This window comes from Acomys russatus, chromosome 6, assembly GCF_903995435.1.
Source record: "Acomys russatus chromosome 6, mAcoRus1.1, whole genome shotgun sequence".
Taxonomy (NCBI): domain Eukaryota; kingdom Metazoa; phylum Chordata; class Mammalia; order Rodentia; family Muridae; genus Acomys; species Acomys russatus.
In genome coordinates, this window is record NC_067142.1 from 62,306,262 (window position 1) to 62,450,440 (window position 144,179).

The 144,179-nt window shown below is 43.5% G+C and overlaps 3 protein-coding genes across 3 annotated transcripts in view; 1 reads left to right on the top strand and 2 right to left on the bottom strand.

The window, feature by feature from the left end:
- Positions 1–13,027: 13,027 nt before the first annotated feature.
- Positions 13,028–36,714, bottom strand: Mael (maelstrom spermatogenic transposon silencer). The gene is made up of 12 exons (XM_051148257.1): positions 36,531–36,714; positions 36,252–36,344; positions 34,406–34,505; positions 32,968–33,123; positions 31,722–31,763; positions 27,229–27,353; positions 26,436–26,490; positions 26,187–26,328; positions 16,694–16,756; positions 15,697–15,829; positions 13,808–13,883; positions 13,028–13,317 (listed from the first exon to the last, which is right to left on the bottom strand). The coding sequence occupies exons 1-12, from the start codon at positions 36,660–36,662 to the stop codon at positions 13,130–13,132; spliced, it is 1,305 nt and encodes a 434-aa protein (XP_051004214.1). The 5' UTR covers positions 36,663–36,714; the 3' UTR covers positions 13,028–13,129.
- A 14,816-nt stretch (positions 36,715–51,530) lies between these two features.
- Ildr2 (immunoglobulin like domain containing receptor 2) lies at positions 51,531–108,993 on the top strand. Its single transcript, XM_051148344.1, has 11 exons — positions 51,531–51,599; positions 52,674–53,082; positions 69,110–69,442; positions 70,324–70,443; positions 88,102–88,158; positions 91,192–91,338; positions 92,349–92,525; positions 100,689–100,802; positions 105,244–105,457; positions 106,387–107,074; positions 108,360–108,993. Exons 1-11 carry the CDS (start codon positions 51,531–51,533, stop codon positions 108,393–108,395), a joined length of 2,364 nt encoding a protein of 787 aa, XP_051004301.1. The 3' UTR covers positions 108,396–108,993.
- A 34,519-nt stretch (positions 108,994–143,512) lies between these two features.
- The window catches only part of LOC127190646 (40S ribosomal protein S2-like), a 931-nt gene continuing 264 nt past the window's right edge, over positions 143,513–144,179 (bottom strand). Inside the window, exon 1 of the mRNA XM_051147784.1 lies at positions 143,513–144,179. This exon is cut by the window's right edge and continues 264 nt beyond it. Coding sequence (XP_051003741.1) covers positions 143,542–144,179 — 638 coding nt within the window. The 3' untranslated portion in view covers positions 143,513–143,541.

A 144,179-nucleotide genomic window follows, 5' to 3' on the forward strand; every position in this document is an offset into this window, starting at 1 on the left:
AGTAACAGAGGACGGCAGAAGGGAACTCAGCGGAAGAGATGGGAGTGGCCTACAGAAAGGCTCGAGGAAAGCTCAAGGTAAGATGCTCCACCAGGCATCAGAATACAGTATTCTCTCCCTTAAATTTTTTTTAAAAAAGCTTTTATGTTTGTAGTCTACTGTTCATAAAACCAACCAGAGGGATTTCACATTTGAAAAGTTATCCAGGGTGTGGCAATCATCTGATCCCGCCCCTCCCCCATAAGTCAACGCAGACTATTCACAGCAATAAGCTTTTCTGTCCTCAGGTGAAGTTCACTCCCTGAGTTCCCATCAGCCTTGACGCACCCTGTCAGTCTAGTGTGCAGCCCGGGCGAGGCGTCCTTCAGTCCTTACAGGCTGGGAGCCTGTCCTGAACTGGAGGTGGCTGACCTTCCAATGATACAGGGCCCAGTGCTCTCAAGCATTGGGGGCCCAAAGTGTTCGACAACTGTCCACTTAGCATGTCTGGAACAGCAGGGAGGCAGGAGAGTTTCTGCAAGGAGACACCTGGACTCTTAATTTAGGCTGCTTACTCTCCCTGCCTCACTTAGCAATCAAACCCTGGAGAAGCAAGTGCTTGGATTCGTTTATGCTGCCAGAGCTCTCAGCCTGATGGGCGACCACTTCCTAGAAGGAGCAGAGGCAGCAGCTGTCTGGAGCAGGCATCTTGTGGGCTGGATTCTGAGCATCTCATGTTCCTGGGCAACCGGGAAGAGGCTTCAAGCCCTCCTGAAACACTAATGAGCAGTTTTCTGGGCAAACTGGCCTCAGCACACACCCCAGCGTGTCAGTCTCCCTACCTAAAGCTCTTGCATGTGCGCACAGGGCCCAAAGTGGGAGTGTGCAGGAGAGAGGCCGCACGGGAGATGAATGGCATATGGAACTTTATAAAGCAGAGTGAAAAAACCTGACCCGTCCCAACCTTCTAACAAGGCCATTTTCTTTTCAATTTGCAGATAAGCTGAGGCTCAGAATACTGATGTGATTTCTCAGGGGCCATGAAGGGGTGAATGACAAGTCTAAGTTCTGGGTTACTATAGAACCCGTCTTTGTGGGTGTGGGTTGGGGGCGGAAGCCTTAAATAAATGTTAGTTGCTTACACGCACTATTTCATATCACAGGCCTCAGCTCTCCCCTTAGTAAGGAACGGTTTATATAACTTATCAGCTCAGAGCAGCCTTCCTGCCCCTCAGCAGGCTGCTACTTTTATCTTCTTTGTCCCACTTTTCTCTGAGTGACTTTCATTGTCTCATTTTCACTGAAATTTACACAGAAAACATCCTGTAGTCCTTTGAACCCATTCCATGACGCTGTAGAGTTGTGTGACTTGGCCCAGAAACAGTCAAGCAGAAACAATGCCACCAAACACTGTTTCCACCCACTCACCAGGCTGGGGAGGGGGTCCAGGCTGAGGGCTAGGGTCCTAGCTGTGGTTCTCTTTCAGCTTCTCAAAGGCTGATCCTGTAGAAATAGCTCAGGAAAGCCTGAGAACTAGAGGCCACGAGATGTGGAGAAGTGGTAAGATCTCTGGAATTTCTTTTTTTTTAAAAAAAGATTTATTTATTATGTATACAGATCTCATTATAGATGGTTGTGAGCCAACATATGGTTGCTGGGATTTGAACTCATGACCTTTGGAAGAGCAGTCCGTGCTCCTAATCTCTGAGCCATCTCTCCATCACCAATCTCTGGAATTTCTTTCCCTTTGTTGATGAGGAGAAAAATGAGGTGGAAGATCCTCTTCCAGGGCAGGCAGCCATTTTCGTGGTCAGAACCCAGACCGGGGCTCCTGTGTTTCACTGTCTAGTGCCAATGGTGACTAGCCCTACCCAAGACTGTAGAAACATAGGGGACAGAATGCGAGCATATTCTTTCAGGCTCAGATCAGAAGAAGGATATCATTTTCCTCTCTATTGCTCCTGAGGAAAGGAGAGCCCATTTATTGCTGCATTTCTAGCACCTCCAACAATGCTTGGACATAGTAGGCACACAGAAGTTATAGATGAATGAACTGATGAATGAAGTGAGCCCGAACACCCAAGATATCTAACCTCTCTTGCTACTGTCCTGACATAGGGTCTCACTATGTAGCTCAGGCTGGCCTTGAACTTTGGATTCCCTTTGATTCTCCACCAGTGTTTAGAGCATATGCATGCACCATCATGCCTGGCTTCCAGTATTTTTTGTATTATAATTAAAAGCTATAACCAGTGAAAATTACTTCTGCTTTTGTGCATGTGTTAGGGCCCTGTGACACTCTACAGTCCCCCCACCACTCTCTTAACCTAATTTCAATAGGACCTGAGGTCTTTTTGACATAACCTATACTTGATATAATTTGAGCCTGCCTTAATTTATACAAAGATAATTTGAAGCACAAGGAAAAAAGCCTCATATGAGATGTGAACTGACAATTCACAAGGAAAAAGCGAAAATTAGCCTTACTTCTATAAAATAACACTTATTAACATGCATTTATCTTACTGCAAGATGAATTTAAATTGAAGCATTTCTCACCAATGAGGATGGAAAAATTCCAAAATCTGACCACATACTTATTGGTGCTACTATGATAAAACAAGAAAATGTCCCAGATTATTGGCAGAAATGAAAAATAAATAGCACAATTTAGAGAAAATTTGGCAATATTTAGAGAAATTTTATATAGGCATGTACCACTTGAATCAGAAATCACACCAGATATTTGTTGTTTGGGGACCTAGATTCTAGAACATTGTCCAAAAGACATATCTGCAAAAAATATGGACAAGACAAATGTACAGGTAACAAAACCAGAGCCAACATTATCTGAGTTTCAACAGCAGGGCCTTGGCCACAGAAGAGTCAGATCTCTACCCAAATGAGTTATTTTTATAGTGAAATTATCTCTAGAGTACACCAACAGAACTTAGAAAACTGGCTGCTCTCCTACAGTTTACACATCGAAGGATAAAAAGTCATCTCAGCAGTGGAAAAGGACACACAGGACACGCAGGAGCCAGAAGCAAGTTTCCAGGCATCTTCTCCCGGCATAGTCACTGAGTGTTCCAGGCAAAGATGGCTGGCAATGGATGAAGAACAGTTACCCACAGGAGGTTGGTGTCAGAACACAGAAGTTTGGTCACATAGGTCACCTGACACTGCGTGGCTTGGACTCCTGGATAATATTGTTAGCCTAGACTACCCAGCATAGTCCAGGGTCCCAGATAAAAGACATTCTTCCTGGCAAGGATAACCTAAGATTTAGGAGTATTCCCCAAGGGTTGGTCAAGGGTCAGAATTTTCTTTGGGATGTTCAGGGTCTGGAAACTCAGGCCATTTGAATGATTCCTTTACTGCAACCTGACCAAGAAGCAATGCATTCCACTAGTATACATATATAAATTCTTTTAAATGTCTATTTTTGATCATATAAAAATAACAATAGCAATTCATTGGTCTCTTGAAGAGATGCTAAAACATCCCCCATGATTAACTTAAAAATAGGTAAATGAAATGCTTCTTTTATTTTTCCTGACATGATGATGTAGGTGGAGGCAGAGGGACTTCTCTTTGTAAAAGTACTTTAGCTTTGAAGTATTACTAAAGAAGTGGGCCAGGGAGCAACACTCTTTAAAGCAACAAAACATTCCTCTCATTACAAGTACAAATACCACATGGAAAGGAGAAATAAAAACCTGAAAAAATAAAAATATGATCCAGCATCTGGGTATAACTATCAGTTTATAGGCTGTTACACAGAATAAATATTTTAATGGCCCATGAAGGCAGCCAGAAAAAAAAATCAATATTGTGCTGAACTACAGAGCTTGGTTTTCAACCAATACCTTAATTTTAGATGGAAAATTGGCGTCGTAGGGTTTCTATGGCTGCAACAAAAACATCATGACCAAAAGAAAGTTGGGGAGAAAAGGGTTTATTTAGCTTACACTGCCAGATCACTGTTAATCATTGGTGGAAGTCAGGACAGGAACTAAAACAGAGCAGGAACCTGAAGGCGGGAGCTGCTGCAGAGGCCATGGAAGGCTGCTGCTTACTAGCTTGCTCCTGGTGGCTTGCTCAGCCTGCTTTCTTTTAGAAACCAGGAGCATTGGGCCAGGGGTGGCACCACCCAGCATGGGCTGGGCCCTTCCCCGTTGATCACTAATTGAGAAAATGCCTCACAGCTGGACCTCATGGAGGCCATTTCCTCAACTGAGGCTCCTTCCTCTTTGATGACTCTAGCTTGATCAAGTTGACATGCAAAACCAGCCAGTACAATTGGCAACCTATAGACTAAAAGAGATATCAACAAAATAGTGTCTGATACTTAGATATATCCTAGTGTGGACTAAGACGTTATAAACAAAAATCAAGACCCTAACATTTCTAAGACAACTAAATATAAGATACATTATGTTGGTAACTTGTCACAGGCTGTTTAAGCTTGTTAAACAAGGGGTCTGGATTGAAGAGGCTCTCCCATTTCTCTTCCAAGAGCGTCTATCCAAAGGCAGGCTGGCCCCTAACTCTAACACAGAGAACAAAAAATAGAAGGTAAGTCAGCATATGAAGACACTGTGTGCTTGAGAACAACTAGGAAGCAATGCATTTCTAACGGAAGTTACTATTGGTTTATCCGGTAAGAAAAAAAGTGTCTACAGTGAAAACAAGAAGCCAAGCTCGTTCATGGAGACGGCAGAGGAGGCAAGCTCTGCCTGGGACTTTCAAATGGGAACCTTCACTGACTGTCTCAGCTTCCCCAGGGCTAGGCTTGGCAAAACCTGGAATTGTGTCAAGTAATTAAAGGAAGAAATGAGTTAGGAGGTAGACTGTATGTGAGGGAGCGGCTGCCGTCATTCTTCTTGGACTTTTAACATGGTAAGTAGAGAGCACACAGAAAGGCACAGGACTCCGTGATGAGACCAGCAGGGTCTAAGTCCCACCGCGATAAAAGAGTTATTGAACTTGGATATTAAAGAAGTAAGGTCAAAAACTACTGTGAGGCCAGCCTTAGCAGCGTGTGCCTTAATCTAAGCTCTCAGGAGGCAGAGGCAGAAGGATCTTATGGCCAGCCTGGTGTATATTGTGGCTTATAGGCCAGCCAAGGCTACATAGTGAGATCCTGTCTCAAAACAAAACAAAACAAAACAAAACAAAAAATAAAACCCAGAGGTGCTTAGCTGAGCGTATCCTGCTTTCAGTGGAATGCACGGAAAGATGTGTTCTGGGTAATGAAGACTGTGGACAGTAGAAGTGGGGTGAATGACAAGTTCACCAAGGAAAAGAGTCATTGGATTTGAAAAGACCATCTCCATGGAGACCGAAACCATCATAGTAGAGGTTGCATTAGAGAGTGTAGCAGTGAGCAGAGTCACATCATCAGGGAGTGGGAGCGATGTGGATGACAGCAACAGTGATAGCTTGTTTTAAGGGTAAAATTTACCGGAAGGGGGGATTATTCATGAGTTACAGTGAGGAACCCTAGGTACGAATTGAGATCTTGAGAAAGAGTTCACGCTCCTTTTCTATTTTTATGTGAGGTTTTCTTATGTAGCAAAATGTCAGGTGCCTGAGAGGAGAAGGCAGTTTCGCAAGGTTAATGGTATGGAGATGGCATTTGAATCAGGCAGGACAGTAGTAGCCAGGGTTGGCTATGTTGGTCCCAGTGAGCTTCAGAGAGTCTTACTGGGACACAGCCCTGTGATGGCATCAGTCTCTAGCCACCACGCAACGCCCCCTATCTAGTTACCTCTCATATAGTCTTTAAAAAGAACAAGGGCATGAATGACATAGAATGAGGCCCCAGAGACATCAGGCAAAACCAGCCATGTAAAATTCGAAGCCGCACATACAGTGTATACATAGTGCAGGCAGAGATGGGGTTGAAGGCATGTTACTTCAAAATCCAGCACTTCGGCATACTAGCTTTTCTAAGCTGAGGGAGATGCAGGAAGCAGCTGGCGGGAAGGCTTCTTTGAGCTCCTCGGAAGGAGGCCATATGACCTAGAAGGATTTTCTGACTTACTCTGAAGAGGGTCATAAGACCATCATGTGAGAACTGAATTCCTGCTACCTGGATCAGACCCCGTTTGTCCCATCATGCTGCCGGGAGCTCTTCATTTCCCATCAAGCTACAATAACGCAACTCATCCATCAGTTTCCTTAGGAAGTGTCCCAAATTACGCATTTACATTTTTATGCTTTTATCTTTTGTAATATGTTTATTGTTACAGGACCTTAGCCACAAATTCAAGATCACTAGAAAATTTTTTTCTGGTTTTTTTGAAAGAGAAGATGTATGATTGTGCATAATGGCATATATCCAAGAAACTGACCACACTGACTGCCTAAAGAACTGAATATATGGGAAAATGATTGTATATTTTTTGAATCTGAACTACATATAGTATGCACTCCAAACAGTCGTGATAGAGATCCTCTAAGGAAAGAGAGGGAAAGAAGGGGCCTTGGCAGCCTTTTGTTTCTTAGGCAGGCACCACATGAGACACAAGAATATGTCAGCTTTCTTTTTTTTCCCAAGTTTGAACTTTAATTTTTCTCAGACAACATGTATCCAGTAGGATTTTCATGATATTAATAGCAAAAATTCACCTTCCAATTAGCCACTCAGTTACAGGAGTAGTCAGCAGATACTCTGTATATTAGGATTCTTTGGGAACTAGTCTGTTAATTACATTTTTCTGTTTAAATTTTTAAAAAAAATTTAATTTATTCACTTTACAACACAATAGTAGCCACCTTCCTCATCTCCTCCCAGTCCTACCCTCCCTCCCTCCACCTTCCCATGTCCTCAGAAAGGGGAGGGACTCCTCCCTATCATCTGGCCCCAGCCTAACAAGTCTCATCTGGATTTCCTGCATATCCTTCTTCTGTGGCCTGGCAAGAATGCCCCAGCAGGGGGAACTGATCACTGAGTGGGGTCTAGAGTACATGGTAGAGGTAGCCCCTACTCATATTATGGGACCCATCAGGGTGCTGTGCTGCCTGTAGACTACCTCAGAGCGGGGTGTCTAGGTCCTCACCATGCATGGTCCTTGATCTCTGCAGCCTCAACTCCCCTGGCCCAGATTTTTTGACTCAGTCTCCTTGTGGAAGCCCTGTCCCCTCCAGTCCCTTCTATCCCCCAACTCTTCCATAAGACACCCTGTGTTCTACTTCAAAGTTTGGCTGTGAGTCTTAGCATATGCTCTGATCCCCAAATATGTCAGCTTTCTCTGGGACAAGTGGCTGGGGTAAGGAGTGGTCAGGAACACCTGCCAATTTTCTTGGAAAGCTGAGGTAGGAATACAAGCTCATATGAGTTAGAAAGTGAGATCTTCAAAACAAAACAAAACAAAAACCCCTTAACTTTATAAACCAAGCCATGCCTGTTGGGAATTAACAAAATTTAAAAGGAGGTGTATTTCAAGTGTAGAACTAAAACTGTAAGCTGCCGTGACTCATTTTTCAAGTGCTGGCCTTCTACAGGCCAATAAACAAAACCCATCACTGGTCTTTCAGTGGTGAAGAGGTAGAACGTGCTTAGGACTAATGGCAATGGTAGGAGCTGTATGCTAATTGCAATGGGAAGGGTAAACTGATAACATAAAAACAACAAGCATCCCTTCCTGGCCCAAAGCTAACAAATTAAAAGGTAAAGCGATATCAATACAGCTGTTATTTCTATCATAAACACTTCTTGAATTCTAAGCCACACAAAGCAACCCTTAGCCAACCACAAGCTTAAACCAAGTAATGTCAAGATGAAATATGTCTGCTGTTTTGGTCTGAAGAGTGAGCGCTGCTTTCCTGGCCAAGGTACACATCACCCTGGAGTGTGCGACCTGTTCAACAGAGTGCAAGCAGCAGTGGTGGCCAGTATTTTGGGTGTTTTTTCTCATTGTGTCCCCCTGTTCTCTTTGGTGTCATTTTATGTCTGCTCTCTTAAGACTGTGCCTTTCTATTTCTCCTTCCCTTGACACTCAGAACACTTTCCCCCTTCTCTCTAACTCTAACAGATGATCCCTCCCCACCCCAGTTCCTTTCTGAGCCAATATTTAAACTCTCATCAATGAGACCAGCAATCTGCAAGGAGACTCTACATCTGGTGACAGAAGTTGTGATACTAAATTTTAAAACCTTTTATCCTCAAATTGAGACATAAATGACATCAGCAAGACAGAGATGAACTGTGTTCCGGATGTAACAGGACACACAGGACTGCTGGGAAGTTAGGCTGGAGGTGAATGTGCAGATGTCAGTGAGCTGGAGCAAACCCTCTCCTCTCTAAGTTAGGCAAGCACAGCCAGGCTTTAGTTTCTGACAAGGTTTTTGGTTAAAAGGAGAACCCAGAAATGTGAACTCAAAAAGGGCATAGATGGCACCAGGTCAAAGTCAAAGGTCTAATGTTACCTAGTTAAAGGCTTTTAAAGACCTCCTTCTCTTTTACAGCAGTTGTGGTTAACACCATGGTGTGCTAGCAAGAGACAGAAAATGTGTTTATTTTTTAGCAACTTCTAGTACAAATGGTAGATGCTCCTAGGATTCTGCTAGCAGATTTGCCTTCCAGATCCTGGGAAGCCCTATTTATCTAAATTGTCATGCCTATCAATTTAAATGGTGAAATGGACATTTGAGCATCCTGTAGTGGTGATGTGGTGGGTGAGTAAAATCTCCCGGTGGCCTTCAGCTTGGGCTAAACGCTAAGCTTCAGGCTATTTATTTTCCTTTCAAAAATTATCAAATAAGGACAGAATTGCAGCTCAGCAACCGAGGACACCCCATTTCCATAGAAGACACATGAAGTCTCTGGTAACTCATTAACTGCAGCCCTTAGCATGTCAAGTAGAAGAAACTGTCTTTAGGGCAAAGACAGCACAATCTCCACAGGTTGTGGTGAACATGCCTATAATTGTAAGTTGCATATTCTCTAGTTAAAAATATTTTCAAAACTAAATGTGATTTTTAAAATATAATGTAGCCACAGATAATTTTTAAATGAATGTAATTTCTTAACTCTAATGTAGCTGCAGATAGCAAGTTTCTTTTGTAGTGAATCCTTTCATTATTGTGTTTTAAAAATCCTTGAAGTTTTAGGATTAGGATGTGTTATTTCCTTTAAAGGTTGTAAAAGTTTCCTTATGACACACAGAGTCCTTAAACAAAATGAGACTGTTCTTAAATAGTGTGGAGAAGTGAGATTTAAGCTTTCCCTTTATGCAGTCATCAATGCTCCTGACCACGCTGCTCTGAAGTGACACTTCTGTCATACACCACTATTCTACAGGTAGATGGGACTTTTAATTCTGTTTCTGTGGTTAGTTTTAAGTAATTCAGAATCTTAATATCATAAGTTTTATAACATACTGATGAAGGTCTGGTGAGCTAACTCTCCCTTCACTGAACTACTTCTCTACGGGAGCTCTTCTAGCTTTTCTTGACCTTTATTCTCCATGGAATTGGCTGTGGATTTGAACAGAGGATTTTCAAAAGAAAAAATAAAAATGGCTAAGAAAATAACTTTTAAAATGTTCATCATCCTGGATTATGTAAATGCAAATTAAAACAACTTTGAAACCTCATCTCACCCAGGTCAGAATGACTTGGATCAAGAAAGCCAACCAATGGTGATGGGAATGAGCAGCAAGCACAACTTTATTCACAGCGCACTGCAAACTGGTGCAGCCACTCTGGGAAACACGATGGAACTTCCCCAAAAGCTAAAAACTTCAATATCATATGATCCAGCTATACCCTTTTTGACGTATGTCCACATGACTTGATATCCTACTCCACAAATACTTGCTCAGCCATATTCACATCCAGCATGGCAAGGTATCCCTAATGGTGCCAAAGTGGCAAATACATCTTTGTAGTAACAAAAAACTATCTAATTGGACTTAAGACCTCTTTAGCAGGAGGGAAATCAAGTCTGATACTGTAAACCTAGACAACTACTTGGGGCTAGTAAGGTCACGGATCTTAGAGGACAATCTATTACTGCCACTTTACCAGACCAGCGTAATTTCTAAGTGCATTCTGCATACTGATCCTTATACTCACAGGGAAATGTAGGTATCATTCATTGCTCATCAAAGAAGTTTCTTTTTAAAGCCAGAGACCATTATGGTTACAGCTAATCAAACTGCAGAAACAACTGACTATGGAGTGTCCAACCCTAATGAATATAGCTACAATTTTATTCCTGTGCCCAAGGCTTGGGAACTTCATGGAAGAGGGTTTGTAAAGATTGTTAAGAGCCAGAGAAGCAAGCCGGGCGTGGTGGCACACGCCTTTAATCCCAGCACTTGGGAGGCAGAGGCAGGTGGATCACTGTGAGTTTGAGGCCAGCCTGGTCTACAAAGTGAATCCAGGACAGCCAAGGCTACACAGAGAAACCCTGTCTCGAAAAACCAAAAACAAAACAAAACGAAACAAAACAAAAAAAGAGCCAGAGAAGCAGGAACTCTGCTGAGACTGTTCTCTCTAGCTATGACCCATGAAATCGCATTAATATGACTGCCTAAGTAATTCTAAAGCCAGATGAGAGTCTAACATAAATGTGCTCATCCCCAGATGAACTATAAGCAAATAACAATGCTGACAAAGGGAAAGTTAAGTCTCTGGTGATGAGCCCCAATTGGTTATCCAATACCAGGTGGTTGGCCCTAGATACATATATGCAGACATCACTGAAAGCAACTCAACAGGTTGTATTTATGTGTCTTAGTTACTTATATGAACTTTATATATATACACATATATATATACAGCAATGGTAAATAGGATACCCTGAATTTAGAAGGTATGTGGATATAGGGGTATAAAAGGGAGGAATGATATAATTATATTTTGATTAAATAAAAAAGGCAAAAGAATAATCTTCGTTTCAATCACACACAAAAAGTTAACTGCCTCAAATATGCCAGTTCGTCTCAAACACCTATGCTTTAACATATACCGTTTACATATCTTTCCCCACTTTAATTTTTGTACTATTTGTCACCGGATTTTCCTGGATGCTTTTTTTCCCACACAACATGAATCATCCCTTTGTCTACAGTACCTTTGTGTGTGAGTTCACACTATAAAATGTGCCTTTTCATACTGTGCACCACTAAGTGCATAATTTATTATTTTTTAAATACAAGGCCTTAAAAACTGTCACTATTAATGGAAGAATGTTTCTATCATAATCAAAAGAAACCCAGGTAACCATTAATCTACTATCTGTGAAATGCCTTTTCTAGAAATTTGTGTGTAACATATGGCCTCTACGTTGCAGTGTGCATTATATTCATTTATAAATAAAACATGTTAATATTATGGCGTCGTATGCCTATCAGTTGATGGACATCTGCTTTCTATGTTGGCGGCTACTGTAAGCACACATTCAAGTGTCTGTGGGAATTGTGGTTGCCCCTCTAAGTAGTCACAAGAAGGACTTGTTTTATAATATGGCAGTTACATGTTTAAGAAGCTATTAAACAGGTTTCCACAGTAGCTGCACAATTTTAACTTTTACCAACAATGTTATTTTCCATACTGAGTTTCCTTTTTTTTTTTTTTTTGTAATAACCATCTTTTAAGCGTTTAGTGTATCTTTGATGTTTTCACTTCCATTTGTTAATGGCTAATGTTGAGTGTCTTTGTACTTGCTCTGTCCAGCTGTCCTAGGGTTGTTTGTTGAAGAGATAGTTTTTTTGCCTACTCAGTGATTGGGATATTTTTGTGCAAAGCTATTCCAAAGATGCATTTCTGGGTTCCCATTGATGTGTGTCCATCTCCCCTCACATTGAAGAGCATTTTTACTACCTCACACAACTATTTATTACTTTCCTAGACAGTGAATTCTTCAACATCAGGAGCAGTCTTTGTTCATTTTAGTATTCTAAACCTAACATCAGGCAGACTCTTAAAGCATGTTTCCCACACAGATGAAATTAACCAGGATAAGAACAGAATCCACAAGAATGGTGATTGGTCCTTGTAAATAGAACACTTCACCTTCTGAGGTGGCTCTGAGATTCTGCATGCCTTCTCCACTGGTAATAGTAGCTACTGATTCTGAAACCTACTCAAATAGGAACTGGCACCTTAAGGCTGACTTGTAAGTCATAAACCCAAACAGTTATAACTGAAAGCAGAAAGTGTACCTGTCACACATACTTCTGTGGCTACATGCTTCAAATTTCTGTGTTCAGGAGGCAAAGCAGGGATGTGAGTTTGAGGCCAGTATGGGCCACATAAGTTCCAGGACACCTGTCTCACCACAATAGTCACTGTGTGTGACCTTACAGCAGTCATTTTCCTTGGTTATGGCCACTGTAGGAGTCAGAGGAGCAGAGACCCCTTGACCAGATACCAAATCAAGCTGATACTTCATTTTCTTAAAGGAAATCAATACTTTTAGTTCAATGCCCAAAGATGTGTTTGAAGAGGAAAAAGAACTTGAATTATATTAATGATATCATTTGAGGGTTTTTGTTTTTTGTTTTGTTTTGTTTTTTTACTTTTTCTGAAAGACCAAACTATTCTATGAAAACAAATCTCCGAGGCCTATGATTATTTGTATGTATACACTTGAGTGGGAGCAAAGGATATAAGCTCTTTCATCTCTCATTTGATCTTTTATCCTGTTTAACTCGTTTCTTTTGCTAAAGACATTACTTCAAAGACTACTCAAAAAAAACAAATCATTATTTCTGTTAAAGGCTAATTTTCTCAGTTATTTGCAATGCAAACAGCCATAGCTCTCACTATAAGGTTTTCATTTCATAATGGGAATAATTAAGTTAATGCTATTTTAATATCTTTTGTAACAGATACTTAATATCTTTACTGTCAGGAGAATAGAATGATAAAGTATTTTTAAATGCTTCAAAATTGCCAGGACATATCCATCATACCACCAGGAAGTGTACATCTTTGAAGAAAACAAACCACAAACAACCAAGAATGCCAAGATCTTCTCCAACCACAATTACTTTTAATCTATGAAATAGTTTCCTTACAAATAAAGTAGTTTTTAGGAGTGACATTTACTGTTGATGTGGTCTGTTGAATGGGTGTAGTCAGAAGGGAAGTTCGGCTTGTTACTTTTCCAGAACTGCAAAAAGTGTCATCATTAAGAGAAGGAGGAGAAAGACTTGTACCCATCTTCTTGGGGCATGTAAGGTGAGAGTGAAGGCTCGCAGTTGGAGAATCTGTGGATGTTGTGGGAGGAGCTGGAGATGCTCTCCAGTAAGCGGGTAATCCCTCTTCCTCGGACACTACTGTTGGGGCCTGACACTTTGACCCCAGATGGGCAATAACCTAGGGTATTAAGAAGACAGGAAAACAAACAGCAGTTTTACATCTGTATTCTATGGAGGCACATCAGTTAACCTCATTCTACTGCAGGACTCAAAGCCACAGTTAAAAAATCATGAGCAGATGGCAAGTGCATGAAGAAAAATGCTTCCTTTTGTTTTTTAGGGCAAGAAACCCCAACTGAAGTTCTTGAGGTACCAATGGAAATTTCATGTAAATGGCTTTTGAAAATTCTCATGTCATGACATCATATATCACACTGAAACTTTCAAACTATAGTTACTACAAGACAAACAGGGTTTCTTAGAAATATCCTGCACAAGTCTGAGGAATGTTACATTCCCCTAGTGACAAAGACACACACATTCAAACTCTTCAAACAAGACTCTCAATTCAATAGGCTCCTTTCATCCTCATGGCCACCCAGAAACACCCTGGGATCTCTGTAAGGTTTAAAGTGTAACCCCATTCTTATAAAAATGAAGGTGCTCACCAGTAGCTGTGTTTGATCTTTGTTCCTGATTATAAGAGTTGAAATGACAGAATCCTGGACTCTCAACTCTTAGTTTCTGTAAAGGAACAGGGAAATGCCAGGAAAAGTGTTATCAATTATTAAATGGCCTATTTCAATTCCTAATATTAAATATTTTCCAGTGTTTAGCTATTTTTTCTGTAAGAGAGGAGATGAGATAGACTGAGACTTCAGAGTCACAGGTTGAAGTGTTTGCTTGTTTGTTTTAAAAAGGTTAGATTATGACATACTTATTTTGGTAAGAACAAGACTGGCAAAAATTGGCAAAAGTGCTTGTGCCAAGCTTGATGCCCTGAGCTTGATCCCTGGAACCTACATGGTAGAAGGGGAAAACCAACTCCTGCAAGTTCTCTGACCTCCACAAGTACACCATGGCATGCACTCCTAGACAGACCATCAGACACCGAGGTGGGGAAAAAGGGGGAGATTAAAAAGAATGACTCAGAATAGAGAGAGCCCTGAGAAAGTAAAATCACTGCAGCCATGTCTTTGGTTGGGGAAAAAACAAACCCTAATACATAAATTTCAGACAGGAATTGGCAATACTTGTTCATTAACATCAGTAAAAGTAGAGAATGAAGTAGAAGTTGATGAGTGAGTTGGCAGGAGTATAGAAAATCTTTCTGCGATTGCTTCTGTTTTCATGGAGTAGAACCATCAATATTGGCTACAGCAAGGGTGGGAAAGGTGATAGAAACAGAGAGAAACTAAGACCAGAGAAATGGGAACTTCCAGGCAATGCCCATGAATTGATGAAGCTGAACATAAAATAAGTTTAGTACGATTAGTTATTATGGTGGTATGGAAGCGCCGCCCCACCCCGTGTGTGTGTGTGTGTGTGTGTGCGTGTGTGCATGCGCTCACTGAGTAAACCCAGGGACTTGTACATATCACACAAATACATCTTATCCCTTATTTTATTTGACACCTAGGCTACCCTCACACTTGCTATGCAGCCCAGGCTTGTGATCTTTTTGGCCCTGGCCTCCAGAGTGGCTGGGCTTAGTCATACCTAGAGACATAGTAGTTTCATTCTAAATTCATTTCAATTTGCAAATATAAAGAACATATTAGGTGAAGATTTAGACTTACTTAGGTTTAGTCTGTTAACCAAGTCTGATTAAGACAAGAGGATCAATGGAGTTTAGACAAGGCAGTAGAGAAGACAGACTAAAAACTGTAAGTTGGGGGAAGGCAGTAAGGGGTGAGGGAAGAGGTGGCACAAAGAAAACATGAACAAGAGGCCCCACATTTACGCATGCATATGGTGCCCTGGGCTGTTCAAGGAAGCAGCTCTATAAGGGAGCATAAGACAGTGGAGATCTAAGTGAACTGTACATGTCAAAGCAGAGGCCATAGAACTGCTCATATGGGGTTGCTAAGGAAGATTGTGAAAGTCTTAGAAAAGAGGTATGGGGGACAGGAGAGTAAGAAAAAAAAAAGAGCAGGGAGGTGGATTACTTAGTAGGAAAGTGAAAAAAAAAATTTTTTTTTTTCAATTAGAAAAATGCTTGTTCCCTTGGTTCAGTGCCACTCTAGTGAGGAGGCCCAACTAAAGTGACTCTCGACTCCCCAGCTGAGTTGCCAGGTACTGTTGCCTGGATGGCATGAGTTTAAAAGCTTAGGGATTTTAGGAAGAAGGAGGAAGTGTAGAAGCGTAATAAAGACACAAACACAAACAAAAAAGAAACCCAAAAACACTAACTCCAAATAAGATAGGAAAATACATCTACATTTGAAAACGCAGAAAGAGAAATTGCTTAGAATCAAACCAGAAGCAGAAAGGAAACATTTTCCCTCAAAGAGGTTAGATACATCCAAGGTTCTGCTGACAACAGAGGTTTTCTTACCTGGTAACGCCCTGCATCCAATACAACCATTTTGGGTGTCACACTATTGCTGGCCTCATAGTCTTGTAGTGGGACATGAGCTCCAGTGAGCTGGATTCCAAACAGAGTGGCAAGAGAGTTACTGATGCAGTACCTTTAAAAAAAGAAGAGATTTTGCTAGAGCAACTTTATGTGGTTCACTCTAAAAGCCTTCACGTTAAAAATTCCACCAAAGAAAGCACCTCAAAGATATTATTCTAATTTGGAGAAAATCTAGAGGTTCAGAGAAGAGGAGGCAGGAACAGCAGCAGCATTCCAGCCATGAGTGTTACTGCTGGTTAAGCCACCTCCTCATCACTAGATAACGTTTCGGGTTTGCTACAGGGGGTGGGGATGAGGGTTAAGGTGAGTAGGATTCTCCAGTGTTTAAGCGTCTGCATGGAAAGGTGTTGCTGAGAAGAAAGCCTAGGTCAGGAAGTCACCCAGTTACAGGTCTGTGTTGTTAATCAACCCTGAAGGCCAGCCTACCACTGGCAGCACCAAGCCCAGGCTGCCAGAAACTAGTTAAACCTGAGTGTGGGGTGAGCCCGCAAGCAGCATTCCTCCATGGCTCCTGTTTCTGCTTGAGTTCTTGCCCTGACGTCCCTCAAGTGTGACCTAGAAGTGTCTTCCCTTAAGTTGCCTTTGGTCATGGTGCTTGTCACAGCAGCAGAAAGCTAACTACAGCAGGGTTGTAGGTGCTTTCACTCCATAATAAGAACAGTGGTTTACAATTTTAGGGCATGATTACAAGAAAGTGATATCCTTAATGCCAGCAGGGAACAAGGAAAAACCTCAATAAATGCTTCTGAAGATTCACCCAAATTGTTCAGTAAGTAGTGATGTGGATAGAACAGTACAAGTAACATAAAGGAAAAAAACCCTTTGTTTTCACCGAACTTCAGTAAGGAAGATGAACAGACATTTGCCCCAGCTGACAGTCATAGCGAGCACAACCTGCAGAGCACAGCACACTTACGCGATTTTCTTGCAAACAGCTAAAGCACAGAAGAGAATATCATTTTCTTCATGCCACTTGCACCTGTACAAGAAAGACAACGTTAATGTACTAACAAGTGGTTGAGGATGGAATTTGTGGTAAGTCTTGGGTGCATCCCCAGCATGAGGAGGAAAAGTGTGCTAACTGCAGTAGCTAAACTAAATTAACTGTTTAGGGGTTTTAAATGCTGGATTTCCAACTCTCCTGAGCTGAGATCATTTAATAAAAACTGATACTATCAGTCAAAACTTTGTACATCTTTTACACTTACTTATTATTGTGCTTATTTAATACTGAGTATGCTCATGTGGCAGAGGGAAACTTGCAGAGCTGGTTCTCTCTCTCGGCTCTGTGGGTTTCCAGGATCAAACTGATGGACAAGCACCCTTACCTACTCAGGTATCTTACTGGTCCTCAAAGACTAATTTAATACAGATTTTAAAGTAAGAGGTGCATGTTACCTTCTCCAGAGAAAATTCTTAATGTTGAAACTACACACAACTATCCAATTAAATTCACCTTAAAATGAGAGTTGTAGAGGCACAGGAGTAACTAAAGTTAACATATACTCAGTCACAAAATACGGACTGCACACACTTTGCCAGACATTGACCTAGGCATTAAGGACAGAGTACTGAATGAAATAATCCCAGAACACTTTCTTTGTAGTGGGAAAGACAGATCAAAAGACATACAGACATACTTAGAGAAATGTTCCAAAAATGATGACATCAACTATGAAGCAGTATCAACAGTTTGGAGGGAACAGCCAGCAATGGTACCACTGAGAAAGTGATGTTTGAATAAGAGGAAGGTTAAGGAGATGACTGAAGTCAGACAAATGATTCAACCCAGAGTCACAAATACAGGAACAACATACTTACATTTCCTACTAAGAACCATCTACTAGGACACAGCACAGCATTACTAACAATACAAAGCTTGCCTAAAATGCTTCTAAATCTATGGTACCCCATTCAAAGTGGTACTGTTTAATTTGTTTTTACTCACTTATTAATCTTATTCCATTAACCATAACAATCCTCCTAAAAATTTGAGTCTTTTCCTAGTTAAAAAAAAAAAGTGCCTTCTATAAACCTGCCAAAAATCAGACCTGGTTTGTGTATTTAAAAAAATGTTTATTACCTATGTAACAGAGTGTAGATGCCTATGAAGCCCAGAGGGGTCAGACTTGCTGGAACTGTAGTTACAAGCAGGTGTGAGCCATTCAACATGAGCTCTGGGACCTGAACTCTGGTCCTTTGGAAAAGCAGTATGCACCACCTTCTATCCCCTCTGTACTCTGGAGTCAATTTACATATCAAGTACTGATGCTGGCCCCCCCCCCACATATTTACAGTACAAAGCTATTTACACTCCTTTTTATTTCAAAAAGTCCTGGTGATTGCTTCTTCCCCTATTTCAAATTAGATTCTTCCTTCCAAGGAAAACTACCATTAGAATTTGTGTCATCCTACCGCTGTTCTAGTCAGACTCACTGGCTTCTCTTATAGTCCATGTACTCCCTCATCCCCAAATCACTACTGAGACTTCTATTGAAAACGTACTCTAGTCAGCCCACATCACTGCTCATAAAAATTCTATCTAAAAGATAGACAAAATATTTACCTCATAAAGAATTTCTTGGTTTTAAAGCCATCACAGTAAAGTAATTTGATGTTATTTGTCTCTAATCTGATCACACATTGCTCTTTGAAACCTTTTTCAGGCTTCTCAGAAGTCACCTTATGTGGTCTAGTACCTTCACACATCTTACTCGTGTTACTGGACAGGAGACTAAGGTAAGCACCATTGTGTCTATCTTCCCCACATTCTCAACCTGCTCTTGTATTATACAAGATCTGCTCATATCTTTTAAATATAAAAAGCCCATTTAATTGAACTATGTAGGAAATTCTAAAGTGATGTCACAATATAAAACCTCACCTCTTAATAGTTCTATTGCCAAGGCTTTGGTCAAGATGGAGAATTAAATACACATATTTATTTCTTGTCCCCAAAGTCTTTTGAAAAACCACAGTCAAATAATTAAATTCTCTACAAAAGACAACAACATTGTAGGAATAAATGAAGGAATGACGACTTAAGTCACTGCTTTTGTGGCTCACAGAACAGGCATGAAAGAAAAAGATCTACCTAATGATCCAACTATCACAACTTTAGATAGGTGCTAGACTCAAGGACATGCCCACACCAAAGAGCAGACAGGGGATGAAACATTTCCCATGTACATGTGACAACCTAAGCTCCATCTCTGGACCCCGAAGTGGGAAAAAAGAAGGTACTCCCACTGTTCTCTTATCTCCACACATGGCCCATCCACATCCTATATGCACACAGGCAAATAATAAGTTAAGAAAGGGCTGATGCAGGTTATATGGGGCTGAATTTCTGTTCGAAGAGCTGTTGATCTCTGTAACACCATGCAAGGGAATGAGCTGACTGCTCTTGACTTGAGGATTCTGCCTCCAACTTACCAAGCTCCTTTGATGGTTCCCCTGCAGCAAAGCTCAACTAGCAGATAGTTCCTGCCTACTTGGTTTTGAAGCCTCATTTCTAAATATAAAGATAACCAAGGAGAACCAGGAATTCAAAGGAAGCCTGCAACAAGAAAAATGCCACAGAAAGAATTTACAGTCCTGAAGAATGTATCCCAAAGAACAAGGGCAAAGAAACCGCCCTAACCCAGAAAATTGATCATGAACTGTGAGGTAACTACACAGGACATGGCTTCACTCCTCACCCTACCAGGCTTCATCATGGACACTGACAATGACTATAATTTGTGTAACATAGCAACTACAGGCCAGAGTGTGGACAGATCCAAAGCCACAGCTCTCTTTGCCCAAGCTTTCTTATAGTAATGACACAGCCTACTAATGAGGGCTCTGCATTGAGCCTTCTTGTTCAGCCTCTGTAAGTGATCTCATCTACACACTGGGCTCATTAGACTCTCAGAATGTTCTATAACTCAATTCTTCATTCTTTGTCATTATGTTTCTATTCTTTCTCCCCAGCTGCAGTCCTCAAGCAAGGTCTACTTATTTTTTTTTTTTTTTTAACCAACCTAAAACCACCTACTCCTCTGTCTCTGCTGTCACCACCCTAGTCTCTCATTTGTTGCCAGTTCACCCAATCATCATAGGCTCCACACCTCCTTTCTTATCTCCTCTCAACACAGCTGAAAAAAAAAAAAAAACCTCAGAGAGCTTTAAGAAACCTAATACATTTTCTTTCCTACTTGGTAAAATTACTATTCCTAACAAGGCTTTCTTAATCTTATTTTACTTCTGCTTCAGTTCTTAGCTTTCATATTACAATTAGTCTCTTTGACCATTCATTTAAAAAATATTTTATTAATTTATTCATATTACATCTCAATTGTTATCCCATCTCTTGTATCCTCCCATTTCTCCTTCCCTCCCATTTTCCCCCTACTCCCCTCCTCTACGACTGTGACTGAGGGGGGTCCTCCTCCCCCTGTATATGCTCATAGGGTATCAAGTCTCTTCTTGGTGGCCTGCTATCCTTCCTCTGAGTGTGACCATTCATTTTTATAGTCTCCCCTTCCACACACTTCTTGATTACTTCAGCACTTACTACAAACTAAAATGTTAATTTTCTTCAATATGTACTGCATGTATCTTTCCTATGTTAGCTTCATGAGGCAGGGGCACATTAATTTTTGCTATGTGCCTTCAGCATAAGTGCCTGGCACACAGAAAAGATGTGCAGTAATTTTTGTTTTGCTTTGACCGGGCCCTGGCTGGCCTGAAACTCCCTATGTAGATCAGGATAGCCTTGTGCTTAGAACACTCCTCCTGCCTCTGCCTCTGAGTGCTGGGGTTAAAGGTGTGTGCCACTATGCCTGGGTCAGTGTTTGCTGATTAGATAATGTCTATACTGCTTTAGTTAGCAGATCAAAGACTCTAAGTTAACCCACAGACAACCTGACAAGAAACACTAGAAAAGGACTGTTATTAAAATTTAATATCTGAGCCTCTAAAATAGTATGATCGTTACAACTTTACTACTAAGTCTTTTAGTAGGTACTTAAGTATGTTTAAAAACGAGTCATACTGACCTATATGACCACTTTCTAATTAGTTTCTATAGTTTATTAACCCTGAACTCCCTCGAAATCTCTTCCTACTTTTGAAGTGCCCCATGAAAGATAGAGGCATGTGGTCCCAGTACTTCCTCACTAAGCCGGCTGCAGTACTATGCCATCAGTCTCTCTGAACCAACCCTGTAGCACAGGCCTACAGAAAGGTCCTATAGTAAAACTACCTTAGTCTTGTTGAGCCTGTATTTACTTACTTTACATTGTATTTCTCCTAATTTAAACACCCATGGACTTCATCTCACACAGAAAGATAATATACAGTTGCCATTAAAGTGTATGGAAATAATTACCTGACCTAAGCTTACATAGTGGGTTTAAATTTTTTACTTTGTATTTTGTAACTATGGTTGCAGTCTTTCAACACTTTGGCCAATATTTAAACATTTTAGAAAATATTGTATTGATCTCTTCCGGTAAGGTGAAGAAAAGGCCAGCACAGAAACATGCACCAAAGGTCAGTTGTTTGGGAAGAAAATCCCAGACAACATTGGTAATCTTTTTAAATAAAAATGTTTTTATCAATATCAGTGGCACAAAGGATAATGCTGAATATAAATATAGACAGCAAATACTTCTGAATGCAGTTTCAGAAATACTTTGGCCAGTAACTGAAGTAACTGCCTTGAGTCTTACACACCTTAAAGATCAACAATGACAACAAAAAACAGTAGAGAAGATTCTACACTGACAGTATAGAGGACAGAACACTAAACCCAATTACACTGCAACGGAGAAATTTCTCGGTCTCTCATTCCAAGTCTATGTCTTCATTGTGGAGCTCAGGGAAAAAAAAAAAAAAAAAAAACTGTATGGAAGAGAGAAAAAGGGAACAGAAGCACCTGAGACTAAATTTAAATCATCCTCACAAAGAGGACAAGCACTCCAGGTAAAAACTGAACTACAGACTTATGAGAGAAAACCCTTGCCTGTAATAAAGCCCCTGTGCAATCAGGGAGGCAGAGGGAGGCAAATTTCTGTGTGTTTGAGGCCAGCCTGGTCTACAAAACAAGTCCAGCATGCCAAGGGTACACAGAGAGACCCTGCGTGGGAAAAACAAACAGAAAGAAATCATCTGTATAGGGGTGGTAGCAGAAGAGCCCTTTAGCTACTGGGTGATAGTGATGAGGAGCCAAAGGAATAAACTTAACATCCTTTAGGACCAAACAAAATGGAAAATCGGCTACCTTCCATCTGTCATGTTAGTGAACCTGTACACTGGTTGCTACACTAACAGAAGAGGGAGCCCTTGAACTGAACTTGCAAATCTATCAAAATCATCACCCAAGAGACAAAGGAAACAGCAGGCCTCATACACAGAAAGCTATTAGAACATACAATAAGTATCAAAACACCTGTAACTTCCAAAAATCCATGGGAAATTCTAACACAAGAGTCAATACAGAATTAAATGTTCTCACACAAACATGTGAGGACATAGAAACACACTCTGAAGAAAAATTTAGAACTAAGGACAATTTTAAAGATGAGAAATCGAACTGACTAGACTAAGAAATCAAAACAGAAGAAAATCATAAGTAGATTATAAAATTCCCAAAGAAACACAGATTCATTTTGAAAGAGAGGCTAAGGAAACCAGGAGACTGCCATCAAAGTAAATGATTAAAGAGTAAGCAGAGAAAATAACCACAGTGAAAGATAATATAGTAGCATATATTATAGATTTCCTTAAAAGAAATTAAGCATGGAAGAAAAATTTCTACCCCAGAAAAAAATCTCTAGAGACAGATGCTAATTTTTCATCCTGAAATGGTTTATCGGGCACCTTGTAAAATGTAGCTCAACAAACTGAAAGGAGCTACTAACAGGATGGAGGGCAAACAGTGAAGTCTTTAAAGTCTCTAGACTAAAAGGCCACACAGTTAAAGCTAAGAAAATGGTAAGCTTTGCAAAAGGAATACGCAACACAATGGAGTTGTATGTTTCAGGAATTCACAGACACAAAGTATGACTATGGCAATCTTAATCATGCAAAAACTAGGAGATACCTTGTAAGTCTCTCTTCAACCTATTATACACCAAGATTCACCAAACTTTTTCATGTATAGACACCTTTTAAGAGCAAACAGCTGAAAATTACAGAGTATGGGAAGAGGTATGGAAACATAGTAAAACACATTCTCAATGGGTGCTATATAAAGTGGACGAAGAGTTAACTGAGAGTAGGAAAATTTGCAGGCATGCAAACACATGCCTCTATTCCCAAGGAGTATGGGAGGGTGAGGCAGAATCATCCTGAGCTCAAGACTCATAGTGAGCCAACACAAATAATCACTGTAGTGTACATGTTCCTGCCAAGGCCCACGTGTCAACAGTCCTCAGCTTAATGTTCCTGGAAGATGATAGATTTATACTGGAAACAGGGTGTAGGGTGTGGTGGCTCACACCTGTAATTCCTGCACTCAGAGGCAGAAGCAGGCAGATCTCTTAAGTTTGAGACTAGTGTGCTTGACACAGTGATTTCCAGGACAGTCTGGTTTACACAGTGAGACCTTATGTAAAAAGGAGGGAGGTGAGGTTAGAGGCCTTCAGGTAGTTGAGCCTAGGGTGTGTCTGTTAAGACAACTGTTCAACACCAGCCCCTGTCCCCTCCTCTTTAACTTCCCAGTGAGTTAAGGCAGGTTTGTTTGTTTGTTTTTAAACCACATAACACTCCCTACTGCAAGGCACTGCCCGGACACAGCCACAAAAGCAAAGGGGCCAACTGATCACAGAGTTGAAGCCTCCAAAATCAAAACACCATCCCTTTCTCTATATAGGCTAATTATCTTGAGTGTTAATTATATAACAGAAAACTGAGTAGCCAACAATCAGTGTAGACAGATCTTATGGATAAATTCAAATCCTCCAATCTCCAAACAAAGGGAACAGAATATTCTCATGTGCTCACAGGACATAAATTTGTTATATACTAAGTTATCAAAAAACCCATTAACCTAAGTTTTGAAATAGCAATCAACATAGTTTGGTCTTAATTCAAAGACCTATAACTTATGAAAATTAACATACAAGGAAGCCTTTAATATGCTAATTTAAAAGCCATACATTTATTAGAGTTATCAGAGAATGAAATAAACGGTTTTGCTCAAAATGACATTTCAGAATCTATAGGATGTAGCAAAACACTGCAATTTTAGAAACTGAAATGTTGAGGCTTCCTCCCTTGCAGGTATCTAAACACTTAAAAAAATCTATTTTACTATGTATAGCTTCCCAGAAATATACCAATTACCAAATTTACTCCACTAAAATTATGGAGCTTAATTAAACCAGGTTCCATAGAAGAAAATTTACAAAGAAACTGCCCCCCACCCACAACACAGCAATAATAGACCTCAAAAACTAAGCCAAGTCACTTCTGAGAAAATTCCTGTGATTCTATCCCTCAGACCATGAAGGACAGGAGTCCTGAAATGTTATGGTTCTACCAACACTGACTCCATTCTGTGCATACCAAGACTGTTCACATAGTAAGACACACATTGAGCAGATTTCTCACAGTCAGCACCATCTGCCATTGGAAAGAACAGAGCCTATTAGAGAAACTGCATCCCAGGGTGGAGTGAAGCAATTAAAGATAAAGCTGGAATGTACCAGAAAGCAAAAGGCACTCAGATCAGGTGCTGTGAGAAGGATACAGAAATCACAGGAACTTCTACAGGCCACATGATTTTAGAGCTTAAAAGTAAGTTCCAATAACAATATAATTCCCTGAATGACACATGAATTCAAGTCTATACTCACATAAATACGTGAAAAATATGAAGGAGAAAAGAACTTTATTGTAGAATGCTAGCTAATAAATGGCAAGGAACAATAGAAAACCATGACTACACAGCATGGCAGGAACCCTTCCCATTAAATCATCACTGGATGCCAGAACTGGAACTTGACACTTTAAGGAATTACATCTCTCTGCAAAAACACTTTATTTTTTTATTTTTTGGAGACTGAACCCAGGGCCTTCTGTTATCTAGGCAGCACTCCACTGCTGACCTACATGTCATTATGAGGTAGGTACACTAAAGTAACAGTTCAAAGGTGACTCAACAGATCTACCTTAGACAAGTGTCTAAATTCTCAATATCAGGAATGGGGCAAACTGACAAACCATGCTTTCAAGTGTGAAATACTGAAAGACATAGCACTTTTTTGTTTTGTTTTGTGGTATTCCTCCTAAAATGTATAATCTTAACTTAGTCATCAGGAAATATAAACCGACTCAAACTGAGAAACACTTGATAAACTAATTGGACTTCACTCTTCAAGATCATAAGAGACTAAAGTCTGCAGGAGTGGTGGTTCATGCCTGTAACAGCAGCACTTAGGAGCCTGAAGCAGTGGGATCATCAGTTCCAGGTCAACCCTAGCCACACACATGCTCAGTAAAGGTTACACCAAAATACTTGCAAGAGATATGCAATGTGACTCAGGACTAGACTCTAGATACTGTTTTCTGTATAAAAGACACTATGGAAGAACTGGCAACCTATGAACTTCAGCTTAGAAAATAGTACTGTGTATCATGGCAATATTCTCACGTTAGTAATTATACTACTGTAAGAAAAATACTATTCTTAGGAAATATTGGCATACCTGGAAACAAAGAAGCATGGTGACTAGTTTACTCTCAAGTGAAATAGAAAAAGTATATTTAGAGACACTTTATAATGAAATGTGTTAATGTTAATTAAGGAAACCAAGAAAGTACTGTTTATTTTATACTAACCTTTTAACTTTTCAGTAAATCTATAATTATTTCAAAACAAAAAATAAATATTTTTGCCAACTTAATTCACTATGTATTGCTTTGCATAAATTATATATGATGAAAGCAATTTAATAAAAATAAAATCTTAATCTAGAAACAGTAAAGAAATTCTAACTGATAAAGATTAGTCAGTTTATTTGGCAGGGATTTTTTAGTATATATATTTCCATTAATTACTGTATGCTAAAAAAATATTAAAAATGGCATCTAAAAGTAAGTTTTCCCAGGCTGCAGAGCTGACTCAGTGGTGAAGAGCCCCTGTAGAGGCCCTGGGTTTGGTTCCCAGCAACAGAGGATCTAATACCTTCTCCAGGCCTCCAGGATTACTAGGAACTCCTGTGATGTACACACAGGCAAACACTCATACATACAAAAAAATAGTTTTAGACATTTACAAGGTATAACTGAAAAGTACTCCACAAAAGGCAAATAAATAAACAAAACACAAAGCCTAAAACCTAGTCCAAGCTTATTTCCTCAGAACGTAGTTTAGAAAAGGTATCAACATCAATGAATTACAAAACCATTCTCAATACCTTGTGTTGCTAGAATAGTCCCACATGGCCACATCTAGGAGGCTTCGAACCCAGGTCTTAGAGGGCTCCTTGAGGAATTTCTGCTGGTAGATTCCCACTACAAGGTCCTCTACAGTGAGAAGTTCCAGATCTTGCCTGATTTCTTCAATTAGTGAATAGAAAAACACAGTGAGTGAATCTGAGCATTCAGAGCACATATCAAGACAAAGTGTACACTGCACTTCTCGCTGTGACACAGGTTCTACTCACCTGACGCCCGCTCCATGCGCTTTAAACACCAGTTGACTCTGGCTCTATCATCAGACTGTGGAAGGAAAATCACTACTTGTTATTTTTCACCTATTTTGAATTATTTTAATTAACAGTGTCCTTTTAAATTGGTGTATATAGGAGAGACACTAACTGAAAACTATTAAAAAAAAAGCATACATTAGAAAAACACTACTGCTATTATTAACATTCTCTTTCTCTTCTCTCTCTCTCTATATACATATATACGTGTATGTGTGTGTGTATATATATGTATATATATGTAGTTTATGAAAGGCAAGTGAGACAGGGTAGACCAAGGGAGAAGTCAATGTTCAGATCATGTGATCTGGTCATGGTAATGCAACTTAAACAAGTTTGAGGCCCAGTTCTTGACTACTATCCTACAGGATTTAGATTAAAAACAAAAACAAAAAACAAAAAAAAAACTTCTAAATATCACAAAACAATGGGTAAGAGAATGTAACAAAACCAGCTTTCAACAGAAAGTAATCTTATGTAGCATGTAATTTTGTATCTACACAAGAATCCATTTGTTGGACTAAAATGATATTGCAGGTATTTAAAAAGGGCTTTGGAAAAAAAAATACTATTTTCAGCTTTTGTAGCCTCCAAAATTAAGAACTTAAAGGCTATACTAGCTAAACAAAAATCAGTTCAGAATGTTGTTTTAAAATACACAACTAACAAAAAATTGAAATTCTTTTAGTATTTTTCAAGTCTTCTGGTGTTTAAATGAGAAATCTTAAAAGAATGTCTTACTGGATATTACCTTGCAGTAAATAGGTGGCCAGTTCCCTGGGTTTGGATGAATAAATTTATAAAGGTTTTGTAACACAGTTGCTTGGTCATGCCCGAATTCAAAGTTTGAAATAGGAATCTTGTGACTAGAATCACCTGAGGGAAATAAAGAGGTGGAAATTCAACCACTGAGCAAGACAAGTTATTACCAGCTAAGTGTGGGACAGGAGGAATACAGGAGGACAGCAGTGGGTGGCTCACACGGAAGCACTGTGCCAAGCCTAGTTCTCATCAGATACTTTACACACTTTAAACCAAAATCCTATGGTTACTCTAGAGGGTGGGAAGCACATACATAAATTAACAAGAGACCACAGAGACTCCCCGAGACTAAGTTAACAGTTAATCAACAATGGAGTCATTACTTGAACCCGTGATTCTTATCAAGTCTACAGTGTTTGCACTATTCCCATCATGTTTTTCAAAAATGTTTTGTTAAAAGAAGGCTAGAGGATTTCATAGCAGTTATATTTTAAAAATTTTTTGTGCATGCGTGTGTGTGTGTGTGTACACATACATGTATATCTGGATGTTTGTCTGAACAGGGGCTGCAAAAGCATGTGTGTGCATGTGGAGAGCCTATCAAGAATCATACTTATCTCTTCCACCTTAATGCCTGAGGCAGGATCTTTCAAGCAAACCCCAAACTTGCTGATATGGCTAGTCTCTGGGGCTCCGTGGTCTCTGCCTGAGGCTGGAATACAGACAGGCACTAGGCACTTAGGTAGCTTCTGGGGATCTAAACTCCAGCCGTCACACTTGTGTCATAAGCACTTTAACCAGTGAGCAGTTTTTCTAGCCTCTGCTTTTTTCATTAAAAAAATTCTAACAAAATTCAGAACACTTCTCTTATAAAGACCTGGCCACGGTGGGGTGGCGGGGGAGGGGGTAAGGGACTGCCAATGGTACTGGTGATGTTCTGTTTTCAGCTGACTGGTGGGTACACTGCAGTTCATTAATATTCTACACTGTAGGTCAGAGTTTTTGGCTGAAGATGCATTTGAAAAGCTGATGGACCTTTCATATAGAAAGCTGTAATAAGGATTCAGAGCTTTGCTGTTTTAAAAGTAGAACTTCTCTAAATAAAAATCATTAACCAGTGAAATGAACAAGTCAAGCTCTTCTGCCTCAAGTGAGGGAAGAAAATCAAGCCCTCTTAGTCCCAAGCTCAGACAGAACCTGAAGCACCTCTTTGTGAGGAAATTAAGTGTGCCACTGGACTCCATATTAAAATGCCTTTCAATCCTGAAATTCTTTAGTGCTCTAACATGATAAACTGTAATGCCCATGAAGCAGTCACCTGACTTCACTTACACAACGTCTTTGAAAAGTATTTATTTGGGAAGGAGGTACATGTGGGTTCCTAGGGATCAAACTCAGACCATCAGCTTTGGCAGCAAGCACTCTTACCCACCGAGCCATCTTGCTAGCCCTGAGAAATCTATGAGCACTGTTCCCTGGCTACTACTTGAACAGAGCACATCAGTATGTAAATTTAGCTTGGTAGGTCTTCTCCAAATCAGAACAATTACATTAGCACAGGCATTTTTAGGTACTCTGTCAACACAGCTGTCACTCTAACCGTCATTTATCTTACTTAATTGGCACATTTCCCAGGGTTATTTAATTGGCAACTTAAAACACACTTAAATTGGCAAGCTCCAAACATTTTAAGTTTGTCTGAATGAGAAACTGTGCTGTTTCAATTAGCTGGGATAATAAATTAAGAAGTCATTCCCAGCTGTGGACTCAGCTCAGTAGTAGTGCCTTTGCCTAGCTGAACAAAGACCTGCCTGGATTTGATCCTCAGCATGAAAAAAAAGTTTTGGCTTTTAGTAAGATATAGATAAGATAGAGACAGCTTTGAAGAAAGGAGTATACCTTCTGTTAACTTGTTTAATGTGGCAGTACTGCAAAAACATGCAATTAAATATTTAAAGGTTTTTTTACCATTATCAAAACAGCAAAGGTAAGCCACTGATACTCTCAATGAATGAGTTGACACAGTGCAGGAAGGCGATGCATTAATTCAAATGATGAACCAACTGAAATGTTTTCAAGTTAAAACATGAAAATTAAATCAGAAACTAGGCACGGGTTGATAATGAATTCTCTGTAGCCCATGCTTGCTTCACACTGTGGGAGACCTTCCTGCCTTAAGTCTTTCACGCTCTTGAATTACAAGCATGAGCTACCGTACCTGGCTCCATTTATTGTTGACATAATGTTCTTGTGGACTGTGTACAGTTTACTCTTGTTCTTTCAAATGCTGATTTCTCTACCCCACTATCTGGGGACACTGGATTCTGATGTTTATTCTAAGTATCTCCTGTTTCAAGTTTGTGTAAACATGTCACCATTTGTTCTCTGTCTTGCCAATAAAACCAACTAGCCAATGTTGAGCAATAACAGAGAATAGGGTGGGACACCCTGACCCAGTGAAGGGAGGAGGAAGAGGAGGAAGGAGAGGGTGGAGCCATGAGGAGAAGACCAGGAAACACCAAGAGAAATGAACCAAGTCTAGGAGATGAAAATAAAGCAAGTATAATGTGGGAAATCTGAATGGGAAGAAACTATACTAGCATGGAGGTTTAAGACGAAGTAATTACTGCGCAACATTGTGCTATAGGCTAATTAAATAAATTCTGGTCTCTCTGTGTGGTTATTTGGGTATAAAGCTGGTTAAGGAGTAACCACTGATTTTTACTAAAACAGTAATTCAATATTAAATATTAATAATCATTTAATAATTTATGAATTTTTAAAGAAGACATTTTTATTTGTGTCTATGTGTTTGTCTGTATGTCCAGCTCCTCCACTTGTTTTTAACTACCATCTATTTAGTAGCACAATGACCTCAAATAATGTAACTTGTGAGGAAGATTATAAAACATCTTTCTGTATTATAAACTTCTTTTACTATTTAAAAACATATGAGGTACAACTTAAAAAAAGAAAAATCTGGTATACTTTTGGTTGTGAGCCTAGCCATTAATGGCTGCTCTTTTAGAAGACCAGGGTTCAATTCCCAGCACTCACATGGAGGCTCATAACTCTCGTCCCAGGGGTTCTGGAAGGATAGGCTCTTCTGGTTTCTGAGAGCACCAGGCACACACATGATGTGCAGATACTCATGCAAGGCAAAACACCTACACACATTAAAAAACAAATCTCTTAAACTCCTTAGTCTACAGTCTACATACAATTTGGTTCCTGGGCAACAACATATCCACATTACACACACACACACACACACACACACACACACACACACACACACACACACACACACACCAGACAAATTCAAAATATAAAGGAGAAGTACCAAATTTTCGTATTAAAAATAACAGCATTACAGAGCCAGAGACAGGTCAACAGGTAGGTAAAAGCATTTGCCTTGTAGTCATGGCATCTGACTTCAATCCCTAAAATCAACATCATTTAACAACAACAACGAAAAAGCTGGATGTGGCAGTGGGCATCTGTTATCTTAGTACACCTACTTCAAGATGGGGGACAGAAGCAACAGAATCTGCCAGAAGCTCAAGATCCAGCTGGCCTGCTTCACAATGGCAGAACGAGAAAACATGCCTAACAAGGTGGAAGGCAACAACTGACTCCCCAAAGTTGTCCTCTGATCTGCACATGTGTATGGTGCGCGTGCGCACACACACACACACACACAACTAGATTATAAAAGTTATAATGTGCTTGTTAAAGTAGGCTTAACAAACATTTCTAATACTTCTACAGGTTAGTTGGCTATATTATAAAGTTAAACTATACAGGCAGGAATTAAATGGTCCCTTAAACAACATATTGAATTAATCTCAGTTTAATGTAATAATGCCATAATTTTCATTTTAATCAAGCAGTAAAGTGCTTAAACCCTTGTTTCTATGAGTTGTCCTCCAATTTTAGGTAAGTTAATCAGTCAAACTTTTTGGTTGCAAAAATACTTAAAAGCCTAATTTCCTTACCCAAACCTCAAAACAGAACTCTGAACTGTATTATTTTTAAAGCATAAATTCTAAGAAAAATGTTTTAAAATAGACACTGCTCATAAGTGGGTCTATGTCTGGATCACCTGAAACTTTTCATGACTTTCCTAAGAGCATGGCCATTATACCAACAGCTAACCTTGAAAACCCATGGATATGTAGCAATAGGAAAATAAAATCATATTGCTTTGGAAAAAAGAGAGCTCATACATACATACACACATGTCAGTAAAGGTTTTACAAGTTTTTGGTGGGGGGCCGAGCTCTGTGGCAGTGATCGCCTATCATGTGTGAGGCACCAGTTCAGTCCCCAATACCAGGAGTGTGCGTGTGTGCAGGTTAAAGGTTTTAAGGATTGTTCCCCGTACCACCCCCCGCAGTTTACACTTTCTAAGTTAAAGAAGTAAGTCTTAACAGGGCTGCACACACTCAGTCCCTCTTATCCCAATTCCTTTATACTTACTTGCAGCCTGGCAATGGAATCGAAATCCTCGTGGAATTTCGCCTACAATACAAAGTGTTTTGCTGAGAAGCAGAGATCTGGATGTTCACTTACGTGTGCTATAGTAATACTTTGCATGATGACCAAGTGTCAACACAGGTTATTTTATGTTAAAATACAAAATTAAAACTTCCTAGTGTCCTTTCTTGTTTTTGTTTTGTTTCCTTTTGTCTTAGTGGTGGTGGCTGTTTGACAATATGGTAACTAAAAATAATATTTATGTATTTTCCAAACCACTTTTCACAGCAAATTGTTCCTTAATAGGGAAAGAAAATTCACTCCAAAGAGCTTCTATAACTAGGGGTCCATGAAGGCTTTGAGGTGGTAGAGCCTGTGATACTGCAAGCATATACAAGATTTTCATTAAAGAATGAAGAAAATCTTGAAATTTTATCTTTTCAGTGTTTCGTAATACATATCCCCCCCACAGAAAACCTAAAAACTATGTAAGTTGTGCTAAGTAGCATAAGCATTATTAGCTCTGTTGTCCACAGAGAAGATCAATCTTAAATCAACTCAGTCCAAATCCAAATCAATTTTCAAGTCTTCTCTTGATGCATTTCCCCCCCTGACTTAAAGGATCTGGTGGTTCACTTAACTGTTCTCGGTCATGCTGGGAATGGAACAGACCTGTGTTTTTGTAACTATCTTGTCTTTCATTTGTTTATAGAGACAGGGAGTCACTTATAGCATGGATCCGCTTGCCTTAGTCACCCTCCTGCGTGAGTGCTGAGGTCAAAGGCTTGAGTCTCCCCTGGGTGAATGTTTTGCTTTTAGTAGGGGGTAGAATAGTAGAAAGGAGATGGCTAACAATGTTTAGAGTACTGGGTTACCTCCACACTGCTTCAATAGTTACTACATAAACTTTATGAATGAGCTAACTGGTGGTTACAAAGCAGTATCAGATTCAAACTAAAGACTACTGCAGTGAAGGATGGGACAGTGAAAGAAAAGAAAGGCATAAAGCAGAAATATCCCAAGATGTATTTGGTATTCTATCCTCTGACTTCTAATGTTCACTTAAGGGAACTGCGTCAATCAACCAGCCACGTCAACACCTAGTTCCTGACTGTTGGGTACTTAAGAATTCTATGTACTCTTTAAGAACTCAGCCATTACTTCAGCTTTTAAGAAAACTACTACTACTAAATAGAGCTGGTTTTTAAAAACTATACACTTTAGGATCTATCTAATACTGGCTACTTACCTGGATGGATAAAGCTGTGGAAATCTGCCATAATACCTTCCTGGAGGGAGTATTTAACACAGCCAATTTCACAAGGGAGGAAGCGCTGTTCACAATGAGGAGGTAGCTCACCATGACTAAAAATGTTCAGAAAATAAAAAATGCCTCCAAGGAGAGCTGAAAAACAAAACAAAAAACCCCAAGACTGTTAAAACCATTTTTTGTACAGGAATGTGTTTTTGTACATTAGTGAATTACAAAAGATAAAACTGAATTATGCCAGATAAGTAAAAGTTTTATAATCACATTTATCAAGAATTTTAAGTAGCAACCATTCTTTACATAAAGTAACAAAATTATTCAGTCCTGCAACAGCCTCTACATAATTCAGCAATAGAGTAGCATTGGATTTCAGCAATGACTGACATTGTGACATATGCAGCAAATAGGTTTGGGAAATAAAGTCCAACAGAACAAATGAAATAGAACTGTAGCTATAGAACTTTTAGTTCTTTGCTTTTGTACTTTCTGTTAATATACAGAAGACCACCTATAATATAAGGGAAATATGCAGGACTAGTACTGGCTACTGGCTACTTAAGACCAATGTTAAAAGTCTGTGTTAAACAAAGGCAGAGCACAATAAAACCAGCTGGAAGGAACAGGAAAGGCCCTTTATTAGCCATGTTCTCTTTGAGGGCAGTGCAATGATTCATACTTCATGCCTGCCCATCCCAGAATTCAAATTCTTTTTTTTTAATTCAAATTCTTAATTGGAAAATAATAACAACACATCTTTATGGGTTACCATAGGGTTTCAATATTTATAAATTGTAGAATGATTAAATCAAGCTCATTAACATATCTATCAATCTATTCTACTTATTTTTGTAGTCCAAAATTTAAAGTCTACTCTCTTCCTAGGCTGAGTAATAAATAGGTCTACATCTATAACCTAAGTGTGATAGGTACAAAGAAGTCTAATTATGCTTAATGATGTATGAAGTGGTAGAAACCAAAAAAGATTTTTGTTACAAAAACCTTTCCAATATTATTTCAACAAATTCAAATTAGTTAATCCAGCATTACATTGGTGTATTAGTGTTTAAACCCTTATAGCCAATTATTTTGAAATGTAAGATCAAAATGAACAAACTACACTTTGGGCGTGGGGCGCACATGAATGGGCGTGCCCTGGAGTGAGGCCACGCTTTAGTGACATTCCTTAGGAGCTGTCTATGTCTATGAGAGACGAGACTTGAGGCTTGCTAATCAGGCTAGCCCTCCCCAGCAGGGATTATAAACCAGCACCACCACCTTCACTGTTTATATGAGTGCTGGTCTTCACTGCTGCATGGCAAACACTTCACTGCTATCTTCCCACACCATACAGAAACCTTTTTAAAACTTGCTCAATATGTCATTCAAATCTGAGTACAATGTTTTAGGAATACTCTACCTTGATCACTTTTTATAGACAAGTTTGACATATCAGGGGGAGAAATGCTTGGTTTTGGTACAAGCGTGCCTGGTCTTCTCAGTGGTGTAGATATGAGTTTCTGAAAGTAAGAGAGTCACCAATCAAACATTTATTTTTTTGGTTTTTTTTGAGACAGGGTTTCTCTGTGTAGCCTTGGCTGTCCTAGAAGCTTTGTAGACTAGGATGGCCTCGAACTCACAGAAATCCATCTGCCTCTGTCTCCCGAGTGCTGGGATTAAATGTGTGCACCACCACACCCGGCTCCAATCAAACACTTTTAAACAGAGCTATTACTGAATACTTTACTTCCCATATTTAAATACAACAAAGTAACCACAAAATAGCCAGTGGACTGAGTCAGCGTTCCCTCAAGACCAATGTAGACAAATTTATCTTCAGTGATATCAGCAGCTAAAAGCAGTCAACAGCAAATCTGTAAGTGGTATGAGCAGGAAGGTGAGTGGTAAACAGACGCCAGCTGGAGGACATTTGCTCACTACTGACCATCTCGTCTCACTAAGTCACCGTCAAACACCAGGCTGGTGGTCAAAATATTTTTGAAAGAAAACAACAAAACCACAAACCCCGTAATATTGTTTGTGGTTTTCACTTAAAAGTAAAAACTAGAACAAATTGTGTCTCCAACTGTCACAATATATTTATTTATTTATTATTTTTTATTTTTATTTTTCAACTCAAACCATGAAGATTTGTTGTTTCAAACAAATAGGCACTGATGTAGGCAAATGGACAGATGCTGGGACTCACAAGCAAACACTGGGCAAAGCCTAGGGAGTCCTGTGTCACAATATATTTAAGTCTGAGGAGACATTTGTATAGAAAAATATGTACAGACAGGTGTTTTCCTGCATGTATGTGCGTCACATGAGTGAGTGCAGCACCAGTGGAGGCCAGATGAGGGCATCAAAATCCCCTGCAACTGGAGTTACAGATGGTTGTGAGCCACCATGTGGGTGCACCGACTTTAAAGTGGGTCCTTAACCAATGACCCATTGCCAGCCCCTTGAGAAATGTTTTATAAGAAATTACAATGACAAGAAAAAACAAAGCTCACAGCACAAATCCTCTTAAGTCCACCTGAATCAAGTCATCAACTTCAAACATAAATCTACCGTATTTCTTTTTTAAAAGATGTATTTATTATTATGTATACAACGCTCTGCCTGCATGTACACCTGCAGGCCAGAATAGGGCATCGGATCACATGATAGAGCCACCATGTGGTTGCTGGAGATTGAACTCAGGACCTCTGGAAGAGGTCTTAACCGCTCTTAACCGCTGAACCATCTCTCCAGCCCCAACCAACCATATTAAAAAAAAAAAAAAAAAAAAAAAAATTCCCGACTTTTGACTTTCAGTCCAATGTCACTAATTTAAGAATGAAGTTCCAATATGTACAAATAATAAAACATAAGGGATAAGGAAAACTTCAGTAATTACCTTTCTGAACAATAATGAACAGAAAAACAATTTCTATTTAGTACTTTACTATCCTATCACGTGGGAATTTGCCTAACTTCGTTGCCTGTACGCTCTGCAAATTTTAACTCAGGTTTTCATTCACATCTTACTCTGATATTTAAAGGGTTTTTTTTTTTTTTTTTTTTTTTTTTTTTTTTTTTTAAGGCGCCTAACCGTTAAGAGTTGAAAGGGACTCTGGGAGGCCATTTAGCGTGAGCCCTGACCACCAGCCTTCCTGTCCCCTTGGGGTCTCTGCGCTACCTGGAAGCTTCCCGAGGGTGCCTCGGGCTCCACCTTGGCTGGGAACCCACAGGCGGTGGGGGGGGGGGGGCGCTACCCTTACCTGCTTCTCTGAAGGCCCAGAATCCTTTCCCTGGGCGGCTCTCCATTCTCGAGCCATTTCTGAATATTTCTCCTTCTCATCTTCTCTCAGGAGCTTTGGGAGAAGAGGGAGACAAGAGAGGGAGGTGGTGAGGCGTCCGTTCCACGCCCTGGTTCTGGAAGGTTCTGTCGGTTGGTCCGGCCCAAGGTTAGGGCGGAGTCCCCCCCGCCCCCCTCCACAGACGCTGTAGGCCGCGTCCCCACCGCGCCCTCCCTGCTTCCCAACTGCCCGCAGCCTCACCGCCCAGTCGGCCGAGCAGTAAGGGATGGCGTCTGCCACACGGGCCACCGGCAGGCCTCGCCGGCGCAGTTCGGGAATCTTCTCCTGCACAAAGAAATAGTAGGCATTGCGGCTGGCTCTGCGGTTGGGCATGGCGTCGTAGGGCCTCGACGCCCTCCAGAGACACAGCAAGCAGCCGGCGCCCTCGCCGGGCTCCCGCCCTTAGTAACTGAGCCGGGTAGCTGCGCGCGCATCAGCCGTGTGCTTGGCCAATCAGGGCGCAGCGCGCAGTCGCATTGGCCCCCGTTAGAGGAGGGGAAAAAAAAACAGCCTGAAACTGGAAGATTCCACCTCGTGCAGGAGGCGGAGCGGGCGGGGAGGGGGAGGAGCGAGGCGTAGGTGGGGAGCGCCGGGATTGGCTGGCTGGAATGCCTGGTAGGTGGGGATTGTCACGTGGAAGGCCTGGTGCTTTTTTCTGTTTATTGTTGCGTAGTACGCCCAGTTAGTAGGAAGAGGACCCGAAGGTGTTTTCAGTTCCCGGGTGTTTCGCAGCTGGAAATAGCAAGCGTGTGCAAAGCACTGAGATGGAAAAGGTGGGGACAGTAGGGTGTTTCCAAGACAACAATAATAAACCCAACGTAGTTTAAAACTTTTGTTACTTATTAGCATTTGGGGAGCTGAGGATTGAATTAGAGCCTTCAATGTGCTAGGCAAGGCCTCTACCACCAAGCTAAGTTCTCAACTCCTTCCCCCAATTTTTAAAAAAAGACTTATTTATTATGTATACGGTATGCATCAGATCGCATTATAGATGGTTGTGAGCCACCATGTGGTTGCTGGGAATTGAACTCAGGACCTCTGGAAGCACAGGCAGTACCCTTAACCTCTGAGCCATCTCTCCAGCCCCCCCTCCCCCAATTTTTAAAGTGCAGTTTACAATTAGTCATAAGAAAACACAAGAGGCTGATATTTTAAATAACGTCCTCGAATAAAGTTTTATAGGCTTTCTCATAAGGTCTGGATAGTTTTGGCGGTCAGTTGCACTAGCAGGTGACATTTTTGGAGTTACTGTAAAGTGCTTTTTTCATAAGCTACCTAATTACGGCTGACTCCAGATTGAGCCTATGTACTTAGTAATATTGAGTTCTCATACTGGTTCAAATAGTGCTTGATTCACTTGGGTTTTCTCATTGTATTCCCCAACGAAATTTTTTTTTCCTTTTTTAGTTTACTAACTTTGTGGATGTGTAGAATGTTTTTTTTATGCACTTGAAAATTAATATAAAAAATTCTATCTTCATAACCACATTTTTAATTGTTTGCTAATAGTGTTGCTAGGTTTTTCAGGTACTGAACCAGCCTAATGCTTACAGCACAGACTCTTCTTGCTGACACTTAAAAAAAAGTTGTGCTTTCTCAGTAAATATAGAATTGTTTTGTTTTGTTTTTTGTTTGTGTGTGTATGTGTTTTTGTTTGTTTGTTTGTTTTGCAGCTTTTAGGGATCAGAGGAACATCTGAATGATTGGCATCCTGAAAGAATGTGCTTTGTTTACATGGGCAGGACCTTGTCCCAAGATTTCTGACTGGTGAGAAACTGGCAGTGTTGTTACCTGTACAGGTCAGGCTTCAGAGCTTGCCTGGAGAGTGCGAGAATGAAAGTTTATGAATGATATACCAGTGTGAGCAACTATTGTGACTCCTTCCTCGTTGGATTTTACAGTCGAGACTGTTTACCTCCAGCGACCTCTAGGGAGCTCTACTCACTGCCTCTTCTGTAAGTAGGAGTCACACTGAGGTTACAGATTGCTGAGGTTCTAGGTTTCAGCAGGTTAGAAAAACTCACCCAATCCCAGCTTCACTGGTGTGTGTGTGTCTGTCTGTCTGTCTGTCTGTGTGTGCTTGTGTCTCTGCCTCTGCTTAGAAAGGGTTCCAAGCCATATATGAGTGGCAGCTTTTCTTACTAAATATTGGTATTAGGGTTATTATTACCTCACGAAGTGAATGTCCTTTTTCAAAGAGAATTAGAATTGAATAAGAGATGATAATTACTTATCCTTTGAAAATTTGGTAGATTTTCTCGTTTGCAGGGCAGCAGGGGGCTGAACCGTGTCAGTATCTGGCATGGGTTGTCTTTGCAGTTTTCTTCAGCCATTTCTCTTAGAAACCTATCTTACATTTGGGACTGCAAGTATATTGGTATAAAATTTAGTGAGGATATGAGGCTACTGAAACTTTCATAAATATTGATGCGGCATCAGCTTGATAGGATCTTCTTATACTTAGCTGCATGACTCAGCAACTTCACTCTTTGCAAAGGAATGGCCTTACACAAAGGCCTGTAGATGAATTCATAATAGCTCTGTTCATAAGAAGCCCCGTACCGAATGACTCAAATCCAACAACACTTCACTTGGTAAATCACGGGGTATGATATAGTAGACTACAGAGGAATAAAAAGAAGTGAGCTAGCATTCTCTATGACACCGAGGCTACAACCCTTGAGAAATGTGGGGAGCCATGTTAAATTCAGCCATGTTAGAAATCCTGTACTCAGGTTACATGCTGGGATCTTCGAGTTGTTGACCTTTGCTGAAGTAGTTCGGGCTATTTTTGGATTATTTACCTTTGAAAAGAAATAAGGAAATTCTTACAGGGAACTACCCAGAGGAGTAAGGAAGTTCTTACAGGGAGCTTCTCAGAGGATTGTGTTCTTGCCTGGGGGCTAGGGGAAGTGAGACTGTAATAGAGCCTGTGGTGCCCTTGCTATATAAACCGTACTCGCTTTTTAATAAAGTGGGCCTTGATCGGAATCCATCTTGGCCTCATACTGCATGTGTCTCTGTCTCTTCCAATTCGCACCCCTTCTTTCAGGTGAACCCTGGCTTGATATATCCCGTGGACCGGGACAGAGAAAGGCAAGACCATGGTTAGTAGCCTGAAACCTGGGGTTAGGAGAAGGAATACAATGAACATAGAAACCTTTGGGGTGGTGAACTATTTTGCCCTTTGCAGTGTGGGTGGTTATAAACCAGACAAGCAAAATTAATCAAATTGTAGTTTGAGACATATGCATTTTCAAAAGTTATTACTTTATGTGTATTGGTGTGTTCCCTGTATATATGTCTATGCACCATGTGCATGCCTGGTACCCTTAGATGACATTGGATTCTCTGGAACTGGAGTTACAGATGGTTGTGAACTGCCATGTAGGTCCTGGGAATTGAACTTAGGTCCTCTGGGAAGAACAGTTAGAATTCCTAACCCTTGAGGCATCTCTCCAGCCCCTACATTATGTGTATTTTATTCTGTGTAAACTATACTTTAATAAAATTTATTTTACAGATTGGCATAAAAATAAATTCAACACTTATTTATAATTTTAAAAATTATATAACATCTCCATTTTCCATAATGTTATATAAACTTTCCAAGTCTTCTCTTTCTTTTTTTTAAAGATTTATTTATTTTATGTATATGACAGCTCTGTTTTCATGCATGCCAGAAGAGGGAATCAACAGTTGTGAGCCACCATGTCTGGGAATTGAACTCAGGACCTCAGGAAAAGCAGCAAGTGCTCTTAACCACAGAGCCAGCTCTCCAGCCCCCCAAGCCTTTTATTAATATCTGTTAAACTGTTTTATTGATCATTTAAATAATCTGAACTTTGTTCTATTGAAAAACATTTTTCTTTTCACCCCTTTCTGCTTTAAATATATCTGTCCTTTCTTATTTCAGCCTGTTTTGCATTTCTTTTTCTAGTTTCTGGAATAATATATTTTATTCTTTTCAATGTCTATTTTTATAGGTTTATTTCTCTCACTTCTGCTTTACTTGGATTGATCAGTGTTTCTGCTCTACTTCTCTGCTGACTTCAAAGTTACTTACTTTGTTTTTCTTCATTCCATAGATAGGGTGTGGGGGCCAGAGGACAACTTTCAAGAGTCGGTTCACATGTGGGATCTGGAGATTGATTTCAGGTCATCAGGCCCGTACAGGCTTCTCTTTCTGTTGAGCCATCTCTCCAGCCCTCACCTAAAAGGCAGCATAACAGATCCCTTTCTTGTGCTCAGTTGTTGAAGGGAGCTGTTAACGAAGCAGCCTCATGTTTGGTGACCCGATGGATGGCCATCCTGGTACCCTCACTACAGAATGCTTCACAGATGTCTTGAGGCAACTACATTCCACCTACAACCTTGGCTACTGCTGTGGTCACAATTTCTGCTTCAGGAGGGCTCGCTCCAGCACAGCTGCACCAGTTTACATCAGTAACAGGACCATCAATCAGCAACGACAAAGTTTCTCTTTGTCTGTTCTTGCTCAGGATGGGAAGGTTATTGGTGACTCAGAAGAAAAAAAAAAAAAGCAAGTTGTGATTTGGTGCTTTGGTAAAACTTAGGTGGGGCGAGAAGCACAGGTGAGGCTGTGATTGGAAGAACGGCAGTCTATACATAAGCACGTTACACCCATCACTGGTGACATAAGCAGGATGATTTCCAGATCTTTGGAGTTCACTTAGGAGGATTTTCTCATGTACTGTCCCCAGCGCTGCAGCGTTGAACCCACTGAGGCTCCTCTGAATGGCCTTTGGCTGGTACATGGTCTTTATCACTGATAAAATGGGCAGAACGAGTTTCAAGAAGAGCAGAGTCAACAATAGCAACCACAGAAAAGAGGCAGTCAAGAGGCCGAGGTGAGCCATTGTGAGCTGAGAGCCCTGGTACCCAGGCTCTGAGACACATTATCAAGAGGCCACCGAGAGTTCCAGTTAGTCATCAAGGGCTGAAGCTACAATAAGCTAATACTAGGAAGAATGCTGGAATGATTGTGGTAAAGCCAAGCTTAGTCTCTAGAAGTGTCTGAAAAATCCACCAAAGGTGAAAGAGTCAAACGCCAGCCCCTGAGCATTGGTCCTCTAAGCCCAGAAAATTGCTCATTTTGAGCACACCCAACAGTAAGCCTTTGCCATTGAAAGACTGGAACCATAACTGTCTTGGGGCTGTCAGTCTCTGCATTAGAAGCCTAGTCTGTAAGCCTCCAGAACTCAGGCCCAGCCACATCAGAGAGCTGCCTCCTACTCCCTGTATTGTATTTGGATAAAGCAAAAAAGCCCATAGCCAACTCCTTCTGACAGTTACAAGGTGTTGTGGGTTAAAAAAAAAAACCAATATTGATAAATGATCAACGTACAGCAAAGTGAACATATCTAAAATATGAAGTTTGGTGAGTTTTGACATATGCACACCTGTAAATCTGTGCCTGAAAATAAGATAAAGAATATATCCATCCCCTCACACTGCATGAAGATCCCACAGTTCTCTACTAATTTTTCCCTCAGTCTTTTTCTGTCTCATTGTGCATACTTTTCTTCCATTGCTATGTCCTCATGTTCACTCATATTTTCTTCTATATCTGATGCTAGTCCTACCAGTATATTTTCATACCAGATTATTCTGTTTCTATCAGCAGGAGTTAATTGAATCTCTTAAAAAAAATATCTTCTATTTCTCTGCTTAGCATAGCCATTTTTTTTTTTTTTTACTTTCCTCCACACAGAATTGAGTTGTAATATATAGAAGTTACAGTAACAACTAATTATCCTTGTCTACTCTTTTGTCATCTGAGTCATTTCTGGACCTGTCTCAACAGGTTGATTTCTTTTACATACTAAATAGTGTTAATATTTTATGTCTCTGCTTGGTAATTTTTGATTGGATGCTGGTCATTTTGCTTTGTTAAATGATGCCTATTTCTATATTCTCCTGCTTTGCTCTAGGGCACGGTTGGTTACTTGGAAACAGTTAAATGCTCACTCTTGCTCCTTTCGCTCTGTGCTCTTATGCCTTGTTATCTGAGGGCAGAGCAACTGCTAGGACCAATTTTCCCTTCTACTAATGTGACGCCCTTCTGAGCACTCCACCTGATGGTCCATGAATCTGGAGGCTTTTCCATTTTGGCTGACAAGAACACAAACTATTTCCAGCCCTGTGTGAATTCCAAGGATTGTTCCTTCTAATCCTTTCAAGTTGTTCTTTCCCTGGCACCGTGTAGTTTCCTCCCACACAGGCAGTGATCAGTATTCAGTGGAGGCTTCAAGGGAGATCCTCACCAGAACTCCAGGGTGCTTTGGGCTTTCTTTTTCTTCATGCTGTTTCCTCTTTCCTGGTACTCTGCTGGCAAACTCTTCTTGCCCCGGATGACCTGGATACTTGCCTCCATTTTCTCAACTCAAGGAGATGCTAGGGCTCTGAGGGCTTCTCCTTCGTGCTGCTCCATTCTGGATATCCCAACCTTCAGCAGTCGGTGCAGCCACACAGCATGCTCTCCCTGATGTCCAGGGTCTGAAGTCATTTCTATTCCATATATCTGGCCAGGTTTTTAGCGGCCTCAGGCTGTTGGATAACTCTGTGCTCTCTGTTACTCTACCTTGATCCAAATTACTTTCTTTTATTTTAATGCTTAAAAAAAATAGCATTTTATTTAATTACTAAATTTTTAGATAAGGTGGTCAGGACAAATCACCCTGAAGAGTGGGTGACTTTGAAAATGGCAAAGAGTAGAAATGAACAGAGAGAAAATAATTCCAGGCAAAGGGAGTGGGCTACACAGAGGCTCAGATGATAAAGGTCTGGCCATGTCCTTGGTACAGAGGAGCGTCTGCTTGGGAGTGGTGTGATGATGCTATTCAGGTAGACAATGGTGTATGTTGAGGTTGGAAAAATGAACAAGGGCTTGGGCATGGCCATTATGAAGACTTCAAATTGTAATCTCAATAAAATGGTCATTTTATATTATTTTAATCAACAGAGTGCAAACATTTACTGTATATGTACACACTATTTTGATAAATGCACACACACCATGGAATGACTAATTGAGCTAATTGATATATATACACACATATATATATGTATATATATAAAACACCTTGTTACTTATTTTTTGTAGTGAGAACACCTTAAATCTCTTTCTAAAATTTCATTTATTTGTTTGTGGGGAATGTACATGTGCTATAATGTGTAAGGAAAACCAGGACAACTTGTGGGAATCCATTCTCTCCTTTTAGTGTGTGGGTTCTGAGGGTCAAATGCAGGTGGTCAGGCTTGGTGGCAAATGCCTTTACCTGCTGAGCCATCTCTCTGGACCAGAAATCTATTATTATTTAAATGCTTAAAAAACAAGTCATGGTATGATGTATAGTTTAAGGCCAGTGTTACTGCTACCTGGAGAATGCCTCAGAGGATGAGAGCATGTGAGCTAGCTCCTTGGTAAAGATCCTAAGAAGCCCGGTAATCTGAGTTCACCCCTTAGAATCCACATGGTAGTAGAAAGGAATTGGCTCTGACAACTTGTCCTCACACCTCCATGTGTGCACCATGCCCCTTCCCCCAATAAACATTTATAGAAGAGCAGTAAGAATGGGCACTATAGGGCTGGAGAGATGGCTCAGTGCTTCAGACCACTGACTGCTTCTCTAGAGGACCTAGATTTGACTCTCAGCACTCTCATGGCTTCTCACAACCACCTGTCACTCCAGTTCCAGTGAATCTGATTCTTCTGGTCTCTGGGGGCACACACAGGCTACACAGACATACATGCAGGCAAATACCTGTATATATAATAGTTAAAAATTAAAAAAAAGAATGGCAGGGTAAACTCTGTTAAGAGGTTCCTTCAAGCATCAAGGGATAGGAGCTGTGGGGGTACCTGAGTAGTAGGGCGCTTACCACTGTTCCCGGCATCCCCAGTACCACGAGGTGCAGGAAGGGAGTCTAGATGAATACCACATGAGGCAAGACGGCCACAAGCTCAAGTCAACTGGAATCACTTATGGAAACCTAGACTCAAAAATTTCAAAGTTGAAAAACGACTGGAAATAGAGCTTAACGGTGAAGTTCTTGCCTAGTATGTGCAAGAGCGTAGGATCCCGAGGATTCAGTCCTCAGTACCCAGAGGACTTAAGAAAGGCTAGGTGCAAGTGAGCCTAGATGGTGACCTAGAAGAGAGATGCACCGGGGGATGCAAGAGATGGCTAGATTGTATTTCAGAGAAAGAAAACAACAACAACAACAAAAAAAAACTTACAGATGTAAGAACAAGAGAAATGGAGTAACCAAAAGGTATGTGGTTGGATAACCAAGTGGCAAGTAGTGCTTTTACTGTGTTCTGGAGGTGGAGGAGCAGGGTCAGGGCGGGGGAAGACAATGCTGGTACCAGGGAGGGGTCAAAACACTACAGAGCTTATTGTATCTGCTCCTCTCATTCTTTGGTATTTATTTTTTCATTCTTAAGTCCCAAATAAACACAACAACTTGATCTAATTTTCAGCCAGATCAATTATGCTATTCAGAAATCTTACAGGGTGGCTGACTTTGATAGGGGGCAGTCTGGGGACTAAGGGTTTCATTATCATCCTGTTAATTTCTAAATGCCAATTATATATTCAAGTGAAGATAGTCAGTGGGCAAGAGGCCATGTAAGCTTGGAGTTCCGGCCTTGAGATAGAATTTGGAAGGAGGCCACATAAAGATGGTATTTAAGCTGGGAATGGATGAGATAAGGCAAAGAGAGAGCAGAGAGGCAAAGAGAGAGAGTAAGAAGACCAAAGATGGAGTACCGAGGAGCACGAACATTTAGAAGTCATAGAAAGAAGACCAGGTAAAGGTGACTAAGGAGGAGCATAGGGAGGAGTAGAAAGGAAATTATGAGAACCAGGAGATAAGTGACTCCAGCAGGCAGCGGTCCGCTTACTCAATACAGGAGAAATAAGAGCCTATTCTGTTATAGGCAAAGGAATAGGTTGGATAAAAACAAAGGTGATAGTGAGGAAAGTGGGAAATAAAGAAATAAACAAGTATGTTTCTAATTAGGTGTCAGAACATTGTTTTGGGAAAGTCTGACGAAGAAAAACAGAAAAGCCAATAGTAATGGACAGAGACTGTAACTTCAGGAAAGCCCCTTGATAAGACCGCAGAGCGTGAACAGACTAGAAGCGGTTGGAAAGCCAGACCACGAAAGTCCTAGAGACCCTTCCAGGCAGGAGGAGCAGCAAGCACGCCGGTGAGAAGGGAGTGATGGGCAGGTTTGAATAGCAAAGCCACTCTTATAGCTAGAACAAGGTGGAAGGTATGGACATAGGATATTAGACGTGAGTGCATGCCAAGCCATGTAAGACTTCCACAAGGCCACCAGGAAGACTTTGATTTTAGTCTAAATGAAGGAAAGCGACTGGAGATGTGGGTAGGCTCGCTCTCTCTCTCTCTTTTTTTTTTTTTTTTAAGAAGGTGTAATTTTCAGCTAAGTGTGCTGAAAAGCACCTGAGGACAGTATAGTAGTTTTTGGGAAATGCTGCTTTGTATTAAATGCTTGATACTGTTTGTGTACAGCCTCCATCCTGCTCTGAGAAAGTAACAGTTAATGTCCTTTGAAAGCTACTACGCTGGCCTGTCCTAAACACTCCGTGAGAGTTTATTCCCTAGCCCCCTCACAACTGTCAGGAACAGATCCATTGATTAGCTCTGTTTGTAGACCGGGAAATTGGAGCCTGGAGTAGAAACCTGACTTCGCCAGCTGGCGTTGCTCATGACTGAGATCTACGGGGTCCCATGACACTGCAACACTCTCATATCAACATGTGTATCACAGACGCTCTGAGATGTTTGTGATCTGAAAATTTACCAAAACAAACCCAGGGATTTCTGAGTCCCTTCTAGACATTGCCTGAATGTGTTCCTGCACGCTGAGTAATGGACCCCAAGCTGCTCAGTTCCTCCTGCGGGCTGAGTCTGTATCTCTATGACCTTCTGTGGGTCACATGGACTTTGCCTCTTGCATTGTCCCTGTAATATTTCTCTCAACTCCTACCCATGGCGTACCATGGCCCTTCCAAGCCTGTTGAAATACACTCCTCTGTGGAGAATGCCTGCTTTCTCTCTCCTCAACTCTTGCTATAGTCTGTGGCCAGAAACACAGTCTGCCGAAACACAAGCCTGATGTTCCTCTGCTTAGAAGTTCTCATGAGTTCCTTTGCCTTGAAGTGCAGACCTGGAAACCCAGTTTCCCTTGTCTGATCTCAGCGTCGTTGCTCCTCGGCCCACTTGAGCACATGCTTGGGAAGCAAGCCCTACTCTCCCCTCTGCTTGCTGCTTATGTCTCTGTATCTCTGGCTTCCCTTCTGCACTAAGAGGTCCTGTCCCAGTGATACTTACGATTTAAGATCGGGGGTTACCTTTCAATGAAAATGCTTCTGAGCTGCACGAACTGCCCATTCCCTCTGTTTTCATTCCCACACCACACCTGATACATTCCCTAACATAATCTCCGTCACACCATTGTATTTGCACCCCTCCTCACACATGGGCCGCCATGCATCTGAATTCCTATTCATCTTAAATTTCTAGATAATGTAGGTGCTGAATAAGTCAATGATTTCATGGAAGAGAGAAGAAGAAGGTAAAGGGAAGGTGACTGTGCTGGAGCTGATGGGGATACGTATTGACCCTCTCCATGTGTAAGGCATCTGGAGTGGGTGAAGATGGGCACGGTGCACACACTTGTACGACACATCCTCAGCCCACATTCCAGCACAAAGTTCCAGGTGGAGGCTCTATAATACTCCCTTTGCTCATTTCAGCTGCTTTCTTTCGTGAAGCTCAGTTCTCTGCCTTTGTATTACGTTTTACCTGATCCCTGCGTGTGGGGAACAGAGGAAGCCCTGTGTGAATGAGTCCCTGAGTGAATGTGTGCTGTTGACATTGGCATGGCCATGCCAAGGACCATAGCCTCAGACCTACGGGAAAACTGCAAAGCCTTCTCCCCATGCCAAGATGACATGTTGATATGAGAGTGTTGCAGTGTCATGGGACCCCGTAGATCTCAGTCATGAGCAACGCCAGCTGGAGAAGTCAGGTTTCTACTCCAGGCTCCAATTTCCTGGTCTACAAACAGAGCTAATCAACGGGGCTTAGAGGGATGGTGCCCCGGCCAGCGGGGTTTGACTAACGCTCGGGAAGAGAATTCTCCTGTATAGGGACAGAACACAAGATACGAAGAAGGAGAGCAAGTCTTTGATCAAGCTCTCAAATTTTATTTTTCAGGTAGAAGGTTTTATAAGACAGGGGGCAGGGAAGCATGTTGCTATGGCAACCCAGCTACAGGCTATCTCAAGATGCGAGGAATTCCAAGCAGGTCACAACGTTCTGCCACACCGAATATATTGCTATCTTTATCTAATCTAACTGCTAAACTACAACAGGGTGGCTCCGTCTAAATCTTATCTTTAGTCTAACTGCCGAACACCACAGGGTCAGCTGGTTTCTGGTAAATGACAGACTGCTGGAGTAGGAACCTAGGCTCTGACAAGATGGCTGAACATCAGCCATATGGCCTGTCCCCAACAGGATGGGAAACCCTTCCTTTGGTCCAGGTGTGGATATTAACAGTGTGTACCGAAAATGTCCCTCATAGCTTTCTCTCCATGGATACTTACAGCTAAGGACTGCTCCCCTATTGAGACTGCTCCTACCAAGGCCAGACCTTGTAGCCCAATTTCCCTAGTCTGATTCCAGCTCACCTTCAGCTGGGATTTTGCTCCTGGGCCCTTGTGAACACACACTCTGGGAAGCAAGCCCCACTCTCACTCATTTGAGCTAAGCCAGTCTTCTTGATCCAGGGGCAAGCCACAAGCCCTGCTTTCTTGCATATCTGTAGTTTAGAACCCAGCCTCTGTGTCCAGCTGTATATAATAAACACACTGAGGTTGCACTGTGCTGAGGTTTCTCCATCTGAGAGCCCAATCCAACCCATCCAACATTTCTGTCCACGTGTCTCTCTCTTCCCTAGTAAGTCTGACCTTGGAGCTACCCTGTATGAGGCATCTACCCATATTCTGGGGGTGAGATCATCAGAGGATGTATTTTTGTAGCTCACTTCTATCCCTTGGGTTCTTTCTGTCTGTGGCTGAGGTCAGAGAAGGCCTCTAGAAAAAATTTCTTAGGCTTCTGAGCAAGAACCTTTCACCTTAATTCTCAAGATCCTAGTGCACAAGACCCTAAAGCATTTTGGCTTTGTGAAATCCAACTGGCCAGGTTCTCCTTTCTTCTTTTTCCATGGGACTGTCAGATGCTGCCTGCTCACTGGGATCAGAATCACTCTGTTCCCCATTTTGGGAGTTGCCAATGTTACCCAGGTTTCCAAAGATGCTAATATTGGAACAGAAATAGAAACGCAAGCCAAAATCAGAATGAGGGCTCATAACAGAGAAATAGCCTTACTTCATCTCTGGCCCTGTAAATTACAAACAATTTATAGGTTGAAGTATTAGTCAAAGTGTTCCCAGGGCTTCAAATCCTCATAATTAACTTGATTAGTGGATCACAATTGAGACATAATGAGAGCAGGTGTACATTTGGGAGCTTTGTATCTGGCTAAAAATATAGGCCTGACAAAACACCTGCCACTCCTCTCTGCCTTTCCCTTCCTCCAGGGAAGTCTCAGACACTGAATACATTTTGGGAGGGCATATCTTTAGTCAGAAACGGTTCCACTTTGTAGAAATAACAGTGTATAGAAAATTATAAAGAAGGTCTAAATGAATTAAAATATTACCTAAAAATCATCTTTTTGTTGTTTTTAAAAGGTATTTTTTTCATATTTGATATCACGCTGCTCCATTCTCCTTTTCTGCACATTATTCTTGCATGGACCCTTTTGGGAAAAGTATTCAGAGAGCTCATTCAAATGGAGGGGGTTCTGACCCCAGGTAGACCACAAAAGCATCGCTTAATTCAGCATTCAGTATCACCCAAATTGGGTATCTGAGACAGGCTCTAAGATGAAACATAGCACCAACACACAGACTATGGCATATTCTCCCAGTCTTTTGCTTATGATATAATTACCTCTGTTCTTGGCAGTTGACACAGAGGGTGCCATGAACTTTATATATTTACAATGCTGGTTTTTAAAGCTTTTAAAAAGATGAAACAATGTATCCCCTATTTACAAAAGAGCCTCTAGATTTAAAGTGCTTCCATTTCCAGTAAAGCCCTTGGTTTAGGATCTTTTTTTTTTTTTTTTTTAACTCAGAATTCACCGGGGTGATTTTGATGGTATGAGGATGCGGAGAATAACAAACCCAATAGGTAGCAAAGAAAAAAAAAAAAGGGTGGGCCACACGTAGGTTTTTTTTTTTTTTTTTTTTTTTTTTTTAAATATAAGCTTTGAAGTCCTACCTCATCTATTCCTCCTGGAATAAAGATCAGAAATACGATTTTTATCTGTGTGCTTTAAAAAGACCCATGTTAAACAGGATTCGTGCGCATGCATGCCTGTGTGTCTGCAATGAAATCATGTTTTAAAGAGGATTCAGCTGCATTATTTTATAACTATGTGTTGCTCCCAGCTTCCAGCATGTCTTCCTGTGGTGCCTCACGTCTCTACTCTCTGTGTCTGATTTCCGTTCTAAAGTATGCAGCTTTGAAGAAAGTGAAGAAAGTGGACTATTTGTCCATCCCTTCTCTCCACCAAACCCAATCCTAGTTCGTGACTGTCTGAGACCCCTACTCTGGTCCACTGTAGGATCTTGTTCAGACATGTTGGGCTCATTGCAGGAGAAAGTGTGACATGTTGGGGGGGGGGGTTCAAGGCCCCTCCTTTTGTTGTGACCAACCAATCTCTACTGAGAGTCCTGCTCTGCTTGGCTAGAAGTGACAGTGAGGACTTAGCCACAGCATGGGCTAATGTGCAAATATTAACAGCTTCCTAGGAAAAGAAAAAGTATTACTTCTTAAAAGCTAAACTTTATTGAAAGTACTCAAGGAAAGGTTTAAAATGCAAATTTCCAGGTTGCATGGTGATTTTGATTTTTATTATTTTTAATTGAACGTGGAATCTCCCTTTTAAGGAGATGCTGTGCAGAAATTCTGCTGTGCTGAGTCCAAAAAATTAAAGACAATGGGTGTCTCACTTTTTACTATCTGCCAGCAATATGACAAAAGTAACCCCATTGTCACAGCATCCTCTGCTCTATCCCTTAGGCTGTATGTTTTGGATCACTATAGGTAGCCTTAATGTTTTCATATCGACTGTTTATCACCTTGATAGTGATTTGCATTTGGGAGAGACACATAGTTCAATTTAGAATGTAGCCCAGGGTCCCACCCAGGAACATTTGAGATAGACCACTATGTCTAGTTGTAAAATAAGCATGCCGTATGATACACTGAAGACAGTTTCTGGGATGACACACAGGGCACCTGCATTCTACACTTACTGTGTTATAGCTATTTGGCAATACTCCTGATTCCTGTTGACATACACAAAGGGACATACTCTGAGCACATAACCAAGGCTCACTTCTGTGAGCATTCACTTCTCATTCAGCACATCTCCCTATTTCCTTTCTGTTTAAACTTGTTCATGTGTCTGTGTCTAAGTTTTGCACAAAATTCTCAACCAAGCATTTTATGTACATACATAGGCATGCAATAAATAGCAGTGCATAATGGAAATACATTGATACTTCAACCCTTTCATGTAGATAAACTTTTTGCAGTGGAAAGTATACATTTTCCCAGGAGACCTAAGGTCAAATTCTAGCTCTGCCATTTACTGGCTTCTTGATCTTAAAGGCAGTAGCTACAATCTTTATGTCCAAGTTTCCTCACTAGGATTAAACGAGGAATCTTGTACACCATCCACAGCCATGCCTAGACCCTCATAAGAAACCTGCAGGTGTTAAGTGACAGTTTTATCTTGAGTATTCTGAGTGCTAAAGATTTCTCTCATAGAGCTTATTAGTCAGTGTTCTTAATGGCATACATTAGAAATCACATTCAAATTAAGTGAAAAGACCATTCATGAAAACGTAGTGAGTGGCTCTAAGACTTACTATGAGTGCTGAAGATGCAGATGCAGGCGACTGAGCTGGAACCCAGAGAGGCTACACTGGGACTGCAGCTCAGGTCACACCCCTGCAGTGTGGCCACCTGACCTCCATGCACCACCTCTGGCCCTGGCCCCAGATGTTGCTGCTACCTCATGACAAAACCGATTCTCCAGTGTCGCTGCTTCTTGCTCCACTTGCTCCAGATGTGAGTGAGAGGTCACCCTGCCCATGCTGGGGCCAGGGCCTATGTTCCAGCTTTGTTAGTCAGGAGGTGACTAGACTTTCTGGCTTCTGTATTTGGAACTATTCCGATATGCAAAAGCATCTCCGAAGGCAAGTTGTGGCAAAAGGCCACCATCCTCCCTGTTCCACACACATCCCTGTGTGCATCACCCCCACTTTCACACGTGTCATTCTTAGGGTGAGGGTATTTCTGCTTCAGGATAAGCTCTCTTTTGGGTCCTTCAGGGCTCTCTCCCTTCCTATAGCCAGAACATGGGTGCCTGCTTCTTAACCACCAACAACCCTGAACAGCCCAAATCTTGTCTCACCTTTCAAGTCCCATCCTCAGGACTAACTTACTCCTTCCCCTGTCCAGGGGGTCCTTTCCCTGAGTCTCCCAAGGTGACATTGGCTCAATCGCTACAGTAAATATGCATTATGCCACCTATAGTATGGGGTTCCCTCTCCTGTGAGCCCCAGATGAGGCTTCTCAAGGACCCCGCCCATAGCCTTAGTTCTTAGCTCTAGGAGAGCCTTGTTATGTATTTGTTAATCCAAGCACTCGTGTCTCAGCTCTTTCTCAACATATTGTGACTCCTTTCCAATAGACAGGAGAGACAACTCCATTTTAAAACTGGGCATAACCCATGTAAATGTGTCCTACAAATGGCGAATATATAGGTGCCATTTCACTCTCCTTTTTACTCATTTTCCATTAAAAGGCCCTTAAACCACACATGTGGCATAATGGGTTTCTCCTTATGGAGTCCACTTTGGCTGAGTCCTCTTGGTGGGCGAGGGCACAGGAAAAAACCACAACCACAACAACCCAAAACACTGTTCTGGCAAAAGGAGTTGCTAGTCTAAGCCCCAAGAGAAGTTATGACAAGCCCTGTAGCCAGTCCCTGTCATTCAGTACAGGTGCAAGGCTGTGAGCATCCGCAGACATCGAGTTCCAGCCTGCGAGGTTGCCTGAGCAAAGCGCGGGTGGCAGCCCTCACATGGTCCGCCCTCAAGGGTGGACTTTGCTGCTTCGCGCTGACCTGCGGGGCCCCAGAGGCGGCACGTGACCAAGAAACTTTGGCGGGCGGCGGCGCAGGCGGAGGCGCGGCGGCCGAGCTCCCCCGCGCGGCGAGCTCTGCTGCGGGGAGGCACTCGCCCCGCGCGCCGCGCTGCCTGTGCGTGCGGGAACGGCCCCCGCAGCCCAAGCGGACTCTGGAGCCGGCGGCAGCGCGCGTCTCGCAGGCGGCGGCGTCCAGCGCCCCGGCCCGGCTGCTCGGCCAGCCCCGAGGGCTGTGGCGCCAGGGACGCGCGGAGCACCACGCTCCGCCGCCGCCTGCTGTCGCGAGGTCATCGGATCCTAGCGTGCCAGCAGCTGCCCACTTTCCCTACTCTGGATGTGGATGGGAAGTTGGGGAAGATGGGTAGGGTCATGTTGGGGTGGACCGCTGTCTTCTGGTTCACAGGTAAGGGTCGGTTGCTACAGCGACGGATAACTTTATATGTATTTCCATAGTGGTGGTCCACTCCACCCCATTTTCCTCTTTTTTGACTCTTAAAGGGGCTTAGCCTGCATGGGTGGTGGTAGTGGTGGTGGTGGTGGTGATGGTGGTGTGGTGTGGTGTGGTGTGGTGTGATGTGTGTGTGTGTGTGTGTGTGTGTGTGTGTGTGTGTGTGTGTTTGTGTGTTGGGGGAGGCAGTGGAGAAGCGCAATTGCAAAGGAGCTGGATGCAGATGCAGGTGTTGACTCACTAGAGCTGTGAGGCTGTTCTTAGGATGTGTGTTTCCCCTCCAGACAATGGTTCTTCCTCGCTCTTTCCTTGAGTTTGTTAGGCTCTCTGAGCCCTGATCAGGGGACTGGGGAAAGCTCAGAGGGGTTGATTCATTAGGAACACTTGTTTTCTGGAGGCGGGGGCAGGGGAGTGTCTCCCCAGCTACTTCTCTAGAGAAGGAGAGAGACCTAGGGACATTCTCTGGGGCTCTCTGGCTGCAGGGGAAGGGGTTTGAGAAGATGAAGAACAGGCTTGATTGGTCCTGGAATTTAAGGCCCCATCAGTCTCACTGGAGCCATTTGGAGAAGATAAAAGACAGCAGATCAAACGCCCCTCCCCCCAGCAGGATAATTTGTATGGTGGTTCAAAGGTACTGAACTTTGGTGGTGTCTCTGATGCACCTCTTCCTCCTTTTGTGAACTTTCTTCCCGTCTGTCTTCTGGTTTTAGAAGAGGCCCTTGTTTGTAACGCTTTGTCTAATTCTGGGTAAAGGAACAAGTGGCCCTGGGGTGGCCACCTCAGAGAGATTTCCCAGAGCAGCCCTGCTGAAAGATAGATGGGACAAGGCTTGGCGTGGGTCAGAGGCAACCAAAGAGATAGAGTGGTCTAGGAAAAAGAATAAGGCATCAAAAGGTCACGCGGACAGGATGGGGGGTGGGCAGCGGTGGGGGAAAGAGAAAAGAGCAAAGAGCAGCAAAAAATAAAAAAAGTTTGTGTCCTCTGGGGTATCCACCAGGCCCAGGGGTGGGTTAGGGGAGGAGAGGGGGTGGGTAGAGATCGAGACACTAGGGAAATGGGACCCAGCTTAAAAACGCCCAAAGTAAATCACCGAAGCAGGAGAAAAGACATTTAAACAGGAAGAAAGGCAAATGCTCTCCCCCCCCTAATCTTCTTTTACCTTCAGGATGAAATTATCAGTTGCCTGCGCTATTTCCCCATTGTAAATGATAGGCCCTAACCCTCCTCTTGCCCCCCAGCTGGGATAAGGTGGGGGGGCACCCTCAGCAGAGTTACCCTCTTATCTTGACTGCTCCGAGTTCATCCATCCCACATTATTTAAATATGAATCATCTAATTCCAGGGTTTGGCTGATCCGTGCTTCTCCCTCCTCTGGCCCTCCCAGTGCTTTCAGCTGCCACCCTCACGGATCCTAACTCTTGTCTCTGTTGCTCAGTTGCCATCTTCAAGAAGTGGTGGTGGGGGGGTGTGGAATTAGGGCTTGCAGCCTGGGCCATGGCTTCTCTGGAGTCAGGCGGTCATCTTAGGAGGGTCCATGAGTCAGAGGTGCTTTTTTGGACCACCCACCCCCTACTGGATCTGCCCAAAGAGGAGTACTCTGGGACCCACAGAGAGTGGGAGAACAACATATGGTCTCTCTAGATGGTTAACAGTTTCTTATGAAGTGAAATCCTATTAGTGGAGGGACCACAGGCAATCTAGTTCAACCCACCCCTCCCCTAGTTTATAGAAATAGAAGTGCAGGGAGATGGTATGCATATTTGAGGTTGTTGAGGGTGCAATCTCAGGCCTCCCAGACCCCAGGCAGCCTTATGTGCACCAGCTCCACCTGCTTCACTGGGCTTCTTGCAGGGAGGGCTCTGTTGCTTTATTTTTGTTTGGAGGGAGGTGCTGCATTGTCTGCGCCTTCTGCCATCTGCACCTGGAGAGCTGGCTCTTGCCTGGAAACAGGCAACAGGTTATTTATCTGTGTCTCAGCTGTCAGATGGCAGGGGTGATCTGCAAGTGAGGCTGACCCCTGTGATGTCATGGACTTACCCGCCCCCCCAATGCCCTGACCCTTCCCTCCTCCCTGATGGCAGAGGCACTGCTAGACAAGGCGCCTCTCAGCCTCTGCAAAATATAAGGAGCTAACAATGGCTGCCTGCCGGGGAGGGGGTCTGAAGAGAGAAGAGCAGTCAAAGCTGAGGAGGATTTAGAGCATACAAGGAAAGGTAAGAAATTTCAGTCCAGCCCAATCAGTGAATTCTTTCTTGAGACATGGTCAAAAGGGAGGGAGAAGGGGAAAACACAGATTAAAACTGAAACAACCAAGGACAAAACACATTCATTCTCTCCCTCCTTTCCTCCCTCCTTCCTTCTCTCTCTCCCTCCCTCCCTCTCTCCCCTCCTCCTCCATCTCCTCCTCCTCTCTCTCTCTCTCTTCCTCTCTCCACTGTTCTACTCCCCTGTTTCGCTTTAAGGCAGGCTGAGCAATTTCTAATCAACACTCCGGTTCTTTCCCTTAGGCCGTAACAGCTCTTTCATCGCTGAAATCCAGTACTTCTTCCTGCTATATATTTAGCCTCATGATTTCTCATTGTCCCTGTAGCACTACTTCCTGCACTAGATTGCTTTTGTTGTTGTTGTTGTTGTTTTGGACAAAACAAAAAGCTTACCAGCTGCTATTTTAGCAACAGGTGTCATCTAGCAATGAGACTTGAAGGAGGGTTCATTCAGTCTTTGTTCCCGAGCAACGGTGACATTTCGTCATCTTCCCTGGCAGCAGAGGCTGCAAGGAACGACACTGTGACTCCGCTCTGGAGACTCTTTCTGTCGGCACTCTTTCATTCACAGTATCAGCCCATCCTGAAGGCATGGACTCAGTTCACGTGGTCTGTGTGCCGGGAAGAAAGCGCCAACAGACACAATCCTTACCCTAAGAGAAGGGTCAATCTAGTCGGTGCGTGATTCAAACAAGCACTCAGGTTATGTTCTGATGGTTGATGGATCCGTAAGAGCTACACAGGTAGCAATGGCACACAGAATAGGCATAGTCAACCCAAAACATGGGATTCCAACCCAAACTGACTCTGAAATGAAGAGGTCGTGGCTGCACTAAGACTTGATTTTCATGCAGTCAATGGGTTATAGCCATGTCCTAGGTATTGTGCTGGGATTAGTGAAATGAGTAAGACACAGCCCCTGCCTTCAAGGAGCCCTGTCCAGAGGCAGAGACACTGGCTGTGGGACTGAGGACAACAGTACTAGCATTGTGTGAAAGCGGTAAGAGAAATCTTCCTTCAGAACTGTAAGGTGCCTCAGAAAACCTAGCTTAGTCTGGAGGAGGAAGGGAGGGATTGAGGCATGGGCTGTCACCTGGACCCCCTTGTTGGCTGATGACTATGTAAGGATAGTGGGTATAGCAACTTAGAGTGTTATTAATCCTATGAAAAGAAGACTCTCTTTCAGAGATTGCTGGTACCTCAGCTTCCATTATCCCCTTTCATGTCCTGTCTGGTGCCTATGCTCCCTCCCTTCTGTGTTCTGCCTTCTCCCACAGAAACGACATTGCTTATACCAAAACTTATTTACTACTTTGTCATCCCCAGCCCCACAATCACCATTGCCCCACCTGGATGCTCCTCACCAGATTAGAAGAGGGTGGCTATTTCAATACCCTTATCACTCCCTTCAGTTTGGACACATCAGTCCGTTGGGTGACAGATTTACAAAGACTTGAGTATTGATACTATGTGTGTTATTATAAGCTCTGGGCTCCTATGTGCTAGTAGTTTTACTCTAAGCACATAGTGCTGTTAGCAGTCTTAGTCCTGGAACGTGGTGGATGGAAAGATCCCTGACCTGGGAGGGGAAGGTTGGGTTCAAGGACTAGCTCTTCCTGCGCAAGTTTCTGTCTTGGTCTTATGGTCCGTTAGATGGGTGATTTCTAGGGTGACTTTTGGCTGTGTGATTCTGAGTCTGGACTTTTTCTCCATTTAATTTTGATGACCTGGATATCAAAGGTCAAGAGTGACAGGCCCATTCATCCTTTGATAATTCTCCCAATGAAGGAAACTGAGATAATCTCAGTTTTTTTTTTTTTCAGTGTTTTTCCATTCTAATTTATGATTAGGATGGAAAAAAAAAAAAAAAAACCAGCTAGGGAGAGAGATCTATTGTTGAGATTTTCAGAAGGACCAATTATGTTTTTACATTTTTGGAAGATGGGGTTGAATGGTCTCCAAGGGGACTGATAGAGTGAGGCGAATACTTTGGACCAGGTGGCCTGAATCCAGGCTAGCACAGCCCTGGAATATCCCTTCACTTTGCAGGATGCACTTATCTTTTCACACCTTTTGGCATGAACCCTTCCTTTGCTATAGTCAGAAACATACAGAGAGGTAATGGCTTATGGTAGTTCTTCCTTTGTGCTATGATGTTTTTCCCTGTGTTGGATGGCTTTCATATACATTAATCTCATTTGATATGTAAGGTCATTATCACCTATTTATGCCCAGAAAGGCCAAAGTTCAGAAGAAATAAGGGACTTATATGTCCCTGGGGTTTTATTTATTAAAAAGTTCATGAGATACAATGTGTTACTGCTTTAGCATAACCTGCCTGTTTCAAGTGCCAGAATCCAAGCAGTCATTCTGTTTTGGTTAAGATGTATCAAGCTATAGCTCCTGACTTTGGCGAATATACATGGTGACTATTGTAGCGTCTTGGGGTTTTGGGTTAGAGTTTTTGAAATTCAGGAAACTAGTGCAGGGGAAATAAGAAAAATTGGCTGTTGGCTTTCCCTAAGTTAAGTCTTGATGTGTGTGTGTGTGTGTGTGTGTGTGTGTGTGTGTGTAGGGGAGAGTGTATGGAGAGTACTCCAGAAAGGGAAGAGCTGTGTCCCGGGGAAGGAACAGACACTGGTGAGCATTTGGAACTAGGCGTTGGTGTTATACACCCGGGAGCCATGCAAGACGTGGCTGTGCTATATGCATGCTCAAAATCGTGGCTGCTGAGATAGGTTTTTGGCTCTCTGAAAATGAAAGAAAGCATTTTGGAAGACAGGAGTTCTTTATGGGCCAAGAAAGAACCCAGAAGAACATGCTACTTCCTCTGTCTTCCTTCCATGTCTTGGGCTTACAGGATGCAGTGCTCTGGCTCAGGAGCAGGGCCCTCCTCACACTGTTACCCCTTCTGTACCCGGGCTTGCCAAGGGGCCGATACAGAGGAGATGTGCACGTGTTGTGTGCGTGTGTGCATGCATGCACACATGCACTCCTGTGCGTATATGTATGTTCAGGGGTAAGGTTAGCAGTAAGTGACTTGGATTTGAACGCTAGATTAGTATTTTATCTTCTCTCCTTTGACTTGGACATGGAAGGCTAACTCATCTCACAGCGCTAGTTAGATGACTAAAAGAAACCATGTAAAAACTCGAGAACAGTGTTGGGCACGTAGTAATAACTAAGTACTTCTCGTGAGCCTCGTTAGGCCTCTTCCTTAGCATTTTGATGTAGCATCAAGAAATAAATTTTAATCGCTCACTGTTGTCTATCTTTATTTTTTAATCATGTCACATGGAAGCTGTGGATAGCTGTGGGTAGCTGATGTTGGTAGGCTTGGTGGACTTGACTCAGTACCAGTTGTCTTTCCATTCCAATAATACCCAGTATGGAGGAACAGGCACTAACTGGTTATGATGTTCCACAGTGGAGGGCGTATGCTTGGGGCGGGGGGCGTTGGGGGAGTACAGAGGCTGTGTGTAGCACCACACCACACAAGTGCCTTTAAAACTTCCATTGGACATGTCTCATGACTTACCTGCTCATAGGAAAAGGAAATTCTGTGGCCCAGTGGGTAGTCTGTGGAGTTGGAACTGTACTTGTGCCTGGAGAGACCAAGGTGAGATGGGAGAGGGAGCGAACAGTAAAATCTACCAGCTGGACTAAGTCAGCTGACGACTGTAATCTTGTCCTTACTATGTAGCAGAATCTTCAGGGACCTGCAGAATGGAACTATTGTTAACAAAAGCCCCAGATGACTGAATAGGAAATTCTCAGGCAGTGAGATGTGATTCTGCTGTGCTGTGACTGCAGTGAGAGCAGGAAGCAGCCTGAAGAGACAGCGATACCTGAGGAGGTCCTGAAGAACGAGTAGGAGTTAGAAGGGAAGGGGTGCCACAGGGGACAGAGAAATGTGCAGGGGGGACAGGCTGAGTAAAGGCCGAGAACCAAGGGAGGACATAATGTTTTCTAAAAACTACAAATATTTATCTGTGGTTGAAGCATTTAGTGCTGTAGGAGCAAAGAAAAGAGAAACCCCTTTGTCCTTCAAAAGGCCAAAGGGAGTGTTGAAAAAAGAGTCAGAGCCAGGGGAGTGCCATGGTCAAGTGTGCATTTTAGAAAAGGCATTTGTAGCCGGGCGTGGTGGCACATGCCTTTAATTCCAGCACTTGGGAGGCAGAGGCAGGCAGATCGCTGTGAGTTCGAGGCCAGCTCTACAAAGTGAGTCCAGAGAGAAACCCTGTCTAGAAAAACCAAAAAAAAAAAAAAAAAAAAAAAAAAAGAGCATTTGTGCTCAAGGTAGGGAATAGATTAGATGTGGGTGGGTTGTAAGAGAAGATTCTATATGGTACAGTGATATAAGAGACAGACATGGGGGGCTGGAGAGATGACTCAGAGCTTAAGAGGTCTGGCTGCTCTTCCAGAGGTCTTGAGTTCAATTCCCAACACCCACATTGCAGCTCACAACCATCTATAATGAGATCTGATACCCTCTTCTGACATATGGGCATACATGCAGACAGAACACCATATATATAATAAATAAATAAACCTGGGAGAGAGAGAGAGAGAGAGAGAGAGAGAGAGAGAGAGAGAGAGAGAGAGAGAGAGAGAGAGAGAGAGACAGAGACAGAGACAGAGACAGAGACAGAGACACACAGAGAGAGACAGCGAGAGAGACAGAGAGACCAAGACAGAGACAGAGACAGAGAGACTGGCTGGACGCAGAGGTTGAAGGGAAAGGAATGTTAAAGATGTGTTCAGATTTCTAGCTTGGGATTTCTAGGAATACTATCCATAGACATGAATTAATATGGAAGGGGAAACACATAAGGGGAGGGGCATGAAAATCCCTCCACTCTCTTTCTCCTAATTATATTCTAATCTGGGATGCTTTAATTAAGGTACCCTAAACCATACTGTATCAGTTACTTTATGCAGTGCTGGGACAAAACACCCGATCGAGCACCGTAAGGAAGATTTGTTTTAGCACACAGTTCAAGGCTTCAGTAGGGAAGTCATGGTGGCAGGAACCTGAGACACTGATCACATTCTGTCTGTTGTCAGAGGCAAAGGGAAATGAATGATTGGGCTGAGCTCTGTCATCCTTTTATGTAGTCTGGGACTCCAGCCTATGGCATAATTTGATCTTTAGGTTGAATCTTCCCACCTCCCTTAACATCATCTCAATAATTCCTCCCAAACAGGCCCCGGAGGCTTACCTCCTCAGTAATTTTGGGTCTTATAAAGGTGATGATCTTACCCATCACACACGATGGCTAATATAAAGCAGTTTATTTTTCCTCTCTCATTACGGTTTGAATCTGTGGGGCTAGGGCTACCATTTCCAACATGTGATTCCTAGCGGTAGGCGTTTCTTAGGAAGAACAAGGAAAGTAGAGTTGAAGGCAAACAGGTTGCTAGCAGACAGGTGACCTAGAAGCTGTACACCTTACTTTTTGCTTCTTAAATGTAGACCCACGGCCACAGTTAGCTGCAAGAGAGTCCAGGAAATGTGTAGTTCCTCATGGCTTGTCTAGCCAAATGAAAACCTAAGATGTTCTATTACTAAAAGGGAAGAAATGGTTGTGTCTCCTTCTTTAGCATGGATGTGCTCATGTAATACCAAAACAGAGACTAAAGCTATGTATTTGGGCTCAGGGCTCAGGGGGAGATCTAGACAGGAAATACAGAGAACAAGTTGATAAAGGTTGATAGGGACTTTCTTACATGTTCCCTATCCTGTAGAAATGGCTGATATTTGACCCGCCTGAAAGGTCCAGGGTGGTTTCTAAGGTCCCTCTGCACTGCAGGATAAAGACTGATCCCTTTCGGGACTGCTTTGGTCCCATGGGAACAGCACACAAGCCAGCTAGACATCAACCCTAGTTCATTTCAGATCTGTGGATGATGAAACAAATCAGATGGAGGTGTCTGGTTTTATTCTGCCTAGTGGTGGCAGAATGGGAAAGCATGGCCCAGCTGGGGGCATAGGAAGTTTGCTTAATGAGTGGCAAGTGCTTTGTACACAGGCATTAGAGCCATTGGCAGCAAATAATAACTAGGCCATGAGCAAGGCCCCCCTCAGTGTCATTGATCACAGTCCTATCTGAAATGGAGACATGGTGTTATCCCTTAAGATTTTAAAGAGGAAAACATACTAGAATGCTAGCAAAAAAAAAAAAAAAAAGTCTTAAAATGTTTTACCTGGTGTTCCCCTGACTAATGTAGATGAAGGATTCAGGAACTGAGGTAGTAATGAAGAGACCCTGGTTCTAGCTGGTTTAAGCACAGAAGAAAGACATTTTTTTTTTTTTTTTTTAAAGAATCTGATACTTAGGGAGCCAGTGGGAAACTTAGAGAACAAAGCTCAGAAAATAGGCAGGCATTAACATGACGTCTACTATTCTTAGCAAAGACTTTTTATTTTACTTTTTAACCTTCGTTGATCAAGAAGATGGCTTCTACTTCTAGAAGAAAATCACCAAGCTGCGTTTTCTTTGTCTTTAAAGGTTGAATGCACAGTCTTACTTGGCTGGGCTATGGGCTGGCCCCACTGGAGATATGTGCATACCTTCCATTCATTTACCTGCATTTAGAAAGCCTGCCCATCAGTTGTCTCTAATAAAAACTGTTTGGGGAGATCGAGGCAACATGTTTGAGGTGTGAAAACAAGTGATACATTTCTTAAGTCTTAACTTGAAGGCAGGAGAAGGAAGGCTTTAAATTGCCATATTGGACGAAGATGCACCTTAGCCTGTGGGGTGCTCTGGGGAATGAGAAACTCGTGGAGTCTGCCTTGGAGACTTGAAGACTTAAGGGATGGGTAAACTTCATACAAAACTTCCAAAGGTGCTTGTCAGTGACGTCAGTGACCTTTAGCAGCGAGTTTGCTTCCCTAAAATGGGGGTGTGCTTATAGAGCCACTGCTCAAAGATGCTGGAAGAATAGCTCACAAGTGGGGAATGGGAATTTGACTTGAAAAAAAGGGGGTGCTAAAATAAGAAGAGCTCTGCTTTAGAGTCTGCTTTTGTTACTTGCAAACACAGTTTGTCATATATAGAATTCCTTTCTTCACATGAGAATTGGGGCAGGACCCTAGTTTGCAGGCACTGTGTGTACTTGGAGATGACGTTCCCCATCTGAAAATAAACCAGGAGGGTTGCTACTGTTTTGAGCTGTCACTACCCACTTTTACTTTTAGGCAGCTGCCTAGGCGTTGGCCAGAATCTGTGCGCTGCACTGAGGCCCACCTGCTAAGAAAGATGTTCAGACTCACGGGTTTGTGTGTGCATTCATTTGTTGATTCACTCCACATTTTCTTAGACCTAAGCTACATTCTATGGCTTTGCTATATGTTGGGGTTACAGACTCAGTGAAATCCTGGCAACTAAACTCAGGGACCTTAGAGTTGAAAAAAAAAAAAAAAGGTTTGGATTAAGTGTACCAAGATCTGGAATTTGTCTTTTCTTTGTGTTGCTAGAACTTCATGAAGTGTTTTGAATGCATTTTGACAGAATTAAAATAATCAAGGTCAAAGTTTTCTGGAGACCAAAGGGACAAAGTACATGTAAGAAGAGTTTAAGAGTGATGATTCCTCCTTTGTGAATGTAGAAAACTATCTGTGATTTTCAATAGCCCTGTAATGCTCCCTTTAGTCCAGGATTAACTTTTTAAAGACCTGATTTTTACAGGTGTGTTCTGTACCACACACACTTCCCTGCCCCCCTTCATTTATTTCTTTGCCTTTTATCACTTTCTTCTGCCTCTCTTCAGTTTTCTGGAATGTCTACCTTAGTTTGGAGGGTGGAACAGATTCTCTACCTTTAAAATGATTGGGAAAACTTCCAAAATTAAGCTCCCTAAGTTGCTACCAGTGCCAGAACTCAGAGCATCAGCCTTCCTACTGTGTGCTGGGGCTCTGCTCAGAGCATCAGCCTTCCTACTGTGTGCTGGTGGCCCTCTCAGAACATCAGCATTCCTAGTGCGTGCTGGTGCCCTGCTCAGGACATCAGCCTTCCCACTGTGTGCCAGAGCCCAAGCTCAGAATGCCTGTCTTCCCACTGTGTCCCAGTAGTTGTTTCTGTGTTTGCCACACTTCCCCCCAGTGCTTCTCTATGGCCCCAGGAGCACCTTTCAGCCACGTGTCCTTATTTTATAGACAGTGGATGAAAAATGTATGGCTGGAGTACAATGGGACCAATCATGGATAAGATCTGTCTTTAAGTTTGAGCTTGTATATGTGTCTGCCATGTGTGTGTGGGTGTACCTAAAGGCCAGAAAAGGGCATTGGATCCTCTGGAGATGGAGATACAGGTGGTTGTGAGCTGCCCAGTGTGGGTATTGGGAACTGAACTCAGGCCCTTTGGAAGAGCAGCAAGTGCTCTTAACTGTTGAGCCATCTCTTGAGACCCATGGATAAGATCTTACTTACATCATACCAAGGCATTGGGATTTGGGAATTTTATCCTGGAGAGAAAGAGGAGTGAGTAGTCTATAGAGCAGGAAACTGAAATGCTTGGATGATAATGTATTTTTAAAAATGCTCTAGAAACAATGTGACATGTAGATTGGGCTAGAAGTAGGGAGAGATGCTCAGGACACAGTTCTCATACCCAGGTGGCAACACTCCCTATATAAAGTGATGGTTAAGAACTTCAGAGCCAGTCAGCCTGGGCCTCAGGCTGCTTGTCACCTGCCACCCTGATTTATTAAGCAAGGTATGCATATTCTCAGAGCATCAGTCTTTCACATGTCAAATGAGCATGGCAATAACGTCTGTTTTATAGGCTTTTGAAAGAATTCATTCAAAAACCTAGGAGAGGGGCTTAGCACATGACGTCATACAGTTGTTATCTGGACGGATGAACCAGAAACCTGGTTATAGTGGGAACAGAGAAAATTCAAGTTGGAGAGGTAATTACACTTAGACTAATTGAAAGGGGTCAAAGGCAGTGAGCGAACCATCAAAGCTGAGGCTTTGGCCTGGCGTGCATTCATTACTTTTGACTTGCTGTGACCACAATTAAATGAGGGCCAGAACATTTTATTTTAGCTCATAGTTTCACAGGGTGTCAATCCATTGTGGGAGGGAGGGGATAGAATCTTCATGAGACTCAGATGTGACTCAACTATGCATAAAGCGTTACAAAAAGCATGTAAAACCCTTTAGAGAAGTGGCTGCCGAGGGAATCTGGGAAAAGCGAGTTGAGGTTCAGGGCAGGGTGACCAGGTTGCAAATTAGCACGCCAAAGTGGGAACAGTTTCTGTATGAGGCAAGCACAGGGTAACGACAAGAGATGCTGGCAAGTGGGCACAAGGAATCTAGCCTCTCACCCTAGACATTAGGGTTAGGGCCAGAAGAGAAGTTCTAGATCTTTGTCTTGTGAGGATGAGTTCTTGATGAACTGGAAATTGAATGCTACTCACCTTTCCACTGGAAACCTACAAAGTGGAGACAGGTACTGTCATTTTTTAGTCTTAAATCTTAACAGTTGTGGTCCTCAAAAGTCTGATAAACAGACACTCAGAACTCCTGGCCCTGTCCCCTCAACTAACCCAGCTCTGTCTTTAGTACATGGTCCCATTGCACCTGCATGTGTATCTGTGCCCATACATTGTGCATGCATGTGCACACACACACACACACACACACACACACACACACACACACACAGCGCTCGCTATTCTGACTTCAAGGACATGCACTAGTGAGGTGATAAGCATAGCTTGACACTACCCCTGTGGAACTCCTGACATATTCCAGCATGCGTGTGCATTTTCTGCCTGCACTTCCCTTTTCACAGCCAGCATCTCATGGCTATCTGCTCTTGCCTGGCTTGGGGACCACAACTCCATGGAAGCCAAGATATTTCTTGATAGTCATAGCAACAGCAAAAGTGGTTGCACACCATCAGTGCTTAATATATATCAGCTGATACCATAAGTATTTAAGATAAAATGTCATCTAGCCTTCAAACAGCCCAATAAGACTGTTACTATTATTATGGTTTTACTCATGAGAAATCTGACGCTCATGGCTTGAGTAACTTGCCTAAGGCCATGTAGCTGGTTCTAATTTAGGACTTGACTCCCAAATCCAGGCCTTTCACCAGCATGCTGCAGAAAGGCAAATGTTTCTGGGAATATATTTCTTATTCTTTGGAGCATGAGTTTGTGTGTCTGTCATGGAAGAAGCTGAGATCTGACTAACCTCTTAATAATTGATTAAGAGAGTTCAATGCCTTGGCTCACTCAAATGGCTAATCTCATTAACAGAGGACACAGCTGCCGAGGATGGTATTCTCAACAATCATCTCCTGAACAAAAACCCAAGCTTGACACCCTCTTTTTAAAAAATGAGTAAATAACATTTAAATCCTCAAGAAGGCTTTTATGTAGCACTCGTCCCCCTTGCTGATTTTATTTACTCCAGAAAGGCTGGGAACTACAATTCTCCCAAGTAGAACCTCAGCAGGGCACAGAGCAGGGAACTAGCCTGGTCAAGTGCATGATGTGTCCTGGGAAAATGCCCACGCTTCATTACCCAAACCCAGCCGTTATTAACTGAATTCCCTTCCCCTCTCTGTTTCCGTTTATGTCACCTGGAAAGCTGGGATGGGAATAAAGATGTGAAGAATTACAGGGCTGAAAATTGGTGCTGTATAACTTAAGGAGCTACTGTAAAGCAGCGTACTTTCCTATCGCAGCTGTGCGAGTCAGGGAGAGTAGAATTAGCTGCATCCACATTTGGAGTGGGAGGGCGCAACTGAGCTTCCAGACAGACCTGTTTGCCCCTTGATTGAGGCTGATCTGCAGAACGTGGCTATTATCAAGCCTGGTAGCGGGAGACAGCCATTGAAGGCCAGTAGTATCAGAGCGGAAAGTGAGGACAGATGGTGAGGGGGAATTGTCATGCCCCTCATGTCTACTCCTCAGTGAACCTCTATTGAGTCAGCTCCCTGAAGGAGCCCAGTGAGACAACATATTTGTTAGTGTTGTGTTCCCTGGGGGGTGGGGAGGGGGGAGAAGATGAGCATTATGACACTTACTAGGTAGGTGAGGAAAAATGGATCTCAGATTGCTACACAGACTTCAAGGCCTTGCCACTTGTGTGTCGCCAGATGATATTCCAAGCCCTTCCTGCTTGGTGCCAACACTATTTTAATATACGTTGCAATCTATGAGTCACTTACTACTTTTCCTCTGCAAAGCCCTTGAAACTCTCCCACTAATAGTCATGTGTTTGCTCATCCATTCCTTTATTTATTCATGGGCAGCCTCCAAGCGCTTGGCTGGTCCAAAACCCGTATTCACTACCAAATTCCATGGGCTGCTAGGAATCATTTTCTCATAACAAGAATGAGGACCCGTGTTTACTACTGTGCCTTTCATGGAGGAGGGGTGATGGGAATCAGGAGACACGCCCACACCTTGTCCTTGTTAAGGCTGCTTTGGTAAGGAAGCATGTTCCTAAGAAGTGTGTGTTTGCGACTGAGAGGGTGAGCGGTTTGTACTGTAGACGCGGGGAGAAGGCACTCAATGAAAAGGGAGCCTTTGTCACCTGTCTCAGGTCCACGCTGCAGTTCTAAAGCAAAGCCTTCCGCCCAGTGCTGGATGTGGTGGCTCAGAGGCAGGCGGATCGCTGAGTTCGAGGCCAGCCTGGTCTACAGAGTGAGTTCTGAGGATGGCCAAGGCTGCACGGGGAAACCATGGCTCAGAACACAAAACAAAACAAAAGCCTTCTGGTTCCAAGCTACCTGAAGCCAACTCGGCACTTCTTGCACTCAGCTCAGAAGCGTTTCCATTTATCTTCATATTCCTTTTGTCTGCCTCTCATCACAACTCTGGCTTTGTTTCTAACAGAAGACTCTAGAAACTCTAGACTCTGCCATTCGCTTAGGAAATTCTGTTCTCATTGCCGAGAACTTCTAGACTCTAACTAATGGGTTCTCTCAGGCCCTTTGCCTCTCAAACTCTCTCGGTCTCTCATTCATTGAAATTCTCCTTTCTCCCTGATCACCAGACCTCAGGGGACATCTCTTCTCATCTGGTTTTTAGTCTCTTTTCTTCTTTTGGTTACTCTTAAAAGTTGTTCGACCTAGTCTATGGCTTTTGAGCTGAGATCTCTTTTCATAAAAAGATGTCTTTCCTCTTTTATCTCTTCCCCTTTGCTTGGTCACCATCTGGGAAGTCAGTTCCCCCTGAAGTCATACTCTCTGCTGTCATTGTCATTTGCCATGCATTTGTCCAGCACCCACGGGCTTCATAATCCGGGCAGTAAGTATGCCATCCTTTCCTGGAATGGCATGAAAAGAAATACTCTCAAGATTGTCAGGATAACTGTAGAGGAGATTGCTAAGTATGTTGCTAACACAAAGAGGGAAGGGACAGACTGACCAAAGAAGGCGTTCTAAGAGGCCCTCAAATTGGGTTTTGAAAGATGGAAAACCATTTTCCAAGGGAAGTGATGCAAAGCATTCCAAAACCAAGGATTGTTGGGCGCAAAGACCTAGAGATGTAGAAAAGCATGGCTCAAACGGAGAAACTCTAAGTTGTTTGGCGTTTGCCAAGCTTGGTCCTTAAATAGTTACTTCAAAGGCGTAAGGCTGAAGGTGAGAAACCAAATGACGGACTATTAGGATGTCTCGTCAAATGTTGTGGTTTGATCATAATGGGTGAGTTAACCCAGAAGCAGAAAGACTCAAATGGTATATACTCACTTATATCTGCATACTAGCCCAAGGGGCATGTCCCACGAAAGCCTTCACTTACCAGGAAACTGGGACAGAGGGGAGGGCATCCTGTTGGGACTCTAAATGAGAGACGCATGCGAGAATAGCAAAATAAAAGGATCCAGAGGGTCCTAGAAATCTACAAGTAGAACAATATGATAGGCAGATTTGGGCCCAGGGGTCCCGCTCAAACTAAGGCACCAGCCAAGGACAATACAGGAGGTAAACTTTAAACCCCTTCCCAGATCTAGCCAATGGTCAGAACATTCTCCACAGTTGAGTGGAGAGTGTGATATGACTTTCTCACGTACTATGGTGCCTCACATTTGACCATGTCCCCTGGAGGGGGAGGCCTGGTGGCACTCAGAGGAAGGACAGCAGGTAGCCAAGAAGAGACTTGATACCCTATGAGAATATACAGAGGGAGGCAATCCCCCTCAGGAACATTCATAGGGGAGGGGAATAATGGGAAAATGGGGGGGGGGGAGGAATGGGAAGATACAAGGGATGGGATAAACATTGAGATGTAACAAGAATAAATTAATAAAAAAAAAGAATAAAAAAAATAAACAAAACAAAAAAAATGTGGTGGTTTGTTTCAGTTATGAACTTGAGGATGGCCTCAGATATAGGCTCTGGCCATGCCTTCGGGGCTTATCTTGATTAGGCTGAGGGAGAAGGCCGATGCATTGTGGGTAGAATCTCCATCCTCGCCGCCTCCGCCCCGCCCCTCCCCCCAACCTGGACTGTATAAAGAGAACGTGAGCTACGCATACGCATTGGTTGCTTTGCTTCTTGACTGGGGCGCAGTGAGACGATCTGCCTTAGGCTCCTGCTGCTCTATCTTCCTTATCTGGACTGTGACCTGGAACTGTGAGCCTGAGTAGATGCAGACTAAGGATGTGAGGGGGGAAGATGGGGTCGTGCGGGAGGTGAGGTCCATGACCAAGGACGCTGCCTGGACACGTGCATTCTGTTTTGCAGCCGTGGTCGAAAGCCTTCAGGTCACGGTGCCTGACAAGAAGAAGGTGGCCATGCTCTTCCAGCCCACCGTGCTTCGCTGCCACTTCTCCACGTCCTCCCACCAGCCCGCCGTGGTGCAATGGAAGTTCAAATCCTACTGCCAGGATCGCATGGGAGAATCCTTGGGCATGTCTTCTCCCAGGGCCCAAGCCCTCAGCAAGAGGAACCTGGAATGGGACCCCTACTTGGATTGTTTAGACAGCAGAAGGACCGTCCGAGTGGTGGCTTCCAAACAGGGCTCGACTGTCACCCTGGGAGATTTCTACAGGGGCAGAGAGATCACGATAGTTCATGGTACTGAGGCTCGTGTTCGGAGTCTAGGGAGTGGGAGGGAGGTTCAGGCCCCCCCCCTCCGTCCCCCCCCCCCCCCCCCCGTGTCCAGCACAAGAGAAAGTCAACCTCTTTTCAGTTCTTCAAGGATCTGATTTTGTGGGAGATGCGAAGATCAGGAGCCCTTGCATATTGCTCTGAATGACAGGGGAGGGATAGGACACACAGGGCTTTGGAGAAACCTTCCAGAACTTGACCTCCAATCCCACAGAGTATTGTCAGGACTATCTAAAACGAGCTTTAGTGAAAGAACTTGAGGAAACCATTCTGCACCTCAGGGTTGCTTTTCCTGCCCCTAGTGGAATTCCCTACAAATTCCTTTTCCTGGAGAAGGGATATGTGCATACAAGCTGCAGAGCTGTGAAGATGAATCCATTCCGCTTTCTCTCCAGCTCCTTAAAGTTTTAGATAAGAAAAGGTCACAACTTTCATGACCGGCTTGATTATTAAATTATTTGAAGAAATCAGTTTATTTCTAGGAACCCAGAATTATTTGGGAAATTGCCCGACCGTTAGGTGCCATTGTAGATCTGGTTCAAAGCCATCAACTGTTCAAGAAAGTAGATTAGAAGTAGACCTATTTGTGCCTGCAAACTTATTCTCTTGCCTTAAGGATGGCAGTTTGTATTATTTTGTCTGAAATAAAGCAAGCGTTTTCCAACCGCTATCTGCACGAAACAAACAGACAGACAAAATAAATACATAAATAAAATAAAAATTAAAAAATTAAAAAATGAATTGCGTAGATGTTCTAGAAGGGTGCTCCCATCCCCGGCCCTGTTGTTCAGCATCTTTCTTCCAGAGGACAGAGGTTTAGGACCGGCTTCCCCTTTTTGTGACAACAGATGCAGATCTTCAGATCGGAAAGCTCATGTGGGGAGACAGCGGACTCTACTACTGCATCATCACCACGCCGGATGACTTGGAGGGGAAAAATGAGGGCTCTGTGGAACTGCTGGTGCTGGGTAAGTGAGAGCCAGGGCCACCATTTTCATCGTAGGCTGCTTGCAATGCGTTCCTTTCCTCTCTGCCTGGATCAGGAGACTGCCAACATGATCCTCATCTTTTGTGCACAGACAGGTCTGTTGTAGAGTATTCTCTTTCTGAGGAGCAGCTGTGTTTACCATGCCTTGCTTCTGGAAGGCTATGGGTCTTTCTGGAGCATTGTCAGAAATGTTTGTTTTCCTAGTGCTTCTTCCTTTCCTACTTTCACCTTTCACCCTGAGTCTCCCTTATCCTTGCCTTGTCTTTTTGTATGGCCTTTGAAGTACGGTAGAGATTAAAGAAGAGATAAGAACCCATTGGTGTGTGAGCACCTCTGAAGACCCCCAGGGGTCTTTTCTCACTCAGTTCTCTCCACTTAAGATAATGATGAGGCAAAATGTTTGTAAACCACAGAGTCTGGTAATAAAATGCATCCAGTGAGAAGAGCTGTTTAGAGGGGTTTTAAGTTTAACCGGAGGTGTCTGAGTTATTCTCAAGCAAATAATTCTAATCCTTATTAATATTAACTGATTCATAACGGAAAACGCCTGACTTTTCCTCTTGTGGATGCAGGAATGTTAGTGGAAATGATCGCCTTGGAAACTGAGCGCACAACGTGTGTTTCATAAAATTTGGTTAGATTAAAAAAAAAAAACTTATATTAAACCAACACAGAAAACAAGGAAACACCCTATATCTATTGTAAGGAAAAAATAATTGAGGATGTACCCTTTAAGCCATGATTCAGAAGACACTGCTTTTTTGTTTTTGTTTTTCTTGTAGCTTCCAAAAGTTAGCTGACAGTAATTTGTGGGAGTGCCTTGTTTGAAATGAAAATGAAGTTTAAGACTCTCCCGCTAACCCCCATCTCTGTGAGAAACCCAATACCCAGGGATAAAGTGGCATTTTCTACTTAGAAGTTTTAGATTTTGTCATGACTGACAAAGCAATTGTTCTCATGCCTTAGTCTTACATTTTACAAACTAAACTAAGGCATGTATAGTTTTCCTTGTTAGAAAGCTGACTTAAACATAATCCTTAGGGCCAACATATAAACCATAACTGCTGTGGCTTGTAGCCATGGGGAAATATGAGTTACTCAAAGGAAATTAAATGAGTAAAAGTCTTATTGATGATGTCAAGAACACACAGAGGTAAGTCTTGAGATATGCTGTGGCTTGTTAAATCAGACAGAATCTAAGAGATACATTTTTGCCTAATATCAGAACTCTAATGACCAAGTCTGCAGGAACAAGAAGTTTGTTTGAGCCTGCAGTTAGGTAATTGTGAGTACAGCTATTGGACCGAGGCAGCCATCTGCAGAGAAGTAATTGTGTGTGCAGGGAAAGGAGGCCAGGTAAAAAACCACTTTAGATCATTTGTCCCACTTCCGCAGGTGTGGGGGAAGTGGATGGAGGGAAAGTTTTGTCATCTGAGGACACACTAAAGTGCACCGTGGACATTCCTCTGGATCAAATCCAGTCTAACTGTGTGCTGACAAAGCCTTTCTTGGGGCCAAAAGGGCTCAGCAGCTGGTGAACTAGGGAAGGCTCAATGACAGTGGTCACCAGTGATGGGGGGAGAGATGTGGAGCAGAAATCAGCATCATCGCTCTGAGAACTGTGAACACAAGTGAGGGACTCTGCAGTCAGAGCTCTACATAAAAGCAGGACCACTAAACCCATGCACCTGAGGGGTAAGTGCAGCCCTGCTCTGCTCCACACTAATTAGAAATGTCTATAGTGTGATAATTTACCATAGACAATTTTGGGCAACACTACTTATGCTAACTATTTAAAGGAATCAGTTTCAAATCTATGAATATTTTTGAGTGCATTAAAATACTTGATGCAAAATTCTGAGCCTTTTTCTTGACTCCCTCCCCCCCTTTATAAAAATTTTCCAAAATACTCCCACAATTAAAAAAGCATTAGAGTTGTTTGGTTGTTACTGTCTGCAGGCCACTTTGTTTGATACTTTAGTTTTCCCTGTGAGTCTAGGAAAGCAACCTGATTTCTGGGTTCTATGTCAAAGAATGGAGTCACCTGGGAAGATTACTGGGGTTCACGGTTTATTAATTACATCATCATGAGCTAATGGTTTTCTATGAGGCATGGCTAGGCAATTCATTCTAGTAAAAAAAAACCAAAAAAACAAAAAAAAGTGGGTGGGGGTGGGAGTGGGGACTTAAAGACCAAGCGACGTGTTTTCAAATATTTGGAATGAAGGTTTCTACAAGAGGCACTGGAAACATACTCTGTATGCCTGGCAAGTGGGTCATTAGAAGGAGGGGAGCAGGGGGTTGGTTATAGAAGCTGCTGCAGAATCACAGATGAAAGGTACGAGATGCTGAACCAGAACCGGAAATGGAGACACCCTAGCAACAGTCCTGAGAGCAAGGCAGTCCATCTTGGGGAAGGGAGAGAGATGAGTATTTCTGACTAGGTGGGTAACCAGCCATCCCTTTAACTAGGAAAGGGGACCGAGGTGGAAATGCTGGTTAGACACATAAAATTTAAGATGTCTCTGGACACCAACAGGGCTCCTGGGAATTTGTTTTATTGGGACATAAACCAATTACATTAAGGACGTAATGTAAGTGCTTACTTGGTCACAATCATTGGTCACAATCTTCATCTAGGTATTTAAGTGGTTATTAGTGATGGAGCCATCAGAGATTATGGTTGATGGCACCGGTTCCAGTTAACTTAAGCCAAAATGAAGGAGGAGGAGGGGGAGAAGGAGGAGAAAGAGGAAGAAGAAAGAAAGAAAGAAAGAAAGAAAGAAAGAAAGAAAGAAAGAAAGAAAGGAAAAGGGATGCATTGGAAGCTATCAAAATTGAAAAAAGAGAGAAAGAATATACCTTTTTGAGAAGAATTTATTGGCCCCTAAACAACAAATATCCTCTAACCTCAGTGACTTCTCTGCCCAAAAGTTTATCTCTACACCACTTGTCACAGTTGGATGCATAGTCCCCCTCCAAGTGGTGGTTCGTGGCTCTAGGCTTCTCTTTTGTTTGGCTTGGCTGTGTTGGCCTTTTTTGCTCCCAGCTGAAGGGAGAGTGGGGAAGGGGGTTGAAAACGAGAATAGATAAATATATGAATGCTGGGGCGTTAGGTTCTAGATCTAGTAATGACGTGGAGCACTTCTTTAGTCATTTTGGAAGACGATAGAGGAGGTTAACCCAGTAGTTATTCTCAGCACTGTCAGAGATGCTCCAGGGTTACTACTGGCTTTATGTTGCAGAAACTGTTGAAAAATATCTCTAGGGCTTCCTTAGTAGAAAAAAAATAAACTTAAATGTCATTTTTCATTCTTGTATTTTTCCCAACAAAAAAAATTAGCCTTAAGATAGAAAGCCCAATTGGCCCAATTAGATCAGTTGTCCACTGCTTAGCACTGGGAAGTTGGAGGTTCTTGGAGACAGCTCACCAATATAAGAATGCACACAGGAATACCACCCCCACAGCAAGAAAGTATCAGCTGAAGTGATGCCAGCACTGTGCCTACCACTGATGTTCCTATACTGAAAGTTAAGTTGTAAGTCACAATGCTTTCCTGTAATGGGGTAAGAGAGTAGGGATTTCCATCTCATTTTCCAAATTACAGAAAAATCAATGCCCTGCTCTTAAGACTGGACTCAAATTGTTTTTCTTTTTTTAAGTGTCAATGATTAAACCCAATTGTTTTAACTCCCTAACTTTATCTGCTTTCACAATACCACAAGTCCTGTGTGGACTAAGATGCTATAGATTAAGCTATGTACTTAAAAAAAAAAAAAAATCTGTTTGCTGCTAGGAACTCTAGGTCATGGCTTTTACTTGCCCCAGGCTTGCTTCTTTGCATTTCTTCCTTAAACTCTCCATAACAGTTGACCTAGGCCTTCACTTCAAAGGCACAGTTGCTCTTGTCTAGATTGAATGCCTCCCCAGTGAGCATGCATGACTCACCCCTCCTTCCACCTGTACATCTGAGCCTCAGTGGCTGTGGATGCGTCCTTCAGAGGTTTCAGAAATAGCCAAAGACACGTGATTCAGAGCAATGAGAGGACAACCACCGTTTCAACATTGAACAGGAAAACTATCCCAAACACCCTTTGCTGTCGTTTTGATGACTCAGAAGGTAAAGTCATTCTGAAGTTGGAAAAGCACACAGTGTTTTGGTGCTTTGAGATGACAGTGACAGCTACCTCAGAAATATTTAGACAGAGTGGATGATGGTAGGACTATACTGGTAGATGGTCACAGAAGGTGGGGGTGTCCAGAAATAAGCCACCTGGGGTTAGACACTGGTTTGGGATCTCTGGGAAGGATGGCCATTTGTAACCTGGAACCATGCCACTGTTTGGATAGGAATAAAGTTCCCTGGGGCAGCTCCAGCTGGCAGGAAAAGAACTTCATCATTTCAGAAAGGCCCATGCAGGGGAGTTATTATTTTAAAAATCTAAAAGCAGCTCGCCTTGATCTTACTTCTCTCCATGTACAATATAAGGGCCTGACCTTTTCTTTCTGATGTCCCTTGACGTAGCTTGTTTAAAGGCCTTTACATTTAAAGGGAGGACAGGACCCCTATGGAAATGAGGCTAAGTGTACACTCCCGCCTCTAGTCAGGGGTTAGAGTAAGGACATGAGCCAAAGGGTGCTATGTTCAAGCTAAGGGAGTCATTCCTAATGACAAATAACAGGTTGGTTGGTTTTTGGTTTTGTTTTTTCCAAATTTGAAATTATGGGTGATTGGGGAAAGCCACAGAAACTCCTTGTCTGGTGAGAACAAGTTCAACCCATGTCACCTGATACAAGGACAATATGCCTTTCCACAGGCCTCTCAATTATTATTATTATTATTTTTTTTTACTTCATTTCAAAGACTCCTGGACTTAAAGATTAATTCTCCACAGAAGGTAATTCCTCAAATACCATTCACTGCTTTGTTTTGTTTTAATATTGTTTCTGTGGAAAGAAAAGACTTTGCTTACTGATCACGCTTCCAACCAAACAGAAAAATAAAGAACAAGAAATTGCCAGTGTAAAGCTCACTCTTTTGGCTTGTCACTTTTCCCACAATTATTTTGATCGCAAGGGATGGAGGTTCCAGCCAACTGAGGTGTCTCTTTTGGCTTAGGTGACATGTGAATCCCAGGGGCGATCCCAGATTCAACAACTGAGTTCTGGTGGCAGACCAGTGTGCCAAAGAGCCGGCCTTGCCTCTGCCTCCTGCTCTGTGCCTCAGCTTCATTTTTCAGGCGCGTTGCCTTCACATGAAGAAAAAAAAAATCGACCTGGACCGGCCCCTGCTTCCATTTACCTCAGGAAGACAGAGCTCTGTCCATCTAGTCTCTCTGCATAGTCCCTGTAACAGCCCTGCTGTTGGAGGGACTCAGTCAACCCCCAGTGGGGCTGCAGAGGGGAAGCAGTTTCCTGAAGGAAGCTAGGCAGTTGTTTCCAAATGAAGACGAAAGGAATGCCAGGCAGGCAAAAACACACACTGCTAACATTTTGTGGAATTCATCATCCATTTCTGCTTCTTTATGGGCCAAATGTAGTGCTAACTGAGGAGGCCAGAAACAGGTGTGCTCTCAGCAGGTCCTTGTGAGTAGGCACTAATTTGGGACTGACTCTTTCCCATAAATACAATGCTGCAGAATTACCTTTGTTTTCCTGTCATGTTCCTCTTTTTTTTTTGTTTTCCTTCCATCTCCTCTTGTGACTTACCCAAGAGTACAGCATATATTACCTAGACAAGTGAAGGAATGGGCGGGCATGGATTTATTTTATTTTATTCAATCTACTCACAGCCCTGTGTCTGGTATAACTAAATGTCTCTGTTCACTGCTATTTTAAAAAGCCATTAAGAGCTGAATAAGTTGTGAATGAATTTTGGGGAAGGCATATCTCCTACAAGGTGACTCTGGGGCTACTTAATAGGAATATTTCCTAAGATTGTGCAGAAATGCTCCAGCACCGCCCACCCCTGCATTCCTGCAGTTCCAGTTTGAATCCTGTCCCACATCCCAGTGATTTCAGCCCAGGCTGTTCAGAAAGGCTACTTGTTGCCAAGGCTCCCCCTCCCCCTCCTCTCCCTCTTTGCCAGCCACAGCCTGGTGCTGCTAACCAAGGAGATTTGCCTATTAGAAGGGCCTCAGCTCCCAGAGTTCCCATGGCAACAGCCTCCTTGGAGGTCTTTGTTGCCTGCTAAAACTTTGATCTCAGAGAGTGGTTGCTGCTGTTTCTCTCTGGAAGATTTACAAACAGAGGAAGAAGGGCAAAAGAATTGGGGAAGAAAAAAAAAAAGTTTACTCCTGGCAGAAGAGAGAGAGAGAGAGAGAGAGAAACGAATTACCGAGCCACACTCTGGTCATCACGTGAGGAGAACATCTAAAGGTCTCAGTGGTGCTCACATTTCAATGGCAGAGGGGATTGCGCTTCTTCAATGTGTTGGCCACGCCTGTAGCAGGGCAGAAACATCCTACTTCAGCACACATCTGCACCCTCAGGATTCTCAGGTGCTAAGGCAGCCCTAAAGACTCCCGTGAACAGAGGGACAGAAAGCAAGCGAGGAGTGCTTTTCTGAGCAATGCCCTAATCTCTCTGCTCCAACCTCTTTGTCCTAGCCCTGGCCTGCCTTGGCCTAGCCTTATTTAGATGTATCTATTGTTCTTGTTATTATGAAAAGAAGAGAAAAATGTATTGAAAAGGTAGAGGAGAGAGGAGAGCCAGAAAGGAGTTCCTGAGCCATCAAATGGAGCCTAACTGCCCTTAGAAACTGTAGCTAGGAGGAGAAGGGGTTTGATTCCTTCAAATATATAGGACCAAGCCTTTTGCTCTCTGCAAAAGCTTCTATTAGCCTCAAGAATTCATTGCATAATTCCAATATTGCTCACTGATAGACAACACAGAGTGGATCAGTATTGCTCCAATTATGATTTCTATTGAAATTATGATAAAAATTTTAACGAGTATTTTTAGCTGTCTTGGGTTCCCACACAATGAAGATACAAAATACATAAATGGCATCATCTCATCCCTATTAACATTTTGTGTCTTTTATGAAGATAAAAGTTACGGTTTGGTGGCAATGAAAAAAAAAAAGCAGCATAAGGAAAGATTAAAGCTATGCTTGGATAGTAATCGTCTAGGCCACACATTCTCAACAGAGCGGGGCTTTGCCCTCCAGGACACATTTGGCAATGTGTGGACACCTGCTTTGCTTGTCACACATGTGGGGAGTAATAATCCAGTGAGTAGAGGCTGGGGAAGCTTTGGACCCTACTACATTACAGGCCAACTCACCGATTCTCACTCTCTTACACTCCAAATGCCAACGATGTTAAGTAAATGTCTATTTGGATACTGGACATGGTTCAATGTGAACATGGCCTGGGAGCTTTGGGGCCAGACAGCCCTTGTTATCCTACTCAGAGCTCAGTTTCCTAATCTCTAGGAATAGGAGAGGGGTCATAAAAATCACCCTGAAGACCCAGTGTAAGGATTAAAAACTCAGTGGATGTTAGTTCCTTCTCCTACCCTTGCCATTCTCCACGGAGTCCCAGCAGTGTGTCTTTCCTAAGCTGAGGGAACTCTCTTTTGGGAAATCTACGTTGAAGACTCCTGCTAAACTGTTGGTATTCCTTAAGCAGATTTAATGGGCCATTTGCGAACTGACCCGTTAAGATCATATTCACATTTTCTCAGTGACACCCGAGGTCTGTTTGAACTCATCCTCACGGCGTTAGGCTTGGGGCAGCCTGACCCGGCACCCTTCTTGTCTGTGGGTTGCCTCAGTTTGGTTGCTGTTGGAAGCCCCTATTTTCTGAGAGGGTGGCCCTGAGATAACAGCAAAGATTAGATTGTATAGCTATTTGGTGATGTCTGGTGACATTTGGAGGGAGAAGACCATGACTTGGATTAGGGTATATCTGAATGGGCCCGGGAAAACAGTGACAAAATTTATAATTTAAACGAGGACACACTTAAGAGTAGAAGATGAGGGAGAATTTCCAAGTGATTTATGGCGAAGTCCTGGCGCAAAATTCATTATGGTGGTTACCCGTCTCAAGAGTCTCCTGTGGTTTGAGCAAAACAGAATCCTGATTGCCCCCTTTGGCCAACCCAGCCCTTACTGCTCGCTGTCATTTCATTTATGAGGGACTTCGGGATGTTCGTCTCATTTCATCTACATGAATCAAGCACTGCGGCCCAGTAGAAGGCGCGTGCCTTCACGGATGGTAGATGGTTGGAAAATATGTCCAAAGATTTCTGACCTGTCACAGCTTTTCACTGCCCTGGGTCTTTTAAGAAAACCAAGGAGGCTTGGCAGGCGCTCTTCATGGGTCCCCAGTCCCTCAGCTACTGCGTTAGCGCTGGGACTGTACCTGCCCTCCCCCTCCTCCTCACATGCAGCCCGGCTAACTATTTTTGCCTCACTTGTTGCTCATCCCTGTGGGAGGAACAGGGCCTTCAATTAGCATGCATTCCTGACCATCGCGGTTGCCGTGGTTACCCTGGGTGGCGCTGGAGCAGCTAGGTCAACCTGTGTGCTCCCTTTGTGGTCCGAAGGGCCTGAGTGGGGGAGGAGACTCGCCCCCCCTCCCCGCGCTCGAGTGGGTGGTTCTGGGAAATCGGCTCAGCCCAGGGAGGAAAGAATGGCAGCCCCTCAAAGCGGGTCAAGAAAACAGTTCCATTTTCTCCAAAGCCAGCTGCCGCTATTCAAGCGTGCAGGTTTAGTTCACACGGGGACTGCGCCGCCTCGGATTTGGTTGAATTGGCTTCTCAGAGAGGGCTCTGGGAAAGGGCCCTTGATGGAAGTCCCTTATAATACCAGAGAGGGCTGGACAGCAAGGAAAGCGCAGGAACTCAAGCTGTGTACCCTTGTGCCTGCCTGCGACCTCAGGGCCTTTGTTGTTGCTGTTAGGGAAAGTAGTGGTCCCTGAATATTGGATCTAGTCGGGTGTATATCTTTGTGCTAATCTGTTTTACCCAGCACAATAAAGTGCAAGAAACCACACTGGTCCCCCAAAACTCAATTTCCTCCTTCAGTAGCATTCCACCATCATCAATTTTGAGTCACTCTAGCTGTCTTCTGCGTTCCATCTCAGACCAAGTCAAGCATGTTATATTACTAATGATATTTTCTATTCACTCTCTGGGGGTGTGGGGTGGGGCGGGGTGGGAGGTTGGATCACTATAGCACTTTGCACAGGCTAAGTACCTTCCCAAACAGTTTTATTATTGTTTATTAGTTTGCAATAGCGGTGAATGCCTTTTAATTAGATCACACTGTGCTATGATGTATCCAGTAATCATTTTCTAGTTGCCAACTATAAGAGGTGTTGAGATTTCTTTTTTAAACAATCCCCAGCATTTTCTACATGCAAAAATTATACTTTCATTATGTGAGTAGAGGAATTCCACAAGCACAAGCTGACTTCAGGCGTTCAGTGCAAACACCAGGAGACTAGGAAGCACAGTGACATAATGGGGGTGGGGACAAGTGAAGTAAGCCCTGGTTTGATTTTTAGTCAATGTATGACTTTCCTTAAAATTCTTAACCTCTCTGGCTTTCTACAGATATCAGGTGGAGGTTGTGGTATGGACTAACCTTTGTGGTCCTTTTTAGCCATAAAATATGATTTTTAAATGTGTAAATAGAAGAACTCAATGCCTTCCACCAAGCTTACAACCCACTGTCAAAGAGCTGGAAGCACTTATTAGCAGTTAATTGCAGACGATCCAATAGTAGGTCATCTTATAGAGAGAATTCACAGAATTATTCTCCTCCACATCTGTAAATTAAAATGAACTAAAATATAAAAGACACACAAGAAATAAACACAGAGAACAGTTAAATACTTAGTTTATAAATATATATAAAGGAAAGGGAGGTTTTCTCCACACTTGTGACAGATAGTTATAAGCTATATTTATTGGAAGCATGGTTGCCATGGGGATATAGAATAAAATCAGGCATGTGTGTGCCCCTGGGAAATTTCCAATATATTTGGTATTTTAAATAGCCATAGAAACAACCCTTAAAGCATGGCTGTAGAAATGTCTTTGCACATACGTACAAGGGCCAAAGAAAGGGATCTGCTCTCCTCAGAGATGTAGGAAAGCAGTGTTTTGGAGGATTTGGAGCGGAGAGCACAGAGGGTGGATACAGTACAGGCCTGGGGACGGCTGCGGAGCATCTGCTTGGAAGCAGATGAAGCTGAGAGATACATTACACAGAAAGGGGAAGCAGGAAACGCAGTGCTGGGAAGGCACATGCTATGTCCTCAAGAGAAAGTTCACTCTCACACAGTGCATCGGCATGCCTGAGAGATCACTGCATCCCGGGCAGCACAGGATGGAAGAAGCACTGTTAGTTCACCCTCGGGTGAGTTTCTCAACACCCCGCCTTTGCCCGTTACATGCTAAGGACCCAGATTTAGTCTCTGAAAACAAGTTTGTGTGAGACCCAGAACTTTGCCTTCCTTTCCACTTTGAAGGCTTGAACTATCAGAACTTGAGTGGGGCTATGAGAAGCATAGACAAAAGCAATCTCTTGGGGGCAAAATCCATATTCATATTACATCTCTATGACGAATTCTTTGAAAATACATTAGGTTGTTCTGTTTCCACTGGCGTGGACAGTGAGGTGGTGCTTCCAGTCTCTTAGATGACAGGATGTTCTATTGCCTGGAGTGCATCCTCGGCGATGAACACTGGTTCCAGGATGCTAAATATTTTGCCGTACGTTGAAAAGTGATGCTTGCATGGGTGGACAACTGAACAGTTCCTTTTTCCTTTCTGTTAGGAACCTACTGGGTTGAGTAGAAGGTTCTATAATGAGCAACACATCAGAAACCCAGCTAGAAGTGCAGCCTACCAAACCATGGGAATTTACTATTGTAAGGTTCATATGGGTCAACGAGGGGCTTCCTGGTGCTAGGCTGCCTAGGCTGTAGCCCCTGCTCTAATGGGCCTGCTAATGTGGGCACACGCAAAGGAATCACTGCCAAGATATAAATGCTCCCCTGAAAGTGTGTTCAGGGTTCCCGGGGAGCTTGGAAGAGGCAACATCTTATTGTAGCAGACATACAGGGCTCTGTCAGAACGTATTTTGGGGCCTTGAAGACTGAATAATAAGTACTTGATTAGTGCAGTTCAAACGCTTGTTTTGCTAAAGAAAGTGATGCCCTTCTACCTTGAGGTCCCTGGCTATCAAGAAAAGGAATTAGCACCTTGGATGAAATGCCACTAAGAAGTAAGCTATGAAATGTGGAAAGACAAAGCTATGGGATAGAGAAGTAGGAAGTATGGGAAGGACTATGTCTGTGGCTAAGGTCCCACGACCAAATGGATCTCAGTGTCCAAAAGGCAAAGGGGATAGCTGCTTGGTAGAAGCACTTGCTGGGTAAGCGTGAGGACCAAGAATCCCTGTAAATGCCAGCTGGACAGACTGCCTATCATCCCAGCACAGAGAAGGCGTATTTAGAGGACACCAGAGGGAGCTGGCTAGTTAGATGAGCCAAGTCAGTGAGTTCTAGGTTCAAGTGAGAGACCTGCCTCAAAAAATAAGGTCAAGAGGAATTGAGTAAGACATCTGATGTCAACCTCTGGCCTCCGTGCGCATATGCACCTGTGCACAGATACCTGCACACGCACATATGCCAAGCACATGTGAACGCGTATATGCACATGTACACCACACAAACATACAAAGAGGTTGATAAAAGCAGACATAGGAGGAAGAAAGTCCTTTGAGATTAGTAAGTCTTATGACAAAGAACCAATTAACTAAACTGGAGTTCCAGTGTTGGTGTTTGAGCTGCATGGGTGGATGTGACTAGAGTGAGCCTCACCTGTTGACCTTGCTCGGTTCCCACGTCTGACTCCACCTGACAAAATATATACATCTTTGCTGAGTGAATGAATGAATGGGCGAGCAGGAGACATTTGGAAGTGAGCTGGTTTCCAGGAATATGTACAAACAGCTCAACTGGAGATAACTTGAAAGTGGCTGTGTGAGGAAACAGCTGGATTTGACAATTAGGAGGTAAGATATGCAAATCGTGCATTCACAGAGCATGCTCCTAATTCAACCTAAGGAACACGTGTGGCCGTGGAGCATATGCCAGCGTGCTGTGAAACTGGCACTTGGGTGTGTGCATGCACAAGCTCTTAGTGTGCTTTATGCATTTGGCTTATTCATGTGGAAATTTCCTTAAAGTAAAATGGATTTTGCAAGCTTCGCAGAAAACAGACTGCCTGCATGAAAACCATATTTTCTCCTGATAGCTTGAGCTGTGATTTGAAAGGAGTAAATATGGCCTTCTGTCCACAGGGCCTGCTTCCCCTCTTCCCTTCAGACATTAAAGTGACTTGTAATTACCTCTCCTAAGCTGAATTCTGGAAGAATAACAGTGATTCAAAAGCGTGATGAAGTGCTGCTGAAACCCAGGGTGTGCTTGCTGCTGTTGTTTCCATACTCCAAGATCAGACGTGGTAGGATAGGAAGAAACGAGAGTGCATTTCTAACCGACAGTAGCATTTCTCAGGAATTGTTAGGGCCGGAGCTGGAAGCAAAATGGTTTTCAGAAATATAAGATTCCAGCATAAATTCAATTTTTAAAATGCCTTTAGCGCCAATAAAATCAGAGTCACGGTGCCAAAGCCAGAGGGCTTTGTACTTTTGTGCTGTTGATATATAGTGGTGTTGTCTGTTAGACGCAAACTCTTACTATGTCTTGAATTCTAAAGACATTTAATTTCACCCACTTTACTGCCAGACTCCCTCACCCGCACTTCTCCCGCAGAGGAGGGGGCGGAAAGGGGGCTAACTCTACTCAAGGGCATTATGGGAAACCTTTACCTCTGGAAACATCAGCTATTGACTGTTGCTTCAGGGAAAATGAAAAGGTTGATGTAAGGTGTCTCTGTTTGAGTGTCAACGTTTATGAATTTCCTATCCATATTTCTGATGCAATCTCTCTTTAGTTTATAGTTTTCAATTACAAAAGAAAAAGAAAAAGTCTAGAGTGCAAACTAAAGGCCTCTTCATTGTTCTGTTCTCCTATGATGCCCGTTCTGGCTCCCCAGAAGTCTTAATTTGAACATTGGTAACCAGAGCTGTCAGTCTGCCTGGGGAGGGGCGGGGGAAGCAATGTTAGAGTGCCGTCAAAGTAACCCAAACAGCCTATGGGGAAATCCAGCTTTTGGTGTGTAGCTACTCTTTGGAGATTGCAAACTCATGATCCCAGGGTACCGTACAGCCCACAGACATATTTTGTTTGGCTTATCCATTATTTTAAAATATATATGAATTAAGTTGCTTAACATTTTATCACTTTGTAGACCAGGCTGGGCTCGAACTCACAAAGATATGCCTGCCTCTGCGTCCCTGAGTGCTGGGATTACAGGCATGTGCCACCGCTCCCTGCAACAGTTTAAAATTAAGATACTTCAGTATCAAATCTGGGGGTCTGGTGAACTTGAGTAGAGGATCACTTAATAAATTCCCATCGGGCAACAGTTGGCTAGAGTTGAATCATAGTGGCCCCATAAAGACACTGCCGTTTGCCACCCCAACCCCACCCTTGTGTTCTCCGTTGTGGTTTCACAGATACCCAGCTGCGCTCGCTTGCATCGCCAGCTAGTTCCTATGGACCTTTGAGTTTGAAATTCCATTCACTAGCTGGGCGGGGTGGCACACACCTTTAATCTCAGCACTCAGGAGGCAGAGGCAGGTGGATTGCTGTGAGTTCGAGGCCAGCCTGGTCTACAAAGTGAGTCCAGGATAGCCTAGGCTACACAGAGAAACCCTGTCTCAAAAAAAAAAAAAAAAAAAAAAAAAAAAAAAAAAAAAAAGAAAGAAAGAAAGAAAGAAAGAACGAACGAAATCTCATTCACTGAGTATCAGGCTTGAGAACTAAATATGGTGACCATATCATTAATTTTCCAAATGAGGATAATTTGCTAGTAAAAATTGGTGCCTATTAGTAATTACATCAAGACCGTGGGTATAAATCAGGACTCTTTCAGAAGAAAAAAAAAAAAAAACAATATATGTATACCATTACATCCCACATTTTCCATCCACTATGAGAAAACTGAGACCTGGTTGGAAGGGATTTGCATGAAGTGGTGACAATATAAATCAACAGCAAATCATCCCCAACCACCTTGACTCTTATTTCAGTGTTTTCATGACATAACAAATGGAATAAGTATGGAAACCTTTGCCTATGTGGATGTATTATAGTTAATAGCTATCATAACCAGATGTGGTGACACACATCTGTAATCTAAGCACTCAAAAGCACAGGCAAGAGCATCATGAGTTGTGGGCTAGGCTGGGCTACATAGCAAGACTCTGTCTCCAGAAAACCCAAGTCAATGAGGAAATAAATAATTTAAAATTACACACACACACACACACACACACACACACACACACACACACACACATGCTTATCTATCATCTGTAAATATAATGGCTAATGTCGTGAGGCAGCCTCCAAATTGGGAGCTTATGTAAAGAGTAAATTTATATTAAGATTCTAATTAGTCATGTGGCCCACAGTGCACCTGGGGAGGTTTTAAACACTGGTAGACTTAAGATCTGCAGAATAAACATAAGCACAATTTCTCATTTAGCTAGATACAAGATATCTATCTATCTATCTATCTATCTATCTATCTATCTATCTATCTATCTATCTAGAAACACCGATTGTCTCGGGGAGGGAACCACAACAGATCTACCATCAAGCATCTGATGACTGTTATGTTAACAAACCTTGTTTATTCCTCTCTTGGTCATTGGCTATTCTATGGTAATGAACACTAAGTATGTGTGACAGAAACGCTAAGATCCCAATTCAAGTCCTTGACCATCTGTTTATTCCCTTGTTGAGTTTCCAAGACATATTTTTAGAGAACATTCCGGATGAGATTGGTGTGCATGCTTTTAATCATGTGTTCAGATTTTAGTCTCAAACTCTGTCACATCTCTTACCTAGGGCGTTGTGTAAGCCTTGGAGTTACCTCTTAGTGTTTTGTGAAGGAAATCTCCTACAGAACACTTTCCTTCCTTCCTTTCTTTCTTTCTTTTTTTATTCTTCTCTCAGACAGTACATCCCTCCCTCCACTCTTCCCAGTCCCCTCTCCACCTTCTCTCTCCCCTAGATCCACTCCTCCTGTTTTTCCCTAAAAAACAAAAACAAAACAAAACAACAACAACAAAAAAACCAACTACCATGGCCACCACCACCACCAACAAAACAGACAGGCCTATCAGGGATAGTACATAACAAGTTACAATAAGACCAGGTGCAAACCCTCATATCAAGGCTGGTTGAGGCCACCCAGTAGGAGGGAAAGGGTCCCAAGAGCAGACAAAAGAGTCAGAGACAGCTTCCCACTGGTAGGAGTCCCACGATAACAGCTATAACATATATGCAGAGGACTTAGCTCAGACCCATACAGTGTCCCTTGATTGCTGTGTCAGCCCCTATGAGCCCCTATGCTTAGTTGGTTTTGCATGCTATGTTCTGATCGCAGGCCACCTTTCTTAGTGCCCATTTGTCCTTCCTTCTAAGAGACCTTCCAAGCCCGAGAACCATCTTCCCATGTCAGCTGTGCAAAAATGGAGGGTCAAGAAGAGAGTTCTTGCCAAGGCTTGCTATATCAGCCAAGGATAATATTCTTTGGATTATGCATGTAGCTTTCCAAATGTGGACCTGTCCCCCTTGCAGGAGGCTTGACCAAGATGCATGTTACCATGGCATCCTCCTGCTCTTGTGGAGAGTCAAGGGAACAGAGCAATCAAAGAGTGATTTCTCCCTACTCACTGCCGAATCCTGCCCTAGTGTCCCAGAATGCCTTTCCCCCTTTTACTTTTGTCAGAGCTCCTTTTCAGCGGACTTCCTTGTAGAAGAAGAAAAAAGTAAGTGGCTATGACTTCTTGGCTCAAAATGTAAACCAGGCGTTTTGTTTTCTGTGCCTGGTCTTAGCCAAAAGGCTGGGAAGCAACAGTCATTTTCTAAATGGGCAAAATTCATGTGCACAAGTTTTGTCCTTATATGGAAGTAGGACTGTGGATGGATGGATGGAAAGGTATAGTGTATTCCCCGTGTCTCTGTCTCTGTGTCTCCGTCTCTGTCTCTGTCCTTGTCTTTGTCTGTCTCTGTCTCCCTCCCCCGCCCTTTCTCTTTCTCTCCAACCTGAACTAGTAGTATTTCCAAATATACCTCTTGTTGCATTTAGTTAAATGAGAAATTTGTTTGCCTTTACCATTTAGAGCTGAAGCCTACCAATGTTTTAAGCATCTCTAGATATGTTGTGGTCCAAGTCATTAACTAGATTCATAATGGACTATCACCCTTAGTATAAGATATGGCACCATGGACCCATAGAAATATGATGTCTAACAAATACATGTGGTTACTGAGCCCTTGGAATGACAATGTGGTGTGGATACTGGTGTTAATGAAAAACAAAAAAATGATATTAAGTTAATTGTTTCTATTTATCTGTACACTTTTAATGTCATTTCTAAAAAAGCTAAAATTACCCACGCTGTTATTGTTGTAGTACTGTCATCAGATGGTGCTGCCCCAGAGATGTTTGCCATGCACTGAAATGAAGGACTCGGTTGCATGCTTTAGATGTATCACAGTGATCTTTTATCATTAGAAGACAGAGAGAAAGGACATTTGCTACTTGAGTCCTGACACAGCTTTCTGCTTGGTTAGTAAAGCCCCAGGGCGGTAGGGACGTCACAGGCCTTTCCCTTGATGTAAGAGCATGGCGACCCGCTCAGAGTACCTCCTATCAGTCAGACTCGCCTCCTCCCTCACACCTTCCAGCATCGTGTTTCCGGCACCGCTCTTCCCTTCCCAGAGTGCCCGAGAAGCGCCTGTTCTGACACCACTCTTGAGGTTTCTTTCGGCGCAATATCACACAGAAGGCACTTGGGTACGTACAACGCCAGCTGTGGGTGCCATATGGGAAAGCCATACCATATACATATGTACAGAGTATTTCTGAAGCCAGAAGGAGGGTAGAGAAGTGTGCAGCCAGTCTAGCGTTATCTTTTCGTCGCCTTTGAACATTTTAATCATTGAGATATCTTTAAGCCGTAAATGGAATCATGTGGCTGGTTAGTTCTAAGTTAAAACCAAATATGTACTTTTGTTTTGATATGGACATGGGACCGTGTATGGTCTGTATGAAAATGCAGATTGAGTGTTTAGATACAGATGGGTTTGACTTTCCACCGACGTGTGTGGAGAAGGCTATGGCGAAGGCATGGAGATGACGCGTGTCAGTCTGCTCAAACAGGCTTTCTCCTATGGAGGCAGGCCTTTCCTCTTCCTATAAATAATCAGAGATAAGGTCCTCTCTCTGCTTCCACCTGGGATAGCTGCGCCCTTCCCTTGGGTGGCTGCCAAAAGGTGCGTGGTGCAGTCATTCCCGTTGGCAGAGTGTAGCCTTGAAGTACCTCTCTGTCACGGAGCATACGGTGCAGTGGGGCCCTTGAGGGTATGGCGTCGGCGGCGGGGGGGGGGGGGGGGGGGGGGGGGGGGGGCAGGCAGGGGGCTGTGTTCTTCTCTGGAGTAACTGCTTTCCTTCTTCTTTCCCTTCTGCTTCTTCTAGGCAGGACAGGGCTGCTTGCTGATCTCTTGCCCAGTTTTGCTGTGGAGATTATGCCAGGTACTCAGCCATTTAACTCTTTATCTGCTGTCACTGCATCTGTCTGCTTCTGCATTAGTGACTAATTATATGTTTGGATTTTTTTTTTGGGGAGGGCACGTTTATCTGTATAATGTTTGTTGTCTTTTTACAGCGTGAACTAAGCCCCTTGGATAAGCCTTTTTGTATGCCTTCTGCTCCCAGGTCCTAAAAGAATAACAAGAATTAAGAATAAGTGGAGATGGGGACCCAGTCCCTCCATGTCACACATGCATTATCATTGGTTATCTTGAGGCCCATCTTAGTATTTCACTTGTGTCCTTAAGTATTATTTATTTGTACTCTTTATTCCCTAAATTATATGCTTACCCATTCGCTATCATACAACCACGTTACATTGAAGTGCCTTTTGTAATATTACCAAAATCTTTTCTTTTTGAAGTTAGGAAAGGCATGTCTTCTTTCCTAGCATGCATTCATGGACCTGTATATTAGGTCCTGGAAGTCCCTAGGCATCCATGGACCATATGTGAAGGTCACTTGTCCCAACTACAAATCTGCATCTTTTCTTGTAGCTGCTGGTGATGGTACCAGCCAGTCAAACCAATCCTGTGCTGAACTCTAGCTTGTAACTGAAGGAGGTTCAGGGAGAACTAAAAATGAACTCTAGAAAGGATGATACCCATAAAATGAACAGCAAAGGGTATAATGAACTTTGATTTCTGCCAGATCTTTAAGGTCGTCCTAATAGCAGCACAGAGATACGAAATAGCCTTGGCCATTGGCTTTGGATTGATTGAAATTTTAAGAAATGTACAGAGTCTTCAAAATCCAGCTTCAGCAATTGTTCTATGACTCTGTTGGGCCCTTTACCAGTTGGCCTACCAGACTCAGACTTTTTCCTTATTGATGTTGCCCTTAGGGCACAGACATTCTTCTTGTAACTGCCCTTATCAAGAGTTCCCTCAACTTTTAAGCATTTGTTTACACAGATAAAAATGCCACATGTGATGTTTCAAAGGCAAATCTCCCAAGTCCAAGAAAGAGGTTCTGTATTTTAAATCCAGTCCTGTTCACCTTAATTTCCTTCTCTTTGACTCCAAGAGAACCCTTTCGTTGCTTTGTTTACTTATTTACCTATTTATTTATTGAGACGTGGTCTTGCAACTGTAGGCATGGCAATCCTCTTTCCAAGGAAAACAAGCACTCTCCAAGTACTGGGAACGCAGGCCTAACTAAGTTCAGGCAGCATTCTCTTGCCTGTACTCTTGTACTCATGCACCCCTGCTGAGTACAACCTTTTACCCTTAACTGATTCTATTCCTATAGTTGACCTAAAGCACCTCAGAGACAAACCCCCACCTTGTTATGTTATGTTATTGATAAGGCTCGGGCTAAAGCTTCATGCTCTCCATTACCCTCAGCAAGAATGCTCTCCTCACAGTTCAAGTCAGACCCAAAGCCTTCCCAGTCCCTAGCTGAAAAGAGGTTGGCCTGGATTTGAATGTACTGCAGATGGATAAGTGGGGGCCATTCAGAAAACATGAGTTGTTTGTTTTCTCTCTGGGGAAATGATGTTCTAACCAAAGGTCATATGACTCAACCACTGTCATAAAACTCTTTCCGTGTAAAAGTCATATTCTCAAATTACCAAATAGAATAATCATTTAATGGAAGGGAGTGTTAATAACCAAACTTTAAGAAAAACAGTACCTACTGATGCTCATGATAAGAAGGGATTTTGAAGGGATGGTTTTCAATCGTTTTGATGTTTTGGCTTTTAAGGAAAGCATGGCTCATGCCAGTCTGTCCGAGTCTCCAGGAAAGACATGGACTCATGCCACGCTCAGTAGCATGACATTGAGACGAGTCACCTGAGAGTCACAGTCACTTTTATATAAGCCTGACAGAATCTGCTTCCTTGTAAATCTTTTGGATGAGCAAATTAAAGAAACTTCATGTCTAGCCTCAGAGAGAGCTATGAAAATTATAGAAGTCAACAAACATATTAGCTATGCCCATTTCAGCCTTGCTATTAATTGGCGCTCTGAGCTACTTAATTCTTGGCTATGCTGGCTGGCTGACACGGTCATCTTGAGCGTGATGAAACCAAACCCGTACCCTAGGGATGGAAACTGTATCTTTTTTATTGGAAACTATGTCTCTTCCTCCCCTCCCCCGGGCCTGCCCCTCCCCCAAACCATGGATAGTTACTGAGGTTTGGATCTCTGCCCTGGCGATAGGGACGGGAAAGTTGCCGTAGGAAAGCAGATTAATACACACTGAGCCTGGACCACATAAGGGTGGTCTACGTAGGCCATGGAGGCACATAGGCCTCCCCCACCTCCTGCCTTACAGATTTTGTGTGAGGTAGGGTCTCCCTTGTAGTTCAGGCTGCTTTGATCTTTCTGTCTGAAACCATAGGCGTGGCCACCATGTAAGGCAAGGACTTCTGACTTATAATGTCTCCTGGATGGGAAGACCTGGTGGCACTCAGAGGAAGGATAGCAAGTTACCAAGAAGAGACTTGATATTCTAAGAGCATATATAGGGGGAGGAGGTCTCCCTCAATCACAGACATAGGGGAGGGGAGAAGGGGAGAAATGGGAGGGAGGGAAGAATGGGAGGAAACAGGGAAAGGGCTAACAATTGAGATGTAATATGAATAAATTAATAAAATTAAAAAAAAAAAAACAAGATGAACTTCACTATAGAAGACAAGCATTTACAGAATCCACCTGCTAGGAGCCCAGCACGTAAGACCCCTCAGCTTTTGTCCTACCTTGTTCTAATACAGTCAGTAGTTGAACCTTTTCTCCAGTTAGGAACCCCCAAAGTCTTCAGTCACAGGGCTGATTGCACCCCCAAGAGATACAGGTCACCTGTCTCTGTGCCCTAGCATTTCTCACTCTGAGTTCTTCTGTTTCCTAGTTAGATGTCCTTTCTTCCCCCAGGTCCTCCCCACTCACCTCTTTTGCAGGGAGATACCCGTCCATGTTTGCCATGTCCCGAAGGGGGGCCACCTCGAGTAGATTTCTTTGTGCATCCTTCCAGAGTGGGTGTTTGTCGGCCTGGTGATGCTGGGGATCCTTCTCTTCTTCGTGCTGGTGGGGATCTGCTGGTGCCAATGCTGCCCTCACAGCTGCTGCTGCTATGTGCGCTGCCCATGTTGCCCAGAATCCTGCTGCTGCCCTCAGGCCTGTGAGTAGGGATGGGGCGGGGGGGGGGGGATGTGGAGCAAGCCAGAGAAATGCCACCTCTCCATCTGACAGCCACGTGCCCTGAGTTCCTCCTCCACCCCACGCCCCTTGCCTCTGGCTTCAAGGAAGATCATTCTTGTCTCCCTCCTCACCTCCATGCACATCTGCATGCTGTTTATCCACACCCATCACGCATCCCTAATGCTCATGGACATCACAGATGAAAGGAAGGGCAGGATCAGAATGGTGATGTTGTGGGGGCTAAAGCTTCACTCTCTCCCTGGAGCATTCAAATGGAGAAAAACCTGCACTGGTCCTTCCTTTATAAGTGGAGTATAAAAACTGTGACTTTGGGTCACCATCCAGCAGACACCCACGAGGTTTATTTTCTCACGTGATGAAAATGACCATGCTAGGGATCAGTTTGCATTTGAGGATTCACAGGTTTAGCTTACTGGCCAAGCCCACGAAGGCATCGAGTTTGACATCTGAACCATAAACTAAATACACCTTGAAAGAGAGGGGCACATTCTATCTTTAGACTCTTGAGGAATGAAACGGCATTGGACGGAACTGGGTTAATGGCTCTGCTTTTGAAAACACAGACAGGGGCTATGTGCATCCCCAGTGCTGGTGCTTGCTTTGCTCCTCCTGGAAACATCCCTGAATGACCCTTATGGTAGCCTCCTCTGGAGGGACCACGGTAGCTTCCAGACAGGACAGTTCCAAGTGGGGATGCTGCCGCCACAGCTCCTAGATCCAGCGTTGTTCGGCTGCCAGATTTTAAACACTACAGTTCCTCATATTGCTGCCTTTTTCATGGATCTGGAGGAATCCAGAGGCGGGGGCAGGTTGGCTCTGGTGATTCCAGTGGTCAGTTCAGCCCTGGAAGAATGAGCATACATTTGTCTAGGAGCTCCCTTGAAGGGATAGAACCTCAGGGATTCCGGGTCTGAGGGCTGTGGAGGGTGGGATTACATAATCTCTCTTGCTCTTCATCTCCCTCCACAGTGTATGAAGCAGGGAAAGCAGCCAAGGCCGGGTACCCTCCCTCTGTCTCCGGTGTCCCTGGCCCCTACTCCATCCCCTCTGTCCCTTTGGGAGGAGTCCCCTCTTCTGGCATGCTGATGGACAAGCCACATCCACCTCCCTTGGCACCAAGTGACTCCACTGGAGGAAGCCACAGTGGTAAATGTAGTCCCAGAGTGCTCTGCCTGACCCTAACCCCTTCCCTCATTCCTTGCTGATAAGCACAGTCCTTCAGTAATGTATCTTTGGGGAAACAGTGATATCTTTTCCAGAAATGGCACCCTTCCTGCTGAGGCAGATATCTTTTGGGGTGCACAGCAGACTTTTCAAGGGCCACTGGACACTCTGACCCATTTCTTTTTAATGTCCTTAGTAACCGATACTATAATGAGAAGGAGTTTGCAACTTAAACTATGATTATGTGGTTAATAATGATCCCATGCCCACCTTGTTTAGGACTGTATTGGGCAGTGTGAGGGGCAGTAGGCTGTGTAGAATATGGTTTCTTAAAGGAGGGAGTGGACCTCTATTAAGACAATTAGATGCTGAGGAATATGGTATTTAGAGTGGAATGATTAAAGGACTGGAGCTATTACAGTATCTTCATGGGGGAGATGAGATCTGAACAGAACCAGGAGGAACGGGGTGTGGGGGTGGGAGATGTAAGAAAACTGTGTGGCTGTAGACAGTCCTAAGGAAGGAATGTCTGTAGTATAGCAAAACCCCAGAGCACACAGTGTGGGCATTTCAGTGTCCAGCTTGTCAGGATGCCTGGAAGAAGATGATAGATGGGTTTGATGGAGATTACAGCAGGCCTTGATACCTCTCCAAAGGAGCAAGTGAGAGTCACCATAGGCAGATTGTTGAGTGGAGAGCTGGCAGGTGGTAAGGTGGGAGAGGAGCTCAGAGACAGAGAACAAAGCTCTGAATACATTGTTCAATCGTACGAGCATCTGGTTTACGTTGGACACGGCGGGAGTCGAAACGCCAAGGTAAATCTGAGAAGTACTTTGAAAGAAATGAGATGCTAAGAGATGAGGCAAAGAAAGATTTCAGGATGACCGCAAGTTATCCAGCACAACAGATCATAGGCAGATAATAGGTAATTGGCAACAAAGGCTGATTAGAGGGACCATGCACTTTATTCAGGGTAAGATGAATTTGTGCAGAGAGTAGAGGCCATGGGGCAGAGGAGTGGAGAGGTAGAGAGGTGCTGAGATACACCTTGCTTAGAGGCATTTGAACAGGATTCCAGGCCTGTGAAGGTTAAGCCTGTATGCACAATTGATTTGGTGATGGTAGTTCGTCTACGTAGGAGGTGAGAAAGGACAGCCAGCCCACATAATGACCCCCACTGCATAGCTGTGGAGGAAGAGGGGATCCTCAGTGAGTAATTGGTATTTGTGCTTTTCCCTTCCCTGCAACTATTAGTGGAATTCTGACGTCTGAGAGTGAGAATGAGTCACAAACTGAGAAGGAAACGCTAATGATCAAGGATGTGCTGGGAAAGGAAAAGACAGACAGCACAATCCATTTCCCTGGAGGAGGGATGGGCAGAGGAGACTGAATGGAGCCTCAGCACATGTGCTCACTTGCTGCTTTCCCTATGTCCCAGCTTTCTTCTTCCTGTCTCAACTGACCTCACCTTCCTCTTTACTTAATGGATGGATTATCACAGTAAAACAATCTTATTAATTATCTAGCAAGTTCTCTCTCTCTCTCTCTCTCTCTCTCTCTCTCTCTCTCTCTCTCTCTCTCTCTCTCTCTCTCTCTGTCTCTGTCTCTCTCTCTCTCCAGCTCATTGTATAGCTCTGGCTAGCCTGGAACTTGCTATGTAGAGCAGGCTGGCCCTAATCTTTCTTCCATCTCAATCACTTTGGCCCCATCCCACCACATTAACCAACTGCATTTAGAAGTAGAAAAATATATTATGACAAGAATGTCCAAGATACAGTAGTTGCAGACTTCATTGCTCACACAACCTGGTGGCATCTGTGTAGGACAGAGTTCTTTGTGTCTAGGACATGCTTTGTCCCTTTGGCTGGCTCCCTGATGAGAGCAGTAGTTCTGGGCATTAGATGCCCTTGGAGAGACAGAAGGGTGTGTTTCATCTTTGTGCAACTTTCCCCAAAGTGAGAGAGTATTTCCTAGGAGCTCGTCTCTCTTCTAACATGCTTTCCTCCAGCACTTCCATCTCAAAGAATTATGTCCCACAGCCATTCCTAAACCTGATGGGCCTGAGCTCATGAAGACTCACTTCTCAGGCCCAAGCAACTCTGCACCTTGGAAGTAAGCGAAACCAGAGTCCATTCTGTTGGCCAGGAAAGGAAGCAACCAGAGGTGACCACAGCTACTCAGAGACTATGTTATCATGATACGTATGTCATGACCCAGTCTCCAGAAGCACACTCCTAGACTCATGGGCAACATTATTGATGGTGTTTGGCCAAGTAGATTGGGCCAATGTAGATTATTCTTTAAGGAGCACTGAAAATGTTAAGAGATGCTGGTTTGTAAAAATACGAACTCCACCTTTTTATATTTGCGTGCCAGCTCAACATTAGGCTAATCATCCGGCAACAGTGACCATCAGGTAGCATTTGTATGCAACACTGTTTTGAATGTTACTTAGGAAAGACATCTGTGATGGGATGTGCAGAAAAGAGCGAGCCCTTTGGTTACCCACTGTTTACAGTCACTACCCAAGTCCTTCTCTGTTGCCCTAACAAAAAATGGGCATCTCCTAGGCTGCTCTGGATCCATCTTGTTCAGGCTCTCTGGTGAATCTCACACTTCCTCTGGTTTTACACCTCACAGCTCCAACCTTCTGTCTTAGTGTCTCTTCCTTACTACTGTTCAACGATTGCTTAGGCCTCTTCTGTAGCAATACAGCCATTTGTAAAGCATCCCTGATGTTGCTCCTCCATTCTTCTCCTCCCCTGCTCCTCCCAGCCAAACTTCGTGAAAGAGCTTTTACTACTCAACGTTCCTATTTCTTTCCCTCTCAGCAACTCAAGTCACTTCCATCTTGCCCCTGTCACGATGCCCAAAGGCTAAATCTGATGGCTGCTTCTCAACCCTCAACCTCGCTCGACTTCTTTAAAGTGCTGGCCACGTCTGATGCCATTGTCCTTCTGTGCCTGTCTCGCTCAGCATTCTGCTTGTTTCTCTACCTGCCCTGACAGTGCTGCCTTGTTCCTCTGTGCGTCTTCCTGATAGTGGTGTTCCCACTGTTTGTGGGCTGCTCTCTGGGAAATCCCATCTACTCCCATAGCTCCAGCCGTTGTCCATATGCTGATAATCCCCAGTCATGATTTTCCTGACTTCTCTCTCCTCTGCTGCTGGGTCCCACATATCCCACTGTCGCTCAGTGTCTCCAGGTGGGGATATCTTACAGGCGTTTAAATCTTAGCTTCTAGGAATTCAGTCTACTGCTTCCAGGTTTTCTCTACTTTAAACCAGAGGGTATATAATTCACTTAGTGGCTAGCATCATTGAATGCCTAGCAGCTCAAATTTGAAACAGGAATTCCAGTCTTACTCCTGATTTTTCACTTCTCTTGGTCCAGTTGGTCACCAAGGCCTTCCGACTATACTTTAACCTTGACTTGTTTTATTTTCCTCCTGTTGTGGTTCTCACTGCCACTAACTCCTGTCTGACTTACTGAAACCAACTCCTACCCCTACTCTTGCCTTGCTCTATTCCATTTTATCTCAGTATACCTGGACTCTACTCATCCTTTTAAAAGTAGACAGGATTTTGAAATTTTATTTTAAAATTAATAGAGATGTGTATATATATATACATATATATGCCTACTGTATGTACACAGAATATGCAAATTTTAAGACTCACTTCTTTCACAGTTGAGCTACTGTCACCCTGGGGGTGGAATCTGGCAGCTGTTCCATCATCCATAAACAGCCTTACTGAGCTCATTAAGATGGGACAGGAAGAACAAACGTACATCAATGGAAGTACACCTTGGAGACTTCCTGTGCAGGTTTTCTAAGTCAGATTTGGGCTATAAATGGGGGAATTGATTGAAAAATAATCTAACTCTAATTAGGTCAAAATAGCAGCATAATTTCTTTATTAATAAGTTTTTGAGAATATAGTTTGGCATCACAGGGGATCTTCTAATGTCCTCTCCCTAAAGAAGTTAGAATTATAGGACTCTAGGAGAGGAGCTGGGGCGTGAAGAACCATGCCAACTAAAGGACGTGGGCAAGGCTGAACTGGAAAACAGACGTAAATCACCAGTGGCCCTGAGCTGAAACATCACCAGGAAAAAAGTCATTTCCTACCTATGCTGGACTTCGGCCAATAGTCTAGGTCGTTTCTTACTAAAATACCACCACACTTCAAAGAGTTCTCTTGCCTTTAAATTATAGATATAAACCAACCTGACACCATTCCATGATACATACCAACTTAGGGCAATCTCTGGCCTCAGTACCCAGTCGTAGGCATGTGCCACAACACATGGCTCTCTGTGTTCTCATGGAGATAATCTATAGCCGAGGCTGAGCGCACACTCTTATAACCCCAGCACTCAGGAGGCTGAGGCAAGAGGACCCATGAGTTTGAGACCAACCTGGCCTGTATAACAAGGCCCAAGCCAGCCATTTCAAAAAATTTACAAATTTCCCCTGCCCTCAAGGAAACTAGGAAGTTATAGTCCAGCAGGATGGCTACTGGAGGCTTGTTAAAGGAGATAAAATGGGTCAGAGAAACAGAGCAGTATGCAGAGAAACTGTGATGCAGTCAGCAAGGAAAACCACACTGTAGGGAGAGGATGAGCAAAGGCTTTCTGGTGACTCATACGCTCTTGAGCACATATGTGACACAGAGCCAGATTCTATGGAAATGCAAGAAGAATTTAGTGAGCTCTACAATCAAACTTGCAGCTTATAGTTTTATATAAAAATACCCACCCCCTTTAAAGGGAGAATTGTCCTGATTTTTAGCAACTAAAACTGAACGGATTATGCTCCTAAAGTCTGAAGAGCAATCAGTTGCCTCTGTCTTTTGACAACTTAGAAGAATTTAAATCTCTGAAGTCCCGAGGTGGCTGTGATGGAGAAGTCAAAGCTGAAATACTCTGGCATGGTAGAGTCTCTTTTTAATGACAATATTGAAAGCTAAAGCTCTCCTCTTCCCAGGAGGCTGTAGTTACTGTAACTTCTCAGAGATTGATAACCCATGCACACAATCTAATCTGTATCATAATGAGGAGTGTAATTTTTCTAATGACACTGAAAACAATCTAAGCTCTAGTCTAAGCTCCTCCAGCTGTTCCTTGGCATTGCTTCTCTCTCTCTCTCTCTCTCTCTCTCACTCTCTCTCTCTCTCTCTCTCTCTCTCTCTCCTCTCTCCTCTCGTCTCTTCCTCCTCTCCCTCTCCTGGCAGACAGCTGGTATCTAGTTACATATAGCCCTCTCTGACCCATGCATGCCCTTTATTTTGGTAAAGTGCCTCCCATATTAAGAACACATAGGCAGAGCCGTGGATGCAGGTAGAGGAAAACCCTCCTTAATGCCTGCTGCTATGCAGGTGCTCTTTCCTTAGCAAATGGCCATCAGTAATGTCAGTCACAAAACCTTCCCTGGCTGCCTTGGGCTACCATTCAAGCCCTTCCTTTCCTGGTTAAAATTCTCCTGTAAATCACCCACATCAATTCCTATGCCATACTTTGCAATCCACAAAAACACTTGCTAGTCACAGTTTTTATCCATTCAGTCACCCATTTAATCATGCCATCATCCATTCATTTGAATATGCATGTTTTGAGTGTCTAACGTGTGCCAGGCTCTGTGCCAGATACTAGAGAGTCATAGGTGACCAGAGAAATCTATTAGTTGTCTTCAGGGAGAGTGTGGCCTGTGGATTAACAATGGAAGACAAGAATACACTTTCCAAAGAAGCCATGGCCCCTTCCCATTCCTAGGCTGGGAGTAAGTCAACAAACATTTAGTACTTGCTGTATGTAAGACACAGTCTTAGGCACATGGAAATCTTAAATTATAATATCTTCAAAATTTTTAAAGAAGATTATAGACTTCTATATAAAGAGCTTGGAACAAACTAGAACATGTTCAGACCTATAATTCAAATTCAAATCAAGTGATTTTTTTAAGTTCAGAAAAAGATCGGAAGAGAGAGACAGAATTATGAGAACCAAAGGCAGCTCTTTGGATGAGGTGGCATTTGAGATACCCCAGACCTCAAGTGCCCCACTAACTTCTAATTTCTCTCCTTGAATTAATCACATGGAAACTGGGTCCTGATGGGTCTTCAGTCTCCAGAGCTCTCTCACTGAGCTAGCATCAGCATGCCCAGACCCCAGTTTCTCAGCCCTGCACCTCACCCATCAGCCATCACTGCCTCGGTGCAGACATAGCAGTTCTGTGGGATAATTGCGTTTTAATTGAACTGTCTGTACCACTCTGTAAACGCCTCTGCGGAGATGGAAGAAACCTGTAGCTTGATAAATAAAGTAATCTCTGCTAATAATCCCTTCTGCATAGGCACCGTGTGTGGACCTAGCCTCTGGGAAAAGGTGCCACTGAAAAGCATGTGCTGAGGACTCATTCGGTTTTTTATTCTAAGTCATTTCACAATTTGAGATCGACGTGGCCTGCCCAGTATTTTCTCACACAGAAAGAAAAAATCTGTGCACCTGCAAAAAGGGTGTGTGGGTGGCTTTTTTCTCCAGTGCTTGGATTGTGATTAGAGCCCTATCAAATTTTATATTTTAATCTTCCATGTAAATAGCTTGGGGCGGCAGGGGGGGGGGGGGTTGGGGAGAAGGATGCCGGGGATGGAGGGGTGGGCTTTGTCCACAGAGCAATGCATCCAGAGACAGGAAACACCATTTTCATTGGATGCATATACGTTTCTGTGTTTTCTATATTTTTGTTATGGGCACCACTTTGGGGACAGGGAATGTTAGAATGGGATTTTTCACTGCCAGTTTATATTCCCGCTGGGTGGAAGATAGGGTCATGCTGCATTCTCTAAAGACCACACCTACTGCCTACTTTGGGCTTTACTCTCCTGCCTTCTTCAACTACTTCTTTGAAAAAAAAAAAAAAACAAACAAAACAACCAGCCAGCCAAGCAAAAGCAGACCCCGTATCTCCATCTACACTTTAGAGAGCTACACTGCCCTGATCTAGTTAAGCTTCAGTTGATGAGACTGCATGATTCCATGCCTGGTGCTGCCAGTCATTCCTACTCTGGCTTCCTTGGCCAGAATTTTTCAACCACAAAATGTGGCTGACAGCAGTCCCTACTTGTGTGGCTGTGAGACACAAGCATCCTTGAAAACACTCAGTATAGTGCCTGGCACATTGTCAGTGTCTAGTGTAAGCATTGTCTAGTTGTCCCTCATGCTCTCGGTCTCATCTTCATTTGCCCCTCCCCCCTATTGTCTTATCACCCTTTGGGCTGGTGTTGGGCTTGATTGAAGTGATACAAGACATAAATAGCATTTGTCTCTGACAGTGTGAGTGATGGAAATATAGGAGATGATATTTTTTTTCTTTTGCTTTAGTTTTGGGCATTTTTTTTTTTTATTAAGCCCTGAAAAATAACACCTGTCTCTAACCACAAAGCAGCAGGTCTAATTAAATCAGTCACATCTAAAACATGGCATCCCTTTTCCTAAAAGGAAAACGCTAAGGAAGTAAAATGGAAGTGTGATTAGAAACCTGTGTGTTGTGAGCTTGTTTTGTACTACTGTGTATGCAGTCTAGAATCTAATATTAGCTGTTAGGCAAGCACCATCCAGCTAAAGGGATTCCCCCCACCACCACCACCACCATCTCCCAGGCAACTAGAGGCTTTCGGTCTGCCTTTGTGAAGGTCCATGATGCTTGCAGATCTGTCTCCCAAGTGACGCTGCGACCCTCATGCTGGAGAGTGACATGTGCCCCCAACCTAGAATGGGATCTCTTTCTCTTCTTTTTAGCATGAGCTTGCTTCCCCTGGTGGAACTCAGAAGCTACGCCGAGATGAGCCTTCAGTATAGCTGTAGGCCCGTAGACAGTCAGACAGCAGGAAGGAAAGGGTAACACAAGACTGAAAGTACACTGCAGTGGGGTTTGGTTGTTGACTTCCAGGCCCTTTGTTCCAATGGCACCCCCTGATAGAGGATCTCAAGTGTACCCGTGTATAAACTGTAGTTTTATTATTTCTGGGTGATTCCAAAAGAATTGTTCTAACTAGGAACCATCTTTGCGGCTTGGTTAAATGGATGGAGGCCTCTGTTTCTTGACTTTCTGCTTGTACCTCACTCTCCTGTGCTTTCCTCAACAGTTCGCAAAGGTTACCGGATCCAAGCTGACAAAGAGAGAGACTCCATGAAGGTCCTGTACTATGTGGAGAAGGAGCTGGCTCAGTTTGATCCAGCCAGAAGGATGAGGGGCAGATGTGAGCATCTGTTAGTTTCCTGTGATCTGTGCTTCATTAAGATGTGGTAGCTAAAGGGGACACGGGAGGCAGAGGGGGGGTGGGGGGTGGGGGGGTTATCAGGTGTGAAGCTCTGAACCAGCAGGTGTGTGCTTGTGACACAGCCACAAGAAGCAGCTCTGAGAACATGGAAGGGGATAGAAGGGCCTTCTGGGTGGGAAAGGTGGAACAGCCATGTGTGGCTTATATTGTCTCCCTGTGGGGCAGTCTGGGTCGATTGCTGTGGTGTTGTAATCCTGGGTTTAAAATGTTTCATAACAGTCCCCTTACAATACTCAAAATAGTGGGTCAGTCAGTAAAGTCATTGCTGAGCAAGCACGAGCACCCATGCTCAGATCCCCAGCGTGAGGGCAAGCAGAGCACCCATGTTTGGATCCCCAGCAGCACCCATATAAAACCTGGGCCAACAGACAGACCAACCACATCTACAACCCCAGGCCTGAGCTGGCAGAAACAAGCCGATCCCTGCCTCTCAATGGGCACCCATTCTAGCCAGCCAGTCAACTTCAGATTTACTGAGAGACTCTTTCTCAAAAAAATAAGGTGGAGAGTATCAAGGAAGATACTTTGTCAACCTCTTGCATTTACATAAATGAGCATCCTCACATGCACATGCACATGCACACAGACACATGTGCATGCTCAAGAAGTAAATATTCAGCTTCCGTTTTCTCCAACCCAGACGCTGAGTTGCCACATGGAGGCTTCAATGAAAGTGGGGCGGGGGAGGGGGGAAAGTTTGATAAATGAGTCTAGGAAAAAGTCTGGCATTCCTCTGAGGTGCCCAAACCACAGAGATTTGGGGGTGAGCAAAGAGGCTGTGCTTCTTGTCAAAGGATGCTTTAATTACTAAGTCTGCTGGTGGCAAGGCCCCAACCCTTAACTTATCCACAGCCCTTTGGAGGCTGCAGCTGACACTGCTGGTTCTTTAGAGTGGGCTCCAAATTACTGTCTATCATGAGAGGCAGAACAGGGCAGGTCTGACTCGGATGGGCTGATTATCAAGTGGGTGCTGGCATGCCTGGCAGTGAGGTCACTAGGCACTTTCTTTGAACCCTGTTCTTCTGGGAATCAATAAGAGACTTGATGGAGCTGTTGGGAAAACAGTCCCAGACTAGAGGAACTTTATTCAGATGAAGGACAACATATTCCACCCAGTTTACAATTCTAAATTCATCCTGTCTGTGTTGCAGCCATTGCTGCATCCTCCCACCGCAGGGACTATAAAAAGACCATCTCCAGATTGGGATGTCAGGAATGCAGATGTCACGGCACTTGACAAGCTGGTTGTAACAGTGTTGTCATGGATCTCTGTAAGGGGACAGAGACAGGGAGAGTCCTAGATCAAGGAGAAGCTCGGCAAGAAATCACCAGTATTGCGGCTTAGAGGAAAAGTTAATGGCGAGGATCAAACATAAAGAATGGATTTGAGTGTATGTGACATCTCTTGGCTGACTACCTTGATCCTAAAGGTTCAGGCACTGGCTGGTCTCCATGTGGTGGCGGCATCTTAGAGTTGAAAGGGATCTTAGAGATCCTCAACCACAAGGGAGCAGAAGCTCAGCGAGTGTAGTAATGGAGTTAGAAGGACTCATATGATTCCCAGTCTTGCGACTTATATACAAAAGCTTTTGAGCTGAAAGGAAACTGCCCTCCTTGCTGTGCTATGACCAATGCCAGCATGTGGGCCAGTGCCGAGGCTGGAACCCAGACCTAGTGCCTGCAGATTGACCGTACAACAACTGCGTGGAATGACGCAGGAGCATAGCTCACTCCAGAGGTTGGCTCCATCCTGAAGAGCAGAGCAGATAATGGGATGGGGACATCTTGAAAGTCTCATTACAAAACCGGGGTCTTGGTTTCACAGAGTCTGTAAGAACCAGGGCGTGAGGTCCAGGTTCATGGATGTGCTGGCCACTGTAAGTGGTAGTCACAGCTGAAGGCTTGCCTTCTTGGAGTGTCTAGAGCGAGAGTCTGCAAACAGCATTTCCTGGACATGGACATTTCACATTCTGTTCTTTCTTTCTTTCTTTCTTTCTTTCTTTCTTTCTTTCTTTCTTTTTTTCTTTTCCTTTTTTAAAAGTTTTATCGGAACACAGCCAGGCTAATTTGCTTATGTGTCTTCTGTAACTTCTCGCTGAATGGCAGAACTGAATGGTTATAACCATTGTGGCTCCCAAAACCTAAAATATTTATTCCCTGGATGGTCCTTTACAGAAAATGTTGCTGTACCTCTGTCCCAGACTGGCAGTATTATATGCCTGTCAAGGAGTACTTTGATTTTCATGCTCAATTTGGCAGAAATTTTAGTGTAACATACACCCTGGACAGCTTGTTACTATGAGTGGTCAAATAGTGATGGTTCTTACACTCTGGAGAAGTGAAAAAGGCCAAGTATTCCTTGAAATTGATGGAAAGTTCCGAGCCAGCAATATTGTTTTGCAACAGACTCATCAAATATGTTTTAAAGCCTTTTTTTCCCCCTGTATGCCTACTAGGAAACTGAAATTCATGAGGATTGTGAAGGAATATTCTAAATTTTAACCAATAGCCTGTGTGAGCTGTTTTCTTTTAAAATAGGCAGAAGGGCTTGAGAGATGGCTCAGTGGGTAAGAGTATTTACTGTGCAGGCATGAGGACCTGAGTTTGGATCTTGGCATTTATGTAAAAAGCTGGACATGGCTGAGATTTCCTGTACGCCCAGAGCTGTACGGGAGCATAGATGAGAGAGTCACATGGGCTTGCTGGTCACCAGCCTACCTCCAAATTCAGCAGGAGGAGAAGGTGAGCACATAAAGTCATCTGGCTTCCAGATACATATACATAGGCATGCACCATGCCATGCACACAGACAGACAGACAGACAGACAGACAGACACACACACACAGAGACATACATAGACACACATGCGTGCATACATTAGTCTATCTCTTTAAGAGGTATGTAAGAGATATTACATTTTTATTATAATTTAACACCAAATGATCCCATGAGTAAATTGTCATTCCTGTGTGTTCTCAGTAAAACAAGACTAGGCAGTCCTGCTGTTGTACAAAATTCCTCTGCTCCTCCCAGTACTACAGGGGGATGGGGGGAAAGCAGAGGGAACCTGAGATACACATCTCTGCCTCCCACATCTAATTCTGGCTTACGTTTCACTCAGCAGCAAGGGTTTAAACTAGTAAATGTTGTCTTTAATAATATTTTTGAAGTCTCAATGAAAAGATTCAGAAAACAAGCGGATTCAGTTTCATTGCAAATAGGTTCACTAGATTTGTTTTTTAAGTAAAATGAAATTCAATACATTTCTAAGTTCTAGAAATAATCAAATTTTCTGTTATTTTTTTTCCAGCCCAGAACATAATTCTGGTCCTAGTTCATATGTGCTCTGCACAAAACTGCTTAGGAAATGAGAAAGTCGTGACCAGGCACCTTTCTTGCATTTTTTTAGGCTGAGGCCAGAGTTCAAGCTACAGCCCGGTGGTCACAGAGACAAAGTCCATCTTCCAAACTTCTGGCCTGGCCACTCACAACCACATACACACTGCTTTGGTAGGGAGGGGAACATGTCTTCCCAGGCCTTAGACATAGCTCTGGTGCTACCTGGGCAGGGTATTATAGGTCCCTACAGGAGCGTGGTCTAAAAGGCGAGTGTACTGAAACCAGTGTATCCGTCCTCTTGACCTTGACTTCATGCTACCTGATGGAATGGCTGAAGTAGAGCAGAATGGGTCTGGTTTGGTTTGATTTGGTTTTTCCAAGACAGGTTTCTCTGTTGTAGCCTTCCTTGGCTGCCCTAGATGCTTTGTAGACCAGGCTGGCCTCAGACTCACAGAGCTCTGCCTGCCTCTGCCTCCCGAGTGCTGGGATTATGGGAGTGTCTACTGCGCCTGGCCTGGGCCTCTTCTATGATAAGGTGTTGAGACTGGACCTTCTTGGGTCTGGCCAGCAAGTAGGAAAGATGCTATGATTGATGGTTTTTGTTTTGTTTTGTTTTTTCCTCTTTGTATTTTTTGGCCCAACATGCTGGGATCATTGAAGTTCATCACAGAAATTACAGAGAACAGAGAAACCCGTTTGAACAAGGGTGATGATTTTCTAGGAGGCCAGCTGCAGACAGCCGAGTTCTGGGAAGCCTGCCTTAGGTGGAACAAAGACGGTTGTGTTCCTATTCCAAGAACAGCCTGTGGGAAGCCTCCCTCTCTGTAAGCACTCTGGGTTTGAGCTGGAGCCAATCCCTGCTGAGCTGGGAACACAGGTATACCTGTGCAGATGTACGGCACACACTGGTCAGGACCAAGACCCCCAGGCAGGAGCTTCCGCACCATGCGATCTCAGTCCTTAACAGCATCCCCTCCCTAACATTTAGAAAACCGTGATGCCTGCTTTTTGTCCCTGCAGATAACAACACCATCTCGGAACTCAGCTCCCTGCATGATGATGACAGCAATTTCCGACAGTCTTACCACCAGATGCGGAACAAACAGTTCCCTATGTCTGGGGACTTGGAGAGCAATCCTGACTACTGGTCAGGTGTCATGGGAGGCAACAGTGGGACCAACCGGGGTGCCGCCCTGGAGTATAACAAAGAGGACCGTGAGAGCTTCAGGCACAGGTGATGGCTGTGAGTGGGCAGAGGCCGCTGTGCATCTATTCTAGATTATTCTGCCACGTCTCTTTCTATACTCTATGGAATATCTCTTTCTTACGTATGTGTGAGGTACCGTATGTGAGAAGTAATCATTTAAGGCTTTTTGAAATGTGTGTCTTGGGTCCCCTAATGAAGCCAGACATTGATCTCTTCATGTATTTTACCCTATAAGCTTAGATTCCCACCCACCATCTCCATTGTCCTGATCATTTGTCATGTGAATGGTAATCATGCTGTCATATTAGCATTCTTGTAATTAGTCCTTATGCTGCTGAAAGGTGGCTACTGTTAAAGGGCCTATTTTAAGGCAAGGATACAAAGTTCCAGATGCTAAGGAATTTGCCCAGGGTGAAAAGTCCAACCAACGTTTAGCAGTCTGTGTGATAGCTTCGTCCCTGAGTGGCACCTTCAACCATCATCTGTCCTTGAAGGACAGCAGACCCCCACCTTTTCTTTACCCACTACAGAGAGAGGTCTTTGGCCTCCTGGCTTAACAGGTAACTTGATCCCTGCCTCTGAGAGGGGAACAGTCACCAAATGTCACCAAGTATTCCAGTCTCCTGGGACCAGAGCTGTGTGCTGCTGTTTGCTGTGGCTGGGAGGGTGGGTGGAGGCTCTGTGGCTGTCACCCAAGGGTCTCACCATGATCAAAAGGTGATCTGTGCATTTCAGCACTACACAGATCACAAGGTATTTTCAGATATACAACTCTATTCTGCTTACACACAAACTCATGAGAGAGCCAGCATTGCTCTCGCTGGACCTGCAGCATGAAAGGTGCCAAAGGTGATCCTTCCTCCTGGGTAGAGGGTAGTGGCTGGGCCCCTTGAGCTCTGGGGGTGCCCTGCAAGGGTTCCATGCAGACACAGTAACCAGTGACCATCTGCCCACAGCCAGCCGCGCTCCAAATCCGAGATGCTGTCGCGGAAGAACTTTGCCACGGGCGTGCCAGCCGTGTCGATGGACGAGCTAGCGGCCTTCGCAGACTCATATGGCCAGCGGTCGCGGCGCGCCAATGGCAACAGTCACGAGGCGCGGGCCGGGAGCCGCTTCGAGCGCTCGGAGTCTCGGGCCCACGGAGCCTTCTATCAGGACGGCTCGCTGGACGAATACTATGGGCGCAGCCGCAGTCGGGAGCAGCCGGGAGACGGGGAGCGCGGCTGGACCTACAGCCCGGCACGCCGCCGGCCAGCCGAGGAGGCACCGCTGCCGCGCCTGGTGAGCCGGACCCCAGGCACTGCGCCCAAGTACGACCACTCGTACCTGAGCAGCGTGCTGGAGCGCCCGGTTCGGCCCGAGAGCACCAGCCGCGGCGGCAGCCTGGAGACGCCGTCCAAGGTGGGCGCACAGCTCGGTCGCAGCGCCTCCTACTACGCCTGGTCGCCGCCAGCCACCTACAAGGCCGAGGCCAGCGAGGGCGAAGACGAGGACGAAGCAGCAGACGAGGACGCGCTGCCCCCCTACAGCGAGCTGGAGCTGAGCCGGGGCGAGCTGAGCCGGGGCCCTTCCTACCGCGGGCGCGACCTGCCCTTCCACAGCAACTCGGAGAAGAGGAGGAAAAAGGAGCCCGCCAAGAAAACTGTGAGGGTGCATCTCAAATTCCTCCGGAGCTGCGGCTGTTGGGTGGGGTTGCAGGACTCCTGGTGGGAAAAACGGGCATGGAGGGAAAGCAAGAGGCACCCAGTATCAATTTCATTCTATCCCATGTCAAGTTGAGGAAGTAAGGGTGAGACCCTTAAAAGACAACAATAACAACAAAACATTTAAAAAAAAAATAGATTGTAGGAGAGACTTTCAAAAGGCTACCATCCCCGCTAGCCTTTACTCGGGTTTCTGTGGACTGCACACAAAATATTCTATGCATGCTTATGTGGGCGTTCTTTTCTCCCAAAGAGCACACATCTCAAAGACACAGGAGCTAAGGCTATTTACAAATGACAGCTTACCTGCTTCTGCTGACTGTGGGATGAGTCCAGGCTGGGTACTGTCAGTCAGTACCTTGCATATGTGAAGAAGCCTTTGCTTTTGCTCAGTCCTCTTGTAAATGGACCTACATAGACTCTTATTGTTTTCTCTGTAAATGCAAGGGCAGGCTGCTATTCCTTCACTCCCTGAAGGTGAGCTCTGGACTTCAGAAACATTGGGGGAACAGTCACGTGCACACAGTGGAGCATCAAAGTACTTGTGTACACACACACACACACACACACACACACACACACACACAGACAGAGAGAGAGGGGGGGGAGGCGGGCATGATATCACTCTCGGTGCCCAAGGGTTTCTGTTCATCAGCTAACCTGCCTGCTCGGCATTTGAGTTTCCCAGATTCTAAGCTGGGCGGGCCTGCCTACCCTCCTGCCTTCTTTCATTTTTAAGCAGCACTTAAACACAGGGCAGTGCCCATGCTGTACAAGCTTTCTCCCAATGAGCTACATCCTTAGCTCTGGGCATTTTGTGAGTCTGCAACACGCAGGGAAGGACATTGAACAGGAGAAAGGTGTCTGACATTATATTCACTTCTCCCGTGCAGCTAACAGCTAAGTGTCCTGTTGTTTCTGAACTAGAGAGCTGCAGTGACTGTGAGTGAGGAAGAAACTCTCAGGCTAATGAGACACCACCCACACTTGGCACTGTAGAGTTCTAATGGTCGTTATTCTTAAGATAGTGGGAAGTCATTGCCATGGAACCGGGCTCTATCTGATATATGTTGGCTTTGGAGTGATCATCAGAAGTCTAGCAAAGCCCCAAGTTAAGATGCACCTGGTTTTGAGCAGCTTTTCATCTCTGTCCAGTTAGCGGTCAGTTGCGTCTGTTGTTTTATCAGTCTGTGGTTGAATGATGGGCTCTTTCTGCTTTTCTCTAGAGTGACTTTCCAACCAGGATGTCCCTTGTGGTCTGAGACTTTCAAGACACCTCTCTGGATTACTAGAAATCAGATGCAGACTACCGGGATAAGACACAAATCTGAGAGCCGGCAAGCCTAGGACCTTCTCTGGCCAGCAACCACCTTGGAAGATTTGCTGATCTCTGCCTTGGCAAGGGATAGGAGGCATGCTTTAAGGAGGCTAATTTCAAACCTTAGTGCCCATCTGTCTTGAGAAACTTACCAAGAAAACAATGATGTGTGAGAACACACCACGTAACAACAGACTGCCAAGTTGATCTTGCCCTACCCCCCATTTCCTTAGCAGAATCAAGACTCTATTCAGTTCTGAAGCGGGTAGCTTTGGAGCCCTGATCTCTATGCCAATGCCTGCGGTATGTTTTTCTATAAGTGCTGTTCTGTGCTTAGAGACAGAAGAATTTATGACGACTGTTAGGAGACCTTTTTGCTCACAAGAGAGAGAATTTCAAGGTAAAATGTACCGTTCCCTCTCATCACTTCCAGTCACTGGTCAATGAGTCTTGTTATGCTAAAATCAGAAGGCCTTTAGTGAGCTTAGTGGCAGTGACCTCCTGGGCAATCATAGAAATGACTTCAATTTGCTGCTCTGACTCACAGAGGGTGGGACGAACGGAGGATGGCATTTTGAAGAGCTGTTTAGGTGGTCTTTCTTCTTCCATTTGGAGGATGTAAACTGCTTTCTATCTTTCTGTTGCACACAGTGACGTCCAGGCCTCGAGTCCCTGAGGTGTCTCTCTCTCCCTCTCCCTTTCCTGGTCTCTTCAGGGCTCATGCCTCTGCCTCTGAGGGTGTTCCACTCCACTCTCCAGTGTGAATAGCTTGTCACCAGGTGCCTTTGACAGATATTTAAAACACACACGTGAAAGAGGAGAAAAGGATAAAGCAGTGATGCACAGTGAAGAATGAGAAAGGATTGGAGAGGGAAATAATCTATAGTCTCATTGTATCTTGAATGTGAGTTGTTTTTCCCCACAAATACTCAGATTTTTTTTTAAATTTGTACTTCATTTAAGGATTAATTTTGCCATCCTGATTCTGCCACTGCAGGGCACCAAAGATATGGTGTCCTCATCTTTTGGCCTCATTGGCTGCCACTGTAGATACTTTGAGGACAAGAAAGGTATGGCTTGCTCAGCAAGAAGCACTTCCTCTTCCTACCTTGCCAAAAAAAATTTTTTTTTTTTTTTTTGGTTTTGCCTAAATTCCAAATTGAGAACGCTCGGGACTTTGTAATGTGTGTCAACTGCAAAAGTGGCCATAATTTATTCCCTTCTCATATTTCTGTGCATGGAGTCTGTCCTCTCACTGCTCATGGACCCTATCAAATGTACCTGGAAAATGCACCTGAAGTATCCTACATGAAGAGAGAAGAGCCTGGCCACTACTGTCATTATGTGTAACCATTTTATCAACTCTAAGCAGATACAAAGATCATCTAGCTGACCTACAAAAGGACTGTCTAGCTGAGCCCAGCCCAGACTGGGGATTCCCACTGGAGAGAAGTTTGGTATTCCTACGTGTTCATTATCATCAAAGATAAACCTCTCTCTTGTCAGAATGTTTGGCCTTGAACTGGCTACTCACCTGACCTTAGGTGTTGAACGCCTTCACTTTCTTTAGCCGACTACTCAGTCTGCGTTATTATGGTGAGACGCTTGAGTGGGTGACATGGCTGGAGGAAAACGATGCTTCCTATCCCCTAATCCAGCGGGGTCGGTTCTCTCTGTACTAATCTGCGGCTAGCCACTGAAGAAGGTTGGTCAGCATTTCCTCAGACTTTTCCAGGGCCACCTGACTGGAGTTCCAGAGTCCATTCTGCTAGCATCCATTGTACTTCCCAACATTCTCCCCACCCCACCCCCAAAGATCTTATATATGTGATGTAACAAGATGCTGGGTCAGGGTTGGAGGGTGAGCTAGTATCATTTCTTGGAGAAGAGCCGGCCTGCCAGAGGACTTCAAAGTTGCTTTGGCCTGCCCTAGATGGATCAGGAGGCTACTTCAGCTCAGTGCTGGCACTTCCAAGGGCTTGAAGACAAAAGCCATAACCCTGGTGCTGAGTTTTAGACTTGCTAGTGTCCCTGGCCTCAGAAAACCTAGGTCTGGTCTGTCTCTTTGGGCTGTAAAATCAGTATGACAAAAAACATCATTTCTTAATCACCAGCTTTTGATTTCAACTTGCTCAAGCACTTTTGAAGAACATCAGAAAGCTGCAGTAGCCGTTGTTATACTGAGCACTGTGTCAGGCTTCTTACCACCAAAGAGCCCCATAGCACAGGCTGCCAAGACCAAATATATTGCTTTTTAAAGCCAGGGGCATGTACGAGCTTGGTGAAAATTGAGGGTAGCAATAGGGAGGAAAAACTGTTAAAATTGGAAACATAAAGTTCCAAAGACAACAAGACTACAGGCTGACAATTTTTTTAAAAAATCAATGTATGGAAGACAACAGGCTTTTGAAATAACTGGGGAAAGTGGGGCACAGATTGCTCTTTGTAGGGCTGCACAAATCACGTGGGCTTCCAGACACTCAGTAGAGAAGAGCAGTTGCTTCTGGGTGTGTGGTTAGGAGAAATGGTGATCAGAACAAGGCGAAGCTGGTTGTCCTCTGTGCCCTCGACTTTTCTTTACACATCCCAAATACTGTGCCCTGCATAGGAAGTGCCTATACAGATTTAGTTCCTTTCCTGTTTTTCTAGGGCATAAAGAATGTTTTGCATAAGATGTGATTTCCATCCACTGAGTCCCTACAGTCTGATAAGGAAGATAAGACATGCCCAAGAAAGGATGAGTATATTTTATGCATATGATAGGAAATAGTGCTATGGATAAATTATAATAAACCCAGAGATTTAAAGTTTTTAAAAAAAAAAACCTTAAATGGGAATATTTTGATATTTAAGTGTTGTATGTTTGTCCATCCATTCTGTTTTTTTTTTTTTTAGGACATGCTCAGTGATCTGCAAAGCCAGGCTGTAAAAGTCTGAGCTGCGAAGAGGTGAAGGAGAACACAGAGAGATGAGTAGCAGGGGACCCAGAGGCCTGATGCAGGAGCTTCTGTCTTTGCCTGTGACTCACAGCTGAGCCAGGGACAGGCTGGAGGAGGGAGTGTGGGAGCAGGTGGCGGGAGGTGTCCCTGTTGCTCAGAGTTCTTCTCTAGGCCACATATAGACTCATTAGGAGACCGAGGACAGCATTCAGTTCTTCTGCTAAGCAAGCCTGGGGAGCTCAGGATCTGGTCCTCCATGCATTTGGGATGCAGCAGCAGTCTGACGTAGGTTGGGCATCTTACCGCCCTTCTCACTGTCCTTGCTTTGCGCTTGGTGTAGGGCTGGGCACACCAGGGTGAGAGCAGGCTGGTACTACATGTAAAAATCTGCTTAGCTCTTAATCAGTCTTTGAAAGGAGTGAAGTAATGAATGCCACTTTAATTCATCCAGCCCCTACCCCCTTTTAAATAGATGGATGAGCCATCACTTCTATTTATGAGGTCACAAACCTGTCAGAGCTTTAGAGCATTTCCTGTTGGTTCTCTGTCTTCCAAAATTGCCTGGCCATAAGAATTACTTGTCTGGGGACTGGACAGAGGTGGCTCAGTAGTCAAGAACACTTGCTGCTCTATCAGAGTACCTGAGTTTGATTCCCAGCATCTTCATGATGGCTCACAACTGTCCATAACTTCACTTCCAGGAGACCCAAAGATCTCTTAGGGCATCTGGGAGCACTATAGTCCATATGGTACACTTATATGTAGGCAACATTACTCAGATGCACAAAAGAAAAATAAAAACTTTTTTTAAAAGGAAAAAGGGGCTGGAAAAATGGTTCTGTGGTCGGGTACTGGCTAGTCTTCCAGAGAACGCACATTCATTTCCCAGCACATGGGTTCACTGAGCTCCTGCTCTAGAGGATCTGATACCTTCTTCTTGCCTCTGCAGGTACTGCACACATGTGGTGCACAGACACTCATGCAGGCAAAATACATGCATCAAAAAGAAATAAAGCATTAAAAAAATAGTTGGTAAAATAATTACTTGGCTGTGGGGCTGGGAATATGACTCCGTTGGTAGATGCTTGCTTAGAATCTACAAAGCCCTGGGTTCAATCCCCAACACTATAGACTAGGGGTAATGGCACATGCCTGTAATTCCAACATTTGTGAGTTAGAGGCAAGAGAGCTAGAAGTTTAAGGTCATCTGTTGCTACATAGTGAGTTCAAAGCCAACCTGAGCTATGTGATACTCTCTCCGTCTTAAAGAACTAAACATGAGCAACAAGAAGTGAAAAACACAAGGATTACTGACTGTTGCTATTTAAAAAAAAAATGTCGGGCTGTGCCTTAGGAGTAAAGATTTGTACTGTGAACATGTCTTTTCAGAGAACCTTGCAGTGGATACCTTTGGGTATCTTTGCACTGAGTCATAGCTCTGCTGTTCCCCTAACTCCTGGCCAGGAGCATTGTCTGGGCTGTGGATTATTTTATTAAAATATCCCAGTGAGGTCCGTCTAGCTCCCTTGGGCCTGGCACTGGTAAGGCACCCAGCAGTCTGTTTGTGACACTGGAGCCTGGCTCCTTAGAGTCCAGCTGAAAGGAAACATTTTCAGGGAGATACTTGAAAGCCCTCTGCCAGGAGCTTGCTTGTGATGTTCCAACTCCCAGAATAGTGATCTGTTGTGACAGGCTCAGATCAAACAACAGGAATTACAGGTAATTTTCTTATTCCCTTGATGCCATCTTGAATAAAACTTAGATCATGAATAGAAAGAAAGGAGCCATCAGGTAAAATGGCAAATGCAAATCATTTTTAAAGGGTACAAATCAACAGCCTTGCTAATAACTTTCATGTCAGGACCAAAAGTGGGTGGAGGAAAATAATAAAATATACAATGTTATCCCTTCCAAAATCAGCTTTAATTGCAGCCAGAGTCTTATGGGAGTTTAGACACATGCATAGAATGCAGAAATCATCCATGGAAAGTCTAAGGTCCTAGAAGCAAAATGGTGCCTAGTTTTCCCTGCCAGAACCCTACCTTCTAGTCACTTGTGAAGACCAGTGAATCTTAATGGCCCTAGTGTTATCCAAGCTGAGTAAGGAAAATCTGGGTTGCTTTAAGCAACAGCGTGAGGTTGGCATTGCTGGGGTGGTACGATCAGACTTTAATGCTATGCGTATTACTTTTGTGATACATACATTGCTGTTTACAGACCAATTCCACAAGCACCCTCTCACTTGTTCTTCACAGCGAGCCCTGTGATAGAGGCAGGGTAGGTGTCCTCGCATCATAACAGAGTGCGGAGCGGAGCCGAGCCGAGGTTGTGTATACCAAGTGACTCACCTATTGCCCAACAGCTTTTAGGGTCTTTAGACAGCCTTCTGGCTGTCTAGGGTTCTTTCCTGCTCCTGCAGCACTCACAGGTCCAGACTTTAGCTTATGGTCTTTCTTACCACACATGTAGCGAGGAGAGCCCTGCAGCCAGGTGCTCATTGATATGTCATTGGTGAAAAGAAGCCACGAAGACAGGCAGTTGCCACTTCATCTAGCCACATGCCATCCCCTGAAGTCTGCCCTGAGAGGCCTTTGCCGTGGAGAGGTTTGTCCTCAGCGCGGAGCCGTGGACTCTGAGTGGGAAAGGCTTTGGCAAAAATGTGTTGCAACTTTCTGCATTCTTCTTGAAGAGGAATTTCTAAGCCAAGCTACAGGTTCATCCAGGATCAGAATTGCATAGTCGCTGGCAGGAGCTGCCACCTTCACTACGTTTGGTGATTTGTTGTAGGTAGAACTGGGGATCCAGATCTAGAGGGAGACAAAGGTGGGAAGGTGAAAGGTGTAGGAGTGGAGATAAAAGCTGTGTTAGAGCTTTTGGTGGAGCTGACTCCTTGTACATAAAAGGCTGGAAAGATACCCACACTCTCATGTCATGTCTACTAACAAAGGTGTTAGACACAACTCCATGAGGATTTTCTTTGTGAGAATGAAGAACAGGACATTAAAACAATGGAGTGAAAAGCCACCTATTTCATGAGAGTCACCTGCCCAGTTGTTTTCGTGCCTTGTCTGTGACATCAAAACAGAAGTGTTTGTATCACTGTCACCTGTGACTTTTTTCCTATGTGAGACATACAAAGTGCACATGATTGTATGTTTAAAGTAAATAAAGCATTTTCTTCTACTTTTGTTATAAAGAACTCAGTTAATTATGTTATGATCTTACAGTAAGTACTTTCTCCAAGATAAAAATTATACAAAGTGACATATGTGTGGAAACAGCATTATGAAGCCTAGTATTTAGTACTGCTATTATTATTATTATTATTATTATTATTATTATTATTATTATTATTATTATTATTATTATTATTATAAATTCCCAGTACACGTGCCCCAGAGAATGGTCTAAGTACTATATTGTAGAGGCAGACATTCCCAGCTAATGTGTTTTCTACCAGACTTTAATGAGCTTCAGGCTGGATAAATTCTGTGGACACTTGATGTGACATCAGGACACAAGGCAGATGTGGTTCTTGGACAATGGTGGTATCTGGCTCATTTTCAAGAAAGGAATCAGCATCTGCCTGATAGAGCTTACATTTGGGGAAGGGAGGAGGGAAGCCATTCGTGGGAGGACATTTTAGTTTCTGAAGAGATGTGAGAAATTGCACAGTACCATAATTAACGGAAGGCAATTAAAAACCTTTGTGAGCATGAACAGTGGTCGGTACCTTGTGGAGCTATTAATCCCTTTGATGGCCAGGCCCTGTCAAGGGATTCCAGAAAACCTGTCTTTGCTTGAAAGATTTGGGCGTAACTCTCTTCATTTAGTAATTCTGTTAAAATATTTCTATATAGGTTTAATCTAAAAATAGACTCTAAGGCAGTCGAACTCTTACACCTATTCTAGACTTCCTGCTATTTGGTTAATGTTTTAACTCCATCTTGGTTTTTCCAGCCCTTACAGAATAATTTTTAAAAAATTCTCAAGTATGTTTAGGATCCCCTCCCCCCACTTCCCTCTATAAATCTATTCTGGCTGCATTTTAGATCTTCTTTGTGAACAGTCTTTCTTCCTGGAGGAAGTTTTCCTTCACTCTGGTCCCTTGGTAGGATATGCTATTGGGTTTTGCTGCTCTCAATCAAAGTGTTTTGTTATCGTCTCTGAAAGAGAATCTCACTGATTAAAAAAGTCCCATCCCTTCATCAAACCGAAGTCGTTATTTCACTACCTCCTGATGTCCATGGTGGCTTTTGAGAAGTCTATCACCAATCCGATTGTTCTTCCTTTGCCAATAATCTGTTTGTCCTTCCGGCTCCATTTAAGCCTTCGCCTTTGTCGCTAGTGTCCTTGGGTTTTCAGGAACATGCCACTGTGGGTTTCTTCCTAGTTATTCCAACTGGGGCTGTGCTTCCTCTGTCTGTGGGTTGGCTTTTCATTAAATATGGAAAATGTTTAAGCTATTAACACATCAGGTATTTCATCTTTAAGCTCTCTTTTGACAAATCCAATTAAATGTTACATTCTTTTGTTCTATTCTCTGTGTGTCTTAACATAGTTCTCGTGTTTTCTTTTTTGTCTTCTGCTCTATTCTGGGTAATGTCTTTACATTTATTTTACAATATACTAATTCTCTCATCAGCTCATTCCAGACCGTGTTCTAATATGCTTTTCAGTTCTGGGTGTTCAACTTAGCTTTTTTTTTTTTTAATCTACATAGTCATTTTTATAGTGTCACCTTAATCTTATATGCAATTCCCTTTTATTTCTTTGTAACTATCAATCTAATAATATTAAATTTTAATTTCGGAGATCATATATCAATACCTATCTTGTTTGTAGCTTTAATTTTGGAGATTGCTAATTTGCTAACTGTTGCCCATGATTTCTTGTACTTTATGCTTTTTAATTTTGAACATGTATGGTGGAATATCATGATATGTTGGTGTCAATCAAGAAAAACCTTTCCTAATTTTTTTTTTCCTTTCCTAATCTTTAATGTGCCCTGCTCTCCTAGATCTATATATACAACCAAAAAGTCCAAGACTCAGGGGCAATGGAGTAAAAAACTGTACGTGCTAAGCAGAAAACAACAACAACAACGAAGTATATTTCTAATTATTTCAGATTTCTAATAAGATAAAACAGGATGGTAAGGAGTCTTGACTTTACGTATGGTTCAGAATTGGATCTTTATAAGAGAATGACTGTTGAAGTAGTTGATAAGAGACTACTTTAGGGGCTAAATGTGAACAGGTCACTAATTGTGAGGAGTGACTACAGAAATTACGGATCTAGATTTCAGTCAAGAAACAAAGAGAGACTAGACCCATAGTATGAGGTAGAATAAGGAGAAGCAAAATAACTATTTTCCTTCACTTTGGCTAAATCTAATTCAAGGTTTACATATATATAAATTCAAAGAAATAATAAGTAGACTGATTTCAGTTTCCTGGCAGAGACATCCTAATGCTTATCATACATGCAAGTGAAACCTCCACTCTCCGCTGACTTGGTTTTAAGCTTTTCCTAAATGCCTTCCAGGTAGCGGAGATGACTCACACGGCATGGCAGGAGCAGAGGGCTAGCAAGTCCAGCTAGGGACATGGTTTAGCATGACACGCCATCTAGTGGCAGGCATTCACCGGACCGTCTTTTAATGTTAACTTTCCAGGAGTAAACGTGCTGGACAGAGGCAGGAATCCTCGTGTTATTTTACTAAGAGGTGTGTGGTGTTTGGTTTGTTTGGTTGGTTGGTTGTTTGTTTGGTTGTTTTTTTTGGGATAGGATTTCTTTGTGTAACAGAACCCTGGCTGTCCTGAACCTAACTTTATAGACCAGGCTGGCCTTGAACGCACAGAGATTCATCCTCCTGCCTCTGTCTTCTGAGTACGGAGATTAAAGATGTGGGCCACCGTGTCCAGTTTAAGAGGTGTGTTCTTAAAAAGCAGTATGCATGCCATCCTTAGATGAGGAGCTACACGTCATCAATTGCTACTAGGAGAGGGAGCGTTTGTTTTCGCCAAGGATGTGCGCCCACATAGAGTGCCTAACCACAAGTGCTTCACAGGGCACCCAGAAGAGTCTGCCTAGAGAACACGATATGGAAGATCGTAAACTCAGAAACCGTGCAGAAGAATTCACCACCTCCACATGAATAGCTCTTGGTAGGCTTCATACGATTTGCCAAAAGTCAGTTCACATGTATCTTTCATACGTGAGCACTGTGTCTGTATCACTCCTACTCCTCCCCCCCCCCAACTGGTTCCATGTCCCCACTTCCAAAATTCATGATCTCTAATTATCATTTGTATGCACCCCACATGTGTGAACACACACACACACACACACACACACACACACATGTATATAAACATACCAAGCCTATTTGGCATTGCTCATGTGTACACGTGTCCAGAGGGCACTGTTTTACTAGCGTCTCTCACAGGCAGGTCATCATTTATAGACTGAAGGGTTTATAGCTAGGTTGGTGTTTTTTCCTCTGGGAGCATTAAGAGTGTCTTCCAATACCATGAATATCAGTTCAAAGGGGTGAAGGCTCTAGGTAGGCACCAACTCAACTTCTTCTCCATGTTCAATAAGTTATGTAGGTGATATCTGCAGAGGCAACCAAAACCCTTGGCAATAGCCTAGGTTGTTCGGGGTGTCCATGGCCAACAACTCAATTAGATATAGCCCATCCCCCGTGCTGAAAGCTCCTTCTGGTGATGAGAGGTGTCCACCTAAGGCTCCATCTCTCCTGTGGTTTGATGTTTCCATTTAGATTCATTTTATATAGTTCAAGAAGCTTCTACTCTATTAGATTCCCATAAGGCTCTTCAAATGGACCTCATATTTAATTGCCCTTCCCTGAATTCTCTCCCTTACTCCTTTCTTTCTTCGCCTCCCCATTTAAACATTCTATTCCAGTCTTTCTCCACACATTGCCCGTGCGTGTGTGTTTGTGTGTGTGTGTGGGGGGGGTTGGTTGGTTTGAATAAGAATGGCTCCCATAGGATCTTTGCTTGAATGCTTAGTTATTAAGTAGTAGCACTACTTGGAAGGGATTAGAAAGTCTGGCCTTGTTGATGTAGATGTGGTCTTGTTTGAGGAAGTGTCACTGAGGTGATCTGCTGCCTGTAGATCCAGATGTAGAACTCTCAGCTCCTTCTCTAGCACCAGGTCTGCAACATGCTGCCTGCCATGCTGGTAGCGGACTATACCTCTGAAACTGTAAGCAACCCCCAATGAAATGTTTTCCTTTGTAAGAGTTGCCATGGTCATAGTGTCTCCTCACAGCAATAGAGCAGTGGCTAGGACAACACCATATCTGTCTTTTTGGATCTGTGTTACCTCATTCAGAATGGCTTTTTTCTACTTCCATCCATTTACCTGAGAATTTCATGATTTTTCTTCCTCCACCTCCTCTTCCTCCTCTTCTTCTTGGTTGGTTGGTTGGTTGGTTTTTGGTTTGTTTTAATGGCTAAGTAATATCCTACTGTGTAAATATGCCACATTTTCAGGAAATCCAGTAATCCATTGACAGACATGTAGGCTGTTTCCAATTTCTGGCTATTATGAGTAGAGCAACAGTAAACATGAGTGAGCAAGTGTCTCTGTGGTAGGTGTAGAGTATTTTGGGTATATGCCTAAGAGTGGTGTAGTTGGATCTTGAAGTAGATCTATTTCCAGCTTCTGAGGAACTGCCACACTGATTCCCACAATGGATGTACATGTTTTTACTCCCTCCAGCAAGGGGTGAATGTACTCCTTGCTCTGCATCCGAGCCAGCATGTTATTTGTTTCACTGATTTGACCATTCTGATTGGTATAAGGTGAAATCTCAATGTAGCTTTGATTTACGTTTCCCTGATGACTAAGGATAAGTTTCTCAGACATTTGTATTTCACTTTTTTAGAACGCTCTGTTTAGATCTGTACCTCATTTTTAATTGCATTATTTGTTTTCTTGATGCCCACTCTTTCAAGTTCTTTATATATTTTAGATGTTGACCCTCTATCCTATGTCTAGATATTTAAGTTTTTCTCCATTCTCTAGGCTGCTGTTTTATCCAAATGATGGTATCCTTTGCTGTGTAAAAGCTTTTTAGTTTCATGACATACCATTTATTAATTGTTGAGCTTGGTGCATGTGCTGTTGTTCTTCTGTTCAGAAAGCCTTTGCCTTCTCTGACACTGCTCCAGTGACCAAGTACCTGGGACTAGAAAGGCCAGGGACCTAAGGGCAAATCAAATACTACTTTTCTGCTAAGGAAACATAGCAATAAAACAACTCCTAAAGACATTTTGCTATACTCACAGGTTAATGCCTTGCGCATTCATCATCAGAGATGCTTCCTCCTGCAGCAGATGGGAACAAACACAGAGGTCCACAACTGGACAATGTGCAGAGTGAGAAAACTTAGAACACTCAGTCCTAAGTGGGATGTCCTCATCAAGTCCCTCCCCTCTGAGCTCAAGCAACTAATATTGTAAGAGCCAGTGATGATGGAAGACACTGAGGAAAGAAGACCTAGACACAACCAGGTTGATGATACCCTGGACCTGCAAGAGTCTAAGCCAACCAGGATCCCCACACTGAGAGGAGACATGGACACAAGCCCTATCCTCATCTCAGAAAAAGGAAAAACTAATTTTTTCCAACAGAATCTCACTTGGTACACAAACCACACTAAAGGGCAGGCCCCATGCCCCCAGTAGATGGCTAACGCAAAATCATGTCCATGGGAGTTTTGAAGGTTTTTGTTGTTTGCTGGTTTGTTTTTGGTTTCATGATGCTTTGTCTGGACCTTTTATCTTTAACCCTTACAGGTCTCTTGCTTATATGTTATGTTTTCCAGTTTTATGTTTTTATGGAACTTCTATGTGTGAATATGAATGTCCCTGTGTCTATATGTATTTCTTTGGCTTTTTTTCTGCTTGTTTGTTTGTCTTGTCCTTGTCTAGTTTTCTATTTTTTTTAAAATTCTAGTTTGTTTGTTTTAGATGCCTGTCTGTTTTCTAATAAGAGAGAGGGAGAAAAGGTATGTATTTGGGTGGTTGGGGAAGCAGAAAGATCTGGGAAAAGTTGGGAGAGGAGAAGTCACAATCACAAAATACAGTGTGAAATCTATTTTCAATGAAAAGAAAAGGCCATAAAATGTTTTGGCTACAAATGATAGGAAGCCAATTCATCCTAACATAACTTTTTTTTTTCAAGGAAAAGGGTTGAAAGTAGCTTATTAGAAAAATCCTGGAGTGACTGAAGAGGAAAGGTCTTTAGGGGCTGTGTATGCATTTCATACACAATCCCACCATCACCCATAGCCACTTGTCCTTGTGTCTGTGTTTCCTCCAGGGAGAATAGTCTTTCTCCACAAGGCAGAGATATGGCCACTAGCAGGACACGAGAAACCTTTTGCCAATGTATTTAACCAGGCAGAAGGACTTCACTTAAAAGGACAATCCTAGCTTGTGATCTACTCATACCGAGTCACATGCTCATATAACAGATAAACATGGCAATCAGAAAGAGGCAAATCCACTTATGACCAGGGATGTCACCTAAAAGCTCCAGTTTCAAATGCTTTTGGAACTGTTGGGAGGCACAGGAACTTGGGGAGACAACGTCTTCTGGGAAAGGTCCGTTTGATCATTAGGGGTGTTTTCTTTAAGGGAATTGTAGGTGCCTAGTTAAGCATTTCTTTGCTTCCTGGCCTATGATTCAGCAGTTTTGCACAGCTACATGTTTCTGTCAAGATGTGGTAGGCATCAAAACAAGAGGGGCCAACTGACCGTGGGCTGAGACTCTCTTTATAAATTCATTATTTCTAGTATTTTCATTACAGCGATGATAATCTAACTAATACAGTGGGATATAAACACTCACACAAAGAAAATAAATGATATTAATAGAAATGGGAAAGACAAAACACAGTAGTGGACGGTCTTAAAAACATGAAAAAGCAGCCACCTAGTTCTGCTTGGCTGCCAGATTTCTCAGATAGAGCATCCTCCCTTGGGGTGGGCAGGGCAGGTGTCCCAGGGAGACTATTTTCACTACAGCTCAGTGAAAAAAATCCCACCAAACCCTTCCACACATCCACACACCTCCTTGGTTTCACTCGGCTTATTCTGAACTTAGAAACCCATCTGTGTCACCACCTTATTTAGAAGAGACCTTTAATCCCTCCCCTTAACTGTTGCAGTGTCTCCATGTCTCCTATTCTATCTCAGGCATCATCTCCAACATGTTTATTTTCTCTTCTGTTGCCAGGCACTAGTTTTGTGGTTCTCAACTTGTGGGTCGCAACCCCTTTGGCAAACCTCTATCTCCAAAAAACATTTACATTACAATTCACGACAGTAGAAAAACTGCAGTTATGAAGTAGCAGAAGTGATTTTTCTGGTTGGGGGTCACCACAAGACAAAGAGCTGTATTAAAGGGTCACAGCATTAGGAAGGCTGAGAACCACTGCTCTAGAGGATTTTGAGAAAAATCCTGGGTGTTGGACAAGGTGTCTTCGCTCTTCCCAAGTTTCACAGAACAGAGGAATTCTTTGTTTCTCTGGTTCTATGCATGGTTTGTGCCCCTAATCCTGATCCTCTCATCATACACGCTGGTACACTAATCCTGAATGCCATGGTTTTGGTCTTGGGATATGTAGACCTTTGAGAGGTGTGCTAGTTCCCTTCTGCTGTGCTAAAGCTCTAAGGCCAAAGGCAACTTAGGGGAGGGGCAGCTTATTTTGCTTACACTTCCAGATCACAGTCCATCCCTCAGGGAAGTCAGGAAAGGAAGTCGAAAGAGGAGTCTGGAGACAGAAACTGTGGAGGAACAGCTTGCCAGCTCACTGTCAGCATCAGGCCAGCTCTCTTATACAGTCCAGGACTACCTGACCACATGATACCCATGGGCTAAGCTGTCCTATATCACTTAACAAAGAGGACAGTTCCCCATAGAGGTACCCACAAGCCAATCTGACTCCTTGTCTGATGACTCTGGGCTGTGCCAAGTTGACAATTAAAGCTAGCCAGGATAGGAGGTAACATCTCAATGGGGAGACAGGGGAAAGCTTACTTTGTCTCTGTCATGTGAGGGGGAGGCACAGCAACAGAACTAGATCCTTCTCTGGGAATGAATGTACAACATTCTCACCCTGAACTTCTGGGTCTCTACAACTGTGGGAGATAAACGTACAAAGTTTAGGCCATAGAATCTGTGATGTTTCTGTCTTACCGGAACCCACCTGCATGGTCTTTTCAGTACAAGTAGGGGAGACATCCTGAGCTCGTGAGAGTGTGAGGTTTGTTGCGCTATACCCCCAGTGTCAAATTGAGTGCTCCTGCACCCCACGCACCTTTTCTGGCTCCATATCCTTTAATCTTTTTCTTCTCAGAGGCAACTAACACCCTTGGGCTTCCTTCCTCATGTGGACGATGCACTTGGGCAGAATTTCTATGTGTCTCAGCTTTAGATCAAAAGCTTCCTTTTTAAACATGGTCATGGGAAACCTTATACTGGGAAGGGATTTGTCCTTGGTGAGTTTCCTCCCACTGAGCTGGTAAATTATAACTGAACTCACATATAATTTAATTTGTGAAACACACACACACATGCACACACATGCACACATGCACACACACACACACACACACACACACACACACACACACACACACACACACACACACATTCTCCTCAGACTAACCTGACCAAAGTTTTCTCTAATGTTACATCTTCTTTCCATTTGATACCGAAATTCAAACAACATTTTGGACAAATTCTTAATGAACCCACAGCAGTAAATTCTTGTAGGAAAAGGCCATTTATTAAGAGGGAATGGCCTCAAGAGAAGCGAATTCTGTGCTCCATGTGTGAGTATGAGGAGTGCACGTTTTTCCCACGGTGACTCTTCAGATTCGCATGACTAAGAAATGATGTGGGCTTTCATAATGAGTCAAGCCGGTGCTCTGAGAGCAGGCCGTGGCGGTTGTCAGAAGATAGCTCTCCTGACCTCGAAGGGCTTTGTGTACAGCTCCTGTGCTTCAGAGGGAGATGGCTTCGAGAGCCAACAAACTGTTCTTCCTCCTGGCACATGCACCTCTCACTCCAAGACACTCAATGCATATTCCCAGCTTCTCGAGGAAGTTCCAAATGAAATTGGATGCTTTACTTTTTTTTTTTTTTTTTTTTAACTAAAGAGAATAGTGTTTTTGATAAAGTTGCCAAGTGCATCTCATGCTTTAAAAAGAATCTCAAGGAAGGCAACTCCTTAGCATTAGGTTATGACAGGAGGGCAGCAGTGGACAGCACTCACATGGTAGACTTGGCCCCTGGACATGTGTGCAGTGATGGCCCTAACTGCATGGGCAAATGGGTCCACTGGATGCCTGTGAGCACCACACAGGTCACCCAGGCGGGCGAGCCCTAACTTCACACACAACCATGTCATATCCATTTCCCTCCGTGATAACATTCAAGATGTGGAACAGAAAACTCAAATAATTAGTAGTTCAGTTGGCAATTCAATTGACCTTTTCTGGCAAAGACTGAACTCTGGTGTGTCATCATCTGCCTGCGAGCCACCTGGACCTCTGCCCCCTGTCTGATGCAGCCAAGTGACTTAGGGTGTGCACAGGCTCTTTGTGATCTGAGCTCACTGCTTTCACAGCTTATCGACAGCTTCTGCATCCATTTTTTTTCCTCTTCCAGTTCCTTGCTATGCTGCATCACGAAGGCCATGCATAACACTTGAATACCTTGCATAGGTTTGTGTGTGTGTGTGTTGACCCTTTACTCCAGAATGCTTTCTGTGCCACCCGTGAGCATTTTCTTGAACTGTTCCATTCAAGTGCCATATCCCCCCAGGTTCAGCTAAAAGTTCCAGTGCCATGTGTCCACATCAGTGTGTGTTCTGTCACCAAGTTCAGCACATGAATTCAAAACTTTTTCTGTTTATGTACTCACTGTTCTAAAAGGAATCTTGTTTTTGCTTTGGTTTCATTTCTGATGCTATGATAAAGATACAACAGCACAAGGGAAAAAAACTCTTTTGTGTAGAGAAAGGGTTTATCTTAGTGGACCACTGAATGTGATGCTCTGTCACAGCAGAGAGGTCAAGGCAGTGGGAACTTCAAATGTCTAGACATTTTACAGTCAGGAGCAGAGAGACATGAACACACACATGCTTGCTTGCCAGCCCCACCTTTCACTTTTATATAGTTAGTTTATGGCCTTGCTCACAAAACAGTCCCATCCATACTCATGGCGAGTCTTCCCACATCGATTAAACCAAGTAAGGAAATTCTTGGGCTTGTCTGTGGGCTAACCTGATCTAGTCAGTCCCTTATTAGGACTCCCTTTCCAGGTGACTCTAGACTGTGGCCAGTCCACAATTAAAACTAAGCATCTCATACTACCATGGTATAAAGCACACAACAGATTCTCACCCATTAGCTTAATTAAATGCAAATGGAGTCATTTCGTAACATCCCAGAAGCCTCACCTTAGAAGGGCAGGTGGAATCACTCTCAGAGAGGTTGGACACCCAGACACTTTTCTAACTAGGTCATCTCCTCGGCCACTACAGATGATGACAGACACTTTGAGGCTTTCAGCCTAGCTATGTGTGAAGCAGAGTTCTCAAAACTTTTCAAAGGGACTTGCCAAAAGAGAGGTAGTTTGCCTTCCTCAGTGACACAGGAGGGCAAGGTGTGGGTCTTAGCTTTATTTCCCTGTTTCTTACAAGCAAGAAGCCCTGTCATAGTAGGGCAATGCCTGAGGCAGTACAGCAGTGCCAACCCTGGCTTCTCACCCCTACTGAGAATGTATTGCTATAGAGATTGTTGATGGTGCTGTGGGGGAGGCCAGCTTGCCCATGCATTTGCTCTCCTCCCTTTCTCTCTCCCTTTCCCTCTCTCTCCATCCCCTCCCCCTCTTCTGCTTTAATCAGCACCTAATCGTGTAACTAGTATCCCTAAATCCCTAACCTTAAGAGAATCACAGGAGTAGAAGCACTCAAGACATCAGGATTGGACAACACCCCCCACCCCACCCCACCCCCACCCTCGAGGATTTGGAAAGCACCATCCCTCTCCATCCCCTCCCCCTCTTCTGTTTTAATCAGCACCTAGTCTTGTAACTAGTATCCCTAAATCCCTAACCTTAAGAGAATCACAAGAGTAGAAGCATTCAAGACATCAGAGTTGGACACCCCCCCCCCCTCCCCGGAGGATTTGGAAAGCACCATCCCTAGATAGAGGGGAGGTACTGAGACAGAGGGCCAAAAGTACCTGGTCTCAGGAAGACATGCTCTTCTCTCAGCTTCTCGGAGACTCAATTTCTCTCCATATAAAAGGCAACAAATCCAGGTGCTAAGTGGAAAAGCTGATGAGCAGCCAGCTCAACTCTTCCTACTTAGGGTGTAAAATGAAGTCCTGGGTGAAGGGGGAGCTCGGAGGCATCTGTAGGACTTGATCAATTTAGGAATAGCTGACTGCAGGAGACGCCTGGATTAGGGGATTTGGGAGATAAAAACAAAACAAAACAGGGCACTTTGAGGCACAAACACCATTTACATATGTGATTTCTGAGACACACGTAAAGAGGATTTTAAGGGTTTGTTTGTTGCGAATGTCACACTCTCAGGCATTTTTGAGAGACTGTATCAGCACAAAATGCTTGGGTTAAACTGACTGTGCCGGCATTTTAACACTCCCCTTCTTATGAAGGCCTCTGTCTTTTCATTTAGCACAGGATTTTTTTTTCTTTCACAGCTTCTTTGAGGATGCATCTATGTTCAGCATCAAAACCAAGGGAGGGGCCAGGACTCTCATCCTGCACAGTGAGGGGCACTGCTAGATCTGCAAACAGGCTCACTGTGGAAGAGCCTGCTGGTCCAAGGGCAGTGGATGGAGACAGAATCAAATCCAAAGAGAGATCTAGACCCAAATAACGAGCCAGAGGAAATCAGGGCTTGTTAAGGCAGAGTCTGATATTTTGACCTACAAGAAAACTGTGCAAAGACAAGATGGGAGTATACTAGCTAGAATCCTTTTGTCTAACTTAACAAGTGTTTGTTGGGCAGTCAGCACGTCTGTGCAATGTTCTTGGCACTCAGATTACAGCAGTGAATAAGAATTAGACAAATAAAGCCTCCCCACACAGACCTCAGCCCCCACTGAGGAGCTAGTTAATAAACGCATGGTGTCATAAAGATCTAGTGCTGGTAAAAAAAAAATTAATAATAATAAAGTGAGGATACAATAAAGACATGGGCTCACAAGGAGTAGGATGACTTTGGGGGGGCGGGCTCAGTCATGACCTCTCAGAGGAGGGAGTAATTTTCAAGTTGTTACCTGAAGGAAAGAGAAATGAAAGGTTATTAAGGAGCACAGGGCAACATTCCAGGGAGAGAGCAAGCGAGATGCTTGCAGTAGGCATGACTCAGAGTGTGTAAGGAGCAGAAAGGAAGCCACCATGTCTCGGAATCAGAGAAAGAAGGAAGACATAGGACGTGTCCGAGGGATTTCAGGGCCTGGGGAATTGGGCTGTGATGGTACACTGAGGGTGACAGACTTCCGGCCATTCTCCCCAAATCAGGCTTCCTTTCCTTCCTCCGTGAAGGACTTGTTTGGGCGCTTAGATACTGAATTTCCTACCATTCCTTGTGGTGGAGTGAAATATGACAAAGGCTATTACCAGTGGAATGTGAGCAGGAAAGGTGTAATAGCCCCATCACCTGATTGAAGGGCAATTGTTTGTGTTTAACTTCCGTTCTTCTTCCTGCCTTGACCAACAACCATTCAAATAAAGACAGTGTACTAGTCAGAGGGCCGGAGGACAGGATGGGTGGGACCTAGCTCCCACATGACTATGTAGAATTATCCTGCCATGCGTCATGGTTAATTTTAATTGTCAACACGCCACAACCTAGAGTCACCTGAGAGGAGAGCCTCAGTTGAGTATTTTTCTGGATAAGGCGAAGAACTCAACCCATGGTGAGCTGCACTATTGCAGGGCCAGGTTCCTGAACTGCCTAAGAGTAAAGAACACTGGGCTGGAGAGACGGCTGCATGCGCTGCTCTTGCAGAGGTCCTGGGTTCGATTCCCAGCAGCCACAGTGCAGCTCACAACTGTCTGTAATGCCAGTTCCAGAAGCTCTGATGGCCCTTTCTGGCATTGGTGGGCACTGCAATGCACATGCTGCACAGGCATACATGCAGGGAAACACCCAAACACAGAAAATAAAAATAAGCTAGCATGTGAGTGACTAAAGAACGCTAGCAGCAAGCGAGCAAGCAAGCAAGGATGTCTGTGCACTCTTTTGACTGTGGGTGTGATGTGACTAGCTGCTTGAATTCCTGCCTCGACTTCCCCAGAATGATGGATGGTAATCGGAACTGTAAGCCAGACAAACCCTTTCCTCCCTTAATCTGCTCGTTGTCAAGGTATTCTATCCTAGCAACAAAAATAAAAATAGAACATCAGGCTGGACTGTTAGGTGAGAGAGAAATAAATTATCTTATTTAAACCCCGGTATTTTGAGGCCCTTTATTACAACAACGTAGCTCTTACTATAATTAAACCGATGAGGCATTTGTCCTTTTTGAAGCTAGAAGCCGCTAGAAACGTTCAAACAGATGACTGCCGTGGCCTGTGCTTTAAAAAGATCCTTTTGCGTCCTGTATGGAGAACAGATTGCAGGAAGCCAGCAGTGGAAGGGGGCAGATCTGCTGTGTGAGATCACGGGGCGAGGTGGTAGTGTAGAGGGGAGATGCTGGGTGGAATATGAACATTTTGGCAGCAGTACAAGTAGGCTGGTTGATTTCTTAGATTTTGGAGAGGAAAAGGAAAGGAAAAAAATGATGGCTCTGAGGAATCAGCCTTGAATGACTGGTGAGACTGTGGTGGAATTTTCTACAGTGTAGAAAACTAAGCCCAGGAGAAGTGGGAATGGGATGGCTGCAAAAACCTATAAAACTGGACATAAACTGCCACAAGCTATAAGAAGACGCTGGATAGCTGCAGTAGCCGTGGCTGTGAGATCCTGTCCCTCACCTAAAGAAAGTGGACAGCAACCCAGGAAGACTTCCAACATCAGCCTTGGGTCTCCACACTCATGTGCACATAGATGGTCACACACTAGCACACGCATGTAAACATGTACACACACTCTCACATCCACACAATCACAGACATGCCATATACTCAGATTTGTGCACACACACTCTTACACATTCAGACACACATTCTCACACTCACACCCATTTACAAACTGTCAAAACACCTTGGCACATCCATACACAGACACACTGACACATTTGGACACAGACAATAAACTCAAACACAGATACACACTTCCCCATATACATTCTCACATTCGTGCTCACACTCCCACACTTGAACACACTCAGACACACCACATACCCTGACACATGCCAGATAGACCCACTTACATTCACACACTAAGGTACTTGAGACACCTGAACACGTATATGCAGACACCCAATCAGACTCACATGTAGCCACTTACTTCCTAGCACATTCACATAAACTCACAATCATTGTTTCATACACTCACACAGTCAAATTCACATGATTTCAATTTCTCACACACTTGTACACATTCGTACTCACACTCATTCTCATAGGCTCACCTAAAATACCTGTCTATATGCCCGCAGCTGCACTGGTAAATATGTTCACACATTCACAGACACACACACACACACACACACACACACAAAACTGACACTCACTTCTGCAAATGGACAATCACAGATGCATATTCACACTTTCACATGCTCACACTGTCACCAACACTTGCCTATATTCACATACTTACACACTCAAATATGTCCAGATGCATACACTTGCACACTCATGTATGTCCAGACACACACTTTCACTTAGCTCTGACTTACACAATAACCACACTCACACTTTCACATTCAAACACATTCACAGTTAAACATACACGTTTTCACAGACACAAACTCTTCTAATAGTCCTTACAGTCTCTCAGACATTCACACTCGGTCACACACTGACACACACGTTCTCATTTGGCCAGCACTGACCTACATTCACATTCACTCACACCATGACACTTGCACACACACCCTTACATTCATGCACCCACTCACACCTATAAAACACGCTCGAACGCTTACAGCATCACACTTTCACATCACAAACACACTCAACACACACACTTTCACAAACCCATATATTTGCATTTCACACCCACCAAACTTGCACTCAAAACCTCAATTATACACATTCATACATTCAGATACATTCACACACCCAAGAACACTCATACACACTCATTCATATATACACCCAAACACAAACAAGCTCACACATTATATATACATACTCACAATTTCAGACACACACATATATACTCACACTCATAAATGACCAACTGTGACTCACATTCTCTCACACTCAAACACACTTTCATACACACTCACACATGGACACACACCTTCACACATACTCAAACTCAGATAAAATCATACTTGCCCATGGTTTTACAATCATATGCTCACACACTTCCACGTAAAACCTCACACTCAGACTCAACCACATAAACATTTACACTCTCATATGCACACTTTCCAAGGTAAAGACAATGGTTTTTGAGGGAGGTTCTCACTACATAGCCTAGGGTGGTCCCCAGGTAGTCTAGGCTAGTCCCTTAAGTAGTCCAGGCTGGTCTGCAATTATCACTCTTCTTGTTTCAACCCCCCCCCCCCCCAGTGCAGAAGTTATTCAAGCCTGTCTCAGCCTGAAAAAGAGATATATGCATTGCCATGATGGAAGAAAAGAGAAAATTTGTGTTTGTCAAAAGAAAAATCAATCCTCCTCCAACATTTCACTGGCACCAGTAAAGAGACTTTTCACATCAAAGTGACCCACATTATAAGAGTGCAATAGGGGTGAATCAATGTGAGCGGTGGCTATGTTTGGTGATGCAGGTGTGTTGTCTGTGACTGATGGGTCTGGGGTGCTCTGCAGGGAACCAGAGCGAAAGAGCAAAATCAAAACTCTTGCTGGTCCTAGCTTTTGTGCTATAAAGATGCAGGCTTCGGTGTGCTGGAGACTGATCACAAAGGTTTCTAAAATGGTTTCCCTTGCATAAGTCAGCTCTGTGACACTTGGAGAAAGGAGGTCTTGAATATGAAAAGCAAACTGGGACAGTGCCAGTGAGGGCAAAGAAAGCATCGGTCCAGGCAGGATGAGGATGACAAGAGGAGTCAACAATGGTGATGAGCCATCAAAGGCCTCACTGCTGTGTTAGGGGGGTGGTTCCCTGGACTGGCATTTTTTTCCTGCTGGTAGTTGTGTGAATAAGAAAATGGTCCAAAATTATTTACTGTTGGAGTCACGGAGGTGAAGGTCTCAGTCATCCTCCGTGATGGTTGTTGGGTCCCAGCCTATGGGGAAAAATTGAATCAGGGTTCACCTGAAAGAAGGAGTGGGGATTGAAAGTAGGATACAGAGACACGAGAAATAACAAATCAAGTCAGGACATTTCTGATCAAGATTCCTCCTTAATGTGGATGAGTAAGACTTTATATAGTAAGGTCAATAGGATCTATTCTGATCCCTCTCTCTCTCCCTAGCTCCCAAGGCAAGAACACAGTAGCCTGAATAGCTCTCTGTAAGAACTTCCTTAGCCCTCCAGGTGTTTCTCAGTAGGGGTTTCCCTACTTCTTTCAAAGCCCACGGATGGCCTGGAACACAAAGACCACCTCAGGTAGAGGTCAGCAGCTGGAAGGTCACAGCTTGCAGCCTAAGCACGGGATTTCTGACATGGCAGAATTTGGCATGGCTTTGTGCAGATGGTCCCAGAGCAGGAAATGACTCCAGCTTGATGTGGGTCATGGCTATAGCTTTAGCTCAACAGGAAGGGGAGTGGTTTCTCCTACTGTGTATGTTTCTGACAGGAAAACTCAGGCACAGAACAGTTAGGGTTTTATCAGATATGCAGAATCTGAATTTCTTTTACTCCCAAGACGAACAGTAACTAAATGCTCAGAACAAGTGACCAGTGCTTCCTTTGCTTGCCAGCGTGCTTTTGTTGTCCTCCCTCAACTGTCTTGTCTTCCTGCAGAAAGAATTTAGAGTACTGAATTTAAAAGATCCGGAGGGAGAATTCACTTGGCCTGCTCTTCCTCACTGAAGAACATTATTGCAGTGGCTCTATGCCTGCATTATAAAAGATACCCTTCCCATTACTAAATAAAATTAAATTTAACATCAGGTATAATTGTTATGAAGGTAGAACAAAGAAAGTAGAAGGTAGAAAGTAGGGAATTTTTGAAAATAGCCTAAGAAATAATTTGGGAATTATGGGGCTGGAGAGATGGTTCTGTGCCAAAGAAGAGGCACCGCTTTCACAGAGTTCCTCAGTTCGGTTCCCTACACTCAAGCTGGGGGCTCACAACCACCTGTAACTCTAGCTCCAGGGATCGAATGTCCTCTTCTGGCCTTTGTGGGCAACTACACTTATGCACACATACATGTAATTGAATATATTTTTAAAAGAGAAAACATGAGTTTTAACAGGTGAATAATTATAAACTAGAACCATCTACATTATCCCATCAAACAAAGATCATTCTCTCACCTCTTTTCCCTGTCTCTCTTTGTGGCCTTATGAGCTCAGTTCAGCTGAGTCCCAGGAATCACGATTCTCTTACTCTCTCATCCCAGCACGAGGGGGCAGGGGGACAGGGCAGGGGTGGAATGTATAGTTCTGAGATGTTTTATGTGTTTAAATCCCATATTTACCACTTTACAATTTAGTGCATTTAGGCACGTTAGAGATATTTTTCTGTTGCTGTGATAAAGCACTCAGACAAAAGTAATTTAAGGGGAAAATGGTTTATTTTAACATATAATTCAAGGTTATAGCCCAAATTTTTAGGGCAGGTGTTTGAAGCAACTGGTCTTGTGGCAGCCCTAGTAGATGAGCATGGGTAGAGTGTGCTACTCCAAAACAACATGGGATATTAAATGAAACTTTCAGAGCCAGTCATGAGCTGTCTCCCTATGAATTACTGGTAGAAAAGGCCAAAAGGCTCTCAAATGACAGAAACTCTTGCCATTGCTCTTAGGTGCCCACTATCACTAGACTGGTAAAGCCCTATTGCTGAAGACACTACATACTTTGGCTGCGGGACAAGGAGAAATCAATCTGGAACTGACTAGGAAACTTCCTCCCTGTTTAGCTTTCCAGTACCAAAACGCACCACACAGGCTACTTGGGAAGAAAATATGTCAATGGTCTTACATGGGGCTGGATCCAGGATGCTGTAATACTGACCTACCAGGCGATGTTGGCCACTGGGACAATAGTGGTATGAAGATTATTGGGGCACCAAGTTATTTCCTGATTGGACTTAAGGCCTATCCACAGGAGGGAATTTATGAATGGTATTGAAAAACCTGTAAAATCCCCCTAGCTACAAGGTCATAGAGCCCACTAACTGTAGACTAAAAGTTCTGAAATCATGAGCCCAAAGTTTCCCTTATTTTAAGACACAGATACATGGACACACAAGCAAGAACCTGAACAAACAGGCCTTGCTAAGTCTTAATATGTCATCGTAAGACCATACCGTCTCATTTTCCAACCATACTCCTCAACTGTCTGTCTGTCATCAACTCTTAAAATAAGAAGGCATGTATTTGTTTCCTCAGGACTTCCTCTCCTTGCTCTCTGATAATTTCCATGTTGAGATAACATATTTAAAAGAATCACCCCCCAGACAGGATCTCACTATATAGTCCCATCTAGCCCATAGCTTGCTATGTAAACCAGGCTGGCCTCAAGCGTGCAAAGATCTGCCCACCTTCACTTTTCCAGGTCTGGGGTTAATGACTTGTACCACTGTGCCTGGCTATTTTCCCTCTTATTAATTTGCCTTTCATTATAGGATCCTCTGTTGGCCTGATATATTTTGATGCTAATTAATAAAGATCCATCACACCTGGGCAGATCAAATGAGATATACGCGTGGCTAAGGTTTCTGGGTGTGGGGAGACAGAGAGAATCTTGGCAAGAAGAAAGATCCGAGGAGAGACCGGAGGAGAGCAGGAAGAAGGGAGGCCACCATGGGTTCGATGGAGGAGAATCAAGGGGCTGGCATGGATGGAGATTTGGCCCAGATGAAGAACATTAGCAAGTATATTGGATTATGGATGGGAGGTGGCTTGATAGAAATTACTAGAAGCAGATGACATGGGATTGGGGCAGCTATCCCATACTTGCCTCACTATGAGAAGTAGTTTAGAGGATTAGTATCTGCCTTGTCCCAGGTTAACCAAGGCTATTTTAAAATATAACAGGTGTCTGTGTCTTGATTGATTGCTAGCGGGTTAGAAAACACTGCCATAATAATAATTGTAGGCCTGATAATAAACAATTAATGACAATAATCCACAGCTCTGAGACTAAACTGGAAAGAAAAAGCATTCTTCTGTCTTATATGGCATTATATCCTAGCTTGATCTCTTCCGTGCAAGCCATGCCCATCAGAGTCAACTCTGAGCTTCAGTGCCTCGTGATAGTAAACTGTTTTTTTTTTTTCTGCATCAGAGATTGCAACACATGACTTAACACGGTAAGTGACAACTAGACAAACTATTCGAGAATCAAGGAAAATGATTTTGTGATTATAGTTCTTACCCTGTTATAATGAATTGTGTTTGCACACGCCTGGATGATAAACTTCTCAAGGTCACGTCTATTTCTCTTCACCTTCAAGTCCCATGTTCTAGCTCAATGCCTCTCTCACTCTCTCTCTCTCTCTCTCTGTGTGCGTGTGTGTGTGTGTGTGTGTGTGTGTTTGTGTGTGTGTATATCTGTGTGTGTGTGTATGTACATGTGCTATACTTGTGTGCATGTGTGTGCCTGAGGGGTACACTTCCCTTTGTGGGTATGTGTGGAGGCTAGAAGTTGATATCAGGTTGTCCCCCATCACTTTTTTATCTCATTTTTTGAGACAAGGTCTCTCACTGGGCCTGGAATTTGTCATTTCCATAGACTGGTTGGCCCATGAGACTGCAGAATACACTTGCCTGGGTCCGGGCTACTCCCGCATGCTGTGGTACAGCACGTATGGGTATGCCTGTCTTTTTTACATGGTTGCGAGAAACATGAATGTGGGGAGCCATGCCAAATTCTGCCATGTCAGAAATCCTGTGCTTAGGCTGCATGCTGTTGTGGGGAACTGCAGCTGTGCTGGTACTGACCATCACTTGTTTTTCTCTGCAGTTGAAACATTGTGCTCCACTGGTTGCCTTCATTTTCCTTGTTTTGAGTCTTCCTCCCCTATAAAAGCAGTTCTGTTACTCCCAATAAATGGCACTAGGCATTCAGCATTCTCTTAGCAGGAATGACCCACTGTTATGTTGTCTTTTTAATGCGCAGACCCTCGCCGTAGCCTAGACTAGCAGTGAGAGGGCAGCATATGAACTCGGGTCTTCATGTTTAAGCAGTCAGCACATTACCTGCGGAGTCACCTCTCCCCAGCCCATATGGTGACTAACTCTTGTCTCACTTACTCCACTCCATGTGGCTCTCCCCATGGCCACAGTAGATACTCCTGGGAGACGCAGCATACACACCAGCTGCATACACTGTTTCTTCTAACTGTTGACATCCCCTCCATTTGCTCCAAGATACTCTTACACTGTTGATCTGTTCCAGGTACACATAACTGATGACCATGAAGATATTACCCACCACCCAAGGCTTTTGTCTTGACAAGGATTCAAAGGCTTATAGGAAGCTGTCACAGGAAGCACAGAAGAGGTGTCTCCTGACAAGAGGGAAGGATTGGGCTGAGCAGAGAGGCCTTCCGGAGTCGCTCAAGGCACACTTCATATAGGTAATTCTTGTACAGAATTAGGTAGCTTCAGAAATGGTGATAGACTAGCCACTTTGGAAGATGGTTTGGCTGTTTCTTACAAAACTAAACATACTTTTACCATATGATCCAGCAATCATGTTCCTTGGTATTTACCCAAATGAGATGAAAACATATCCACACAAAAATCTGCACATGGATGTTTATAGCAACTTTATTCATAATTGCCAAAATCTGGAGGTATCCAGGATGCTGTCAGTAGGTAAACGGATGAGTAAACTATAGTACGTTTAGACAATGGATTACTGTTCAGTGCTTAAGTGATTAACAATGTAAAAAGAAGCCAGTGTGAAAAGCTACATGTGGTAAGAGTCTAACTTAACAGGGCATTCTAGAAAAAGGCGAAAGGACAGAGACCACTTATATCAGTATTGCCTGGGGTTAGTCTGGAAAGAGGGATGAATGGGCAGATACAGAGGACTTTTAAGGCAGTGAAAGCATTTTTGCGAGATCATTATATGTTTGCCTGAGTGGATGTCCACTAATGTAGACTATGGACTTTGGTTTGTAGGTTCACTGTGACAAATGTGCTGTGGGGAGAGGGTGACAGTGGGGCAGTTAGATGTATATGGATAAGAGAAGGAACTCCCCAAACTGCTCTAAACATAAAGAATATTAAAAGACAGGGACACACAGTATGGAATGAGAACAGCATTGTTTACTGTGGTGATTAAGGGAAAATTAGCCTTCTGCGTGCTCCATCACTCATAAGACTCCCTGTGTCTCAAGCTGCGCACAATAGGTACTCACTCACTGCACCCCAAAAAGCATTGTGTTATAGAAAATTTAAGATATCTATTAATGTTTATTATTAAGACCTATAATTATTACTGTGGCAATATCTAACCCACTACGATAATTAAAAAAAAAAAAAAAAGACACAGACACATGTTGCATTTTAGAATAGCCTCATTTACTTGGGGCTGGGCAAATGTTAACCCCCTAAACTACTTTCCATTATCTCCCACTCCCCATCCCATGCCATCGGCTTTAATCGTTTCTGTCTGGGTTGTTTCCCACCCATATCCCAAAGTATTTGCTTATGTTGTTCATCTGGGCCACTTCTTGCCATGCAGAACTTCAGAGTTCCTCCTCCTGGTCCACATGGCTCTTTCCTATCCCACGGTGATGCTGCTCCTTCTTCTCTGGTCCCTGTCTCCTACCCAAGATCCTTCTCTCCCATAAGCCACACCCCTTCACTCTGCCCTGCCCAGGTGCGTAGGCATTTATTCAGCCAATCGGGGATAACTTGGAGGCAAGGATTACAAACATCATTTTAGGGTAAGTGGGTCTGCTCATTAGAGTCAGCAGGCTGACCTCAGGGCGGGGAAATAATTAGCAATCAAACACAAAGCACCAGGCCATGCCCCAACCACATTGCATCCTCATTGCTTGGCACGAGGTCTGGCATTTGGTGGTGCTGACTGTCCGTGTGCACAGTCAGTGACTCAGAACGTGTGGCAACTGGTCGGCTGCCAGGCACACTGCTTGGCTCCCCCCTGACACTGCACGCTTTGTGCAGTGTGGTCATTGGGTTGCGCCCTTAGCATCACCGTAGCCTGCTGCTCCAGGTGACGTGTTCAGCCAAGAAGATGGGGCGTGGTCCCTGTGGCATGCTGAGTTCTTCAGGACAGGTGCTCTGGAAGAGAAAGCCTTCCTCGTGGTGACAACATAGAATGGAGAGACTCTCCAATAGGGTAAAGTTCTTTACTGAGTGAAATATTTCTGGAAGGAGAAAAATATTACAGTAGCCATTAGATACCCAGCGAGGATTGGTGTCAGGCCAGTCCTTTTGCTCTCTGATTGTGTGGAGGTGAGCCTGTGTGCAAACGCTGCTGGCACGCTACAGAATGAGCACGTGCTTGCCATGGTAATGTCTTGTGTTCTCTTTGCTGTTGTAACTTAGAAAAACTCCATGGCAAAGGAACTGCTTTTAGACTTCAGTGTCTGGCTCTTCTTTGAAGCACGTCATCAGCTGTGTCTGCTGTGCTTCTTTTCGTCACCTTTCATTGTCCCGGACAATGACTTCTGTTTCGTCATGGTGCCCATGCTCAGCGCAGACCACCCTAGACCACTGTGTGCCTTTCTCCTTAGGCTGCTTCTTCTGTGTTTGCTGCTGTTGGGGCTGAGCAGAAGCCAGAGGGCCAGAGGCATGTCTTCCCAGGCCTTTCCAACTATATTGGCTCCCTGAAACTATCAGAGCCAATAATTACCACAAATTAGGTGACAACAAAACAAACAAAACAAAACAAAACCAACAACAAAAACAAAGAAACAAGCAAACAAACAAAAACCCCAGAACTTTGCTATGTCCACAGCCTAGGAGATCAGAAACCCAAGATCAAGCTGCTAATGGTTTCTGGCTCTTTCTGGAGGCTTTCAGAAAGACTCTCCCCCATATCTTGACGCTCCCAGTGGCTTTTGGCAACCAACAGCAGTGCTTGTCTGGTAGACTCATTCATCTCTGCCTTCCTTTTCAGGTTTCTTTTCCTTGTGTGTGAGGACTCTGTACTTACTCCCCACACCTTTCACCACTGTTTCTGTCTCCTATACTTAACTAAAAGCTGCTTCTGAGGATACGGACTCTGCAGCGCACTGTGCTCATCATCTGATCAGCGGTTTTGACTTTTGAAGAAAGTCGGGGTTTTTGATCGTGAATATGTTGCCTTGGACAGGAAGATATTGAGGACACAAATGAGGTGCTGTCTTAGTAACTGTTTGACTACCGTGAAGAAACACCAAGACCAACCTTTAATTGCAGCTTTAGAAGATTAGTCCATGATCATAATGATGGGGGGTGTGGTGGCAGGAAGGCATGGTGAGAGAGAGAGTAGATGAGAGCTACATCCTGATCCTTAGACAGCATGGGGTGGAGAGAGAGAGAGAGAGAGAGAGAGAGAGAGAGAGACAGAGACAGAGACAGAGACAGAGACAGAGACAGAGACAGAGAGACAGACAGACTAGTCCTGGCATAAGGGTTTGAAACCTCAAAGCTCACTCCCAGTGACACCTTTTCCAACAAGGTCATGCCTCCTAATCCTTCCCAAACAGTTCCACTAACTGGGGACCAAGTATTCAAACATATGGGACTCTGGCAGCCATTCTCATTCAAATCGCCACAGACACCAATAGTATTAATTTAATGTCATTAAGGGAAAAGGAAGTTGGATTATATTCTATACCCCGAAGCCCTCCTTCCTCCCCTGCCCTTGCCGTGGATAAATGGCTGGCGGTGTGATCCCCTAAATCTGGGTTTCAGTTTATCATGTGTTATGTAATGTGAGGTTATCAGATGTAAGATACAAGATAGTGTAAGAGTTGGAGCTTCTGATGATTCATACGGTTTGGTTTGACCTCCTTGGGTTGCATCATCCACATTTTTAACTAGAGTTCTATATTGGGATTCATCCTAACACTGACATGTGTTGAAATACAGACACACAGATAAGTTATGGAAAATGTAGTTATTGCAGAATTTATTGCGGAGGTAAATTTTTAGAAAGAACAGAAGAAAGGTGATTAAGTTATAGCATCTCCTTATTATGGAATTTTATGATGTCTTTACATGGAGAGCTGTGAATGGTATAAACTAGAAAAAGCAATTTCCAGAACTATAGATGGTTCCATTTTTGTAGCAATGAAAATTGTAATTATGCATAATCAAAGATACAAATTTGCATCTTTATTATATACACAGAGAAAAAAGGATGAGTGCAGAGTGTCTCTGGCCATTGCAGTAGAGAAAAGGAAACCTCGGCTGGCAGATTCTGAAATGCTGTACATGGAAGCGTGTATAAGATATTAATGTGTGAAAGATATGAAATTATCATAAAGGCTGCTTTCATTTTGCACACCGGCTTCCATCTCTCTGATATAACTGTAGTTCATTTCAGAAGCTCTTTCAGTGCATGCAGGCACCTCATACATGCATCTTCTTATCTGTTTCTCTTCATTATATTGGAACCAATTCCTTTGCCTCTTGAGAATTCAGAGCCAACGTATTGTCCACACAGACACATCACAGTCGCATCACAAGGCCACCATCTGAACTTTCTATTAGTCAGCTTGTCCCTGCTAATGAATATTGGGTGCTTCCAGCATTTTACCTTTTCTTTTCTTTCTTTTAAAAAAATTTTTTTTAGGTTTTTATTTATTTATTCTATGTACATGAGTGCTCTATCTGCATCTATGCCTGCATGCCAGAATAGGGCATCAGATCACATTATAGATGGTTGCGAGCCACCATTTGGTTACCTGGAATTGAACTCAAGACCTGTGGAAGAGCAGACAGTGCTCTTAACCTCTGAGCCATCTCTCCAACCCCAGCATTTCACGTTTTTAAAAGCAATAAAGCAGAACCATTCTTGTGAATACATTTTGGCTAATCATACCCAGCTATATCTTCCAGGAACATTTTTGTCAAAGGGGTCACCAGTGGAAAAAGATGTGCATTTAAAACTCTGACACACATTGCCAAATTCTCCAGAGAGGTCACACCAATATCCATTTCCACCAGCAATCTGTGAGAGCATTTGCTTTCCCATTTGGGCTTGTAACACTGGGTACCATCTTATAGCTGTTTTGTCAAACTGAGAAGCAAGAAAAAGTATTTATTTATAGCTTTGTTTAATAATTATGAGAGATAATGTTCCTTTTTCTCAAACAGGCCTTGGGCCATTCTCCTCTGTCCTTTTCACAGTGACTTGTAAAGGCTCTTGAAGAAGTTTGACACTTTGTTGTTTATTTTCTAGATACCTTGTTCCAGTTTGTCATTAGTCTTTTGACTTTGTGCCTTTTTCCATGCAGCTTTGAAACACTATATGAACATTGATTATATTTTATCATGTCTGATTTTGTTCCTAACTTAAAACAACTTCATCACAGAGGACAAATTCTTGTGATTTAAAGTATTTTCTGCTTAAGTCATTAATCCACCAAGCACTGATTTTAGCAGGAAAAGAAATATTTACTTTAACTTTGTAGCCACTTTTATTGTTTGAGTTTTCTAAAATGAGTGTGTATTTGCTTCTATAATTTAAAAAGTCCAGTAAATCAAAAAGGACAACAAGACGTTATGACCACAGGGTGAAGCCTGGAGCCAAAAAGGCTGGGCTACTTTAATAGAACTGATTATTTAGTGTATTGACCACATACTTTATCAGGCCCAGTACTAGGTCCTGGTGACATAATAAAAGCTCAGATTCAAGAACTGACAATGGTAATTAGAAGGAGGGGAGGCATTGATGGAAGTATTTTAGACCACGAACAGTTACCATGGCAACGAGAGCCTGAACCATCACCATGGAGGTACAATGCTTGAAATTATGACTGCAGAGAGAGTGTGACATTGTTGGTCAGGATTTTGAAAAAGGTACATGGATGTGTTATAAATGTTGCGAAATCATGCTTTTATTTGCCAGGCTTTTATTGCTCCCCTTTCCTTAGTGTTCTCTTTTGGGAAGACAGAGACAAACTAATTTAAAAACAATGCAGATTAAAAGCAGGCTTTACAAAGTCATTGCTACTCATAACTGCCCCAGCTAGGGAGCAAACTGTCTTTGACTCCAAGAATCACTACGCAATATAACAATGGATTGCATGTGCAGTGTCCCTGTGCCTTGAAGCTCTTGCTGCATATTGGAGAGTCCGGATTCTTTGTCTGTTTATTTTAGTTTTTTGTTTTAAAGATTTATTTATTTATTTATTTATTTATTTATTATACAGTGCTCTGCCTGCATGTACACCTGCAGGCCAGAAGAGGGCATCAGATCACATTATAGATGGTTGTGAGCCACCATGTGGTTGCTGGGTATTGAACTCAGGACCTCTGGAAAGAGCAGTCAGTGTTCTCAACCTCTGAGCTATCTCTCCAGGCCCTCTTGTTTTTGTTTTTAAAGACAGGATTTTCTTTTTTTCATAGCCTGTACCCCTGGCTGCCCTAGTACTTGCTCTGTAGCCCAGGCTGGTATCCAACACAGAGATCTGCCTGCTTCTGCCTCCCGAGAGATGGAATTAAAATCGTGTGCCCCCACTTTTCTTCCTACAGCAATCATAAGATTTCTGCCCAGCATTTAAAGCCAAAGGGCAACTGACACGTGTGAGTGTGGGGCTTGGTTTCAGTGGTGAAACTTGATCAGGATTTGAATCAGCAGGAGTCTCCAACATGCTGACATTGCAGAAGCACATTATCACCTACAAGTTTCTGAGGTCACATTCACAGCTATCCTGGGTCACAAACAGCCCCTGGGCCCCAGGTTGGACATGCATATTTGGCTATTCTGTTATGTGGCAGATTTCATTATTTTTATTAACACAAGTGAAGTCGCATTTATCATGACCAAATGATAATATCTTTCACCCCCTGTCATCCCCTTCCCTTCACTTGAAAATTCCAAGCTCAATATGGGGCTCTGGGCAGCTCCAGGGTGGATGGGGGTCACACTAGCCCTGTCAGTCTAAGACAACACTCTACTTCTGCCACTTCATGTTCTGGGCTTTGCTCCCAGCTGTCCCTCGTGGTTACTGTTCCTGTCACTGCTGACCTATTCCTGTACTGCCCAGCTGCCGTTTCAGCCTAAGCACCAGTGTTGCCCCTCTTAGACTTTGCACCCAGCACACATGAAGACCGGTTATGACTTTGAGAGCTATCTATCCTAAAGCTCATAGGCCTGAGAGGAAAAGGTGGAAGAAGCCAAATGTATGGGCATTTTTTTTTTTTTTTTTTTACACTACGTCTCTTCATCCACAAATGTAACTAAAGGCATAGCCTTCCAATGTAGCACAGCTTCCTGTGTTCTTTACAAGTTTCCATTCCTACTAGGAAACAGCCAAGTGCATCACCTCTCTGAGGAAGGACCCGTTCTCCTCCTGGAGGTAACTATTAAGATACATGAATGATGGGGTTTCAGAGAGCTGGCGTATAGTGAGGGTGACTGCAAGATGATATCAGCTGCACTGACTGTAGCACACCACACCACTGTGAGAAGCGTGTCTTCTCATCTGTAGTAGGCATCACAGTAAGACATATGCGCTCCTGTGTGAACTCTGGAGCAAGACTGCTTGGGCCAAAGCAGTTACTAGATGTGTACTAGTGGGAAAACTTCTTAATATCCTATGACTGCTTAGTATTTCCCCCCATGAACTAGGAAAGATGACAGACTTTTCTGTGAAGCAGGAACTAGGAAGGACTGGCCTACCTTATCTCAGCAAAGATGGGCAGTCAACTTACCAGTGTCCTGCTTATCCGTAGTTTGGACAGCATGCTGTCAGCAGTTGAGGTAAGGACAGTTTTTGGTCCAGTGGCTAGCTTTGCTGCATCTGAAGGAAGCTCCATGTGGAGGTTCTTTGGTGTCCATCTGTAAGACTGAGACCTCCAGAGAGATCGCTAGTCTGTACCCGGAGTCCCCAGAGAGAAACGGAGTCTGATGTCGATGCAATACACACAGGAATTTTATTGAGTCAATGCGCATCGAGGTCTGACAAGCTCTTTCAAGCTGCCGACCCCTGAAAGCAGGCGCAAGTGCTTTTTATATCTTTTTTGTAAAAGTAGAATTTAGCAGGCTAGCTAGGAGGGGTAAGTACATTCCAGGGGTAGGGGTAGTGGAATATTTTTAGATACAGCTGGACCCTCAGCATAGGTTGGCTGGCCTTGAGTCAGCTGGACCCTCAGCAGAGGCTGGCTGGCTTTGAGTCAAGCTGAACCCTCATTATTTTTATACAGCTGGACCCTCAGCCTAGGCTGGCTGACCTTGAGTCAAGCTGGACCCTACAAGGTGCCAAACAGCTACAGAACACACATAGTGATTTGATATCGATACCTTGGTTCAATATCAATATTGCTTCCTGGCCCCTCCAATCATCTTCTTCAGAGTAGAACGGGATGCTGCCAGGAGCCGATGTGTCTCTTTGTCATTAAAAGCCTTTGTTATTAAAACATCTTAAACGCCATATTCTGCAGGTCTCTTAAGTGTTTGAGGACCATCTATCTATCTAACAAACATTGCTTGTTTCTTGCTATTTACTATCTGCTTAACTTTGAAAGCATTTACAGGAGGCTAAATAAAGCTTAATTCTGTAATTAACTAAACTAATGCCTAACATGACTACAAGTTTGATTATTATAGGTGACTAAGTACTAACTTGAATTTTTTTTTTTTTTTTTTAGAAGTAATCCACTTTATTTTTCTTGTAAAAACCCTTATGTGGTAGCCACAGCTGGAGCCTGGGTCCTCTGAACAGACACTCTGGTGTGGGTTTTCACAAGATGATCAGTGAATTCCTGATAAGGAGACTTGGTGAACACAGTTTCTTTCCAGAGGTCGGGTGTCAGGTAGCTGTAGGTCTTGGAAATGGCATCAAAAGTGGCCTTGGCAAAGTTGCCCAGGGTGGCAGTACAGCCCCTGGCTGATGTGTAGCAGTCATCAATACCGGCCATCATCAGTAGCTTCTTGGGCACAGGAGCTGAGACAATGCCAGTGCCTCTGGGGGCAGGGATGAGACGCACCAAAACAGAGCCACAGCGGCCTGTCACCTTGCATGGAACAGTGTGTGGCTTGCCAATCTTGTTCCCCCAGTAGCCTCTCCGCACAGGGACAATGGAAAGCTTGGCCAAGATGATGGCCCCTCGGATAGCAGTGGCTACCTCCTTGGAGCACTTAACACCAAGACCGACGTGACCATTGTAGTCCCCAATAGCGACAAAAGCCTTGAACCTGGTCCGCTGGCCAGCCCGTGTCTGCTTCTGCACTGGCATGATCTTGAGAACCTCATCCTTTAGGGATGCGCCCAGGAAAAAGTCAATAATCTCGGACTCCTTAATGGGCAGGGAGAACAGAT

Excerpts from the sequence above, each read along its gene's own strand:
- Ildr2 (XM_051148344.1), top strand. The coding sequence starts at position 51,531 with ATGTTGCTGCTACCTCATGACAAAACCGATTCTCCAGTGTCGCTGCTT. Across the intron at positions 91,339-92,348 it reads CTGCTGCTGCCCTCAGGCCT|TGTATGAAGCAGGGAAAGCA; the intron begins GTGAGTAGGGAT and ends CTCCCTCCACAG. Across the intron at positions 100,803-105,243 it reads CAGAAGGATGAGGGGCAGAT|ATAACAACACCATCTCGGAA; the intron begins GTGAGCATCTGT and ends TTGTCCCTGCAG.
- Mael (XM_051148257.1), bottom strand. The coding sequence starts at position 36,662 with ATGCCCAACCGCAGAGCCAGCCGCAATGCCTACTATTTCTTTGTGCAG. Across the intron at positions 27,354-31,721 it reads ATTCCATTGCCAGGCTGCAA|GTGATTCTAGTCACAAGATT; the intron begins GTAAGTATAAAG and ends TATTTCCCTCAG. Across the intron at positions 13,318-13,807 it reads AAGATCAAACACAGCTACTG|GTTATTGCCCATCTGGGGTC; the intron begins GTGAGCACCTTC and ends TTAATACCCTAG.